A 144,179-nucleotide genomic window follows, 5' to 3' on the forward strand; every position below is an offset into this window, starting at 1 on the left:
CTATATGGACTGTCCATTCATGTGAATGTGTGTGTGTATATGTGTGTGTATGTGCATGAGGGAATGGAATTGTGAGGATTCCATTAACATAGGAAACTTCTAGATGAGGAAATTCACTCTTTGAATGAAACGCAGGTCATCACTTTCTCTATAAATTAGTTTTAGAGAGTTGCCAAGAACTCTTACAGGTTAAAGGACTTGCCAAGGTCACACACCCGATAAGTACGTCTCCTTGTGTGATTTGATCTCAATTATCTCAGTCTCTGAGGTCATTAACTCTCTACTAAGTCATTTTGGACCCATCATATCTATATATTTATATGTGTATGTATAAACATTGATCACATATATGTATAAACATACAAATATCTATTTATATCTACATCTATATATACATATATATATATATATATATATATATATATAAAATCTGTTGATCAGGTTCCAGAGTGAATTGGGAAAAAAGTGGGCTAGATTGCTTTGGGGAAAGCCATTCAGTGTGTTTTATGATCCCTAAACTTCTCACTGAAACAAAGGCCCATCTTTTTAGCATCAAGATCTTTCTGGTGTTACCATATGGCTATAAGTCATACAATACCAAACACTCTAAAGAGTAAGATATGAGGTCACACATAAGCAGTGGAATCAGGCACAGTGGATGATCAAAATTTAGAATGAAGAGTTTTGCTGAAGCTATGAAATGAATACTATCAAACTATGCTTTGAGGAAGAGGTAGACTATTATAGCAAATAGGAGTATTTTCCACAGCCCCTAAAACTCAGACTATAGCCAGAATGTGAATAGACTTCAATGCTAGGCTAAAGAATGGGTATTTCAAATGGTGAAGAATGGAGAACCAATGAAGCATTTTTAGGACAGTGACATAAAAAAGATTAGTCTGGAAGCACTAAGGGACAGTGATAAAAATAATAGTAATAAATACATTATAAGCAAGAGGCAATGAGGGCCTGAACTAAGTATGGGATGAAGAAAGAGAGCAATGTGAGAGGAAGTTGAGAAGATCGAGTCTATGAACTTGGCAACTGATGGAATGAAGGGTAGTGAAAAGACGGAAGCATTAAAGATGCCCTTCATGTTTCAAGCCAAGGTAATTGAGAAATCAGTCAAAATGGAAAAATTAAAGGGAAGAGCAAGTTTTGGGGCATAATATGATGAATTTCACTGTGGACATATTCAGCTTCGTATGACTGCTGAATAAGATAGTAGAGATTTCAAGCATGTATTTGAACATTCCAAAACTGGAATGGGAATTGAAAGGTTAGCATTAAAGAGAGCCATGTGGGCATCATCTGCATAGAGGAGATAATTGAGGCCATAGGAGTAGATAAGGTCATCAAGCAAATCTAGCAAGATAAATAATTCATTAAGATTAGAATTCACAGCCTTCCCCTGGCCAGGCTACCTGTCACTGCCTAGTAGAGAGCAGTAGAGAGAGCTGGACCACAAACATAATAGATAGAGGAATTTGAGACAGATTCAGTCTCTATATGGTTTGTGTTCTGCTACCCCAACCCCCCAACTAGTTTTGCTCTCCTCTTTAAAAAAAATGCAGGGGGGTGGAGCCAAGATGCCCGAGTGAAAGCAGTGACTTGTTTGAGCTCTCCCCCAAACCCCCTCCAAATACTCATAAAAAATGGCTCTAAACAAATTCTGAAGCAGCAGAACCCACAAAAAGACAGAGTGAAACAAATTTCCAGCCCAAGACAACCTGGATGATTGATCAGAAAGGTGTATCACGCTGGGCTGCAAGCTCAGCGCAGAGTGGGCACGCAGGCCACAGCAAATGTGGAGCAGGCCTCAGAGGACTGAATCGCGGGCAGCTGTGGAGGTTTCCAGACTCCTCAATCCACGAATGCCAAAGATGACTTAGAAGGTCAGTGGGAAAATCTGTTTCTGTCGGTGGTCAGAGAGGAAGGCGGGGTCTCAGCTCCATTCCCCAAGAGCTTAGCCCTGGGTGGGGCAGCTGCTTCCCAAGCTTCCAGCACACAGACTGAGGGGGAATCCAGTGGCTGATCAGAGAGGGCTGCAGGGATCTCTTTGCCAGTGATGAAGCAGGAATCTCTTGCTTTGCCTGTGTGTGGATCTGGGTCACAGTTCTGGGCAGCAGTACTGGGGTGAGGAGGAGCGCTGGCGTAGTGGAGCTTGTAGTGGCTGTGGAGAAGAACTCCTCGTCACAGTTATGGGACAGAAAGGAATACTTGTGGTCACAGGCCAGGAAAGGAGTAAACACCTCACCCCTTGTCATATCACCTTGGAAGAACTGAAAATTTGCAGGTCCCTACAAGTATCTCTGAAAACAGCTACACAAACCCCTGAAGCTTGGGACAGTACACTCTCCACATTGGAAGCAGACTCTTACCTTAACAAAGAGTTTAAAACTCAAGTAATTGGCTGGGATCATGAGCAAGCAGTGCAAAAAGAATCAGACTATATTATCTTATTTTGGTGAAAGTACTGTGGAAACATCATCAGGATAACACAAGATTTAGCAGCTTCTACATTAAGGAACCAGAGGGCACAGAATGTAATATTCCAGAGGGCAAAGGAGATAGGATTACAACCAAGAATCACCTACCTAGCAAAACTGAGTATAATCCTTCAGGGGAAAAAATGATCATTCAGTGAAATAGAGGACTTTTAAGCATTCCTGATGAAAAGACCAGAGCTAAACAGAAAATTTGACTTTCAAATACAGGACTCCAGTGGAACATGAAGAGGTAAACAGGAAAGAGAAATCATAAGAGACTTATTAAGGGTTGAACCGTTTACATTCCTCCATGGAAAGATGATATTTGTAACTCATGAGACCTTTGTCAGTATTAGGGTAGTTGAAGGAAAAAAATTGTATGTATGTATATATAGATAGATAGAAAGAGGGCACAGGGTGAGTTGAAGATTAAGGGGTCATATCTGGAGAATAAAATTAAGGGATGATAGAGGATGATACTGGGAGAAGAAGGGGAGAGGTAGAATGGGGTAAATTATCTCACAAAAAAAACAGAAAAGTCTCTCACAGTGGAGGGGAAACAGGGGAAGGTGAGAGGGAATGAGGGAATCTTATTCTCATAGGATTTGGTTTAAGGAGAGAATAACATACACAGTCAACTGGGTATGGAAATCTGTCTTACCCTACAGGAAAATAGGGGGAGAAGGGGACAAGAGAGCAGGGGGTGATAGAGAGGAGGGCAGATTGGGAAAGAGGGTAATCAGAAGAAATACTTCTGAGGAGGACAGGGTCAAAAGAAAGAATAGAATAAATGGGAGGGCAGGATAGGATTAAGGGAAATAGAGTTAGTTTTTCACAACATGTCTACTAAGGAAGTGTTTTGCATAACTGCACATGTACAACCTATATTGAGTTGCTTGCCTTTTCAATGAGGGTGGGTGGGGAGGGAGGAAGGGAGAAAATTTGGAACTCAAAGTTTTAAAAACACATGTTTTAAAAAAATGTTTTCACATGCAACTGGGAAATAAGAAACACAGGAAATGGGGTACGGAAGTTTATCCTGCTCTACAGGAAAATAGAAGGTGAAGGGGATAAGAGAAGGGAGGGGGGAGAGATAGAAGAGAAGGCAGAGCAGGGGAAGGGGTATTCAGAATGCATGCCATCTTGGGGTGGGGGGAGGGGTGAGAAATTTGGAACTCAAAAACTTGTGGAAGTGAATATTGAAAACTAAAAATAAATAAATTTATATTAAAAAAATGCAGGGTATGTTGTCACATTTCATCTTTAAATCTATGTTCTGTGAACCACGTTTGTAAAGTGGTTTGGGATATTTGGCGATAAATGACACTATATAAATGCAAAGTATTATTATTACCTAGCTTTGAGATAGCGTTGAATGCATCTCTGATAGAATGCAGATGGTCCCGGGCATGAATGATGAATGCAGTGGGTGCTATGGTACTATCATTACCTTGTTTTACTGAATAAAACACAAAGTTAGTCTAGATGGAGAAACTGATTCAAAATGCCATTTCCAAGAAATCCTGTTGCTTCTCCTGAGGTCTTCTGCATAGTGTAAGTGTTCATTGATTACTTACTAAATAGATGCTTGTCCAGGTTGTGTTTGGTTGTTTTTCTTTTTCTCCTTTTTTTCCTCTTTTGGTTAGGACCTGTGGTTTATTTCCATGGTGTAGGGAACTTCCCAAGGAAGAAACTGTTTGTATTAATGCATTTCAGCCACATTCTACCACTTGTGATAATGCTAATATTTATAAAGCACTTTGAGGTTTGCAAAATTCTTTGCTTATTTCATTTGATCCTCACATCTCTGAAGGGGAAGGTGCTATTACCATTTCTATTTTAAAGATGAAGAAACTGAGGCTGGGAGAACTTGAATGACTTTCCCAGGGCCATATTGCTAGTAAATATTTAAGGCAAAATTTGAACTCAAGTCTTCTTGCCTCCACATCTACTCTATCTGGGCCTCTACCTCACTGACTAAGAAGGTAAATTCCTAGAGACTTGTCTAGGGTACTGAGAGAGAAAGTAACTTGCCCAGGACAACAGAAGTAAAACTAGAGGCAAGGTCTTTCTGACTCCAAAGCTATACACAGTAGGTGTTATTATACATTTTTGCTGAATGAATGTTACAGTCATCAATAACAACAACAATATATTCATCTAAACTAATTCAAGAACACCTGCTATGTGCAGAGAATCTTGTAAAAGGCCGTGGATAAGGGTAGATAAATCCTTAAACTTTCCAACCCCCTCCCCAGCCTAGAACCTGGGTTCAAGTCCCAGTTCTGACATTTACTAACTTGTGATCAGAGGCAGATGGTAAACTCTTTGAACCTCGAGGTTTTTTTTTTTCATCTCTAAAGTAGGCATAGTACTACTATCACTAATTTTTTTTCCCCAACCCTTGGTGCAGAAATTGGAAAATGCAGAGGAAAGGTAGACTAGTAGCAATAGCAGTAGTAGAAAAAGGAACATATTGATAGTCTCTGCCCTCAAGCAGCCTAAAATCTGGGGAGGCAAAATGTAAATACTGAAAATAACATGAAAACAATTGCAAAGCCACCCAGAAGCACATTTAGGATAATGAGATTCAGACTGCAGATATAAGTGTAAAGGGGACCCTGAATAAGGAACTGATTAAAGTAAAGATCAAGTTATGAAATATCACTTGTTAGATTTAAGTCAAATTTTAAGGGATTTATGGATAAGAGTGGAAGAGATGGAAATAATAAGGATAATTTCTCATTGTTCTGTAGAGACATGATCTCTCAATTCAGTTTTTAATTATACCATAAGAAGACTTACAGGAGATGAATAATAGTTTAATTATGGCTAGTGTTTCTATAGTGCTTTAAAGTTTACAAAGAATTTTTTCATATATCCTTACAACAACCCTGGGAGGATATAGCATTATCCCCTATTTAATAAATAAGAAAATGAAGACTGAGACCAGGGGTGGGCAACCTGCAGCCTTGAGGACACATGTGGCCCTCTAGGTCCTTAAGTGTGGCCCTTTGACTAAATCCAAACTTCACAGAACAGATCCCTGAGGTTGAAGGTTCCCCACCCATGGCCAGGTTTGAATTCAGGCACCTGAGGACCCATAGGGCCACATGTGGCCCTACAGCCACAGGTTTCCTACCCCTGGCCTAGACCTTAAGTGACTTGCCCAAGGTAAAAAACCACTCAGTGTCTGAAGTCAAACTTGAATCCTCTCATTGACTCCAAGTCCAATATTATTTGTGTCCCCTAATTCTCTCTTTCAGGCCTAAGGTAGAAGATGGGTTAGAAAAGAGGGAAGAGATCAAAAGGACCCTAAAAAGCTAAATGTAACTAGAAGGAACAGAAGCGGGGGAGGAGGAGGAGGAGGAGGAGGAGGAGGAACAAGACCATTGGAAGCTATACAGAGAAGAATGTCAGCATTTGAGATGTACTCAGACTGCCTACCCTGAGTTACAGACAAATGTTCCAGGTGTGATTTTCTCCTTAGGGACACAGTTTCCTTTTGAATTCATATGAAATGGTATAGATCAAAGCAAGCTTCAAAAACAGAAGCAGCTGTGAAGCAATGAAAAGAGCTCTGGACCAGTGCCCAGCAGAAGTGAATTCAGTTCCTGATTTTCCAACTAGTTCTTTGACCTTGTACAATCATTTCACCTTCTGAGCCTCAGTTTCCCCGTCTGTGAAAAAAGGAAGATTGTAGAATGCATCCTCACTAAATTCACTTCCAGATCTCCAATTCTATTATTTCAATTGTAGACATTTTTGTTTTTCCCTACCCTGTTTTCTTTTCCAAACTTTCTCTGCTCAGTGCTTTCTCTGTTTCCCACCACAAACGCACTCATAAGCAAGTGTTCACAAAAGCAATCCAATGAACAGTTGAATCGACTAATGTTTTTGGAAGTCTAATGCAGCACCAAGTATGTATTAAAGAATTCCATGTGTAAGAGAAATGTTGCTTATAGCTGAAGTTTAAAAAAAAATGAGGGAAAGTATATTGATAAAGGATAAGGTGAAGAATGTTTGGTAGTTCCCATAAATTAATTGCATAAAGATCATATCAGGTATTTTTACTAGTCCATGGAAATAAAATATACGCTCAAAACTTCTGAAAAGCTTTCAGATGATTAATTTTGGGGGCAATTAGGGTTGTAGTTAAAGTTAGACTTGTCTTTCTTTTTCTTTTTTTAATAATGGAGGACATATGCTACACGTAGGTGAGATACTCCTAAACTAGATACAAGCTGTCTAATCTTCGCGTGTAATGTTAAGAAAGAGACATAGTACTTTGTGGATTCTATATACTAGTCCAAGACACAAAGAAAGCAATAGATCTAGAAATGAAATACGCCCCCCCAACTTTTCCTTAACAAGAAAAGGAGAGCTAAAACGATTTCTGTGACTAGTTTGACGTTATATTTTCTTTAAGGAAAATCTGGGAATAAAGGCAACATTTATGTAAACTAAGCAGATGTTTATGATTAGCTCAGTTAACATCACCCAGCTGGATAAGGATAATTTTATGGAGGAGAGAGCATTGTAGAATGCCACATGTTTATATAAATCATGAATATGGCAGCCGTGGTACTAGGGTAAAAGACCTACATATTCCATTCTAGGTAACCTCTTCAAATCACTCCATATAACACCAGAGCAGACATCCCTCCCCAGCACAGTATCTGTTTCCAGTTTCCTCCTACAATTTGACGGATGTCATTATGCATTGCCTGGTTGCTGGCTGCCTGCCCCCGCAGGAGCACAGTGCATGATTTTTTACATGGTGAAGGCCATTAGAGCATTTTGCATGGGATCCAGTAGGTAGTGAAAACATATGGAACGTAGTTATATTTGATCGAATATTTTCTTTGGAAGTAGGTACTGCAGAGTTGTTGACATATTCCAAAATCTGTATCTAGGTCATTATAGGAATGGGAAAATAAAGGAAACATTTTTGTACTGTGAAAGGGAAAACTTGCATGATAGATTATCATCCTATTGAATTCAAAGTTAATATTTGGACAAAGATTTTTTTAAAGTAAATTAAAAGCTAAAATTATTATTCTGCAATTTAGTTTAATTTCTACCCTTTCATGGAAAGATACCGATTGAATGTGTACCAGGATTTTTTTTTATTGATTTTTTTTTGCTTTTGTCATTTTCATTCTCAATATATTCCCTCTCCCAGAGAGCTTACATATATATGTAAGTATGTATTATGTATGTATACATCTGCATCTAAACACATATGTATGAGGACACATACATCTACACATGGCATATATACACATATATGATATGTGTATGTTCAGCACAATCACAAAATACATTCATTTAATCTTGTATTGGTCCACATCCACAGTACTACATGTTTTCAAAGGAAGGAGATTTATTCTGGTCTTTTGGTATTAGAATTCCAGTCTTCAGTTTTGTTGTTTGTGATATCATAGGGTTTTTTTTACTTATTTTTACTTGGATCACTCTGCTTCAGTCCTCAAAATCTATGTTTTTCTATTTCCTTTGGATTTATTGTTTCTTCTGCTACAATCCATATTCCATTATATTTATATACTACATTTTATTTAGATACTTCCCAATCAATGTACATCTCCTTTGGTTCTAGTTCTTTGCTACTAAGACAAGTGTTGCTATAAATGTGTTGGTGAATATGAGACCTATCTCTACATTCTTTACCCTCTCCCAACACATGCACAAAGAGATGTATATCCACAGGGTGTCCCAAAAATCTTAGTGAAGCTATAAGCTTAAAGCTAAGATTTTTTGGGACACCCTATACAGTTTTCTCTTCCACATCTTGGTGGTTAGGGATGTGACATCCCTGTGACCTGGAAAAATCTGTGTAAAATATTTTGGCCCTCCCTTCATACCAAAGAACATTATATAACATTAAGCATATATTCTATGCATTTCTGAGTTTCTAAACTTTTTCTGTGTTGTCTGCTAGCCTTCACAAGTCATCTGCAGGTTTCTGTAAAACTCCCCAAAAATTCCCATTTATTTTCCTGCTCTGACCTGTCATATATTGAAATCATGACAGAGAAAGTATCAGTGTGGAAGGAATAACTATATTACAGGGCGATCTGTGTAACATATCTGTTCGTTACAGCCCTGTGAGGGAGGTGTCATAATATTCATTTTACAGCTAAAGAAACTGAGGTACAAATGGTTTAAGAGGCTTAGTCACACAGACAGTAAGAATCAGAAGTGGGATTTGAACTTAAATCTATGTGATTACGGGCCAGTATAGTGTAACCCTTGTTCCTTAACTTCCAGACGCACATTTGTATGGACCATGTTCAGTGTCTTTGGCACATGACTCTGGCCAGAGCTTTCTGGAAAAATCTTAGAATTTGGTTCATTCTACATATTTATTATGTATCCCACTTGATATTATACTCTCTTCAGCTAAGAGGGCCTTCCACTGCCTCTCTAAAGCCACTATTTCAGGGGCTAAAGGATTTTGTGGTTCCTAGGGGCCTATTAAACTGAATGGGTATACTCTATGTATAGAATTGAACTTTTGGTCATTCTGTCTGGCAGATCCTTCTTTGCCTTAGTCCCAGAGTGCTGCTCTGATCTAAAACATCCTGATTCAAATAAATCACCAAATCGTAAGAGATGCATAGTGTACGTTGTTCATAGATACAAACTTGAGTTTTCTGACTTCAGTCCTATTCAGCTCTCTTTCCTTTTCACCATCCTATCTTTTCTTCATATATGGAATTTTGGTGAGACTTCCAGGTTAACATACTAGGTAGATGCAAAGCTTTTCTCAGAGATATAGTTCATAGGGAAAAACAAACAAGCTCTCAGCTGCAGGTATGCTACAAATAAATGGCTAAAAAGTCTTTGTATTTCTTTATCTTAATCTTAAGTGCATCTTGATGAAAATGTTCTTCAGTTTCAGATTCATATTATTCATATTATGATTATGCTTGAGATACTTATTATCTTTGTGACCCTGGGCAAGACATTTAACTTCTCATAGACCTTGTTCTCCTTACCTGTAAAATAAGGAGGTTGAGTCAGATGGTATCCAAATTCCCTTCTAGTTCTAGAGCTGTAATTGATAATGTACATATATCTCTGAGCATGGCAGCTTGATGGTGAAAGATGGAGAGGCAAGCCTAGGCCTGAACAGGGTTTTTTTCTGTAACTTGGCATGTGTTCCACAAAAAACCCTCCCATTCCAGCAGCTGAGAAGACAAGTGTGAGCAGTGGCCCCTTACTGCTCTAAATCTATGATTCTGTGATTGATGAGGGAATGTTCCTTTCTCCTTCACATGGAGAAGTGGGGAACTATGGAGATAAAATGTTGTATGTATTGCTGGGCTGGTTGCTGCTACTGGTGTTGTATAAATTTTTCATTGTTAGAAGAGAAAACTCTGTGTTTGAAAGAGAAATGACTGGGGAATAAAAATAAACAACATCAATTAGCCTTTTAAAAAAGATGGTACTTTGAATTTAGCCAGGATCATTTTAATAGCTAACATTTTCATTACATATTTCTAATATTTTGTGGCTATACTAGGAGATAGGGCACCCATTAAAAACTATTAAACTACAAAGAGGTTGCAATATCATGACGAAGTGAGTAGCCAACCATCACAAACTAATAAAGTATTTGAAATATTGAAAATTATAATTAAAAAGCATTGTTGCAGCATATGTTTGTGCATAAAAAGGACCATCTCATTTGCTTTTCATAGAAACTCTGTTTACCCACTCTGTGGGTAGTGCAGGTGTTATTGCACTCATTTTAAAAATGATGGAAAAGGCACAATAGGGTACAAAGAGTTGTGCAGAATCACATGGAAAGGAGTGAATCTGAAATTTACTCTGTATATTAGCACTGAGTTGTGACAGAAGGTTAATACATTTTGTTTGAAACAAAAATTCAAAATGAAATTATTACTATTCCCACTTTTAAATAATAGATACTTAACTGATGAGAGCTCATACAGTTCCAAATCAGACATACCTTTAGTTGCATACTTAATGAGAGTAAGAAGAGATAGCATTCCCATCTTAGATTAATTAAAAAATAAAATGCAGATTCAAATATTAATGCTGTTTATTTTTAACATGTTCTTTGTTTTTGTTTAGAGCTTTTTTATAAGTATTTGGAGGGGTTTGGGGGAGAGCTCAAGCAAGTCACTGCTTTTACTCTGCCATCTTGGCTCCACCCCCCTGTTCTTTGTTTTTTATAGGCTATCTTCTATAAAGAAGAAAATACACTTTTCATCTTCTCTACAGTATTTGGGCTCTTAACTGAGAAAGAAGACTAATTTAAATATATTGGGTTGTTATATAAACATATTTGATTTAGAAAGAAGAAAGTATGAATTAATTTATGATAGAAGTATATGAATTATGATTTACTGTTGAAAAAATGTCAGTGACAAAGCAATTGTTAAATATATAATTGTCTGTATCTGTAAATAAGAAAGCTGTGTTATAAGGAAGTTTATAGGCTATTAAAATATGCCTTTTAGAATAACATACACACTCAATTGGGTATGGAAATCTATCTAACTACAGGAAAATAGGGGGTGAAGGGGACAAGAGAGCAGGGGGATGATAGAGGGGAGGGCAGATTGGAAGAGGGGGTAATGAGAAGCATGCACTTCTGAGGAGGGACAGGGTCAAAAGAAAGAATAGAATAAATGGGGAGTGGAATAGGATTAAGGGAAATAGCATAGTTTTTCACAACATAACTACTATGTTTTGCATAACTGCACACGTATAACCCATATTGAGTTGCTTGCCTTTTCAATGAAGGTGGGTGGGGAGGGAGGAAGGGAGAAAATTTGGAAGCCAAAGTTTTAAAAACACATGTTTAAAAAGATGTTTTCACTTGCAACTGGGAAATAAGAAATATAGGAAATGGAGTAGAGAAATCTATCCTGCCCTACAAGAAAATAGAAGGAGAAGGTGAAAAGAGAAGTGGGGGAGAGACAGAAGTGAGGGCAGACTAGGGAAAGGGGTATTCAGAATTCATGCCATTTGCCATTGGAATTTTAATGTGACTTCAGAGAAATTATTCAAATGTCCATCAAAGCCTAAACATCTTATTGAGCTAGTCTGCAATCTGTTTAAATACGTTGATAACCACTATTATCACATTAAAATATTTATAGCTCATAAGGCCAGATCTCGGGCCCAGAATTTTTTTTTTATCTCTAATCTAGTATTGTTTCAACAACTATCTTAGAAATGAATAACATCGCTCAAATTTTCTCATATGTAATAAGCGAGACTCAGATACTTTCGAATTTGTATCCTGTTAGTTGTGATAGGTGTGGAAAACTAAGAAACAAGTACAAGTTTGTGTATGAATGTTTATTAGGACAACCCTAATGTACTATCATATATCACTATAGCACATAAAACAATCAGATGCCAACCTATCAATTGTGATAAGTTGGCATCTGATTGTTTTATGTGCTACAGTTATTATTTAGGCCTCCCTCTTTGGTAACAGTGATCTATCAGATATAAGGACATGATTGCCACATGAAGCACAATGTACGTAATACTCTGTTCCTTGATGGAGCCACAAAGGAAAATGTCAGAATGGAACAGCCCCATGTATCTAGTCATATAATTATACAGTTTGTTCCAGGCAGTAACATAAGCATTATTAACACATTGAAGTGGATGCAACCATAAATGGAGAAATTTCATCATTCTCCAAAGAACTCTCTGTCCTCTAAACTGTAGCTATGATCTTCAAACCTCAATTTTTTACTTCATCTCAAAGACATTACTGAAATAAACAGGGATATTATGTAAAAGTTCTTTGGGTTTATTAAAATAAAGGGACTACAAAAATCCCAAATGCTTGTGGTGCTATCTATGACTAGACCATTTCTCAGATCACAGATGAAGAACACAGACCTAATAGGTAGGTAGTGTAGTATAAGGGAAGGAGAACCACCTTGAATCAGGAAGACATGGGTTTAAATTCTGGCCCAGACATTAATTAGTTGTGGGACCTTGGCAAGTCACTTAAATACTCTGAGCATTAGTTTCTTAATCTTTATAACAGGGATAATAAAATTATCTTCCACATAGAATGCTCACAAGCACCCAATAAGAGAAAACACATAAAATGCTTTGTAAACTTTATAGTGCTAGTTAAACATTGGCTATTATTATAATTCAAATTTGAATTATTTGGTCTTCTCAAAGATTCTTAAATTAAAGATTACTTGTATTTTTCATGCTTAACAGTAATAAAAGCTAGCATCTATAAAGTGCTTTACAATTATTATCTCATTTATGCTCACAAAGACCTGGGTAGGCAGGTGTTATTATTATCTCTACTTGACAGATAAGGAAACTGAGGTTAACGGGGGCTAAATGACTTGCTGTGGTTGACACACAGCTAGTGTCAGAGGTTGAATTTGAACTCATCTTCCTGACTTCAGATCTTGCACTCTACCTACTGTGGCACCTTGCTCTCTTGTGCCATACTAAGAAAGAAAAAAAAGTAAATTCCAAATATCTTAGGTCTTAGCCTTCTTTGTCCTTAATTATTATATAAACCTAATGCATTTTAAATGAATATTCTTGTTCCAATTTAATTTTGAAGTAACCCAATTTGCCTTGAATCACTAAGGTTATTATTCTTTAAAAGAAACTCATTTATGTACTCTTTAATAATGTCAAAACATTAACATACAAATAATCTTTAGGCTTCCCTCTGGATATTTCACAGAGAAGTTCAAGCATTAACTGCTAAGAATCTCAGGGTCTAAGAGGAAGAAAAATGGCTACAAAACTTTATATTCTTAAAGGGAAGGAAACCTGTTGTATCACAGAGTTAACGTATCTGTTAAAAAAAATGCTACTCCTTCATTGACTGAACACTTAGCCAATGATACTTTTCTGTAATATCTCATTGGTAAATACTGAGTATTTGTTTCTGCTTTTGGAAAAGTCATTAGGAAGACAACCTATCTATAAAGGACAGCAGAGTTTTTGACCAAATATTCTTTTCTAATGTTTTGTTTTGTTTTGTTTTAATTAGGATACCTAGGCATTTTTTGTCTCCCCTAAAAGAAAAACAAGGGACTATCTAGTGCAGGGGTGGGGAACCTGTAGCCTCAAGGCCACACGTGGCCCTCTAGGTCCTCAATGTGAATTCTAATGTCACAAAACAAACTCCCTTAATAAAAGGATTTGTTCTGCAAAACCTGGATTCACGCAAAAGTCCACACTTGAGCACCTAGAAGGCCTCAAGGCCACAGATTCCACACCCTTGGTCTAGGCTTTCAAGACATGTAATTTCTGTTTTAGTATCAGTTCTCTATTTTTCTCTTAAGAACTATGTTCTCTGAAGGGTCTTAATGGTAATGCAATGAAATGCCATCCTCCTTTCTGCTGCTAGCCCTGCATCTATCTCTTTCATACCTAGACTGACTTCAGAAAGAGGTAGGAATAGACAGTGTAAGTGAAATTGTTGGAGAATTACCTGGAGTTTTTTTTTCCCATGACTGGCTTAGCTTTCTAATGGGATCACATGGTCCCAAATTGAGATCTGGACCTTCAGAGGTTCTTTAATCCAATATTTTCATTTTACAGGGAAAGAAACTTAGGTTCAGGGAGGGTAAGTTATTTGCCCAAAGTGTGATAGTTTGAAAGTGGCAGAGACAAGATTCAACCCCAGTTTTCTGCCTTCAAATTCAGTGTTCATCACCAGTGCTCACAAACACCAGAAAACTCTGGAAGGATTATAGGAGCTTTGATAATTACAGCCTTTTCCTTCACCTTGCAGGAATATGATCTGGTTCCATTATATTATAGGTGAGTAACATGATAATAGCTCCTATGAAATCCTACTCAGTGGTCTCATCATGGTATGAAAGTGTCCTTGCTTCTGAAATGTTATACCTGTGGATCTCAAATTCAAACAAGTTACATCAAATTGGAAAGGCTTCAAGTGTGGTCATGGCCATGTTTGATATCTGGCATCCAAGGACCAGAAAAATAGAATATCGATAGGATTATTACCAGAAAGTTCACCACCATGTGATGAACTCTTTGGGCCTTGATATTTCATGAAACAGGTACACAAATGTGCAAAATGCATTAGATAACTCACTAATGTGGATTTTCTTTCCAGCAATTGAAATCTCTCAGTCGATATATGCCTGCAGTCCTGTAAAATAGTTGTTTATATTTTCACCTAGCCCAACATATTGATTACCTTCCTTGATTTTTTTCATAGGGCAAGGCTACCAGTAAAGAATGTGTACTATTGGGGCAGCTAGGTGGTACAGTGGATAGAGCACCGGCCCTAAAGTCAGGAGGACCTGAGTTCAAATCCGGCCTCAAACCAAACACTTGACACTTACTAGCTGTGTGACCCTGGGCAAGTCACTTAACCCTAATTGCATAAAAAAAATAAAATAAAAATAAAAAGAGTGTGTACTATCCAACACCCTTACCATAGCATCAATTCATCTAAAAGTAAAAAGAACATTTATAGATGAAAGTGGAAGGAAAACAACAAGGCATGTGAAATTGAACAGATTTAAAACAACTTTAGAGTAATATATTTTCATTGAGAGACAGCTTGGAATAGTGGATAGAAATTCAGTCTTAGGGCCAGGGCACTCTGGGTTCTAGTCCAGCCTGTGACAGAAAAATCACATATCCAGGCACTATAGTATATTCTTTTCACCAGTAACAATAAAACCATTATGTTTTGACTCTAACATCCCAGCATATGATGCTTATGAAGAAACAAGACTCAAGAAAATGATATTGGGAAAACCAGATGAACATAATTAAGTTCATATGAAGGACATCTATGTTGTATATTACCTGATTCTAAAGGTATGTAAGGTTTGCAATTCAAGTTTTATTGTAGGGTTGAAGGACTCCAAAAGAATAAAAAATGATTATGCATGGTATTATTAACCAAAAAAAGAATGAAAATTTGTTGCAAACTAACTAATCTATATGTCTACTTTCCCATGTTCATAAAATCTTTGAGAAATATTCCTACATCCATGGCAATTATCTCAATAAAAAAAATCTCAAATAGGGAAGAAATTCAGATTCCTAAATACTATTTTCTACAAAGGGCATATTCACAGTCACGCAATTGACTAAGGGATTAACAAGGATGAAAATCAAGACAAGAAAAAAAAACATTGAATTTACTGTTAGTGCCATTGGTGACCTTACAGCAGTTTCATTTGAGTGGTGATATAGAAGCTAGACTACAAGAGACTGAGAAGTGAGTAGGATGTGAAACAGTGGAATCAATAGTTGTAGACATTTGGGTGTTTGGCTATGAAAAGAGGAGGAATGGATGCAGATGGCTTGAGGGGATAATAAGATCAAATGAAGAATGTTTAATGTTGGAGAGATCTGGGCATGTGTCTAGGCAGGGGAAAAGGAGCCAATGAATATATTGAATATTAGGGGTAAGATGGAGGATTGAGGGAACAAATTACTGGGAGGACATGGGAACAAGAGCACAAGAAGAGGGTTTGAGATTGACTTTAGCAATGGGAACAGATAATTCTTCCTCTGAGATTAAAGTGAAGGAGAAGAAAATATGGGATTATATTGAGGCAATTGGATTTATAATCTTGAGGAGAAAAGATAAAAATGGTCTCAATGTTTCTAAAGATGTGAAGCAAGGTTCTTCGCTGACTGAAAGAGAGGAGAAAAGAGGTTTAAGTGGCTTAAACAAAGTTGAAAATATTTGGAGTGGATGCTTTGGAGAGTATAATATACAATCATTCAGGGAAGAGTAAAAGTATTGACATATAGTAGAGAGGGCTCAGTTGAGAACTTATAACCAACCTGTCATGGATTGAGTTAGCTCTCTCATGTATTTATGAGCATATGAGTGGTAATGGGCATGACATTTAGTGGAGGCAATACATATTTCAGATTTGGGATAGTATGAACACCAATAAGACAACAAGGAAAGGGTCTCAAGAGTTGTACTGTATGATACTGATTTGGTTAACTGTATGGCGAAGATCTTGAAAGAAGAAAAGTCAAGTCAGAGAATGGATAACTTGGTTAGAGACTATAGTGATGACAGGGAATAGATCTAGGATGGTAGGTGAGGCACAGAAAGAGATGGAAGGATAGAAAGCTGTAGTCAGAGAAATTTCAGTTTTATGTTTTGCAAAGTTGTCCAACTGAGGGTAATAGTTATATAAAGATTATGGTCCTTCCTGTCTATGGCCAAGGTAAAATGAAAGTGACAACTTCAGTTATCGAGGAGATCAGTGAATTGGAAACAGGGATATTTGAGGGTATGTCAAAGTGCAAATTGAAGTCACCAAGTATTAAGTCAGAGGTTCATGGAGAGTTAGGTATTGAATTCATGATACAGAAGGAAGACTACCCTAGAGACTTATCAAGAATAACAACCAGCATAAGAACAGAGTAATATCCTGTAGTGAACTTCAAAGTAGGAGAAAGGTTGTTTCATGAGGTTAGAAGTGGGAAGGTCTGAAAGCGGCAATGGAAAGCAACCACTCTGCCTACTTATCCTTCTGGACCAAGGTATTAACTATGCCCAGGACTTGTGAGGTTGGCTAGGAGGCATATGTCATCTTCTGCAGGAGATAGTTTTCCATTATTGTAACAAATGAAAGGGATATTTGATGATGAAGTTTAGTATGATGATACAAGTTTCCTTCATATATGCAGGAAGATAATATGTCTAAGATCAGCTAATCATCAACATCGATCTCCAGAAAATAAAGAGAATATGCTCAACCAAAATAGTCACAATTAGAATGTCCTTAGAGATGATAGTCACCAAATGCTCTTATCTGCTGATGACATTGAGTATACTGTGCCAAGCTCTCAAATACTATTGCACTTCCTTAGTGAGATCCTTAGGTGAATAAAAAGATATAAGCCTGATAATTCACACAAGAAAAACTAGATGGATGAAAAAATGTATATTGTCCAGTTTATGTAGTTGAGTTGGATTGATAACTTCTTGAATTATTCCATAAGTATATTAATTGGCAAGGCACTGAAATTGGATGGTGTGCTTGGCCCAAGTGTAAAAAGGACAGTAGTCTGGATTCAATTACACAGAACTTTCTTTCTTCCCAAGCTGCTACTTAATGCTAAAGTCCATCCTTTTAACAGTAACATTCAACTGATGATTATAAACAAGTCAAAAATATGGACCATAATGATCTTAGAAGAACAAAGATTGTAAGTGGTCCAATGAGCGATGAAAAAGCAGAATGAAAGCAAGCAGGCTATTACCCATGATGCCCAGCCTAAAGAGGTCATCTGTAGACATCATAAAAAACATGTATGACTGGAAAAGAATATAGACTATGTGACATAGTGAGAGTTACTGATATCAATCGGGAGCCCTAATATTACATGAGTATGTACAAGGGTTGTCTTAGGTAGGTAGGTCCTATACAGACAGTTTATGGAAAGATAATGCCAAGAAACACACAGAATGAAAATTAATACAGATTTTGAAATTTGCCCTACTGGAGGGAGTGGCCATACTGTGTTGAGTTTATTAATGACCTCTATAATATCCATCAAAAAATTCAAGTAAGACAACATAACAGAAAAAGAAAATGAAATGCCTCGTAGCATCTGGCATTGACAGAGTTGTTAAATGTAATAGAAAACTAGTTCAAAAATGTATTAATTTCTCATAGTTTCCCAAGAATGAAACTACACATCTCTATGAAGAGTAAAATGAGATCTGCAATGATCCATTCTGCTTTTATAGTGGTCTCAAGCGCTATAAAAGAAGATGGTTTGTAGAATGACAATGATGAAGTTTCCCCCATCTCAAAAATAAACTCTAGAAAAAAATACTCCTGACTCATTAAAATAATACCAACATAATCACCTTTGTGCCTAAATGTGTTTAACTGAACATCTCTTAAATCACATTCTTCCGAGCACTTGCCCAACATCATTCAGCATTTGACTCAGATTTTAAAAGCATCAGCATCATGCACCATTGTGCAATTTCTGTCTCTTACTTAAATGCTGATAGGGCATGATAATCAGTAGCAGAACCATCAGTTGATCAAGACAACTTGCCTCTCCTCAATTAACAAGTAGTTATAGCCCATTCCTACATGGACTGAGTACAGTCAATTTTCTTCCTTTTAGGCTAAAGAATTATCTCCATAGGGATTTGGAATTTTTAAAAGCATAATTACTTAAATGTTAAATTAATTGTTCATCCATAATATCTTGAATTAATTTCTTACCAAGTTATATTTATCTTTGCTTTGAGGTTTTAAGAATATTAGGTCAAATCATGATCTTCCAAAGGAATACATTCTCATTTTGTGCTTTTAGTGTTAGGTCAAAAGTAATCATGTATCTATTTTCCTTAAATTTACACTGTCAAATTCAAACACTCACTCAATCAAGAAGTATACATTAGATACTTTTTTATGACAGGCATTGTTCTACATGCTGGGGATATCAAAAACAAAGCAGACTCTGCCTTCATGGAACTTACAGTTTATTGTAGGAAACAACATGCATGCATAGAAATAAATTACAATATGTGCAAAGTAAACACAAGGGTTTATTTTTATTATTATTATTTTTTTTTCTGAAATTGGCAATGGGGTACACCGAGTTAGGTAGATTGAAGACTTAAGGAGAAAGTGTCCATTGAGCTGATATTTGATAGAAACATTATTCAAGTCTCCTTTCCGATGTCAAAATTATATTCAAAATCAAAATTGTACCCAAATATTAGGAAAATCACAGAAGTATTAGGAGGGGAAATCTGTGAGAATATTAAGTAACTTACTTCTTCTAGAAAAAAAAAAAGCAAAATGACTAATAGTTGGCCTTGTCATTAGGTATAATGTGAAGAGATAATCAATTCTTCCCAAGATATAAACTTCCTGAAAATAAAGCTTGTGGCATTCTTTGTCCCTGTATCCTGCAATCCCTAGCATGGTGTCTGTCACCTAGTAATTTCTCAATAAATGCTTGTTGATTCAAATACATCAAATTGTAAAGACACTAAAAAAAAAAAGTGCTTTACTGTTCTTAGTTCTTGGTCTCTCAATAGAAAGAATCTCAGGAAACTGGGCTTCACTTGGGGGAAAAATAATTTGTTCTAAGATTGTACCTATAACCAGTATCATTCAGTATTGAAACTATTATAAGAGAGCCAAGGCATAGTGAATACTGAACTGGCCAAAGCATTAGGAAAACCTGGTTTCAAGTCCTTTCTCTGCCATATATTGGATGTGTGACCAAATGCAATGCACTTAATCTCTCAGTATCCAAGTAATTCTCTGAGTCTATGCATTATTAGTATTCACTGGTAGAGAATATTTCCTTATCAAGGATTTCACTATACCAATGAAATCAGTGAGCTAATTATTTCAGCAATAATAAGATATTGTAAATAAAAGATTTATGAATTATTTGATGGGTTCTTTCATTTTATGTAAATGGCATAGGAAAAAATACAAAATATTATTTCTGAAGCCAAAATGGGAAGTATATGTATTAATTTGTATAATGTGGTAAAGTATAACTTTTGGAAGAAATATGAGATTTAAAGATTGAAGAGGGAGAATGATTTTGTGGAGGTTATCATAGGTTTGTTCACAATGAAAATTTGTGCTAAACGTCTATTCATTTCTTTTTTAAAATTTTATTTTAATTTATGAAATAAAACAAAAATTTCCTTAACATTGTCCGATAAAAAAGACAATTGCATATGAAATGACAAATCTACTATATACAACTTGCTATTCCTTTCAAATATGCAACAAAACTATCATGTAAATTCATTTTTTTCTTCCCTTCCCCTCCTGCCTTAGAGATGGGTATCATTAAAAACAAGTAGGTGTGTGTATATGCATGTGTGTTGTGTGTGTGTAAAATTATTCTATACATACTTCTATTTATCACTTCTTTCTCTGAATGCAGATAGAATTTTTCTTCATATGTCATTTATAGTTACTTTGGATATTTATTATAGTCAAAATAACATTCATTCTAAGTCATTCTGTTACTGTATAGAAAATTCTCTTGGTGGTGCTCATTTCACTCTTTATTATTTCATGCAAGTCCTTCCATGTTTTTTCAAAAATAATTGAGCTCATCCTTTCTCATAGCACAGTAGAATTCCATCACAGTCATATATCGTAACTCGTTCAACCATTCCCCAATTGATGGGCATCCTTGCAATTTCTATTCTTTTTCATCACAAAAAGAACTACTTATAAATAGTTTTAACATATAGGTTCTTTTTCATTTTCCCTGATTTTTTTTGGAAATAGACCAACTAGTGGTGTTGCTAGGTCAAAGGGTATGGGTAGTTTCAAAACTCTTCTGGCATAATTCCAGATTTAAAATTCAATTTAAAAATCAAAGAATATATATACATATATATGTGCATAAACACATATATGCATAGATATATGTTATATGTCTATGCATACATGTGTGAATTTATGCATGTGCATATGGCCTCTCCTCAAAGTCCATATATACATACGTATATATGTGTTAATATACACCCAGACAAATGTGTGTTTATGAAAATCATGAAACTAAAAATTTCACTGTTATATGTTTATATATCCCATTCTCCAAGAGTAAATGACATTTTAGATATTAGGTAAACTACATTTTGCAGAAGGCAAGAAAAGTGGAGGATCTCAGTTGCTAAGAGAGTGGACAACTCCCATATGATTTTATACTACTCATTCGACTCAACTAATTCCACAAGTCACATCAGCCGTTCCTTTCTCTTTTGAGTTAAGTTTTAGGTCAAAATGATGGCTATTGCTTATAACTAACCTCAGAAAGATATCACGTATATCCATATGACTCTAGATGGTTTTACTCTTTTATTTGGATGTTCCCATCATTAATCACTCTTTTTTTCCCCTTCTCATTAGAAGATAAATGTTTTCTGGTTGCACTTGCTAAGTGAAAGATTCCAGAGTGTTCCAAGACAATTGATAAATTCTCAAAGTACTTCTGCTATTTGGCACAACTGTATCCTTTCCATTCCAAGTCACTTGGCATATTGCTAACTGTTCAGTCTATATTCACTAAGGCATCCACACAATAAGTGAAAATATTTGCTTGCAGTTTTTAACAGACAATGATTATGCACATTTTTAACAGATTTTAAGAGTGTTCAATTATTGTCAGGCTCCATTATAATGATGTATATGTTTGAGCAATATCTTCAAATATGGTCACAATTTCTCACTGATTAAATTGCTGCTTACAGGCACTTTTAAAAACTCCAATAAATGTTTCATTCCCAAAAGGCACCACTAGGTGTATCAAAGTAGCAAATGATAAAATTTTATATTATTATAACAGCTTACTGAAAACATTTTATAATTAATGCTCACCAATACAATTGTACAGCAATGAAGTAGTTTAAATTGTATGCTCCAATGGCCCCACTTGACTGTGGAACTCCTTGCCATACCATGTTGAACACAATCACGTAAATAAAGCACAGGCTCCCATGCAGGGCATTACCTGCTAAGAGAATAAACAGCAACAAAGGCATATTGTGAGGTCATAAGAGTAGATCAAAGAATAAGGGAAAGAAGAATTACTTTCTCCCCTCGCTCCCCAGTGAGTCAATGGTGACAATCCTCCATGCTGGTAGGAGAAAGCACTTCTGGCAACTCACTTTCCTAAATTATGGAGTTTTACTGCTGTTGCTACATGCTGCCCAGAAGTGGGATGAAGGTAGGGATACTGGAACTTTTATTTTGGTAAGGGGAATAAGATAGACTTCCTCCCTGCTATAGCATTTTACTCAGAGGAGAGTATACCCCAGGTATACAATGAATTAGTTCATGGGTAAAGAACAGATAAAGATGGAGTCTGCTGGGATATCAGATGGAATATCATGAGGATTGGGCTCTTGAGATCAAGTAAACAGAGGTAGAGGAGTAGAAAGCTCTCAGACAACAATTGTGAAGAGTAGCAGGAGTGACAGAGGAAGTTGGTGTAATGGATTATTTTAAGTCCAGGGAGAGTGTACATTTCTTAATATATATAACCAAAAACTTTCCCTTGTAGTTCAATGTGTTTTAAATTGATTTTTCTAATCTTTGTCCATTCTTCATCATATTCTTCCCTCCATTTCCACTTGCATCCACTCATAATGCTACCCACCTATTCCTAGCCTAGAATGCAACATAAAAAGAAGGATGAAGAATTCTATTTTTTCACCACTAGAAAGTCAAACTGCATGACTTCATGAGATAGTTCTGAACAATGTGGGCAAACATTCACTGTGGATGTGATTGAGACACCACTCTCATTTTACCTGATATTTAAAGGGCTCTTGACACATAGATATTTTAAGGTGAAAGGTTAATGTATCAACCCACTGAAGCATTTAGTCTCCATCCCACAATTCTCCCACATTCTTCCCTTGTATGGTGCCTATTTCAATATACTTTAGAGTTGGTAAGTAAATATGACATTCAGATATGATTCCCAAGAGTATGGAACACTGCCCAGCTAGTGCTATCTTGAATAATATGTTAGAAAAATTTTCTTTTTGAAACACACACCACATCCCCTACTTTTCTCATTATACCAAAGCTACAGAATGTCAAAATTACCTGTCAATTAGATATTTGTAAAATGTGATCACCTAATTCTTTTATTTTGATCAGTATTAATGCTTCTGTTAGACTGACCTCATGCATGTTGGAGACACATTTAAATCAGTTTTGTAGTTGAGGGCAACACAATGATTATCTAGATATTGTCTTTGATATAGTCCTTGATTAGATACTTTATCATCTACAACTAATGGACTGAAACAAGTAAATATCTTGTTCCCCTCCAAAAAAATGAAAAATTGTTAAATAAGAGAAAAGACCCATCAGAGTCAAAAATGATGTTTATATACTTAATACCTGTTTGTGAAATTTAAGTCTCTAGCAGAAGACATATTTTGAAAGGTATTTTTCCAATGGTGAATTGTTCATTTGAATTGGCTTTTGTAGAAATCATCTCAGACTTCACTTAATGCACTTTCTTCCTTCCTCTCCCACACTTGGTACCTCACCACAGAATAGATCATCATTAGGATAATCAGGGTTAAGTCTGACAACGTATAAAAAAAACAGGAAGAAAACATGACTTCACTTGGCTACGTCTGCCTGTGGCATTCTTGATGAAGTAATATGAGGCTATCGTGCAGTTTGATTTCATTTGTGAATGTGCTTGTTAAATCCATACTTATGGTAGAGGTTTTTCTAAAATGTGTATTTAAACTGACAAGCAATGTCTCCACCATAGTGTGTGTCATCATCATAAGTCTGTCAGGCCTTTTCTTCTCTCCAGGGTGCAATGGAGTGGTTTCCTTTTGAAAATGCATGTTGGGGCAGCTAGGTGGCACAGTAGATAGAGCACTGGCCCTGGATTCAGGTGGACCTGAGTTCAAATCTGACCTCAGACACATAACACTTACTAGCTTGTGACCCTGGGCAAGTCACTTAACCCCATTGCCTAACCAAAAAAAAAAATGTTACCATGAAAATGCATGTTAAATCTGAGGAACTATTGTTTAATCTCTCTGAAGACCTATCTTTCTTTATTAATAAATCAAAAATAAAAAATGTAAGAAAGGAGAATATTAAAATTTCCACTGCTTTCCAATTGAAGTGTCTGAATAGAGTTGTTGCTAATATTCTCACTATTATTAATCCAACATTCACTAGTAAACCTTGAAAATTTACAGTTTCAGTTTCTAGTATTGGTTCCTCTGTGCTCTATTATTAGCAGAACAATCCTATCAGGGACTCAGATACTTCTTTTCTCCTCCTACTCACCTTTCTTTCTTTTTTTTTTTTGAGTTCCAATCTAGAAGAAAAATTGACATGAAATACCTCTCTACACATACTGAAGGAGTTTATTTTGTGGAGTGTGTGGGAGGCATGAGTATTTGGATTCTGGGGAGAGATAGGTTGGTTTCCACAATTTTAAGGAATATTTTCATTATAGATTTACACTTCAATAAAGTTAATGAAATTTAAAAGATGTTCTACCTTTTAGATGACTAATTGTGAAAAGAAATGGAGGAATATGAATGAGAAGAAGAAGAGAATATAAAAAGAGGTGTGAAGAATAATTCAAATGGGACAGTGAATATGAAAGGAAAGGGATTAAAAAAGAAGAGAAAAAAGGCATTAAGAGAACACGGTAACAGTTAATGATTTCACAATGTGATATAGTTTGAAAACTGATTGAAGTCTTATATTGTCTTTGAAAATTCAAGTTTTCAAGAAGAAATTGAGTTTTTGGAATATTTGAAAACTTTGTAATAGAAAAATTCAAATCTACAATTGCCCATAGAAAATATATAGAAATAATAGGAGAGGAGCTACTGTTGCTAATGTTACCACTAATAACAATAGCTACCATTTATATAACATATTGAAGTTTGCAAAGTGCTTTACACAAGTTCTTCCATTTTACAGATGAGGACATTGGTGTTTTCCTAGGTCACATAGACAGTAAATGTCTAAGGCAGAATTTGAACTCTAGTTTCCTGACTTCTAGTCTAATAAAAAAAAAAACAAAGGAAAAAAAGCCCAAATCAATCTTTGTCCCTGTTTTTAATCATTGCATAGAATATGATGTAAAATAATATATAAATATAAAAAGAAAATGACAATGTAAAATGTATTTCCAATATTAATGATAGTATTGTTATTTGTTCTTCCTTCTTGAAGAGGACCATGACACCAGGAAGGAGATGTCCTCACTTGCAAGTGAATTGGATTAAAGTGAGGCAGGGCTATGCAAAATCATCTTTACCTGCTGGGGCAGGAAGGGAGGAGGGAAGGAAGGAAAGAAAGGAAGGAAGGAAGGAAGGAAGGAAGGAAGGAAGGAAGGAAGGAAGGAAGGAAGGAAGGAAGGAAGGAAGGAAGGAAGGAAGGAAGGAAGGAAGGGAGGGAGGGAGGGAGGGAGGAAGGAAGGAAGGAAGGAAGGAAGGAAGGAAGGAAGGAAAGGAAGGAAGGAAGGAAGGAAAGGAAGGAAAGAAGGAAGGAAGGAAGGAAGAAAGGAAGGAAAGAAGGAAGGAAGGAAGGAAGGGAGGAAGGGAGGGAGGAAGGAAGGAAGGAAGGAAGGAAGGAAGGGAGGAAGGGAGGGAGGAAGGAAGGAAGGAAGGAAGGAAGGAAGGAAGGAAGGAAGGAAAAGAAGGAAAGATCTGCCTTGCCCAACTGGAACTGGTCCCCAGTGGGGCAGCTACTACTACTCTCAGGTTGCTGTTTGTCCTTCATTCTCAAAGAGGACCATGACATCAAGAAGATGTCATGACTTGCAAATGAATTGAATTTAAGTGAGGGTGGGCTGTGCAAAGTCACCAGCCCCACTCCCTCCTCCAGAACCATCTGGGTCCAGTGGCAAAATATAGACTTCCAATATCAATGACAGTATTATGATACTTTTAAAGCCTAAATCTTTCACCAAACACTACCATTGGGCAGGAAATTGGTGCTTTGCTTGAACAGGCCCACAGGAAAACAGTATAAATTATATACACTTGCACTACAATTAAGAGCACTTAGATGTTATTTGTTGAAATGACTTCGATGCCACTATATTATGAATGATTGGGAGTGGGGATAAGGGGGCTGTTTGGTCTAACAAGGAATCTCAATCACCTGCCCCCTAATTATGGACAATTCTCCCAACCTGTAGTTATGTGCAGTAAACTGCATGTTTGCTGTAATCCAAATTATGAAGTTGAGTTGCTTTGGTCATGGAGCTAAGTTGGCATTTGACATACTCTCATAAATGTCAAGTGAGGTTGGCAATCCCTTTTTATCTACAATAGGTTATTAAATGAGTTTGAAAAAAGACATAGAGAGTTTTGAAAAGAAAGAGGAGTTGAAACCATATTTGAAATAAGTTCTTAGGCAATGGTCAAAGCCAAACTGCAGGGAAGTATTTCTGGACATTTTTGAATCCCTTTGCTTAATTTAATTGTATTGTTTATACTGACACCTAGATTATAGCATCTGGGTAATCGACAATGCTGTCCAGCAGGATAGCTTTTGTCAGGATTTTATTAATCCTGGGATACTGTGACTTAGACAGTTATGATTTCTCAAGAGCTACAAACATGCAAACATTACACTGCTTTGAAGGCAGAAAATAGGCCTTGGTTTTCAAAGACTCATCATCAGAGCTTTGCTAAGTGAAAATGTTTGTTACTGGCTTCAGATAGGAACGTGAAATGATTTGAAAGACTTGTCTCGATTTGTTACAAAATCCAGGTACTGGATGTAATTCACACTGAAAAGTCCATTCTCCACCCCCATCACTCCACCCCAACACAACTCTCTAGAAACAAGGAAAGTGTGAATCATACTTTTAACAAATTGAATGTTAGCCAAAGGAGATCTACAGCATATCTTTGAAATTCTGACAGGCAGTATCTTCAACTGAATAACATTCCTCCTGAATTCAGTGTATGGCTTTGTAATTTTAATGGGGAGTTCATGACTGATGATGATTAGAAAATCAACCACTAATCAACGTCAGTACAATTTCCAAACAAAGAGAGTCACAGATAACCTCTTAATTTAAGAATCTCCACCTCTTTCTAGTTTCCTCACCAAATCAAATACCACAACTTCCAAACTATGAAAATGAAAAGCCTAAATTACAAACAGTGCACCCTGCATGGATTTCACCAAAGGCCATCAAAACTGAATCCATTCATCAGTTATTGAATACTATGGCTTTCTTGTGTGATAATCATTGTTTCAAAACCTGCTTCCAATTACTGCAAAGTCTCCCTGGAATTCTTCTGGGGAATAAACTACAGTAGCTTTGTATCAAACTGGAATGTTTCTTGATGAGAACTAAATAAAACTGCATGTGGAAAACATGCTGTTTTGTTTTTTTTAATCCTGATAGGAGGTATAAAAACTTCTGTAACAATAGTGTTTAATAAAGATCTCTCATTAGAAAACATTTAGCCTCAAAGAAGTCCCTTAGGAAATTACTGAACTTAGAATTCCCCAAATTTAGATTTGGTCCTCAACAGAATAAATGATTTCCTCAATCTGATAATGTGGCCACTCTGTTTCTCTCTGTGATTTATCAGAACATATATATGTGGTGATAGTGGCACTGAAGAATTCCTCCCAGATTAACACAACTATCCCAGAAAGGTAAATATACTCTAACAAAAGTCAGTTGAATGAAGGAATGAATGAAAAAAAGGAATGGATGAAAATTATGGCTGAGGAAGAATAAACTTTACTGCAGCTACCCCCACACAAACTATCAATAAATCCAAAAAAAATTATTAAGCACCCACTACATGTCGGTTACTATACTAAGCACTGGGGGCATATATGTCCTTAAGAAGCTTCCATTCTAAAAGTGCATGCATACAAGTATATAGAGAACAAAATCCTAAAAATGAATTCAAGGTAGTTTGGGTCAGGGCTCAGTGGAACTACAGCTGGAGGAATCAGGACGAGCTTTATGCTAAAGTGAGTCTCAGAGGAAACTAGGGATGCTTAAGGACTTCAGGAAAGCATTCCAGGCATGTAGGGAAGGCAGGTAGGGAAGGAAAGGCATGGTCCAGAGGTGGCCTCGAGGTTGAAGTTTCCCCACCCTTGGGCCTTGATTGTACAGAAGAGATCCTTTGAAGCTCTCCTCACTCCCTAGCGATGCACAGAGTGTGTTGTGTGTGTGTGTGTGTGTGTGTGTGTGTGTGTGTGTGTGTGTGTAGCACTGAAACAATGAACACAGTTTGTCTATGGGTGGGGGATGAGATTTGTGCTTATTGGATTTTGCCTGTATGATAATGAGATTTCATAAATTTAAGATTATATATATATATATACATATATATATACATACATATATATATGTGTATATATATATATGTGTGTATATATATATGTGTGTATATATATATATATATATATAAAGCTCAAAGGGACTTTGGAAGTAATGTAGTCCAAATCCTTTATCCTATTGATGAGAGAGCTGAAGCCCAGAGAGTTTAAGTGACAAGTTTGTACAGGGAACTAGAAGAGCTGGGATTCAAATCCTGGCACTTTGTCTCCAAAACCTGTATGATTTTTACTATTCCAGACTCTAGTCAAGATATCCATTTCCCAGCTAGTATCTACTTTGCTTTCTGACATATTTCTGTGCTGCATCTAGGATGTCTAATGTAAATGGAAGTACATGGAATGTATGAGTGTACACATGTACATATTCACTATACCTGTACATATACGCATTATTTATATATGAATGTGTATATGTATATATATATATATATATATATATATATATGTATGTATGTATGCACACAAATTTATTAAGTGTTGGATTTGTGCCAAGCATTACACTAGGCAACATAGGAAACACATATAAAATGGGACAGGCTGGGAGAAATCAAGAAAGGGCCTTGAAGGAAGGGGCATGTGAATAGTGCCTTAAAAGAAGTAAGGACTGCCAAGAGATATTGATGAAAGAAAGCACTCCAGGTGTGGGAAACAGCTTGTACAAAGTCACAGAGGCTCCAGTTGGAATGCCATGAATGACAAAGTGCAAGCAGAACAATTTAGCTAGAGTATCGAATTTGAAATCAGTCTGAAAAGATAGGTTGGAGCTATATGTGGGAAAGGCTTTAAGTACTAAACTAATGTGTTATTTTAACCTATGGGCAATAGGGAGACACTTATTCTTTTTGGGCTAACACTATCAGGACTGCACCTTAGCACCATCAGTTTCAAAATGCTATAGGAAATGGACTGGAAAATAGAGAAGTTGGAATCTGGGAAAACAATTTGGTGGCTGTTCCAATACTCCAGGCAAGAGATGATTAGCATATGGGTTAGGGTAGCTATGGCTTTATTGAAGGAGACTTTGTTTTCTCTTTTATAGTATCACCAAAAATGGACAAAACAGAAGGAATAAACACTTATTAAGCACTTATTACATGTAAGACACTGTGCTAATCACATTACAAATATGACTTCATTTGACTAAAGTAATGTGGTTTTTATATTGGCTAATGATAGTTTGATACATTTTTAAAATCCTATGAAATACCATCAGTGGGTTGAGGTCATATTTCAAATTATGTATTTTATCTGAATTTCATCAGTAATGATCATCGCCAAAAGTCAGAGTAAAGAGAACAAAAGTAGCTAGTCTCTCAACTTAAGATGCGAAGAATGTAGGTTCTTATGGCTGAGACAAGATGTTGAGTACTTTTATTGCATCTGGGTTCTAATTAGTTTCAACTTAGTAGCTACCTTTTTTTAAATAGCATTGAGACAAATAGGAAAAACATATTTTTATCCATTCATTTTTGCTTAAAAACAAAATGCCTATACCATGAGTTTTGCCTCTAATTCACAACACTCCAGGATGTCACCTATATTTTCCAGTTATATTAAAGTCTACTCTATAGGCACTCAGTTCTCCAAAAAGAACATTTAAATGCACTTTAATAAATAAGCCTATGCCTAGCATGCTTTAGAAGAGGAAGGTTTATATTTATAAGAATGAAGAATAAGAATAAAGCATTGTAACCCCAATATATAACTGACGAGCACTGAAAATGGAAGCCATTTCCTCCAGATTTCATCATCACAAGCCTTTCATTGTATGTGACATTGTGCTGTACAGAGTATACACAATGTCCAAAAGGGACATAAAGCAAATTCCATGAAGAACCTAAGCAAGACAGAACCTGAAACAAGGGATGATTAGTAGTGGCACTGGGTGGCATCCTGATTTACTTGGAACCCAAAGAAATGTTTCTTTGTTTGCCAAGGAGAATCAAGGTAAAAACAAATCCAGCCCCGGCACCACAATCTATGCTGAGTGATCCTAAATTTCATTTGTGGATTAAGAAAGAGAGCATTGGTAAGTACATAAGACAACTGAAATGGGTTAAAGTGATCTATAATAGATCCTTTTTTTTAATAAGTATCTTCTTAAAATACATTGTTATAAAAATTAGATCCCATGTTAAGTCAATGAATAAAGATTTCTTTCTGCATTTTAAGTGGGGTGGAATTGATGCAACAGGCAGCAACATATCCTAGAAATACATATAATATATATATATATATATACATACATACATATATATACACATGCATATATATGCATATGTGTGTGTATATATACACATATATATATATTGTGTATATATGTAAATATATACATATATGTATGTATATGTATGTAATTTATACACAAAACAGTGCAGAATTCAAACTCAAAAACACTTTGGGGTTAAAAGGAATCTGAAATCCTCTGTGTGTGTGTGTGTGTGTGTGTGTGTGTGTGTGTGTGTCCTGTAAGGTAATACGCAAAATTATTTCTTTTTGTTAAACTGCATCATGTTTAAGTCTAGAATGTTTTTGTCATGAAGCTAAGTGATCCCTAGCCTATCCATTTTATCAATCTGGATTTTCTTAAACTATGATACTCTTGTGTAGCACAGGCAAAATATTTAACTGATAAGAGAGTGCACAAGAGAATGATCAAAATGACAATGACCTTTCAAGGAAGGCTTTCTAGCAAAGCTGGAGGCTTTTAAGTTGAAAGGATGAGTTAGAGGAAGAGGGAAGGGATTGCAAGTAATTAGAATTCCAAGGTAAAGTGGTATAATCAAAGGCATGGAGACACAATATCTCAAGCTACTACAAAATTAGTACAAATAGATTGGTTTGGCCAGATTAGAGAGGCTACATAAAGAGAGAAAGGATATATAAAATCATAAAGATACAGTGACTAAGAGGTGCTGGAAAGTCTCTGGTGGTTTTGGTATCATTTGGATTCCATAGATTGGGGGGGAGGGGAAGTCACTGATGATTGTTATGCTAGGGAATGATTTTATGAAATGGTGTCTGAAGAATGTGATTCTGGAAGCATCACATAGGGCAGAGTAGAAAAAATAAGGCCAATGAAGAGAAAAGCTAGAAAAATATTGCAATATTTTATAAATGAAGAAAGGCCTTATGACATGCCTCAAAGTCAGGAATTAATTAACTAATTGATGAAAAAGCATTTATTAAACCCTATGTGCCAAACACTGCCAAGTAGATAAGGAGTTTAGTCCCTACTTTGAAGGAGTTCAAATTCTAATAAAGGGAGACAACAAGAATAGGAGGGTTGTGCTGCGCATCAGATGGGAAGACATTATGTTTCTTAGGATCCAGCAGGAAGTTACATGTAATCCAGCTTCTTTAGTGTCATTTCCATTTTTAAAAGTCACATCCATTTCTGATGATGAACCATTTAATGATGCCAAGGATTTCAATGGTGAGAACTTTCTTTCTTGGGTCTTCAATAGCTATGGTTGCTGAGGAGACTGCTAGCATCTGTACATTCAGTTGCCAGATTGTATCTCCAGAGGAAGCCTTTGGTTCAATACCAACCTCTGGCAAGTAAAGACTGCAACTTCAGGCAAAGATCTAAGCTTCTCAGTGGCCTAAGGAATTCTCTATGCATTTAAATGGCAGAGATGTTACTGATACACTCACTGGTAGAAGTTTCTCACGAGGAACTCCCTAAGCAATGACAATAAAGTTCAAGTCTACTCTCCCACCCCTACCCATTCACCCCCCCCAAAATAAAAAGAAAACACATGTGAAATGATTAATTCTGTGATCATATTGCATTTTGCTCTACATTAGTACCAAATTTAAGGAAACTCTTTTTGACAGTGGAGAGAAACAGGGAAGATTACCTACAATAACATTAAGGTTATAGAAGGCACTTAATAGCACAACCCAATATTTTGCTCATAGAATGAAAGCTCCCTGAAGGCAGGAACTGATTCACTTTTGTCTTTGCATCTCTAGTGCTTAGTATTAAGTACATGGAATATAGTAGTCACTTGATAAATATTTGTGAAATTAAAATGAATCAAATCTATTATTTAAAAATAGTGTTTCAGTTTTCTTTGTAATAAGAAAAATTGGAAAGATACAATGATTTTTATTTTTATTTATTTTTAACTTTTTTTTTTAGGCAATTGGGCGTAAGTGACTTGCCCAGGGTCACACAGCTAGTAAGTGTCAAGTGTTTGGTCTGAGGCCAGATTTGAACACGGGTCCTCCTGACTCCAAGGCCGGAGCTCTATCCACTCTGCCACCTGGGTGCCCCAAGATACAATGATTTTTGCCTAAACCTGTATAAATGGGAGTGCACTTTTAGACTTCATAGATCTATACTTGTCGATGTAAGAATCACCTAACCTTATCCAGTGATGTTTTTTTCCTAATTAAAAAATTGTTCCAATAGAATAAAATGATTTGCTATGTACAATATGTACTAGAAAAACCATTTAAAAAAAGTTTTACTTCAAGTGATTGAGTAAGCTAATACCTGTAAACGGAATAGACATGTTTTATATATAAATATATATATATACATATATATATAAAATATATATATATATATACATATATATATATATGTATATATATATATATATATATGTATATATATATATATATATATATATATATATATATATATATATATATATACCAACCAAGAAATTATTTTACTATCCTATGCATTAAATTCATGTTTGTTTACATTTTATTTACAATGCTGCATCTCATGAGGGAACTCTTGATAAGTGAATTCATCTGTTCAAGAACATGAGTTTGGCTTCAAGCATTCAAGCAAGTCCCTCATAAGCATGTCCAATTTCCATAAAATTGGAATAAAAACATTACAGATTCCAAAGCTCCGTTTTGCTACTTACATTATGACCTAATTATAAAAACTAAATTTGCGTGTTGGCTCTCATACTCATGGTGATCAATACTTCTTAAGTAGTAGGCACCTTTGCCAACTTTACTAACATGGGCACAAACAAAATAGTTATCTCTTATGATATATATCTCCACTAAAGTTATGTAATAATTACTCATTTTGGCATATAGGGTATTCTGACTCTAAATTTTTCTTAAGCAAAATGATGGGTTTAGTCTAGATCAAGGAGTTTTTAACTTGGGGTTCCACAAACCTGTGTTTCAAAGATATCTAGATAAATGTTGCTGTTGCTCAGTCATTTCAGTCATTTCCCACTGTTTGTGATCACATTTTAAAGGTTTTTCTGGCAAAGATATTAGACAATAGTTTGTCATTTCCTTCTCTAGCTCATTTTACAAGTGAGAAAACTGAGGCAAACAGGGCTAAATGACTTCCCCTTGGTCACACAGCTAGTAAGTGTTGGAGGCTAGATTTGAACTCAGGAAGAGGAATCTTCCTGACTCCATGCCCAGCACTCTATCCACTGCACCACTTAGCAGCCTTGATAATTGAATTGCAATAAAATTGGTTTCCTGTGTAATCTTAGCCATTTTAGTTTATGCATTTTAAAATGATACTCTGAGAAGGGGTCTATAGGCTTCACCAGGCTGCCCAACAGGTTGATGGTAGATCAAAAAGATTAAGAATTCTTGGAACAGTCTCTAAAATTCCTTCCAGTTCTAAATCTTTTGATGCTCAGGATCCTGGTTCATTAGCTAGCTTTACAGCAGACCTTCTTGTCAAGGATGCAGTTCATTGTTCTAAATTAGAGAGGGTGGAGAAACAAGACTTCTTATTAAGAAGTACTCATTTTAAGATCTATTATTCTCAGGTAGACTTAAAAGAGGAAACAGAGCAGGGACAAATAAGTGAGGGAGGTACAAACCTTCCACCCTTTAGACTCTAGTACACCATGGTCGAAGCTTGCTTATTTCCAGTACAAGTGGAACCAAAGGTTTGGATTTCTTGCCATTATGCCAGCAAGAACTACTATCATTGCTTCCATTGTGCCAAATGAGGTAAAAAAAAAAATCAAATGTGGAGGCCAGGATACTAATCCAAGTGATGTTAAAATGCCAGTCTATTCAATTCATTCTCATTTGTTCATAGCTGAATCTGAAGCCCAGAGGGTTTTTGTGGTAAGTTTTAATAGCTAGTTGAGTTAGGATCAGAATCTTGGTTTCCTGCCTCTCTCCTAGATGGCAGTGATTGTTTTTGGACATTTTAATACTCTCTATAGCTCCTTCCATTGTGTTTTTGTTGTTCTCTTTTTATTCTTTTGTTTTTGTCTAGGCAATGGTGTTAAGTGACTTGCCCAGGGTCACGCAGCTAGTAAGTGTTATGTGTCTGAGGCCAGATTTGAACTCAGGTCCTCCTGACTCCAGGGCCAGTGCTCTATCCACTGACCCACATAGCTGCCTCTTTTTCTTGTTCTTAAAGAGGACCAATGACATCACGAGGGAGATGCCATGACTTGAAAATGAATTAGATTTAAGTGAGGCAGAGGTGTACAAAGTCCTTAGCCTCACTCTCTCCTCCAGTCATAGTAGATCGGTGGCTAGACATGAGTAAATACAACTGGTGACGGCCCCAGATGCAGTGGGGGGCCTTGACCTTTTCAAGCTCACTTTTGCTTTGTTTTATTTTGTTTTGTTTTTTTCCCAGGTCTCAGTTTGTCTGAGGCAAAGGCTATTCGGTAATTAAATGCTAGGTAAGAATCGAAGAAAAATATGGCCTAATTTGTCTTCACAAAAGAATTAATCTGAGAGGGGAAGACTCAGGATTTCAGGCTGGAACAAAAGTAATTGCTATTTACATTCATTTTGAGCCATCAAAACCCAATAATGAGCAAATAAGGATTGGGTTGGAACCTATTAATGGCCAATAAGTGAAAGCCAGAGTCATTTGAGTTTAACGTGGACTCTCCATGGTACTTAGGTGAAATGTAATAGTTATTTTAATGTACTTATACCAATGTCACATAGAAGAGAAATTAAGCTTTTTTCTTTGCCTCCAGAGGAGTCAATGGATGGAAGTTGTATAGTGGCAAACTTTAGTTTGTAGCTGGGTAAAACTTCCTAAAAATTACAGCTCTCCAACTGCGGAATAGGATTCCTCCTAAGCTTGTGAGTTTCCTTTTATTGGAGGTCTTCACCACTTGGCTGAACAATCTTTGGCTTTATTGCTGAGGAGATTTGGGGTAGGGCACATGGGTTAGATCTGATAGCCACTGAGGTCCTTTTGAACTTAGAAATTCCGTGATTATCTCTCATTTGACCATTAAATCTCTTGTCCAGTAAATAATCAATGGACTTTCTCCTTAAGGACATCCAGTAGGAGAGAACTCATTTTCTTCCAAAGAAGCCTGTTTAAATTTTGGATAGTTTTATTATTGCTATTTCTCTAAAAACAACAATAATAGTCCTTCTCATACCTGTATTATTATCATTTTAATTTTTATTTAATTATTGGGATTTTTATTATTGTCAAGTGCTTTGCTAAAATCTGGGTATGATACAGTTTATTTATCCAATTATTATGCTCCACCAGTAGAGTAACCAGATAAGAAAAGGAAATAAGGTTGATTTGGCATGACCTGGTTTTGATGATGGCTCAGTGAATCTTTTGGTTTATACATGACGTCCTCTGCCTTTTTTATAAATTAGATATTTGCACTTCTATCATCCGTTGGCACATGCCTCATGTTCCACAGATGTTCGAAGAGCAAAGAAAAGTGGTGGAGGCATCAAAATAAAGTTTCTTTCAGTATATCAGGGCATGGTAACTTGGACTTATTAACAGCCCTGTCAATGTGGCAGTGTGCTAAGCTATTATAGGAAATGTTGGGTTAAAGTAGTCTGACCTTACTTTGTGCCTTTAGGCAGCTTGGGATCATTCACAGATGAAGCAGTAAGATAGAAGTAAGTATTCCATGCATGACAAGAGTACTACTGCATTTTCTAAGGAGGAGCTTCCTTGATATTAATATCTTTCTGACTTCCATGGCATATTGACCTATAAGAAAGAATCTCTGGAAGACTGTCAATATAAAGGGCAGCTAGGTGGCTCAGTGGATAGAGCACTGGCCCTGAAGTCAGGAGGACCTGAGTTCAAATCTGGCCTCAGACCAAGCACTTGACACTTGCTAGCTGTGTGACCCTGAGCAAGTCACTTAACCCTAATTGCTAAAAAAATAAAAAAGACTGTCAATATGTGGACCCCTTCCTCAGATGCTTGGTTTCTTTTGACGTACTAGTGGATTAGTGTACCAGAATGGGCTGTCTGTAATGAGAAGGCCTTTCAGGAAAAGTGTGCTCTGGTATTCTGATACTCTACACTCTCATTCTGAGTGCAAAGTTTTAAAAAACCCAAACGATATTTCCATCAGTATACCATAGAAACTACATGCATTGCTTCCCCTACCAGTCTCTAGGGCCAAGGAAAAGTGATTCATAGTGTGAAAGAATAATTTTAAGAACCAGAGATCATAACCACGGGTTGAATTATCAGTCTTTTCATATAGTTTAGAACCAAAAAGAACTTTATAAGTCATCTAGTCAAATTTTCATCACAATAATCAATCCAGCAATACTACAAATTATGAGAGTACAACTTCATCTCATTTAGAATGCACTAGAGTATTTACATCCATCTTTATTTTTACGTCCATATTTTAAAAGAATGAAGTAGAAGCATACTATGGATCAATTTAGCCTTTAATAAGCAAACTAATTCCTTTGTGAGAAATCGGATACAGGTGGTTTTGCAAGAGTGACATTAGGAATACCTGCCTTAAAATGGACAGCTAGATGGTACAGTAGATACAGCTGGGCATGGAGTCAGGGTGACCTGAATTCCAAACTCATCTCAAACATGTGCTAGGTATGTGACCCTGGACAAATCCTTTAATGTCTGCTTTTCTAACTGTAAAAAGGGGATCATTACAGCACCTATCTCACAAGGTTGTTCTGAGAATCAAATGAGATGATAGATGTAAAGTACTAAGTTTAGTGTCAGGCATATAGTAGTCACTTGATAAATGCTGGTTTCCTTCCGTTTGGTGGTGGAGGAGAGAACTCTTCTCGGGAGCTGGCAGCAGAATATAGCTGTAACTCATTTGGGGACTAGAACAAGAGAGATGTTTCTTATTAGATGATGTCTATGAATTCTAACGGATGGGAACCAATATCGTTGGTAAAGACGAAGTGCTAACGGAACTTTTTCTGAAGGGCTGTGAGGACTTAAAAAAAGGCTTAGCAAGGTATCCTATGGTTGGAGATTTGGTGTTTCTGATGGAGAAGGAGAAGAGAGAAGACAAGGAAAGTACCATAAATAATATTTTTCAGCCATTTAGGTGACAGCAGGATTCAAGTTCTTGGAGCCAAGGATTAGTCAGAGATGGCAATAATGAACTTGGCATGACATGTGTGTCAAGTGTAATTCCCTGATCGTGTAACTTAGTAAAAGCAGTGGGTCCAGAAGAGGGATTATCAAGGGAGGAGGGCCTATGACTGGTCAGGAAGAGATCAGACAGAGGTTTCTTTCTGAAAAACATACAATCACATCAGGATTACAGAAGAACGAAGATCAATCAAGTTACCAATATGGGAGCACTGCAGAATTATCACCAAGGCAATGGACACCACTAATTCCGTTCCTGCCCCAAAATATGTGAAAGGGTTTTTTTTAACAATATTTTGTTCTCCCCCAATTGTACATTAAAAACAATTTTTAACATATTTTTTAAAGTTTTGAGTTGGAAGAGGCATTGACCAAGGACAAAGGAAGACTAAATAAAAAAAGCCCTGATTAGCTCCTAGACCTAAAAATTAGTAGTGTATGTCTCTGTAGGGGATAACTATATCAAGACTGACCATTATAACAGAAAAGTGGGACTAGGAGGAGGGTTGCTCTGGCAGGAGGGCATTCCACTTATTAAGAATGCATGGAGTTGGGGCACCTAGGTGGCACAGTGGATAGGGCACCGGCCCTGGAGTCAAGAAGACCTGAGTTCCAATCCAGCCTTAGACACTTGACACTTACCAGCTGCATGACCCTGGACAAGTCCCTTAACCCCATTGCTTAGAAAAAAAAAAAGCATGGAGTTGTTCAGGACAACTAGTTTTGGAGATAATTTACAAGGCCTCCATAACACCTTCCCCAAGCTTCAGTAACTCTGAGACTCCACTGTAACAGAAAGAACTTTGAGTTGAAGTGACCAAGAGAGAAAAGTCCATCTTCATGCTGTGAATAGGGCAGTTCAGCAGACTTGATTACGAGGGTGAAGAGGAGATACCAGAAAAAACAATGTTTAAGTTCAAACCTTTATCTCAGATGGAGAAGCATAAGGGAAAGAAAATATGGAAGCCATCAGTCTGTCCCTCTTGAGAGAATGCTAAAGTGATAGGCAGGGCAAAGGGAGTAATGGGGGGGGGGTGTCATTAGTGCTGATAACAAGACAGGATAAGACAGATGAGTCAAAAAGAATGCTGAACACAATAGCATTGTGACAGGCACCAAGCAAGAAGACAATCATTAAGTACATATGATTTTCCAGGCACTTTGCTAAGCACTTGGGGTACAAATACAATAAAAAAGAAAGACAGAACCTGCCCTCAAAGAGTTTCTATTATAATGAGGAAAAACAACACACAAAAGAGAGCTGAAGAGGAGTGGGGGTGAAGAAGGTACCCTCCTTCCAAGGGCATGGTAGTGAAATTCAGAGAAGTACCAAGTGGAGGAAAATGAAGCACGACCAGCCTGGGCCCATCCTGAGCATGAATGCCCTCAAAAGATCCTCACTGATGGGAAAATAATTTATACTTCACTTCTAAGAAACAGCTAACTGCAGAGAGACATTGGCAAACATATGGCAACATTCTCACCATGGGCAGATTGTTCATGGCCTTCCCAATATGCCAATTCAGATACACGTAAGGAGATCAATTCATACCCTGCTTTCCAAAGGACAGGGAGAGAGAAGGCACTCATAAAAGAGGCCAATTGTACATTAGTTTAGCAAAAAGTGGTCTGTTCCACAGCTAGAATCATGCAGAAGGAGAGAGAATAGCTGGCTTGTTTAACGAGGTGGTGGACAGCACAAAGGTAATTTATCACAGGTGAGTGCTATTGCCTCTCTCACTATCCCACCCACCCTGATTATGTTGGTAGGGAAAAGCTGCTTTAGTGGATGATGTAAGGAGAAAGAAAGGCTGCTTTTTGGTCAATTTAATTAGGATGGCTGATTCTTCCACCTTTTAGGTGATTTCAGCTTGACTATCCTGCAGTAAGACCCTGAAAAAATATGATTATGTCCTGATGATAAGGTTTCTAATTCTAGTATGGTTAATTTGTTGAATTCTCAAACATATGTTGGAGTTTGTATTTGTGGGAGATGTGTAGTACTTGAAATCTATTAGTTAATCAAGAATGGTTAGATTCTGGTGAATAATTCTGCTCATTTGATCATGTCTTTCTAGGTGTTTGACAAGGGATGAATGTATGTAACCTAGAGTGACATGTAGCACAATTCTCACCATTTTCTCTCAAAGTTTCATGAATTAATGAGTCCAGCCGCTTAAAGATGACTTGTCTGAAATTCGTGGAAGCAATGATCTAGTCTTATGTCCCTATCATAAACTCCTCCATTTCTGTGAATAAAATCACACGGCAGTTATTTAATGCTTCTTTGTTGACATATTATTGGTGGAGTTTAGATAGATGTTATTCATATAAGATTTATTTTGGTTATGTTCTTTCAGGGGTGGGAAACTTGCAGCCTCAAGAACATATGTGGCCCTCTAGCTCCTTAAGGGTGGCACTTTGACTGAATCCCAAACTTCATAGAATAAATCCCCTTTGTTCTTGAGGACCAAGGGCCACATGTGGCCTTGAGGCTGCAGGTTCCCCACCGCTGAGTCAGATTTAGATTTTAATCATTTAATGGGCTCACCTGGAAGAAACCCAATATCAATTACATATATTTGTTTATTATTGTTATTCTAAAAATTAACTTTGCTTTCCAAGTCTTTCTGAAAGAGAGGGAGAGATCTGTGTGTATGTGCATATATAAACGTAAATACATACTTGCATGCATACATACACATATGTGTGTGTGTGTGTGTGTGTGTGTGTGTGTGTGTGTGTGTGTGTGTGTAAAACCTTTCTTCTTGGCTTATTGGTAGAGGCAGGTTAGAGGGAATAATGGATTAGAATGCTGTACATAGAGTGAGAAAGTTTAAATCTTATCTCCCAATCTAACTGTGTGACCTTGAGCAAGCCACTTAACCTTTCTTTCTTTTTTTGGTGTTTTATTTTTTTGGGGGGTGGGGATTAATTTTTTTTTTATTTTTAGTTTTCAACATTCACTTCCACAAGATTTTGAGTCCCAAATTTTCTCCCCATCTCATCCCTCCCTCCCCCCATGATGGCATGCATTCTGAATACTCCTTTTCCTAATCTGCCCTCCCTTCTATCTCCCCAGCTTTCTCTTATCCCCTTCCCCTTCAATTTTCCTGTAGGGCAGGATAGAGTTCTATACCCCATTTCCTGTATATCTTATTTTCCAGTTGCATGTGAAAACAATTTTTTTAAAACTTTGGGCTCCAAATTTTCTCCCTTCCTCCCTCACAACTCACCCTCACTGAGAAGGCAAGCAACTCAATACAGTTTGTACATGTGTACTAGTCACATTGTGAAAAACTAAGCATATTTCCCTTAATCCTATCCTCCCCCCCCATTTATTTTATTCTCTTTTGACCCTATCCTTCCTTAGAATTGTTTGCTTCTGATTACTCCCTCCCCCAATCTACCCTCCCCTCTATCACCTCCCTGCTCTCTTGTCCCCTTCTCCCCTATTTTCCTGTAGGGTAAGATAGATTTCCATACCCAATTGAGTGTATATGTTATTCTCTCCTTAAGCCAAATATGATGAGAGTAATATTCACTCATTCCTTCTCACTTTCCTCTATTTCCCTTCCACTGTAAAAGCTTTTTCTGGTCTGTTTTATGTGAGATAATTTATCCCATTCTACCTCTCCCTTTCTCTTTTTCTCCAAATAATCCTTTCTCACCCCTTAATTTTATTCTCTAGATATCATCCCTTCATCTTCAGCTCACCCTGTGCCCTCTATCTATCTATCTATCTATCTATCTATCTATCTATCTATCTATCTATCTATCTATCTATACATACATGCATACACATATTTTTTTCTCCCTCCAACTACTCTAATACTGACAACAGACTCATGAGTTACAAATATCATCTCTCCATGAAGAATGTAAACAGTTCAACCTTAATGAGTATCTTATGATTTTTCTTTCCTGCTTACCTCTTCATGTTTCTCTTGAGTCTTGTATCTGAAAGTCAGATTTTCTATTCAGCTCTGGTCTTTTCATCAAGAATGCTTGAAAGTCTTCTTTTTTACTAATTTCCATTTTTTCTCCTGAAGGATTATGCTCAGTTTTACTGGGTAGGTAATTCTTGGTTGTAATCCTATCTCCTTTGCCCTCTGGAATATTATATTCCAAGTTCTGTGGTCCCTTAATGTAGAAGCTGCTAAATCTTGTGTTATCCTGATTGTGTTTCCATAATACTTCAATTGCTTCTTTCTGGCTGCTTGCAATATTTTCTCCTTGACTTGGGAACTCTGGAATTTGGCTACAATCTTCCTAGGAGTTTTCCTTTGGGGATCTCTTTCAGGAGGTGATCAGTGGATTCTTTCAATCTCTATTTTGCCCTCTGGTTCTAAAATATCAGGACAGTTTTCCTTGAAAATGTCTTGAAAGATGATGTCTAAGCTCTTTTTTTAAATCATGGCTTTCAGATAGTCCAATAATTTTAAAATTATCTCTCCTGGATCTATTTTCCAGGTCAGTTGTTTTTCCAGTGAGCTATTTCACATTGTTTTCTATTTTTTCATTCCTTTGAATTTGTTTTGTAGTGTCTTGATTTCTCATAATGTCACTAGTTTCCAATTGCGCTATTCTAATTTTTTTTTTTTTAGGCAATTGGGGTTAAGTGACTTGCCCAGTGTCACGCAGCTAGTAAGTGTCAAATGTTTGGTCTGAGGCCAGATTTGAACTCAGGTGCTCCTGACTTAGGGCCGGTGCTCTACCCACTGCACCACCTAGCTGCCCCATGAACTATTCTAATTTTTAAGGAAGCTTTTGGACTTCCTTTTCCAGTTTTGCTTTTTAAGGCATTCTTCTCCTCACTGGCTTTTTGGACCATTTTGCCATTTGGGTTAGGCTATTTTTCTAAGGTATTATTTTCTTCACTATTTTTTGGTCTCCTTTAGCAAGCTGTTGACTTGTTTTTCATTATTTTCTTAAATCACTCTCAGTTTTTCCTCTACTTCTCTTACTTGCTTCTTAAAATCCTTTATGAGTTCTTCCATGGCATGGGACCAATTCATATTTTTCTTGGAGGCTTTGGATGTAGGAGCTTTGACTTTGTTGTCTTCTTCTGGTTGTATGTTATGATCTTCTTTGTCATCTAAGTAAAATTCTGGCTCTTTGCTCTGCTTGCTCATGATCCCAGTCAATTAGTTGAGTTATAAACTCTTAAAGTAAGAGAGTCTGCTTCCAGTGTAGAGAATGTACTGTCCCAAGCTTTGGGGGTTTTGTGCAGCTGTTTTTAGAGATACTTCTAGGGACCTATAAATATTCAGTTCTTCCAAGGTGCTATGTTCAAGGGTGAGGTGTTTACTCCCTTCCTGGCCTGTGCTCTGATCCATGGTGACCACAAGCACTCTTTTCTGCTTTGGAACTGTGAAGAGGACTTCCTTTGTATCATCACTAGAAACTCTACCAAGTCATTGCTCCTCCTTGCCCCAGGAATGCCATCCAGAACTGTGACCCATATCCAATCATGGGCAAAGCAAGAGAATCCTTCACCAGCAGAGAGATCCCTGCAATCCCCCTCTGATCAGCCACTTGATTACCCCTCAGTCTGTGGGCCAGAAGCTCTGAAGGCAGCCGCCACCCCAGAACAGTGCCAGGACTGGAGCTGGGACCTTGCCTTTTCTCTTACTGCAGACTTAGACTTTTCCCACTGACCTTCTAAGTTGTCTTTGGCATTCATGGGTTGAGAAGTCTGGAAACCACCACAGCTGCCCATGATTCAGTCCTCTAAGGTCTGCTCTAGGCTTACTGAGGCCTGGTTTGCCTATGCACCCACACCAAACTGCATTCCTCTTCCAGCCTAGCATGATAGACCTTTCTGATCAACCATCCAGGTTTTCTTGGGCTGGAAATTTATTTCACCCTATCTTTTTGTGGGTTCTGCTGCTTTAGAATTTGTTTAGAGCCATTTTTACAGGTATTTGGAGGGGTTTGGGAGAGAGCTCAAGCAAATCACTGCTTTCACTCCACCAACTTGGATCCCCTCAGTTAACCTTTTTAAGTATGATTTCCCTCATCTGTAAAATCAAGACAGCAAAGCTCATAATGTTGCTGCAAGGATCAAATAAGAGGAATATAAGCAAAATCCTTTGCAAACCTTACAATGCCAACAAATGCTAAATGCTATAGCTCTAACTGATAAAACTTCCCAAACTGGTTAAAAATTGGTTCCCTCTTTGTTCCACCTTTGAAATTAGAATCTTTTATTCCAATTAGTAAAAACACAAGACATTCTTTTGGAGAAGAGATATATGTAGCCATCGCATGACAGAACTGAGGGATTATGAAGCTAATGTATTTCACCATACTACACACTTATGGTACATCTTCATTATTTGATGAATGTGAAAAATAGTTTGGTTTGCTCTTGGGAAGGCCTAGTGTATATATAGATAGATGTCTGGGCTGTGTCCTGGTTGTGTCTTTAAATGAAATATTAGCTAGGGTATAAATTAAACAAGGGATGTGCAAATGTGCTGAATGTGCAAATTACTGAGTATGATTTGCTCATCTATACAATATCTGACCACACCATCCCAAGGAGTTCCAGTCACTACCAGAAAAGAAAGATTTGACATCCTCTGCAAACTCTTTTCCCTGGAGGTAAAACAATTTGTTACACCTGCATATCTTGATTATCCAGAGTAAACTGCTGTAGATGCAGAGGCATGCCCCTTTGGGCTGCATTTCTTTTTACTGTTTTTCATGACTTCCCATCTTCAAAAGGTCTGAAAAACTGGATTAAAATAACTGAAGGAACATTGAAATTACCATAGCACACAACATCTTTTCACATTAATGCCTACTGCATGGAAGGCAACATATTATAGGAGAAAGAATACTGGAATCAAACAGTCTGGGTTCAAATCTATCCTCTTGCATTTACTACCAGTGTGATCTTGGGCAGCCTCAGTTTCCTTAAATGGAAAAAGAGATTCTTGGACTACAAAATTACAAAGTCCTTCTCATCTCTAAATCTATAATATTAGGAGTCTTTACAGAATTATAGATTTTTTTTAAATAGCTTACTAGTTCAGAGTATGCCACTTACTATTTGATTATTATTTAGAATAAATTCCTTAAACTTTTTCAACTCAGCTTCCTCATATGAAAAATGAAATAAGAATATCTGTCTTGCCCTTCTCACAAAGCTACAAAAATCAAAAGAAAAATGAGAAAGTTCTTTGAAGGCATGAGTGAAATATGTGTGTGTGTTTTTATATCACCTTTATTTCCAAATTCACCCTCCCTTCCCTACCAGAGCAGCCATCTTTTGTAAAAATAATAAAAATTAAAATATATAAATATAAAATAAAAATAAAAAGAGAAGGGAAAAAGGACAGTTCAGCAAAAGTAACCAACACACCACGTGAGTCACAGCATACACCATATTCCACACCCATAATTGTCCACCTCTTCAACAATGAAAAGGAGGTTCATTTTCTCATCTCTTCCTCAGGACCAAGTTATATCATTATAATTATATAGTGTTAACATCTTTGGGCTGTTAGTGTTCTTTCCATTTACGCTATTGGAGTCGGTAAGTAAATTATTTTCCTCATTATGCTTGCTTCACTTTGTACCGTGGTGTCCATGAGTTTTCCTGTGCTTAGTAGAAATTTGTCATATTCAATGTTTCTTATGGTGAATATTACTTAATATTCATATGTCACATGTTTTGCCACACCCTTCCTCCAAATGGTATTCACCTCACAGTTTCAGTTAGGTGGCACAGTGGATGGAATATTGGACCTAAAATCAGGAAGACAGAGTTCAAATCTGACCTCCAACACTCACTAGCTGTGTAACTCTAAGCCATTTCCTTAATCTCTATTTGCCTCAGTTTTGTCATCTGTTAAAAGAGAATAATAATAAGAATATCTACCTCTCAGGGTTGTTGTCAGAATCAAATGAGGTAATAACTGTAAAGCACTTAGCACAGTATCGGGTACATGGTAATCACTATATAAATGGTGGCTGATAATAATAGCATCTATTTTGTCCATGTTGTTTTTGTTTATTTTTTTTCCTACTATAAAAAGTGTTTTCAGGGCAGCTAGGTGGAACAGTGGATAGAGCACCAGCCCTAGACTCTGGAGGACCTGAGTTCAAATCCGGCCTCAGACATATAACACTTACTAGCTGTGTGACCCTGGGCAAGTCACTTAACCCCATTGCCTAGCCTAATTAATAAATAAACAAACAAATAAATAAATAAGTTAAATAAATAAATAGATGAATAAATGAATGAATGAATAAATAAATCAATAAATGAATGAATGAATAAATGAGTGAATGAATGTATGTATGAATGAACAAACAAACAAATAAATAAATTAAAATAAATATGAAAAGTGATTTGAATATCGTGGTATATATTTAGAGTGTGTATCTTTGACCTCCTTGAGATTGGTAAGACACTTTTTTTTTATTTTAAAACAATTTTTCAGTCATATCCAACTCTTTGTCACCTCTTTTAGGCTTTTCTTGGCAAACATGACGGAGTGATTTTCTATTTCCATCTCCAGTAGCAAGATGTTAAAAAACTTTTAAGTTTATAAATAGTTGTATGTACAATTCTATAAGTGATGTGAAATAGAACATGGCCAAGAATAGAGTCAGCCTCAAAGTAAGAAAGAGCTAGTTTCAAGTTTTGCCTCTGGCTCATGCTGACTGTTCAGACTTATGTAGTCATTTACATTCTCTGTGTTCTGTGGAACTCTTTAAGACTACGAATGTCAGTGAAATAGTCAGCCTGCATTGATAGAGAGGATTTCCTTCCCCATGAATTACCTATGCCAAAGAAATCACATATCCATTCCTACTCTGTATTACTCAATTCAATTGTGAAGTATAGGAGGCATTATGGAATCATTTGTGCCTCTGATTACCATCCTCATTATCACTCCAGAAAATAGATAATAAATGGTAACATTCTTTAAAGTTCTAAGGATCTTTGATCTTTCACTACTTTGTATTGCTATTTCCTACTTCCAATGCCTTATTGATGGTTCTTCAGAGCTACCAGGAATACTTAGCTTTCCAGGAACTTGTGACTCCAAAAAGTAAGGAGTCATTGTCTCTTGGAAGTGCAGAAAGTGACTCATGAAACTGGCAAATTATTTGAGGTATTCTTATTTTGAGTCCTTTTTGGATGTTGTATGTTTTATTGCACATGGTGTTTTTTATTTTTCAAAAATAAAATTAAAAAGTGCATATCAACAGTGTTGAGATAACAATTTAAAGCATTGTTCCCATTCTGGAGCTGTTAAAACTAAGGTATAGATAGAATGAAGTGTTTGACATGAGATTTTATGCCAGTACACTAGAAATAAGTATTAAAAATGCTGGGTTGGGGGCAGGGTTTGTGATTATTTACATTCAATTCTATTTCCCTTGACCATCAGCTTAGGTGATGTTTTTACAATCAAAAATGGCAAAATTTTTAAAAATAAACAATGAAACTCAGGTGTCTGGAATACAGATCTGCAAGGAGTCCTTGCTGAATATCTATCCACAATGTTTTTTCTCAAGTCATTGGTTTGGGATACATGGGATATAGTCATGGATATTGCCAAGTTCCCCTCTAGACCTGCCCATAGCTTTACCTTGCACTTCTAATAAAAGAAAGAACGTTGTACTAGAAAGAATAATGAACTTGGTGACAGAAGAGATTTGGGTTAATTCTGGTATTTACTAGGGGTGTGACTCTGAGCAAACACCATTTACCTTTTCTGAGCCTCAGTTTCCTCATCTGTAATGTGAAGATAATGATGCCTAAAGTACTTATGCCACAGGTTGTTGTGAAAATGAAATGAGGCAATGCAAGCAAAGCACATTGTAAATCATAAATAATTTATAAGTGTGATTATTATTTTAGCCAAGGGAGGAAAGGCATTCAAATAAGCTCTCACATTTCTAACAGGAACCTCCCCTAAGGAGTCCATTTTGATAGAAGATTGGCTTGGGGTGACTAGCTAACAAGACTCAGATGATTTTCTTTCTGTTTTCTACAGGGCACCTATTTCGGGAGAGGGAGACCAGACCTGTGATTTTAGTGATCTAAGAGACTCGCAGGTAGAAAATACCTAATTAATAGCTACTAAATAAAAGCATTAATAATATAACTAGCATTTTATAGTACTTTTTGAGGTTTTGAAAGTACATTACAAATGTTATTTCATAACAACCCTGAGAGGGAGGTGTTATTATTTGATTATTACTAGATTAGCATCTGTTCTGAAACTTATAGTCAGAGTAGCCTAGGATACCATAAGGTTCAGTCACTTCTCTATGGTCACACAGCCAGGTACAGCAAAAATTAGACTCAAAGGTACGTCTTACTCAGCCACACTGCCTCTTATTACTTAAGATAAATGATTTCTTCTCTTCAGCAAAACCAAGACCTTTCTCTTTTTTTGTATATTTCCAAATTTATAAGCATATAGCAGGTTCACAGTGGGGAAAGTGATCAAAAAATCTCATTCTTCATGGTGTGGTTGATAGTATGCTAGACCTGTGTCAGTAAAACCAGAGTTAAAGTCTCATGTATGATACTTACTACATAAACCTAGCTAAGTCCTTGAACTTCTTTCATTCTCTTTTCTTATCTATAAAATGAGGGGAGAAAGATTGACTTGATAGTTTCCAAGGCTTCTTTCCAAATCTAAATCTATTATCTTTTGATGGTCACCTATTTCCAGCCACCCTCTACCAAGGAGAATGTGCATATAGGTGAAAAGAAACATAGTAAAATAGCACATGAATTTAAAAAGTCAGGGCAGGATAAAAAACTTGTTGCCAGATGAAACAATAATTTAGTATCATATTCAAAAGCCAAATATTTTATCATTTTTATAACCTTTAAATCAAATATTACTTATTGCATACTCACTGGTATAAGATTGCTTCAGTGGGAAAAAACTCACCAGGCTTATAAACTCTTAAAATGGGGAATCAAATAAACAGTCCCCTTGCCTTTTCTATGGCTCCTTTTCATTCACAATAAGACTTCCTATTTTAAAGTTTTGATAATGAGGAATATTGCACAGGAGAAAGAATACTAGACTTTGAGGCAGAGGAAATAGGTTCAATTCTTGGCTCCACTCTTCCGTAGTTGTGTGACCAAGGTGAAATCTCATACACTCTCTGAGCCTCAGTGCCCTCAGCTGTTAAATCAGAATAATAACACTTTCATTACCATCTCATAGGGTTGTTATGAAAAAAAGAGATTGATAAATCTTCAGGTGTTATATAAACATTATTACCATCATTATCAACTAACAAAGTGTCCCTAAAGTCTTAGTGCAGTTTTATGCTGTTAAAGTTTTGGGAAACCCTGTATGGGTGAGAGTGGTATCATCATTATGGAGAAGCTGTAAAGTTTCCTGAAATTTGATTTGACTCCTAAGCTCTAGAATTTATTCTAGATAACTAGTTCTTCTATTACCCTTTTTCCTTACTCTAGCTTTTCCTCTCTTTTTTAAGACTTGGAATTTGCCCAACCTCATTTGAATTTTTGGCTGATAGAATTTAGGAAAGCCACCCCCACCCCGATTATGTTATTTTCTTGTCCTATAATGAATCAAGATTTGAGGCCACGTTCTTTCTGTCACAGGTTACAGGAAGCCCAAGGGCCTTGTTCATTAAAAAGGGGGGGAAAATGTCCAAGAAACTACCAAGCAAATGTCATTATCTTCACAAGTGCAGGATGTGTTTGTATAGGATGAAATATGCTGATGTGTAATTCACTGAATCACATTTCCATTAAGTACAAGTGGGAACCTCTTCGTTACCCAGAAGATGTTTAATTCCAGCTGGGAGTTAGATGAAAGGGAAGAGCTAATGTAGGAGATATGCATATTCAGTAAACAACCACAAACAATGAAAGAGGAAACTGATCTTTACAAAGAGATCATATATTAGAACTGAGAATTGCATGACATCAAATTGCAAGGTTTTTGAATTAATTTTCTCTACAATTCAATAAAAATATAAAATTAATTTAACAACTACCGGAACCTGATATGCATTAATTATTCATCTTCTTATAGAAACATATGTAAGGATATGCTCATTGGATTTTTACCATTTCATATTATGGGGGGAAAATAAGTTTATGAACTTTCCTCTATATTTACCTATTTCAAATATGCAGTCCCTTAGGATTTTAACTTCTTTCTACCTCTCAATGTTTTGTAAACTCAAGGAATGGTAAAGAGCTGTGACTGGCCTAGATAATTATAATGGCTTATTTAGATCATCAGCCTCTCTTTTGGAATTACGAAACTAGTTTCACATCAAATAAGAACAGTGCCTCATGAGAGATCCCCAGCACTTCCTGATCTGGGTGTTGGCATGTACCAACTGAGAAGTCCTAACTGAGCCAAAAGGTGAATATATCCATGATGGCTAATCTGATAATTAAGCATCAAATACTTAACATGTAGGTATTATACTGAAATTGGATGAAACATCTCTCAATTATTCTAACTCAATTATTCATGAAATTGGAGGGCATAAGCATCACATGGATAAATTAAAGTCGCAGATAATCCAAAAAGCCTCATGGTAGCTAAGAGTTTCAAACACTTTCCTGTGATCCATTCTCTGTCTCTCTGTCTCTGTCTCTCTCTCTCTCTCTCTCTCTCTCTCTCTCTCTCTCTCTCTCTCTCTCTCTCTCTCTCTCTCTCTATCTCTATCTCTATCTCTCTCCCTCTCCCTCTCTCTGGCACCTCAGCTTCAAAAATTATCTGACTTCCACTTCCCATCCTTTCTGTCTGACTCTAGTTATACTGGTAAATATAAAATGACCAAAATACCACTATTACTACTGCTACTGCTACTAATAACAACAGCAACATTTATATATCACTTAAAGTTTGCCAAGTCTTTTACATCTCTCATTTCTTTGATCCTCACACCAACCCTGGGAAATAGGTGTTATTATTATTTCATTTTACAAGAAAGAAATAAGGATGAAAGAGGTTAAATGACTTATCCAAGGTAATGCCAAGTGAGTGTCCTAGAGAGGATTTGAACTCATCTTCCTAACTCCAAGTCTAGCACTCCATCTCCTGCTCCACTTGACTGCCTAAAGATTACCAAGATACTTGTCCATCATGTCCAATTCTTCATGACCCCTTTTGAGGTTTTCTTGGCAAGGATATTATAGTGATTTGCCATTTCCTTCTCTAGCTCATTTTATGGATGAGGAAACTGAGGCAAATAGGGTTAAATTACTTGCCCATGGTCACACAGCTAATAAATGTCTGAGACTGGATTTGGACTCAGCAATATGAGCATTCCTAGCTCCAGGCCTGCTGTTCTATCCCCTGTGTTACCTAGCTGCCATCCACCAAGATATTGGTAATGAGTTATTGATTTTGATAGTTTACTATCTATATTTTTTTCTGACTAGATTTTTTAAAAATATGAGCAGGTAGATGTTCAGATAATGGCTTCCATTCATTTCTTATTATTTATCACCAGTGAAGGCTGACATGGGAAAAAGGAAAGGTTGGAAAAGAGGGAGGTAGAAAAGGATGTAGATATCCATCAGTGAGAACTACTCTTGTAGTTTTTCTTATTTTTAAACTTCTAGCTATGGTAAGTAGGCATAAATTCTGTCTCCTATGATTAGACCTTAAGAAACAACCAGGTGCATTAATTTTATTTGTCTTTATATATGTATGTATACACATATATATGAGTAGATCCATACATCTGTGTATGTCTATGTACATATATAATATACATAACATAATAGATAGATAGATAGATAGATAGATAGATAGATAGATAGATAGATAGATAGATAATCAACACACAATCATCTACTAAGCACTTACTATGTGCTATGTAGTCTTCTGTGTTTTGGGGATACAACAAAATATATTCTCTGCTCTCTAGAAGCCATATTCTAATGAGGGATCATGCATATAACTAGATGACAGACAGATAGATTAGATAGATAGATAGATAGATAGATAGATAGATAGACAGACAGATAAGTAGGTGGGTAAAGCCAACCTCTGAATGGAGGGTTCAAGTGGCTGGAGTGGATTTAAGCATTTAAGTTGTCTTGAAAGCATCCAGAAAGGTCAAGAAGCAGAAATGAGGAGAGAAAGCATTCCAGGCATGGCATATATTGAGTACAAAGACACAGATATGGGAAATGGAGATAGAATGTCACGTGCAAGTAGACCAGTGTACCTAGATTGTGAAGTGGGCTAAGAGGAGTAAGGTCTGAAAAGACCAAAAAGTATGAAATGGACCAGATTGTAAAATGCTTTAAATGCTGAACAAAAGACATTTTAGTTGATCTTAGAAGTATGAGGGAAGGGGCAGCTAGGTGGTACAGTGGATAGAACACTGACCTAGAAGTCAAGAGGACCTGAGTTCAAATCCGGCCTCAGACCAAACACTTGCCACTGTGTGACCCTGGGCAAGTCACTTAACCCAAATTGCCACTGGAGTTTATTGAATGGGAAGTAATGTGGTCAGATGTAACATTTAGGAAAATCACTTTGGCATCTACAAGGGGGGGGTGGTTTTGAGTAAGAAGAGACTTGAGGCATGCAGACCTCCTAGGAGGATATTGGAAGAGTCCAGACAGCAAGGGGACACAGTGTGTAGAGTGTTAAACCTGTAATGAAGAAGATCTGCATTTAAATTTTTCCTCATATACTGGCTGTGCAACTCTGGGAAAGGCATTTAACTATCATTTGTCTCAGTTTTATGATTTGTAAAAGAGGGATAATAATAGCATCTATGTCCACAGCTGCCTTCTCACTCTGGAAGGTAACTCTGCCTCTTTATCCCTTCCCTTAATCGATTCTTTCCATTTTAAAGAGAATACCAAAAGTAGGACTTGAACCAAAGTCTTCTTGATTCTGAGGCTAGCTCTCTAGCCACTACAGAATGTTAATTAATCTTTTATTGTATGTTTTCTCTTTTATTGATTCTACTCCAAGAATGAAACAACTATATACAATTAAACAAGTTTTGTTGTTCATGGGAGTGATTGCATTTTGACAAAACCTGACATGGGCTCATGATTCACTCCACTCTCTCTTCTCTTTCCACTTACCAGATAGCTTCCTTACAACTGAATCACTACCATGAGCATGCCTCTACAAATCCCATTTCTGGAAATGTGAACCATGATCAAATCTACTCTGTCATTGTTTCTATAGGGGCCATACCAATCTATTCCTCTTTTCTCCTATTCACTACTCCTGTAACTCTCCAGCCCAAAGTGCTCTTCCATCACCAAATTCCTTGTCTGTGTAAAAACATAAGCTCCTTGTGGTCAAAGTCTGGTTTTTCTGGAATTTAGTATAGCTCCTGGCACAGAGTAAGGACTTAATACATCTTTTTTTTAGTCCTTCATTCATCCAATATCCATTCTTTTATTCATGTGGCGTCTTTCCCCAAAGATAAAAGTCACAACCCATATATACATATACATATATGTGTGTGTATGCATATATTTTATACGTACACATACACATATGTACACATACACATATATACGCACATATATACTAAAGTATGTATTGTGCATGTGTATATATAAATGTATATGTATATATATATATATATACATATATAGAGAGAGAGAGGAGAGAGAGAGAGAGAGAGAGAGAGAGAGAGAGAGAGAGAGAGAGAGAGAGAGAGAAAGCAACAATGTATTTGCAAATCCATAAGAGAGACTGGGCATATGTACACATATCCATGTTTATATATACATATATTCATGCACAATTTCATATAGCAAATGTTGGAGTGTCACAGCCTAAATCTAGTGATTTTATTACCAACAATAGTGAAAGATTGATGTGGAAACAATGTCACAGATATATAAGAATAGAAATGCAAACATGTGAAATATTTTCCCATTCAAATGCAACTTCTTTATGTCTTCTGCTTTCAAATAATGTAAGAATGCTAACATCTACCCCACTCACTTAAACTTGCATTAGCTCTCTGATGCTTGGGCAAAAACCATGGAAATGGAAGAACATAGATTTAGTTTTGGAAAGACCTTTGAGGTCATTAAATTCAACTCCTTTGGTTTACAGATGATGTAACTAAAGGCCAGAAAAGTTAAGTGACTTACTTGCCCAAGGTCCCACAGATCATAATTGTCAGATATTTGAACCCAGTTTTTCCAACTCCCAACCCACCAATCTTTCTGCTGTATTGCTCTGCCTTTACATTTATATTACCAACAATTTATGTTAGCAGACGGTTGACAATGGTCCTTTTTAATATTCTCTAATCCTTTCCCACTATTCAGCTACTATCACTGCAAAATTTGTTGAGGACTGAAGACCTTTTGTATTCTGATATGTTTCACAAGTTGTGATGGATCCCGCAAAACAAAAAAGAATCCATCTTGCTGTAGCCAACCTTTTGGTGATGCGCCTTGCCATCCTTAGATAGGCTGATAGCAGAAATAGATGGTTACTGAGTTTATGCTGAAAGCATTGCTCTAATCTGACAGTTTGTGTGCCACTGGCATAACATCTGGATGCTTAGGGTCTTCTTCATATCACAGGGATGCTTAGAGTTGGGCCTTTTTGATGGCAAATAATAACACAAGAATTAAGTAACCACATAAGTCAATAATACTTCTGTGAAATGGGGAGAATAATAGCACCTACTTTATATAGTTTTTGAGGATAAAGTGATAAGATCCCAGATTTAGACCTGGAAGGGAATCTGAAAGCTGTCTAGCACAGCCTTTTCATTTTACAGATGAGAAGCTGAAGAATAGAGAGGATTCTTAATTATCCCAGGGTCAGAAAGGCAATAATTAACTCAGAAGGGATTTCAAGCCAGGTCCTATAATTCCAAGTCTATCACAATTTCCACTGTAACACACTGTCTCTTCAATAATATACAGAAAATACCTTTTAAAACTTATAGCACTACATAAATGTTATTAAACAACAGTAATAACAGAACAAATCTCTCAAGTGCTCATTGAAGGAATGGTATACATAATACGAGTTTAGAAGAGGAAGGCATCACTATTGGCTGCTCAGTAGGCAACATGGAGGAGGTAGAATGTGAACTTGGCCTTAAAGAATGGGTAGTATTTGGAAAAGCAGGAAGAAAGAAGATAATCCAGGGAAGAGGTATTCAATAAAGTTATTGAGGTAAAGCTCTAATTATTATTAATGACGATAAAATTTATGTAGGTCTTTAAGGTCTGCAAGGTCCTTTCCAAATGTCATTGAGCAGAGTAGACCAGAACTGACTGGAGTGGAGGCTCCTGGAAGAAGAACCATAGAAAGTAAGTTTGGATGAAAGGTTTTGACTAGTTGATGGAGAACCTTGAATACACTGTAACTTAAGATGTTTGGCCTTCATCTTGTAGACAAAATGGAGATATTGGAGAGAGGGGTTTTGTTTTGGGCAGGTGGGTTGGTCTGGTGCATTTTTTGTTTTGCTTTTTAAATCAGTGGAATAGAATACTGGAAAAAAGCATTTGGGGTCATCTATTTGAGAGCAATTTGCAAAGCAGAAAGAGGTAAAGAGATACTACAAACTTGAAATTAGTTTAAAACTTCACTTAAATAATAATGCTGACATGGAGTTATGAGAAGCTGGACTAGGTTGGTAAGGAAGTGATGAATGGAATAGATATCACTATCGATTGAATATAGTCATCATAGAAAGGGAGGAGATTTAAAGTTGAAATGATATTTAGCATAGGTAACTAAAGTCAAGGTGGCGAAGCTATTTTGTAAAATAGTTAATGAGCTTGAGTATTAAACCTGTTGCATTTGAGTTGGTGGCACATCAAAGTGCCACCATCTAGACAGCACTACCTCTCACTCAATAGTAGGCAACAGAGAAGAACTGTCCTTGTCCATAGTTTTGGTTCATCCAAGAGATAATGGGGGTCAGAATCGCCATGCACCACTATTTGGAAAGTAGTTATCATACCTTACTTTCTGAGCATGACAAAGTGCTGAGAACTTGTTCTTTTAGTTGTTAGGTCATATCTATCCTACATCCATAACATTTCATCCCCTTCCTACCATTCATATGACAATCAGTTTAATTAAGCTCTTCATCATGGGATCAAAGAATCACAGAATCATATATCAAAAGTCCAACTCCCTAATTCTATAGACAAGAAAACTTAGGCTCATAGGGGTTAAATGACTTGCCCCAGGTCCCACTAATAATAAGTATCAAAGGTGGGAGTTAAACCCAAGTCTTCTCACTTCTCTTAGTTTCACATTAACTCCCCTCTCACTAGGAATATAACAACAGTCTTCTAAGCTTCCTCCTTGTGTCTTGCCTCTTCCTCTTTTCCAATAAAGTTTTCACTAATTGAAATTCCTGAAGCACAGTTCTGACCATGTCATTTCCCTACTTAAAAATGTTCATTGTCTCTGCATTGAATCTAGGATAAAATATAAATTCCCCTGTATGGTACTTAAAGTCTTTCACAGTCTGGCTCCAAACTTCTTCCAAGAGGACTATTCATACTCACTCTATATTCCAGCCAATTGAGCCTGATTGTTAGCCCAACTGGTAGCTTATTACCCATACAATATTCCATTTACCACATCTGTGCCCTCATCTGGACTGGTCACCATGACCACAATGCTCCTCTCCCTCATCTCCATCTGTCAGAACTTCTTATTCTCTTCAAGGATTCCCTCAAGTGTCACCTCTTACAAGAAGCTTTTCCTCATACTCCTATTTATAAGTGCATCCTAAAAACTTATACATATACATGTATGAATGTGTGAGAATATGTATGGACAGATAGATGGATAAGTAGGTAGGTAGATAGATAGATAGGTAGATAGATAGATGAAAACACACATCATATATTGGCAGCAAAGTGACACAGCTAGAGTGCCAACTTGACACCAATAAGATCTGAGTTCATATCTGTCCCCAGACACTTACTAGTTGTATGACCCTGGGCAAATCACTTAATCCTGTTTGTCTCATTTTCTTAATCTGTTGAATGAGCTGGAGAAATAAAGGGCGAACCACTCTAGTATCTTTGCCAAGAAAACCTCAAAAGGGTTACAAAAAGTCAGACATGACTGCCAGGAACAGAACAGAGGTCTATGCACAACTCATCAATCTAATCACGGTCTTTGATACTGTCAATTGTGAAGGCTTGTGGAAGATGATGGCAAAATTTGGTTGCTGGGAGAAGTTCATCATTGTTATACACCAGTTTCATGAAGGCACACTTGCATGGGTTCTGGATAATGAATAAACGAGGTTGTGTGCTTGCTTCCATGCTTTTTGCATGATGTTTTCAGCAATGCTGTCAGATGCCTTCAACAAGGATGAAAATGGCATTGAGGTTCAGATACTGCACTGATGCAAATTATTTCACTTGAAAAGGTTACCAGCTAAGACTAAAATGGAGGGAGAGTTGATGCATGACTTTTTGTTGTCAAATGATTGTGTAATCAATGCGGCTTCTGAGGCTGAGAAGCAACAGACTGTGGATCAATTTTCTGTCACTTGTGCTAATTTTGGACTGAAAGTTAACATCAAGAAAACAGAGGTTCTCCACCAGCAAGCCAGAAATTTTGAATGTTGTCGATGTTTGCTTACTTTGGCAGTATACTTTCCAGAGATGTACACATAGATGATGAGGTGAACTCCCACTTGTCCAGAGCTAGCTCAGTGTTTGGAAGGCTCTGAAGGCAAGTGTGGAAGAGAAGGGATATAAGTTTGCCTACAAAACTGAATGTCTACAGAGTTACTATGTTGACCTTATTGTTGTATTCCTGTGAAACCTGGACAGTATGCCAATACTATGCAAGGAAGCTGAATCTCTTCCATTTGAATGGTTTTAGGAAGATTCTGAAGTTCTCCTGGCAATATAAGGTACTGGATACAGTTAGCAAGTATTCAAAGAGACATAGTAGGCATTTAATAAGTGATTAGTAACTGACTTTCAAATTCTTTATCCCCAGACATGAGCTCTATTTTGAGGTCTACTTATGTAGTTCCAGTTGTATAAATTCAACTACCTATTCTGTTTCTTTTGAGTTGTCAGTGACTAGACTCTTATGATGTCTCTCTATCAAAAATTTTAACCTAGCTTCTAAGAATTATTCATTTTTATAAGTATATCTATGTAATTGATTTCCTTTTTAATTCTACTTATTTTATTTTATGTATTTAAAACATTATTCTGAGTAGTGCTTAGACTTTACCAGATTGCCAGAAATATCTATGACACACACAAAAAGATAAGAACTTCTGATCTATATCATGGTGATAGTGAAAACTAGAAACAAATATGAGATCTCCATCAACAATAAATAAGATAGGCACAAAGACAAAGCCATTGCATTTGTCAATTAGAAAATCATAAAGATCTTTGAGAATAAGGTTTTAATAAAACTATGAGTAAAGAAGTCAGTTTGTAGGGAGGTAAGGAATGAATGGGAATGGACTCATTGGGTGCAAGGACAATAAGGAAGTAGATGTTGGGCATATGGAAATTTGACTTTGATTTAAGAGAGATAAATGGAAAAATCACTTGACAGGAACAATAGGATAAAGAAAGTTCGTTTTCTTTTTTCCAGGATGGGAAAATGTACATATTTGAAGACAGAGAAGAAGGAGTGGTAGAGAGAAAGAAAATGAAAATATGAAAGCCAAGGGGGCATATATGGAGCATCCAGAAGCTATACAAGGAAGAACTGACTGTTGTAGTTTAACTTTGTTTCTTTAAAAGGAATTTCTGAGACAAAAAGAAAAATGAGAAAATTAGTAAAAATGACTTTTGAAATGTCAATAAGAAATTAAATGATGGTGTTCTGATGTTCTCCATATATTTCTTCTATTTGTCATTATTAAATCTACATGTAAACCCTACTTTATTGTAGTCTGAAGCCATATCATACTTAGACCTGATGGCATATCACAGATTAACCTATTAAGAAGAACTTTGATCCACTTTCACCAGAGATGGCACCCATATCTTTGGAATACAGATGCATTTCCTTAATTTTCCATATGGTGAAGAAAGCCTCGAGTCACTATCCAAACAATTCCCATTCAGATGCTTCTAATTTTCAGTAGGATTTCAGAAGCTTGTCTAGAAATTATGATCACAACTAGCTCACAGAAAAGAGTGTGGAAAATATTCTTCCATTTGGAAAGGGAAAACAGATAATTAAAACTTTTGCCTTTAATCACCAAACATTTCATAAACTTTCACTGTGTCTCTGGTGTGACTAGAAGCAGCAGGGATAGTTTTAAACTGAACAGCCATTGACTACTGTTAATGAACCTGAAGTCCTTCCATACTTGTCAGATGCCCTTGTGGGCACTGAAGGGACCGTAGTTCTACATGTGCTAAAAACATATGCCAACGGACTAAATTGTTCATTGCAATAGATTCCATATTTTAATTATATAATAAAAATAGGTAAGCACCATTTTAAATGCATGCATCCATGCATGTATGGACATGGGTCTTATAAAAATGAGCTATTAACATCTGAAGAATCAGATACTCAACAAGATATGCAGTTAATCACATCCACTTATCTGAGACTAAATTAAAAATTACAGCACTTGACATTAACCTTGACATATAATTGAAGCTAGAGGCCCAACTGTAGGTAAAGTGGTGAGATACTGCATTAACAATTTAGATAACTCAGTATGAATTTGAGGAAGCAGGACCGAAAGTGAAAAAAAAATCAAGAGGAAATCAAGTGAGATTTACTATTTTGTACTAAATAGTACTTCTTTACTTGTCCTTCCTATCATATTTCTATGCTATCCTTCTTCCAGGCCACTCAAAGAAATGTCCAAAGCCAATCACATTTAATCGGTTTTCAAAAGAGCCTACAAGGAAACTGGTAGAAAGAACCATCCCTATTTAATAGATAAAGAACTTTAATTCAGGAGTTTCAATTATAAAAATTAAGTGTTAGATCCCCCTTTCCTTACTCTGCTGGAGAAAATAGTTCCCAAACCCAACTCTCAAGCTAGCCAAAAAAGTATTAAGAACTTAAAATGAGATTTTGTGATTTTCTCGTTTAGACCATGTATGATTAAGGCTTTTGCCAAATGACACGGAACAGTAAGCAATAAATTTAGATTTCCCTAACTTATAAGTGTTGATTTTATTGATTAAATTATTTACTTCTACAAATGGCATGTCCATAAAGCCTTTCTCTAAAATGTATAAAATAGTGAATGTTTATCAGTCATAATGCCTCAATTCTTAAATTGATAGGCCTAATCAGAAGTAGTTTAAGAATACATCAGGATAGGGCAGTTAGTGCAGTGGATAGAGCACTGGCCCTGAAGTCAGGAGGACCTGAGTTGAAATCCATCTTCAGACCAAACACTTGACACTTACTAGCTGTGTGACCCTAGGCAAGTCACTTAACCCTAATTGCCTAAAAATTAAAAAAGAATACATGAGGATTATCCTAAGAACCATAACAGTGATGCAAAAAAAGACATATATAATTTTCTGATGTAAAATTCAACTAGTGAAGAAAAGTGCTAATAAGATAGAATAAGCTGATATGCATGGAATAACAAAGAAGTTTAAGATAATTTTTATTCACAGCCCTGACATTAAAGAGCCAAGTGAGTTCATTTCTCCAGGACTCAAAAGTTTATTAATATCCACAAAATGGAAATTATGATGGTAGTCACCTACTCACAGTTTTGAGACAGACAGACAGACAGATGGAGACAAAGAACAAGACAGAGAGAGAGAGAGAGAGAGAGAGAAGAGAGAGAGAGAGAGAGAGAGAGAGAGAGAGAGGTGGTGAGAAAGAGGGAGAGAGAAGGGGGAAGAAAAGGACAGGGAGGGGAAGGGAAGGAGGGAGAAAGAGGTAAAGACAGAAAGAGAGAGAGAGAGAGAGAGAGAGGAAGAGGAAGAGAAAGAGTGATTTGATGTGAATCTATGATTTCACTGGATAGTATTTGTCCACTAATAAATAAGACACATAAAATGATGTGGTGGTTTTTTTGGGGGGAAAGGTTACCAAAACAGTGCCCCACACCAAATGAGTGCCTTATAAGTACTCATTGACTTGAAATTTATTAAAATTAAAAGTTCATTAATTTATGTCATCCTATCTATTTTGTATACTGTTCTGAAAAGACTGACCCCATTCCTCCTTTCTGTCTAAGGCCATTAGCTGCTCCTTTTCATGAGCATTAAATTCCATTGTAGATTAAGGGAACAATAGAAAATGTGCTTTTCCTAGTCAACTGGTCAATTTTGGTTCTCAGGCTGCAGTTGTAACAGTGGTATAGAGCGTGCATCTATCCATTTGTGAAAAGAAATTAAATTCTAGATGTGCCAGGCTAGCTGTACCTGGAAGACAACATAAAAGCTAACTCCACAGAATCCTTTTATTCAGAAACCTGAGTGTCTATACTAAAATGTGGTAAGAAATGCAAATAGCTATTTACCCACTGAATTAAACATTAACTATTTTTCGAAGAATGATTCAATGTATTTCACAGTGTCTGGGAGATATAATCATAATACCTGATGTGAGGAAAACTGGTACCTTCCTGAGTGAAACGGAAAAAAACGGACAGGGCAGGCATCATCTACTCAGGTCATTCAATGTCTTGCAAGTTTAATCACGCTTTCTTCATCTTCCATTACCTTTATTAGGTCCTGTTAGGTTAGTGCTCAGTGTTGATCTGTATCTTGGTCAAGACAATTGATGCTGATTAACTATAATTACCAGTAATGGGGTCAGCTTGCTTTCAGACACTAATGCCATCAGTTCATCCAGGCATCTTTTTCTACCAGAAAGACTTCCAATCTTCTAGCATTTACTTGTTATTGTTTGAACCAACAAGTTTCTTCTTGGGTGGGCTATTAAAGTGTTTCCCTGTCCTAAATGCCTGAAGTAGACCCTCTTTAGTTTCCCACCTCTATCCTCACTTTGCGGGCAGATGAATGACAAAGGCTGTGAAGAAAATTTTTTTTTAAATGGAAGGACATTTTTTTTGGCTAAAGGCATAGTAACAATACAGGAAAATGAGTAAATGAGATAGAATTCAGTTATTTTAGTTGTTGTTTGAAGAGTTGTAGAAAATATGAAAAATGAAATGTAAACTGTTCACTATGCTATAGGACTTGACTATTAATAACACTTTAAAATTAAATGTCAGTTCTTTGATTGAAATATGATGATGTATTTCTCTTGATTTGAAGTCAGTAAGTTAATAAAGTTTTTTATGCTAAAGATAATGAAACAAATGTCACAAGGTACTCACTATCTATTCATATATCATAAATATTAAGTAAAAAAACTGTGACATTTTGTTCTATATTTATTTTCCTACTTTTTTTTGCCAGAAAGCACCAAGCCCAGTATATTGCCTTAGGGTACCTTACCATTTATGATTATTGAGGGGTGAACACAAGAGATCAGAGTTTTAGTTCCAAGTTCATCACTACAGAACTATGGATGAGCTAGATATTTAGACTCATTGTGTCTGTATGTTTTCATCTTTTAAATGTGATATTAATTTGTGCCCTGTGCCCTGTTTCACAGTGTTGCTGCTAGGACTCCTCAATACTCAATACTCAATACTTTGCAAAGCATGAAGAATTATTTAAATAAAAGGCAGTCTCATTATTTTAAGTGCATCTTATAGGAGTTGAACAGAATGCCGAATTACCATCATAATACCATATATTTCCTAAAACATTACTTGGTCTGTAAATTCAAATCAAAAGCCAGAATTTTGTTGTTGTTTTTCCTATTGGCTACTGCTAATGGCAGAGAGGAAGGGGAAGAGAAAAGCAGCGTGAGAAGCACTGTGCTAAAAGCTTTACAAATATTTTATTTACAAATAGTATTTCATTTTACTCTCACAACGATCCCCATTTTATCCTTGAGAAAACAGAAGCAAAAGTTAAGTAACTTGTCCAAAATAGTAAGTATCTGGGCCAGATTCCTGACTCCCATCCCCAACTTTATCCATTGTGCCACCTCAATGCCAATAAGCAAATTAGTAAATTAGAAAAATTAGCAAATCCATAAATTATGATTATCTGTGTTGTGAGGGTTACTCATTTAATTTATTACACCTTATTCCTTGAATAGAATTATCACCATATTGGGCTCCTGGCATGAAATTTTCTTAAGCGTGCCTATGGAAATTCAATTGTTTCATTATTAAAAAAAATATATAATTTCTTGGGAACTATTGAACTTGTGAATAAATCTAAGGATTCAATCTGTGGGAAGACTAACTGTGATTAACTTTAGGAAAAATTAAATGAGAAGAATTGGAAGTAAAGGAGTAGAAAGGCTAGATTTGAAGGACAAAAAGAATTGGAGAGAAAAGAGCAGAAGAATAAAAGGATTCCAAGAAAGGAAAAGATAGTTGGGAAGGCAAAGGATGGGTAAGATAAAATGTGAAATTAGTGAAAGAAGGAAAAGAATATTGAGTGAAGTGATCAAATTGGAAGAGGAGACAAAGGTATTGATGTGATATCTTGGAGGCAAGTATCAAGCAATTTGAAAGATAAGTCCTTAGGAGAACATAAAGAATTTTGAACTGACATTGAGTGTGGATTTTTGTTTTAATTTATGCCAAAGTCAAATTGTTGCTAATTGTTTTCAAATGGCAGGTTCAAATTAGGCAACTAATTGTGTTCAAATGGGCTATCTCCTAGAAGAGACTAAAAACAACAGTTAACTTATGTAGGGCTTTAAGTTTTATAAACTGCTTTACTTATTTTTTGATCCTTACAAAAATTCCTTGACATAGATGCTATTATTATCCCAAGGTCACATATCTTTAAAGTGTCTGAGACTGAAGTTATTTCTTCCTGACTCCAAGTTAAAAAAAAAAAACTGTTCCAGCTAGCTAAAAAGGTGCATGTAAGTGGCACAGGGCCTGGAGACAGGAAGACATATTCCTGAGTTCAAATCTGGCCTCAGATACTTACTAGTATGTGACCGTGGGTGAGTTGCTTAACCCTGTCTCTCTCAGTTTCCTCATCTGTAAATGAGCTGGAGGGGGAAAATGTCAGACCACTCCAGCATCTTTGCCAAGAAAACCCCAAATGGGATCATGAAGAATCAGACATAACTGAAAAACGACTCAACAAAAGCTAAAAAGCAAGTCTTTCCTAAATGTCTCTTCATACCATAGGCTATTAGAGAAAATGAATCTCTGCAGCTGTCCACTGTCCTCCCAATAAACAAACAAACAAAACCAAATTGAAGGGATCTTAGAATTTTTCCAAAAAAGTAGAAAAGGGATTTGAAGAGTTATGACCCATTTCAGAAATATGGAGAGTGGTAAAATGTCATATATATCACTCAGAGGAGAAAGGAAGAATTGACCTCATGCTCTTGAAGTTAAAAAAATAAAGAATGTGAAGCTCTTGTGAAGAGGAGGAAACTGGATGCTCTGAGAATGTAGTATTACCTTGCCCTCCAAAGAATGATAAAATAGATCCTCAAGTCCTATTAGGTGAAAGATTATCTATTAAATGTCACTGAAAATAAAATAGAGAAAGAAGTCATGGTTGGTGATTCCTTGTTCAGGGAAACAGAATTTTTTTGACCTGATAACAATAATAGAGAGTCTGTGCTAGGTTCCCAGGGCATATATTCAAAACATAACAGAGGACTTACTAAGTCTTATCAAAATGGATAGGATTCACTTGGTACAAAGTTATTACCCAAAATCTTGTACAGGAAGCAGAATGTCAAAGTGGCACAGACATTGTTTTAATCATTGACAGCCACTGATGGCAAGATAAGATGAAGGAGAAAAATATTGATTTGGAAAGGGAATAGTTGCCTAAGATATCTGAGAATGGGATTTAGAATTTTAGATCACAGCTTGAAATATAGGAATGACAAGTTCCTAGCCAGGAATGGAGTGTACCTAACCAACAATGGCTGAGAATGCATTTATTTACCTGATGTTTTGAAATATAATCAAAAGGGATTTTAAATTAAAAGGATGAGAGTCAGAGAAAACTGCCTACGCAATGATACCAAGCTAGATACCATAGTGGGAAGTTATGATATAGGAAAATAGAAGAGTAATTGGATAACTCAGAAGTTCCCAGGAGATAAATATACAAGGAAAGAACCAGTTATAAAGCTCACATCCTTATATTTCTTTTTTAATAACCAGTAAATGTCTGAAACCACATTTGAACTCAAGTCTTGCTAACTCAAGGCCCAATGCTCAGTTCACTGTATCACCTCACTGTCCCTACACGCAAATGCAAATTTTAGGCACCAGCAAGGCAAGCTAAAGGTCCTGATGGCAAGTTTTAACACACTGAGACTTAAATGTTATGAGACCCATGACTGGAATGTTGCTGTATAAGGGTTCAAAGTTATATTGGTCAAATAGTTGGATGAATGAGCAATGTAGATTAGGAAGATATATTCATGTGAGGAATTCTAGGAACCAGAAAAAGGACATTTAAGTGGAAATCAATGAAAGGAGAGAGAAACAGAAGCAAATTTGTGACTAGAGTATATTGAAGGCCACTTTGGTAGAAAGAAAAGGCAGATGAGAAGCTCAGGATAAACATCATAAGCCTGACTCACAGGTACAATGTAGTAGTGAAAAGCATATGGGAAAAAAAGACAACAAAATATGAATAAAAGAACATAGCAAATCCTAAGGAAATAATAGGAAGGACTAAAGTTCAAAATGAGTTGAGGATAGTGAGGAAAGCTAAGGAAAAATATGTCAAAGGAGGAAAAGTGGGATGAAAGAAAGGAAAAGATCACTGTTGAGGGTGGTTAGCATAATGACAACTGATAACAGAAAAGGCAGAACTGCTCAATTCTTATTTTGCTTGTTTTCTCTACTGTTTTTTCTACCATAGAGAATTCTGTTTCTTCAGGAGTTCTTTTCTTCATTGAATTTTTGTAGCTCTTTTTTCCCTTTTGACAATTCTGCTTTTGAAGGTACTCTTCTCTTTAATGTATTTTGTATATCTTTTACCATTTGGTCAATTCTGTTTTTAAGATGTTATTTTCTTGACTATTTGTGTGCCTCTTTTACAAAGCTGTTGACACACTTTTCACAATTTTTTTTGCATCCCTCATTTATTTTACCATTTTTCCTCTATCCCTCTTATTTGATTTAAAATCATTTTTGAGCTCTTCTGGGAATTCTTGTTGGGTTTGCATCCAATTTACATTTGAGGCTTTTATTGTAGCTGCTTTGACATCATTATTTTCTTCTGGATTGGTGTCTTGATCTACAATTCTCTAGCGCTTCATCTTGAAAGTCATTCCAGCCCTGGAATTGATATACTTGAAATACTCTCTGAGTTCTTATGATTTCTCCCTCTAGTAGGATGGTTTTTTTTTCTAAGAATATGCATTTAAGGAGGGTGTCCAAGGCAGCCATGTCCCATTCTACCCTAGGCTGCACTCTAGAGTTTCTCTACCATGACCTTCTGAAGGTTATCTTTGTCAATCTTCATCCCATTCTCTCTCTCTCTCTCTCTCTCTCTCTCTCTCTCTCTCTCTCACACACACACACACACACACACACACACTCACACACATACTCACAGACACACACACTTTCAACTATTTTTTATGTTTTGTCTTCCCCCATTAGAATAAAAACTTCTTGAAGTCAAGGATTGTCTTTCTTTCTGCCTGTATTTGTATTCCCAGCACCTAGCAGAGTCACTGAAACATAGCATGTACTTCATAAACACTTATTGACTGAATGCCTAACTAGTCGGCCCTATGCTTCTTAAGATTTTTAACAGTGACTTGGATAAAGAAATAAAGAGAATTATCACATTTCTAAACAGCACAAAGCTGAGAGAAATAGCTATCACAACATTTGACAAAGTCAAAATTTTAAAAAATCTTGACACATTTGAACATTGGGCTGGATGTAATTTGATAGTGATAAATATAAACATATGCGTTCAAATAATCAACTTCCCAATACAAGACAGGGGAAACATAGCTACACAGCAATGTGAAAAATACACATATGCACATTTAACGTAAAAAGGCAGCTAATGTGATCTTTGGCTATGTTAACAAAATGATGAAACTCCCAGAAATATGAAGGTAGTAGTCCCATTGTCCTTTGCCTTGTTCAAAACACGTTTGGAATGTTGTATTCAGTAATGAACATATCATCTAAGTGGCATAGTGCATTGGACTTGGAGTCAAGAAGTCCAAAGTTAGCCTTTGACATTACTAGCTGTGTGACCCTGAACAAGTCATTCTCTATTTTCTCATCTGTAAGATAGGCATAATAATAACACCTATCTTCTAGGAACACTAGGATCATATTTGAAATGATGATGATGATGATGATGATGATGATGATGATGATGGTGACGATGACGACAATGATGATGATAACTTTTACATAAAGCTTACTATGTGTCAGCCACATTGCTAAGCATTTACAATATCTTATTTGATCCTCACAAGAACCCCGGTAGGTAGGTGCTATTATCACCCCCATTTTGCAGATGAGGAATAATTGAGATTGTATTTATAAAGTGCTTTGCAAACCTTGAAGTCCTGTATACCTGTTAACTATGGCTATGATTCTGTCCACCATAGTTAAGGAAGAACATTGATGAGGTGGACAATATCCAAATGGCAAACTAATCAAATAAAAGAACTTGACTTCATGTCATAATGGAGATCAATAGAGGGAACTGGGAATGTTTATCCTGGAGAAAAAAGAGAGAGCCATCTTCAAGGTTTTAAAAGGTCATTAAGGGGAATGGGAGTAGACTTGTTTTTTCAGGGTCAGAGAATAAAACTGAGTGATAGGTAGAAGGTGGGCAGAGGCCAAATGGGTCTCTATGTTAGGACAATGTAAATAACAATTTGAGCTACCCAAAAGGGGACTGACCTACTTCACATGTTAAGGGTTGCATTATCTCTTCTCAGTTTTATTTTAGGGAGGATTCTTTTACAGGTATAGTTTGACAGCTGGCCATCAAGATTCTACCTCTAAAATTTTGTGATGTGATGTTATTATAACAATATATTATAACGTTCGGCCACAAGTAGTACTTACTAATAATAACTCATTTTTTATAGCAATTTAGACCCTTCCTTAGAATAACCCTCTGAGGTCATTAGTTCAAATATTATCCTTCTTTCACAAATGAGAAAACTGAAACTCTGAGATGTTTAGCAACTTGTTTATTGTATGGTCAGACAATATGTGTTTGAAGCAAGATTTGAACCTGGCTCTCCTGACCCTGAGTTTAGCATTCTTTCCACCATTCCAGACTGCGTCTGGTGAAGGTGAAGTTGGGGATGAAGCTGTGGGATGGGAAAAAGCATTCAATCTAAGGAGGTCTGGCTAGTTTGATGACTCCTTAAAATGATCTGCTGAGCCAAGTCCTGCATAAAAGCTACCATATATCCTTCATCTTCTGAGCATTCAAATTATTCTATGTCCACAGGATCTGGAGATAAAAACTAACACATAAGTAATAATGGGCTGTTGAAAGCAGACTATCATAGCTGAAATAAATGCTTGCATCCTCATTTTTTTTCTTTTCCTTTCCCCTACCTCTGTTCAACCTTTACCACAACTCCTGTTTCTGTAACTTTTAACAGCATACAGAATACCCTCTCTCCTAAATTTCTTGGAATCCTAAATTTCCTTCAAGACTAACCTCAGGGAAGAACTCTCACAGTAGTGTGCCCCCCACTTGTCAGTACTCTCTCCACACTTATTAAATTATCATGACTATACTAGATATAATATATATATATATATATCATATTATATATAGTATAGTACAATATTATGTTAAAACACATATATAACATATATAACATATATACTATGACTATACTATATTAATATGATTATGACTACATTAATTGTATCACTACAGTAGAAAATCAGCTGCTTGAGGGAAGGTTTTTTCACTGTTTTTGCTTTCCCATCACCTTGTACATATTAGGAACTTAAAGGTCTTTGTTGAATGGCTTTGGATTTTCTCATTGTTGCTAACCTAATGGAAACACTGGCTCATTCAAAAAACCATCTATCAGGCATTTATGCGCTGAATATACATTAGCACCGCTTACTTAGTTAACTTGATGATGTCTTTCACACTTTCCTTCTCTTTCATTGCTCATATTTAACCACTAATCAAATTTGTGGCCCTCGAAGATATCTCATATGTATTGCCATGGTCAGCATCCTAGACCAGACCTTTCTACCATATCCAGTGACTATAGCCTCCTCACTGGTCATCCTTTCTCCACCATCTCCTTCATCACCACTGCCATGTTTAATGTCTAACCTTCTCATTTTACTGATGAGGTAGCTGCAGGACCGAAAGATAATACCACTTGCCCAACATCACACAGTATGCAACACAGCCAGCAAGGTTTTGACTCTAAAACCAATGTGCTTTTTTTTTTAATTTCACTACATTGTTTCTTCCATATGTAGAGATAAGATTATGTCTATTTGTCTTCTTTTTAATATCCCAGCTACTCCATCTTCCATACCAAATAATATTTAAATTCATATCTTAGCATTTTAGGTTTTGTGCAGTCTGATGCTTTTCTATTTTTCCATCTTATGTCATACATAACTTATGTGTCAGCCAACTTGGGTTATCACTAGACCCTATAAATGTCCCATACTCTACAGCCTCCATTCACTCCCTCTAAATCCAGTTGCACCTTTTACATCTTTTTGTCTAGGCAATGGGGTTAAGTGACTTGCCCAGGGTCACACAGCTAGTAAGTGTTATGTGTATGAGGTCAAATTTGAACTCAAGTCCTCCTGAATCCAGGGCTGGTGCTCTATCCACTGTGCCACCTAGCTGCCCCTCTTTTACACCTTTTACCTCCTACCACTTCCCCTGACTTCAAGACTCATGCTTACCATCTAACACTTAGAATTTTCTCCATAGGGACCTCCCTCAACCTTTCATATCACATCATTTCTATGACTTTTATGGACTTATGTTAGATTTTGTATCAGATATTGGTATATGCACCATACGCCTCTCTTGGATAGTAAAATTCGTGAAGGCAGGGATTATATGAGAAATAAAAAGCCAAAAGAGGAAATAAGCATTTATTAAGTGCCTAGTATGTGTCAGGGATTGTGTTAAGCACTTTTACAAATATTGTCTTATTTGATAAGAAAGGAGTGGTAAGGAAAAGATAAAGGGGAAAAAAGATTGAACTTAATGTCAGAAAAACTGACAATTTTCAATCTTATATACTTCAAATTGATGCCCAATTTAAAATTTCAAAACATTGGATGCCAAGATTATGTAAAATTCACACATAAGACAAAGCATCCTTATTTTAGAAGTACAGTCATGAAGTAGAAAGAGTATAGAATCCTGAATCAAAGGACGTTGGTGCAAGTCTTACTCATGAGAGGTATTTATCTGTCTGACCTGTGCCATCAATTATGTAAATATTTTCCATCAGGTGACAGTTTGGGGCAATGGAAGGAGTAGCAGCTTAGAAGTCTGAGGAGTAGGATTCATGCTCTACCTCTATTGTAAAGCTTGGGAAGACAGGTAGCAAAATGAATGGTAGTGATTAGATTAAATAACCTCTGAAGTTTTCTCTACCTCTAGATCTATGATCCTATAAAATTGACAAAATTATAAAATGAGAAATATACATATAGTATATGTGTGTATCTGTATACATGTGTATAACATGCTTGTTTGCATTCATGTGTGTCTACATATGTGTGTTATATATGTGCACACATATATGCATAGTTATAACATGTATGCATTTATGTAAATATAGTACATTATATTGCATGACATGATATAACATGACATAAGATATTATGTGATTGTACATAGTATAATTATTTATAATTACTATCAGATTTACATAATAAAGTTATATTACATAGAAAATTATTATAACAAATTTAAAATATAATAAATGAGTATAATAGAATTTCACACAATAGAATAAACACAACTACAATGAAAATGATTCCAAAACCAGGACAAAATTATCAATTATAAGTTACTACAGATTTCTAATCTCCCTGGATAGGAGAGATGATTATCATGGGAAAATTTTAAAATGTAGATAAATAAAGTTTGAGTAACTTAATCTGATCTCCTAGAAATTGAATAGGAAGAAGATATTAGTAAAGGAAAGGCTGGAGTATGCCCTCATCTTTTCTAACATTAAGTCCTTTTACATGAACAAAATCAATGCTGTTAGCAAAACATAGATAAAATTTGATTGAAAAAATAAATGAAATATCCCTAACGAGAATCTGACATTTAAGATATAAAGATAAAAGAGTTTGCTTCAAATTAGTCATAATAAATGAAATTCAAATGAAAACACTTCTAAGATTTTATCTAAAACTTCTCAAATCAACAAAGAAAAGAAAATATGGATATGGTCAATGTTGTGGGGACTAGGAGAAGATAAAGACAGTAATATGCTGTGGGGCCAGTTGTGTTTTTTCCACTTCCATTTCCATTTCCATTATTCTGGGAAACAATATGCAATTATTTGAGAAAAATCATTAAACTGTTCATACCCTTTGACCAAACTCCACTCTCCCCCACCACACCCCCTGTGGACATATGGCTCTAGGAAGTTAAAGACATAAAGGTCTCACAAACACACTTATCCATAGCAGCACTTTCTGTGGTGGTAAAAAATCAGAAGCAAAGTAGGTGGCTATCAACTGAAGAATTGCTGAATGAATTAGGAAGCATAAATATAAAGGACGATTATTGTGCCATAATCATCAGTTAACATGAGAAATTCAAAGAAGCAAGTAAAGACATAAATTATTAACTGATGTATCATAAAGTGAACAGAACCAGAAAAATCACATACAAAATTAATACAATAATATAAACAAAAACAGCATTACCAGATCGTCAAACTCTAGCTAATTTAAGTGACCAATATTGGTCAACGATATTAAGCTCCTACTATGAGCCAGATGCTATGCTAAGCACTACCAATACTAGTACAAAGAAACAACCCCAACTCATAATGAGTTTACATTCTAATTGGAGAAGCACTCACAATTATCCTCCATTTATTTAATAAAACAAATTTTCCATGGCCCAGCTATTCCTCTTCTAAGCATCATCTTTCTTCCTTTTAATGGACAAATTACTCACATAAGAAATCTGATAAGAAATTTGCCATTGGTTGAATAAGGAGACTAAATGGAATTCAATTAAAAATATTATCTGAGTTGCTACTATACGTAAAGCATTGAATTATGAACTGATAAGGATACATGAGAAATTTAATAGTTCCTACAGCCCCTGGAGATGCTTAAAATCCAGTGGCGAGAGGGAGATTCCACAATTCAATGCCATAAGCTTTATTTTCAAAGCATCTACAATGTTTCAAAACAATATGCTGGTGCCAAGGATACAAAAAAGTGAAAAGTCACTGACCTCAAGGAGCTTTCATTCTGTATACATTACAGATTAATGTTCAGAAACAGCAATTATTTTTAGTATCATTGCATGTTATATGGTTGATCCTTGCATTTCTTCAAAATACTCCAATTCACATATTCCTTCCTTTCTACTTACATAAGTTTATACTCTCCATTAGCTCCCCAAGGTCCGAGTCTGTGATCTAGAGTTGTTTTTATAAATAAATGAATAAATAAATTTCTAATAGGCAGGGCTCTATCTTATTTAACTAACATCCTGTCTAATACCATGCACATGACAGTTCTTAAAAGAAAAGAAAAAGCTGCTGTAATCCTGACTTTTCTGCCTCTCAATTTTAATGGTCAATTCTATGCTTGAGTGAGTTTATGAAGGCTATTTTAAAGATACATGTTATAGAACATGCTCTTAATCTTTGGTTTCTGGACTTTTAAAAATATTTTGATAACTATTTCAAAAGAATTCACTTTCTTTTTGATAACATGCATTTTAAAACATAAGTTTCAACAGGGTATCAAAAGAGCCCATGACACACACAAAATGTTAAGAACCTCTGCGATTATGAATGCTATTTTTCCTTTAAACTCCCGAAACTAATGGCAGTGTACAGATATTTCTCCTGTGATAGTCAAAGATACTTCCAGCCTCTGGATTGTTATGGAAACATGGGTCTCAAACCAAGATCAAAACTGGGCCCCAGGTTGCCCAGCACAGATGTTTGATGTTTACAGTGGGGTGATGAGGAGCTTTCTTAATCAACTTGATTGGCTGCTTACTGTGCCCTGGGAAATGAGACACAAAGACCTCAGCGGACTTTGCTATTTGTTGTTTTTATTCTCAATTATTTTAGTGGAATGTCTCATTCGTGCTGAGCTTCAGAAATCTGTGCGCACATACATGCATACTTATATATATACAAGAGGGAGGGGGAGAGAGAGACATGAGAGCATCCTACATGGAGTTCTTCCTGAATGAATTTTTATGTACGTAGGAATACAAATAATATGCACAAAAATTGCAGGGAAGGAAGGAAGGAAGGAAGGAAGGAAGGAAGGAAGGAAGGAAGGAAGGAAGGAAGGAAGGAAGGAAGGAAGGAAGGAAGGAAGGAAGGAAGGAAGGAAGGAAGGAAGGAAGGAAAGCATATTTATCAAGCACTTACTACGTTGCAAACATTGTGCTAATAAAAGGATTTGTTCTGTCAAACTTGGACTCAGTCAAAAAGCCACACTTGAAGACCTAGAGGGCCACGTGTGGCCCCAAGGCCACAGGTTCCCCACCCCTGTGCTAGGATATGAAGATAGAAAGACAAAAATGAGACTCCTTACCCTCAAGGAAGTTAATTTTAATATGGAGAGACAGCATATATAGAAGAGACACAGCCAGAATTGGGAGTTTTGGTCTGACAAATGACAGAGATGATGAGTGAAACTACCATTTCCACATGCAATGGCAGTATGGTATTGATTGGATTACAATTTCTGGAGCAAGCTCTGGAATGAAGAAGAGATGCAGATGGAAGAATGCCTTGGGTGGGTGGGATGAGAAGCATGGTTTGGGTGGGGTGGATATAATGGGTTAGGTGAGTTTGCACTCAATGGCTCACCAAGCAAGACAGCTCAGTACCAGCTTCTGAGATGGTACAGGCAGAGATAAGAAGTTATCCTTAAGGCGTATACAATTAGGGTTATTTCCTCAAGGCCTATGTTTTAGGGGACTGGGGCCATGCTCCTGAAATTGGGTAATGACTTGGGGATTTTCTGGAGGAGAAGGAAGTAGATCCTTTGGCTGATGTTCAGCGATTGCATGCCTAGGCCCACGCTCACATTCTCTTGTAGCTCTTGATGGACTGAACTCTTAGATCTCACCATCTATGCTCCTAAGACAAGATGAACGTAGGCAGCGAACCGTGGGAGACTGATTCACCCTGCTGAATTCCTACAGAGCCACAGAAGCTCACACATGAAGGATTTCTCTGGGACCTAGAGCTTCCCAATCCCACCATGAGCCACAGAATTTGCTTGAGTCTGAGATGACTCTCACTTTTCATTGCATAGACCAGCACTACCTTTTTTCTGATTTAGCAGAATCAAGTATTCTCAAAATCATCAATAATCCTTAATCTCTGGAGTGCTAAATGGTATCATCTAATCACCATTGCTTCTAGGGTGTAATTCCTTACAGCTGCCCTTGCCATGACTTACACCAGTGCACTGCCACCTCCATTCTCTCTGCTTTGACAGGGTATTTCTACCCAAAATTCCTGCATCCTGCTGGTGCATGGAAAGAGATCGATGAAACCTTGCTCTGTATTGCCTTTTCCACTCATGTTCTTTCAATGTGTAGTGTAGCACTGAAATCTCAACGAGAAACTGATTTTCCTGCTACTGCAGCATCACCATATGGAATACCAGGGCTTGTCTTCAAGCCTTCAGAGCTCAGCACTGTCTATGCTGGTCAAGTGATTTTGTCAAGTTAGTCTTAGCCAATAGGTCTTTGAGTTGAACCATTTCACCCCATCACTTATTTTTGCTGAAGAATGAGGACTCAGGAAGCCAAAGCTTCTTGGCCAAGGTCATCCAGCCAGATGGTGACAGAGTCCAAATTCAAATTCAGTAATTATCAGTCCAAAGTCAGTGTTCTTTTTACAATATCACAATGCATCCTTGGGAAACTGAGGCTCAGACATAAAATAACTTCATTAACAAATAATGAAGTATAAAAATGGAGATGTCTTTGACTCTAAGTCCTTGGCTCTTCCTACTGTGCCACTCCAGTGTTTTCAACATCCAGCTTCTCTCACTTCTTCGACAAGAGGAAGAAGATGACAAGAAAATAAAAAAGGAAAAAGACAGAGGAGGAGAAAGACAGAGAAGAAAGAACAAGGAGAGGAGGAAGAAGAGATTATATTATATATATATATATGTGTGTGTGTGTGTGTGTGTGTGTGTATCACATATATATTTTATATATGTGTGTGAGTGTGTGTGTATATATATATGTTGTATGTGTATATATATACATATATGCATGTATATATACAGACAATATCTATTTCTGGGAAAAATATAGTTCAGATTACTACTCTCATGCAACTCTTTCCTTCCCTAGGCTTTAGCATCTGCTTTCTCCCCATACTTATTATAAATATTTGCAACTTCCCTCACTCAGGAGGATTTCTAAAGCCTAGCCCTCCTATATGGAGAGGGCATTCTCTATTTCCTTACTTACAATATTGATGCCTTCCTCACAAGTAGATTTCTTCTGGGGTATTTTTCTAGCTCCACTGGTCCAAAATAACATTAGTTCTTTCTTGTCACACAACTATCAATGATTTCTTTTAGATATGAACCATAAGCCTTGTTTCTTGTTCCCATACTTATTTGCCAAAATACTACTATATATTACTTTGATATAAATTTCATGATGTCAGGTATCTCAAGTCACTTTGACTTAACCACCAAGGTGGGGCTGGTCCTAGAGAAAGAAGGGGAGGTAGAGAAATGGAAAAAAAAAATCACATCTTGCCCTGCTGAAAGTCAAAGAATCCAGGAAAAGTTGGATTCCCGCTGGTAATGCTTTCTCCAGTTTGCTAAATACCATCCTTTTCAATCTTAGAGAATCAGATAGGTGGCATATTTTATAGCACTCTCAACTTGAACTCAGCAAGACTTGAGTTGAGATCTTCCCTCAACTCCTACTAATTGTGATGGTAACCAAGTCCTTCTACCTCACTCAGCCTCAGCTTTCTCAAATGTGTATAATAACAGCACCTAATGAACACTTATCTCCATAGGACTAAATGATATCACACATATAAAGTGCTGTACAAATGTTAGCAGCTGTTGTCATGTTCTGCTATGAAACCTCAATGGTCTAAATCCTTTCTCGATTGGGAATAGCTCAGCTAAGAGAAGGCAAAGCAGTTTTTATCAGGTAAGTAGAAAGCTTCTCCATCCTTATCCAATAGCAATCCACAGCCACTCATCTTCAAAGCTGGCTAAACTCTTTTAAGAAGCCTCCTTGGAAAGGCTTTGGAAGGCTTCATCATTTTACTTCATTTTCCTTTGGGTGTGAAGCTTGGAGTTTTTTTTTTCTGCTTTGTTGTCGTTGAAGATGTTGTTTTCTATAGCTCAGCTACCTTCTTTTTGTCCATCCCTGTTATGACTATCTACAAATATTCTATTCAGCTTCAAAACATAGGAAACTTCTAGGTCTGACTCTCTGTAACCATTATCGATGTCACAACCCACACAAAGACGCAAGTGAGAACCTAGACACAGGAGAGGTAGACAGACTGCTCGATGCAATAGAGTACCATGGTATTTATAACCCATTTTGTGGAGAAGAGGGACATTTCATCAGGTATAAATGATTTATTCATTTTAGATATTAATCTGTGAGAATTATCCACAGAATTGTATTTCTCCACAAAAGCTTGCAGAAACATTCTTTGTTGGAGTTTTTGTTTGGAGTTTGATTCTGTGGTTTTGCCCATGTAGAGAATTTCCATTGTGAAAACTCTCTCCATCTGTTCAGATCAGAAGCTGAGATAAAAATTCTAGTTTTAGGGGATTGCTTGGGTCATTGAAAAGCTCAAGGCCTTACCCAGGTGCATGCAGTTAGTGTACTAAGAGGACTTAAAATGTCCTGAATTCACAGCCAGCTCTGCATCCCTTGTACCAGGGCTGCCTCTCAGAAACACGCTTAGAGTGGCTTAATTTGGCTCACTGGGTCACAGTCCCTCACTTGGTGTCATCCAACACATACAGTTACATGTGGACCACTGGGAAATTCTTACAGTGTGGTGGAAAGTACATAGAATGTGGAGTCAGTGAGCCTGGATACAAATGTCATATTGGCTACTTAATACTTGTATGACATTGGGCAGATCCACTTCACCTTTGTAAGCCTGAGTTTCCCCAACTCTTGTAAATGTTGGACTAGAGCAAAGGTATAAATTCAAAGAGAAATGAATCCCTACAGGCAACATATTGACACAAAAAAACTACAAAGTAGCATTATCTATGTTGCATTGTATTTTTTTTTATATTTCCCAGTTACATTTTAATCTGGTTCCCACAGAAGGTTTTGCTGGCCACTGGCTGCTCCGGGACCACATCTTAGACCCTCTGTTCTAATGGGTTGCTCTAAGGTTCTTTCTGATAAGAAATCTACAATCTAACCTTCATAATCCTGTGAATATTGTTTTCTTTGTTAGATGGATTATGGGGAGAACTTGGGCAATTATCTCAATAAGGAAAGAAAACAATCATTTGATAGGTGTCTATTGTGCACTGGACACTGCGCTAAGCACTAAACAAATAGGATCTCCTTTGATCCTTATAACAGCCCTGGGAAGAGGTGCTATTGTCCCCATTTTAAGATGAGGAAACTAAGGCAGGCAGAGGATAAGTGACTTACCCGGGGCCACACACTAATGCTAGCATAACCCCTGCCCCAAAGTCAATTGGTATGGGACTCTGTCCTTATTGGTGGAAATAAATGGCATGCTTTTCATGAAGGGCAGAGCAGAGTTGGTGAGAGATAGAACGCTTCAGTTCTCAAGTAGCCTTTTTTTGAGACTCCTTGGGGTTGTCCCCTTTGGGTACTCATCAAGCTTCAAGTCTTCTTTAAGTGTCTGGCCACAGGGTGCTTCTGGCTTCCAGCCAGTTCAGGATGCTCTAGGAAAAGACTGGGAAGACACAAGAGAAGCTGACAGTCCCCATCATGTCGCTATAACCTGCTTGACATTCTAGAGACTTCAGGGATCTTCTCCTTGAGTGACATGTAGGATACTATCTCTTAGTTGAGCAGAGTTATCTTGCTCCCAGTGGGAAAGTTTCTTAACTCTGTATTGCCTGTTATGTATAATGAATTTCTTTGTTATGCACTATGTGTGCTCATTATGAAACTGGTATTAGGTGGGAAAGAGGTCAAATATTGGCTATAGGGCTTGGGGTCACCCTTGTTCCCCAAATGGCAAAGTGATCAGAAGTTAGATGGAACCCAGCCCTATCTCCTAGACTAATAACACTTAAGGAAGCAGATAGATGGAGTTCTATTCCAGTATTCCCTCTCTCTGAGGAGAGCAGAGTGACCCTCTGACCTCCTGGCTGCAATTAACGTCTCCTTTGCAGAAAAGTGCAGTGAAAAGAGAGTAGAGATGGCTATTCTGCCTCCCTTCAACACAACACAGAACAACAGTCCTCTCCTTAAAATACGTGGGCTCGGGGCAGTGGATAGAGCACCGGCCCTGGATTCAGGAGGACCTGAGTTCAAATCCAGCCTTAGACACATGACACTTACTAGCTGTGTGACCCTGGGCAAGTCACTTAACCCCATTGCCTAACCCCCCTCCAAAAATAAAATAAAATAGAATAAAATAAAATATGTGGGCTCCTTTCCACATGTGAGGCTCACCCATTCCTTCATCATACTAGTAAGGGTCTGAGGCCCGATTTGAGTTCAGGTCTTTCTGACTCCAATGAATGGAGATCCTCTGTGACACTTAGCTGCTGCCACTCTGAATACTCAGTTATTTCCAACACAGGAAACACTACAAGCATTTGGGAGCTATCCACAGGTGAAACTCCTTCATAAGACCAAGAAAGCGGTTATCCTGAATATTATGGCTTTGAAGAACATCAACTCCATCAGTGCAGCAACTGAGACAAATTGGGAAATAGACATTTTGTTATAAGTCCAAATCTATTTTGGGCACCTGGCTCCTTGGATGCTTGCATAAGACTCCACTTGCTTGTCTTGTCCTCCAGAGCACAGGTCTCCAACATTGCTAACCTGTGCTTCCAGATACTTATATCTCCTTTTCTTGTGGTCAACTTTACTCATCCCAGGTCAACTTGCCAACATCATGGCTGCATCCAAGGAGAAATTTTAAGTATCAACCGCTGCTGCCCCTGGCCTCATCTCAAGAGAGCATCAAGGAAAACAATACAACCACAAAGACAATTGAATCATAAGGATTTAGATGAGTATCATTTGAGGGGCAGAAGTTGCTTGAAATGGAGAATTTTCTAGCCTCTAACCAGGACCATAGAGAACCTCAATTTGAATCCCTTCATTTTGCAGATGAGGAAATTAATAAGTCAAACAATAAGCATTTATTTAATTGCTACTATGTGCCTAGCTAAGTGCTAGAGATAACTAAGACGAAAGCAAAAAATGGTCCCTACAAAGATATTACAAGCTTTAGTGATTTGCCTAAGATTCCACAACTAATTAGGGACAGAACCAGAATTAGAATACAGAGCTTCTGATGGCAACTCCAATGTACTTTCTACAATTTCAAAATTGCCGCTGGAATGTATGCATGCATGTGTGCATGCATGAATGTATACATAGGTATGTATATGGCATGTACACATATGTGCATATAAATATTCGTGTGTGTATATGTATATATGCATATATATTCAATTTTCTACTTTCATTTGTATAAAAAACCATCCCAAAAATTATAACACATAAATAGACAATTTTAAATTATATTATAATGCACATGGTCCGCAGACCACATCCATCCCACAACATTTCTGAGTGTAGTTCAAACCAGATTAAAATGTAATTAGAAAACATTTAATAAAATAAATAAAAAGACAATAAAACATAGATGATATTACATTCTAAAACTAAGTCAATATGTGGCCCACAAGGATCCTTATATGTGGATTATTGGTCCCCATTTCTATTTGATTTGGACACCACCACTGTAATGCACCCATATAAAGAGTTCTTTAAAAATCACCTCTCTCACAATATACATACATATTTATATTAATTTATATTTGTTATTATTTATTCTGACAACAATTCTACAATGAGAATAGCACAACTAATACTTTCTTAATTTTACAAGCCAAGAAACAAAATATAATGATTTGGCTAGGTCACATAGCTAAAATATATATGTATATGACAGAACTGGGATTCAACCCAAGTCTTTTGCTCCAAGTTCCTTTTTTTCTTTTCACTACAACATAGTGCTACTCACATGTATATTGAAAACTCTGAGGGAAATAAAAAGCTTAAACAATTTTACATTTTTCCCTCAGCCTTAGAATAACTTCTTGTGAGAAAAATTCTTTATCTGTTATACTCTCTAGTCTTTTTCTGACTTATTCAGCACCTGATGGCTGAGTTTGCTACTTGTCATTGGGATTAATTGTGTTTAATATTCAAAGAAAAGTGTGTATATGAACATATGTGTCTGTGAGTGTGTATGTATGTATGTGTGTTTTTCTGTAACTTGGAGAATTGACAGGCACTAGAATATAATCACAAATAGTGACAATGTCTATAGAATCTCTCCCTTTCTTCAAAATCCACCTCACAGTCCTAGAAACCATACAGGCAACATAACCTTGGAGCTTGCAAAAAGCCAGTTAATTTCACTTTCAAGTCACCATTAATTCTAAAATGACAGCAGGACATCTTTAACACCAATATGAAATGTCATGGAGGATGGGGGTGGGGTAGAATTGGACAGTGCTTTTAATGAGCGCAAGTTGTTACTTGTTACAAAGATTCATCTTTTCAACATAAATGGTCTTGTGGAGAAGCTCTATGGTTATGAGTTTCAAAACACCGTAATGCCCAAAGAATTAAAGTTATGGAAGATGCAAAGGTCAATGAAGAAACACATGTTGGGTACAAATTAGCTGCATTCCATTTCCAATGGTCACTTGTCTCTCAGCCTGGAATGTAGTGACCTTCTTGATTTTTTAACATGGAGAACCCTTAGTGTTCTTCAAAGCTCAGCTCAGATACCACAGTCTAGCTCTCTAGATGTCCCCAGCTACTAGTGCCTACTCCCCCATTACTCTGTGTTTGCTTGGTATACATTTGGGACATTATTTGTATATTGACATGCTATCTCCTCCTATAGAAGGTATCTTCTGGGAAGAGACTGATTCATTTTTATTTTTGTATCCCCAGAAGTTGACAGGGTTCCTGGAACTCCTAAGTAAGCTGAGACCCTGACTTTAAAGTGCCTGCATCTATCTCTGGTGACTAGTTCTTTGGAAAATGTTAGTCGAGTATTTGAGGAGTTGCGGGAATTGTGATTTCACTCCTTTTCCTAGCCAAAGGAAGAATCAGCAATAAGTCTTAGAATTCCTGGGGCCCAAGTGGTCCTGTGTTTGGAGGGGCATTCTTGGGTCTAGGACAGTGGCATGCTTACAGCTTTTGACAGTGCTCATATGTTTTATTGCATTATGTTCTACTTATTATGCACCATATTTTATTTTATTTATACTTTACTAAGTATAATATCTTCTGAATCCAGAGCAAGGGCTCTTTTCACTCTGCCAGACTGCCTAACTCTTGAAGTTTATATTGTCCCAAAACGCAAAGTTTCAAAAAGGTACCCTCAGCCTTAAGCTACTATCTCAAACTCTTGCCTCAGTTTTATTTTCCCCCTCACTAACACAAGGAGATCCTTCATTTTCCTTTTCCTTTTCCTTTCCATCTCGGAAACCTGTTATTACCTGGTAATAGCAGCAATCGGAAAGGTAGAGGATGTTTTGTAAGGTCGCATTGCCATCTTGTGGTCAATGGGAGGCTGTACAGGAATTTCTCAATCACTAGGACGGAAAGCAGTCTTGAAACCTCTCTCTTTCTTTTTATCAATCTAACCTATCACATGCCCATTTCTTGCCTGAAGAGACAACAGAAGAGTAATTGTTTTCAGTGACAAGATAGAAAAAAAGTCTAAGGAAAGATAATTCATTTCTGTGTTCAGAATATCCAAAACATTGTCATCACTGTTCCCTTCATGATAAAAGCTTCTACTCAAAATGAAAAAAAAAAACCCACAAATAAACAAAAAAAAAAAAAACCAACCCAAGATTAGCTCAAATACCAGCCTGAAGGTGGCAAAGACAAGACCTTAAAAACAGATAGCTATGTGACATAGTAGATGAAGAGCTAGCCTCAGAGTCAGGCTAGCCTTGGATTCAAGATTCATTCCTGATAAATACTGACTGTGAGAACATTCTTCAGTCACAGCCTTTGAATACTCTAGGCAACTCGCCAAGACAAATGTGCAAAGCAGGTGGCAATCTGCATTAGTGGAGGGAGTTTCCCAAATGGAAACTCCTTAGAAATAAAAACTTGGAGCTGTGCGTTTAGTATTGCATAGAAAACTTCTCAGAGGCCCAACTGAATTCATTAATATTTCCCATTGTGTGCACCTCTGTTTTTCTCAGTCTTAGATTTATTTATATTTATAATTTTAAAGACTTTGTGGAAGGACTTCATTCAGGAGATACGGATACTCCCATGTGAGGTGTCACTTTTGCCGCATGGACCAACAGCCCATCTACACCAGCTTCAGAAATTAGCCAAGAACTATTACAAACAAGAAACAGATTTAAAGAAAAATTGTCCCCTGGAATCTATGCAATTGCTGTTGTCCTCAAAGCTCTTTCCTTCTGATGTATGTATGATTTTGTAACATTTGCATTCCTAAATTCCACAGATGGGGCACAGAGAGAGGCAAATGAAAAGCTAAAGTATAGATACTTCGAATGTATATGAAAGAATTTTATTTTGAAACCATTTTATTTGAAAACATCGCCTCCCATTTTGAAGCAAAAAGGAATACATAGCCACTTAAATTCAACACAGGAAAGGATACCTTAGATTAGAATCTCAATTTTAAGGTGTTTTATTCTTGTTATTGGTTTTTATTCTAGTTTGCATTTTCACTAAGATCCTGACATTCTCAGCAGTAATATTTTCTTAAACTATGATTCCTAATTCTTTCTTCCCTGGATAAGATACGAACTGCGCCAGAAAAAGAGGAAGGAGAAAAAAAATCCCTCAATTGTTTAATAGGAAAAGCCCCACCTGCTGGTGGAAGCTTATGGGAGTGGGGGACCATGGACCCGCTGCCTGCCAAAGTCTACTCAGATGATATGATAGGGCCAGTCAACAGAAAACACATATGTCCAGCTAAAAATCTCTACAAGGGTCTCCAGTGCACCATGTGAGCTTCTTAAAAGCAAAATCCAGACAGAATCTATCTCTCAATAAATCTTTTTTCCCCCTTTCCATTACTAGTGAGGTATTGTTGGCTCGTAGCCACCTGATTTTACTATGATTTATTAACTGCTATGCATTATATATGAGATTCAGGTTTACTGAAGAGTTACCCTTATGGTCATTGTTGCATACAAATCAGCTACTGTTAGAGAGCTTTATTGCATCATTTTACATTGCTAGGACTTTTGTCAGCCAGCTCTGGGAGATGTAGCTGGTAAGAGGGGGAAAAATCCTCCTATCATTTTTTTTTGGCCATATAGGTTATGATAGCACATGCCTGGCATGTTGAGAACAATGGTCCTTTGTTCCATTCCATTCTAGAACAATAGCTTTCAAGAAATAAAAATCTGTTGTCTAGATCAAGGGATTCTCATCAGCCCTCCCTCACTCCCGCCCACCCCCATCATCACTACTGCATTGAAAAAAGGTATAAGTAGCCAACATTTTTGGTGATTCAAAAAAAGACAAGGAAAACACAGGGACCAGGAGTGGGGGAGGAAAAAAGGTAAGTCAAGCACCTTTGTACTTCATAGAAGATTGGAAGAATTGTACCAGGGATCTGAGAAACCCTCAGAAAAAATAAGCCACAACAAAATAATGTTCGTGCATTCTTTGATGGATTGTTCATGAGTAGAATTTCCAGCTCAACACTCCTGATTGCTGCTTGAAAGATTCCTTTCCCTCCATGCCATGCCGATGAATATATTTTCCAAGTGGAGGTAAACAAATAAAACAAAAGCAGCACATTAAGCAAACAGACTTGGTTTACCTGCATGAGGGAGAAGAAATCCACAGCTAGAGCAAGATGCTATAAACTAAATAGGAAAGGGAGAAGGAGCCTCCAGAGGCATCCTGGGAAAGGGGGAGGCATGAGGGAGGGAAGAGGAAAAAAAGGAGAAGGTTCCCTCCACATCTGTAATGCTGCCATGTTACTCCAACCACAAGCTCTGAAAATCTATCTTAGCCTGGCATATGTTATGAAGTGTTTCTAAAGAAGGAAGCTATTGCGGGGTAAAAGCACTTTGTCTGACAGAGAAAGAGTTTGGGAGTTCTATTCTTTGTCAAGAGAACCCCAGATATTATGGAATCATAGGCAGTAGGATTACAGTAAATTCATCTATGGGTGTGTGCATGTGTGTGTGTGTGTGTGTGTGTGTGTGTGTGTATGCACATATCCATGTATGTATACATTCTAAATACTGTATTAAAATCCAGGAAATGCTTTGATCTTGGGGGAAAATCACAATTCTTTTGGTCTCAGTTTCCTCATCTGTGAAATGCAGAGGTTGGAAATCCCTCTCTTGGGATTGTATCCACAAACCAAATTTATAACATCCATAAAACTCTCTTAGGATTTCCCAAAGTATCAAGACCATTGGTTTGGAAATTAATAATGGTCTGGACGTAAAAATCGTACTTCTTTTGGTGTCATGACCCCAAGATATTCTCACTTCATTTCCTGAGTCACACCTGTTTCCTACCCTGGTATTTTCCCATTCAGTAATGTGGGGAATTAGCTCCAGAAAAGAAACTGTGCTATATTTTGGTAGCATAGAATTGTATATAAAATACTTCATTTTGATTTTGAGCTCAGTTCTTAAATGTTCTTCAAATCAACCAATTCAGACAAAATGCCTCCCCATGCAATTTACATGTGTTCTGTCAGCATGTTCATTTTATTCATTAATATAGCGACTGCTGTCATGTCATGGATGACTAGCATGAATTGGAAATTCTATGAATGCATAACATTTATGCCAGGTTGGCTGTCTCTGTCTCTTTCTCTTTTACTTTCCCCCACCTTTCTTCCTCTGTCTCTTCCTCCTCCCTCCCTTTTCCCCCACTTACACTGTTCAGACTGATAAAATCATTTTGGCCTTGGCAAGCCAGACACTCAGGGCTGTGAATCAAACCTAATTAAACTAAGTGGTACCTGTTCCAAGGACATTCAGCTACCCAAAAGGTTCAAATATCCACAACAAAGCATTATTTTTCAGCTTCCAACTATACAGTGATTAATAGAGAGGAACATTTTTCCCTAAATGGTGACTGTTTTCCCATATTCAGCTTACAAAGTGAGATGATACTTATCATGTTTTGGAACAGTCAGTATTCCCCATGAGTCTTTGCTCCTTCCTGGCTTCCTTTTCATTTCTTCCAATTTAGCATGTCTCACAATTAATCACAGAATTAGAACAGATTAAAAGTCTTGATAATTAAACCAAATATGAATAATGTATAGCAGAGGAATACAATAGTATTTGCTATAGAAATAGCTGTATTTTGAAATCTGAGACTTCTCTTTTCAATGAAGAAGTAGCTAAGCTGAAATGTGACGACCATTCTGTAAACTCCTTAAGAGCATGAATTGTCTCTTACTTTTCTTTGTATCCCAACATTTAGCACAGTTCCTGGCACATAGAAGGCATGTAACAAATACTTATTGATTGACCTTACAACATTAGAAATCTCAGAATTATAGAATCTCAGTTTTGGAAAGGGCCTCAAATGATACATAGATTTTATTATTCTTCCCTTTTCTTTTCATTTTTCCTTCCCTGTCCCCCAGTGGTGGTGGAAAGAGGAAGGGAAGAAATGTATTCTTGATGATAGAAAAAAAAAAATTTTAAATGTATTTTTAAAATGATAATATACTGTATATGATTAGAAATAGACACCATCAGATGATGGAACTGTGTATCTTAAGCTTAGAGAACAAAAGACTTTGGGGAAGGAGAGTGGGAATATAAGAGCTGCCTTCAAGTATTTAGAGGGTTGTCAAGTAGAAGAGAGATTACACTTGTACTGTTTGGTCCCAGAGGGCAGAAGCAGGAGCAAATCATGGAAGCAACAAAGGGTCAGTGGTAGCTTTGATGCAGAGGAAACTTCTTAGAATCAGAGCTATCCAAAAGTGAAATTGGCAGCCTTGGAAGTGGATGGGTTCAGCTCATTGGAGGGCTTCAACCTGGGTGCCCACTTTCTGGTATGTTAGAGTGGCGATTCATTTTGGATATGACTTCAACTAGGTGATCATTAAGGTCAATTCTACTGCTGAATTCTGTGATTCATGACAAGTGGCTATACCCCAAAGTGAACTAGATTTTGAGCATGGATTTTATTTTTAATTCAAACAAAATGAACAACCAAATTTTAAAAAAAAACAACTCTTATTTTAGAGGACTAATCATTGGAAGACCTGAATTTAAATACTTTCTCTGCTGTGGACTGTGCAATTATAGACTCATAGATATAAATCTGGAAGGGAACTTAAATACCCTTCATTTTTCAGATAAGGAAAGTGATTTTCACAAGGTCACACTGGCAACAAGTGGCAGAAATGTGATTTCAACACTTTTCTTAATTAGAAGGCTATGAGACCTAGTAGATACAGTATTGGGCTTTTTCTAAATGAAATTTTATTGTTAAATGAGTAAAAATCTATTTTTCCTCCTTCCCATCCCCTAACATTGAAAAAGGAAAAAAAATGGTGTAACAAATATGCATAATTGAGCATACAAATTTCCTCACCGGCTGTATTTTTTTTAAAAAAAAAAGTTTCTTCTGCACTCTGAATTTATCATCTCTTTCTCAGGAAGTGATCTGCTTAATTTTCATCATTAGCCTGGTCATCATTGGTCCTCTGGAATCATAGATGGTCATAGCATTGATCAGAGTTCTTATAGCTTTCAAATTTGTTTCTCTTTATTGTTGTTTTTCAGTTGTTTCAGTCATATCTGACTCTTCATGACCCCATCTGGGGTTTTCTTGGAAAAGATGCTGGAGTGGTTTGCCATTTCCTTCTCCAGCTCATTTTGCAGATGAGGAAACTGAGACAAACTGGGTTAAGTGACTTGTCCAGGATCACACAATTAATAAATGTTTGAGGTCAGTCTTGAACTCAGGAAGATGAATCTTCCTGATTCCCAGTCTAGTGTTCTATCTACCACTGGCAGCTAGATCTTTATACTGTTGTTTTTATTATATAAATTACTCTCCTGGTCTGTTCATTTAATTCTTCATCAGTTGATACAAATTTTCAAAACTGTTCATTTTTATTGATTTTATAGTATAAATGATACTTCTATTTCTGCTCACCATACTCGGCATCCATTCATACAAGTCTTACCATGGCTCTTTGGAATGTAGACTCATATCTTGTCTTTCACATGTGTAAATCTGGGCAGATCACTTATCTCCTAGGAGATTCAAATAACTTTTAAGGAATTATCATGGAGGGCCTTCACTCCATCTCTGACAATTCCCTATCCTTACATAATTTTCAATAATCTGTTGCATATTTAGTTGAAGGGCTCTTAGTCTGGTCATTCGCTCCATCTGGGTGTCTATAAAACAGGAAGAATAATGTTTGTCTTATCTATTTCACAGGGTTATTGTCTAATAAAATCAGACAACTGAATATGAAATTGCTTTGAAAGTTGTGAAGTGTTACACAAATATAAGTCATTTATTCAGTCGAATAACCAATTAGTGAAATTTGAGTAAAGTGATCACCAGAACCAATTAATCAATCTCATGACTTTTTTTTTAATCTATAGATCAAGCTCAGGTCGATTAGTTTAGCCTTCAAATTTATGACTCAGTTATTTATGTCCATCAACTTCACTGAATACATACAAATCTCAATTTTATATTTTGCTGTTTAGACGTGAGCAAAAGTTGGGTTCCAAAACTGCAGTGAAATTGTGGGACAAATTCTGTTGTGTGAAAGCCAGCACCATGAATTTGAAGGCTAAAGAAATACAAAGGCAAAAGGCATGTTTTCTGATCGCCAACCTTCATGAGATAAACTGATTACTTTAGCTGAATACCTTTGTGGAACAAGAATTTCTCTGGGAAAGGATCTGTCCCATAAAATTCACATCAGTGTTAATTTGTTGCAGCGGAATGTATCTCAGATCTGGGATCAAAAGCCCAGGTTCAACTTCCAATTCTGCCATTTACTCCCTATGTAACCTTGAGGAAATCGCTTTCCCTTTCTAGACCTTGACTTCCTCATCTATAAAGGGAGGGAGCATAACTACATGACCTCAGTGATATCACCCTTCCAATTCTAAAACTAAGATTCTGTTTCTCCTGGGATTCCAGAATTCCCAGTGTTAGACTATATAAATATACACTCTTATCTTGTAATAATAATGGCAGATAATTAGATAACACTTTAAAGTTTGCCAAGTGCTTTATATATTGTCTCATTTGCTCCTTACCACAACCCTGTGAGACATATGCTATTATTACCCTTCCTCAAATTTTAGATTTGAGGAAACTGAGGCAAACAGAGGTTTCTAAGTGACTTGCTCAGGGTCATACATCTTATCAGTATGTGGGGCAGGATTCAAATTCAGGTCATCCTGACTCCAAGGCTAGCACACTATCCCATGTGGACCACTTGGAAATCTTAACTAAGTTATCAGTTAAAATCAGTTAAAAGCACGGTGCTAGGGGGCATGCGATTCATGTTGTTATCATTGTTGAGTCATTTCAGTTGTGTTTCAATTGTTTCAGTCATGTCCAACTCTTCATGACCCCATTTGAGGTTTTTTTGGCAAACATACTAGAGTGGTTCGGTATTTCCATTTCCTGTTCATCTTTATACATGAGGAACTGAGGCAAATAAGGTTAAGTGACTTGCCCAGGGTCACACAGCTACTAAGTGTCTGAGACTGCATTTGAACTCATGAGGATAAGTTTTCCTGATTCTAAGACCAATGCTTTATCTACTGTACCATCTAGCTGCCCTTATGTGGCATACACTTCAATGTGTTTCCTAAATAATTGTCTTGATTATGATCAAATTGCTCATAAAATTCAATCACTGCTGTGCAGATTATTCAGGCTCCAAGTCTGGGCACTTTATATACTATCATTAGCCTTTTAAAATCAGAAGACACAGACGCACCAAGCTTCTGAAATTAAGGAAGAGGCAGGATGGTTTTCAATGTAATTATATTGGCATCTGATATGATGGTGCTTTGGACCATATTGACATGAGCAAGGATTCTATGTAGCAAATGTTCAATACCATCCGTTGCACTTCTCTGATAGACCACTTAACTATCTCAGCTTTTCCAGTGATCATCTCATTTATCTAGGATTATTGCACTGAATTTACTGTTTGGTTTTCTTCCAGAACTGAAATGTCAAGTCCAGTGTCATGTATGCAGGAGCTTTGTGCTGTGAGAGCTCAGCAGATCCTCCAAAAGCTGCTAGCGGTTGATCTTTGGATAGAGCTAGAAATAAATAAATCCTCTTTAGCAGATCAATATTCATCCCATTTAATGCTTGATGTGAAACTTGTGGATTTGTGGTGGTAATACTGATGTAGAGCTAATCATTGAAAATGGTCATTAGGGCTTTTATAGCATGGCAACATATTGTCAGATAGGAAGGGAAAGACATGGTGAGTGCGGCCAGAAGAGGGGGAAAAAATATATGTATATATACATATATGTGTATATATATATATATATATACATATATGTATATATATGTATATATATATACATATATATACATATATGTATATATAGTAAGTGCATTTAAATTTACTGCAGATTTGGAATCCTTGCAGGGTTCTTTACAATGTGGCACTGTTACAGATTGGAATCCAATAACAGGAGCAAGAGATTGCTTTGCATTGTAGTTAACATACTTTGCAACACAGCCTTCTCTAGACAAGGTTTGCCATCTTTATGGTAAGAACAGAAATAGGCACTGGAATTGTGATTTTCTTGGTAAAGGGATTTCCTAGATGAGAAAACCTTCTCTATTAATCCCAATGGTTTTCTTCTCTGTAATTTGTGACCTGGGAAAGTTGCTTATAATACTGAAGTGGAGTGACTTTCCCCAAGTCATACATGATTTGTCAGAGGACAGACTTGAACCCAGGTCTTCCTGGCTTTGAGACACAGCTGTCTATGAAATTGCTAAAAGATTTCAGGAACCATTTATAATACAAATGCCTTGACCTATACACCTCAGCCACTTATTAACCACAAGAATAATGGCCCAGTGAAGAGTGTTGATTGAAGAGAGATAATATGGCACATTGAAGAGAGTGTTGGAGCAAAGAATACTTGGGCTCATTTTCCACCTCTGCCCTATTGTCTGTACGATCCTGGCCAGGTCAACCTCCCAATGCCCCAGGAAACTTTAAAATTATGAGGTGCAAAATGATTGTTGATCTACACGGGTAGGAGTTTTTGAGTGAGAAGATTTTTATAGCTGTGAAATTAGTTTTGAATACAACCTTCCCCCCCTAAAAAAATCAAATATGACAGTAAAATTTAGGGAATAACTGTGATCTCATCCTCACAGAAGAAAGCATCTAGAAATCCATATCTAAAAGAAAGATAATCCAGGGATAAATAAAGAAGAATATCTTCTAATAGTTCAAAACTAAATAGGAAAAGATATCATCAGGACAAATATGAATAGAACTCTATACAGTGTATCTGTTTTTGTTGGATCCTATATTTTCATCTATGTTGGGAGCTCCTCATAGTTCCCTCCACCAATGGGAAATGTTATTGTTCTGCAACTCATACATTGCCTTAGAGGGAACAGATAGTGAGAACAGGGCAAATGGCCTGGCTAAGGCAATATAAGCAAGACCTATTAGAAGATAGATTTGAAGACAGGTTTTCCTGACTCTGAAGGAAGTTCTCCACCCATACTCCATGTATCTCTTGCCTTCAATCAATCAATCAACTAGAACTTATTTAATATAAACTGTGCCCAACTGGGGATACAAAGACAGAAAGGACATAGCTAACAAAAATATACTGTAAATTAGTATGAAAGCACAAGATTAGAGCTGCTCAGAAGCTTAAGAGTTAACTAGATAAGTTTAATTTTGCAGTTTTGCTTTGGGTTACAATTATGGGATCATTTTTACTCTTATGGTGTTGGTATAAGTATTGGGAGCTTAGTTTTCCCCACAAGCTTTTCTTCCAGTTCAACCACATAAGCTTCAATACAGACACTTGTGGTGGCCACTGGTACACATATTTTTCAACCATATTTCTAAATTACTTAATACAATGAAAACAAAACATACATATGATCTCTGTGTGAAAGCTTTGCCTTCTCAACTTTCTAATAAATTAAAGCAGCCCTGGCAGGGATTTTAAAAAATACCTTTAGCTTTCTCAGTTGAGGAAGTTGAGCAATGAGCATGCATTACTTTGTCCATCGATATTTATTGGCACAAAAGGATGCTTTTGTGAATTAAATATGTAAAATATGCACTTACTGTAAGTATTGAAACTGGAGAGCTGGTATTGATTTGATTTTCCTGGAGAAATTATATCCCTTCCCAAATAAGGGGATTGCATTTAAGTTTTCTTCACAAAGAAGGGAAACATTATAATCTTTGCATGGTAAGAAAGGGCATTAGTCAAGAAGTATGCAGAGGAACATCTGCTTGTCCCAGATATTCCATACTTTGGTTAGAGGTGTCAGCTTCCTCACCCTGAGATTCCTCACTTCACCAAATATAAATGATCTTTATTCCGCAGGATGGCCAATGCCAGAACTTATCCCATTGGCTGGCAAGGGGATCAAAAAGGAGGGGCCAGGCCATGATCCTAGGATTATACTTATCTATTGAGCAGTAAATCAGTAAACTGTGGAAGTAAAGGTTTGTTTATGCTTCAGGCAATGAAAGTTGGGCAATAGTCTGCAAGGCCATAGGTTATAACTGGGGGAAATGCCCTTCTGAAGGCATGTACACACATGAAGCCAGCCATTGGATGAATGTAGGTGTGCACAAATATGCAGTAAGTTGTGAATATACCATGTGATTGTGTGTTTCAAAAGAGAAGCCATTTAGCATTGCCAAATCCTGGGACTTAAAGAGATCTCTTTGAATCCATCAGCCCTCTCCCTAATTTTCTTTAAGTTTAAATTAACTTATGGATGACAGAACCCTAAGAAGGATAAATTAAGTAACTTATTAGGGTGTTTTTAGGTGTAAAACAAGACTAAAAGTACATCCTTAAAATCTTATTAGGGTGTATGTGAGAAAGTCATACCCTTATGTAATTAGAAGAAGTATAACATTGTAGATGTTGTGCTGGACTCTAAGCTAGGAGATTGGGTTCAAATTCAGCCTCAGAAACTCACTAGCCTGGATAGTTCTCAGTAGGTCAATTAATCTGCATCTCAGTTTTTTCATCTGTAAAACAGGAACAATAATAGTATTTTTCTCAAAGGCTATTGTGAATGTATGTTAAAATGCCTTGCAAACCTCTCATTGTTCAGTCATTCCAGACTCCTCATGACTCCATTTGGGGTTTTCTTGGGGGGAAAAAAAAAACTACTGGAGTAATTTACCATTTCTTTCACCAGCTCATTTTATAGATGAGGAACTGAGGCAAACAGAGTTAAGTGACTAGCTCAGGGCCACACAGCTAATAAGTGTCTGAGGCCAGATTTAAACTCAGAAAGATGAGTCTTCCTGGTCCTTGGCCCAGAACTTGATCCACTGTGTCACCCCTTGCCCCCTTACAGAACTATATTAATGACAGACATAATTTTTAGCAGCCCTTGTTACTTCTCTAAGATATAGGATACTGAATTGCATAGATCATATATTTGGCCTATTATTGCAATCCTGCTGCTTCAGTTATAATGATTTACTTAGAATACTGCTTTGCTAAGCACATTTTTACTGCTTGAAAATATTTTTATTCATTCATTCATTCAAAATTCTTCACATGACATCCTCTTGCATTTTTATTTCTTTCTATGTATCTTATTTCTCTTAGTTAATAATTGCTATTGATTCGGTTTGCACATTCATTTGATAAACAAAAGCATTTATAAGCAAATAAAAAATGGGTATTTTCTTACTTGTGGAAAGCATGAGGGAATGAACTCCCCTCTTTGATTATGAACAGCCCCAGCTATATATCCCACTAGCCATCCTGAACCATCTCTTACTAAATATTCTTTCCCTCTCTTAAGAAAATGCTTGGTTTTGTGGGGAGGGAAGGGGCTCCCTCTAAAACTCAATATTAGTTAGAGAAACTTGCTTATGCTTTTGGAACTGATACACTAGATATACTCATTTTTTTCCAAATTTTTTTCAAATTTTATTTTATTTTTCAATTAACAGGTACTTATCTTCTCTTTTCTCCATTAAAAAAATTTGTAACAAATATACAAAGTCAAGCAAAACAAATTCCCACGTGGTTCATTTCTAAAACTGTATGTCTCATTCTGAATCCTGAATCCTCCCCTTTTTAACTATAAAGGACTTGTGAAAAAAAAAAAACAGCATCTGCATCCAGAGAAAGAACAGATAAATCGAAGTATGTATAGAATGACTTTATGTACATACACCTGTTTGTGTCTAATGGTAGCCATTTCTTGGGGGAGGGAAGAAGAAAAGAAAAAAATTTACATGAGAATTTTGTCATATTATTTGAAAGGAATTGCAAGTTGTGCATAGTAGATTTGCAGTTTCATATATAATCATCTTTTCATTATACTATGTTATGGAAATGCTTGTTTTATTCCATAAATTAAAAATATATATATAAACAAGGAAGTAGGTAGCATGTTCATCATGAGTCCTCTGGCATCATGGTTGGTCATTCTACCAATCAGAGTTCTTAAATTTTTCGAAGTTGTTTTTCACAATAATATTGTTCATATAAATTGTTCTTCTGGACCTGCTTGCCTCATTGTGCATAAGTTGATGCAAGTCTTCCCATGTTTCTCTGAACCTATCCCTTTTGTCATTTCTTAAGGCTGTTGGCCAAACAAATTGTGACATATGAATGTTCACTACTTTTACCACAGTGAGGAAGGTAAAGCAGTTGAATTGTTGATGTGGGAAGGGAGAAAGTAAGGCTATTTGAACAGGGACAGTGGTCCAGAATTTCTTCGTGGCCAATCTCTTTCACGGACTGCAGAATAAGCAACACTAGAACTTCTGACTTACGAAACTTGGTGTTGAAATATGACATGGGAAAGAAGATAGATGGCTGGAATTATGGAGTATTCCAGGGCCCATTAGAACACTGCAGCCATGTTGGCTTGGGGCACTTTGCCATTTCTTTTCTATTTGTGACTCTGCGATTACTAGTCAGCCATCCCACTTCAGGAAGGTGCCCAAGATATGAGTGCTATTTGTGTCCCTTAGAGTATATGATCTACACCTGCACTTGTTATACCACCCCAGAACTTAGGTGAAGTCATGGCACAGGGGCAAGGCATTTGATGAGTCTAATCAGCAGAAACTGTCTGTTTGTTTAAGCTATCCATCACTCCTCTCTTGCCCTTTCCCAGACTGTCTGGTGGGACTTGGGAGCATCAAAGCTTCCTTGTACTGACTTCCATTCGTCCACTGAGAAGTTAGTCAAAGTTGCAATAAGATCTCTATCTTTGCCCTATGCCTGGCTGTTCCTTTATCCACCCTAGGTACACATCAGGTCATGCTTCCTCCAAGACCTGTATAACAAGTTTCTCATGAGGTGCTTCACCTCAAACATTAGGAGAGGAGTTACTTTCCTTTGCAGACTAAAGAACATATAAACAACCTGAAAATTCATTTATATACATATGGTACTGTGGAAAGCTTTAAGGTTGAGGGTCAGAGGATCTCATTCAGATCCCAGATCTTCTATGTACTGTCTATGTGACCTTGAGCAAATCACTTAAACTCTCTGGACCTCAGTTTCCTTCTCTATAAAATCAGGACATTCTACCCAGTGACCTCTAAGGCCCATTGCAGCCCTAAATCTATGAACTTTTGAGTCTATTCAGCAAATATGTATCAATTGTCTATTCTGTGTTTTACATAAGTCATATTCTGAGAGCCCTATGATGTCCCACCCTACCAAGTTCACAGGTGCCGAAAAGAGTAATTTTATTTTCAAGCACATTTGCATTTTTTTTTATTGTTTCAAGGCCAAGTTTCCATCTCACCTATACTAAAAGTGGAGCAGGCCTTCTCTGTTTTTCCACTCTGGACCTCTTTGGTTGCTGTGCTGATCCTCCACCCCCAGAGGAACACTATTAATGCCAGACTTAATACATACACCCACTAAGCTTTAGTTCTACTGAAAGGTTGAACTCCTGAACCCAAGTAATTCACCAGCTTCAGCATCTTCAGCAGCAGGATCTAGAGACAGGTGCCCCCATGCTCAATCACTTCTTAATTTCCTAAAGGAAGTAGAAATACATGAAAAATAATAGACATAATAATAAATATCTTTTGGAAGGTAAGAGAGGTAAAAGCCTTCCTTGGGAGGGCAAATGATATCCTTTCTGTATCTCACAGAGAGTTGGCAATGCTCCAGGACACAGAGAGGGGGCATCTTTCCTTCCTCAGTCTTCCCATATGCACTCCTCCAAAGAGCTATAGGGAAAAATATAGTCCTTGCTGCTTTCAGCCTATAAAGCTGCTGAAAATGAAGCTTCTTTGGGACAGTTTAAATTACTTAGTGAGGAAGATTGAGATGTGCAGGGAGCTCTTCGATGAGAAAATTGTCATGTAAATTGGCAGCTTCCAAGGGACTGAGAAGGTAAGGGATAAAGGTGCCTATGTCACTATGTATTAATATGTAAAATACTATGCATCCTCACCCAATCAGAAACCCGTTGTAAAGTTTACTTACTAAACTGCTCATCTATCTGGTGGAATTGTTTTACACAGGCAGTAAAGTGGACTGGTAAATTTCTTCCTAATGACATCTTCTATTGCGCTTGCCAGAAGACTATTTTTAACTGCAAAGCTTTTTGGTTTGGTTTGGTTTTTGCTTTTTCAGTGTGTGATTCCCCACCCCACCCCCACCCCCTGCCCAAAAACAATTAGCATTAAGATGCAGGTGAAACTATTGCTCAATTGATAAATCATCGAACACCAACAGCATAGACAAAGCATATGTAATATTTTAACATTAAAATGCAAGAAAACAAAACACTCCACTTCTTCAGATACAGAAAGATTACTTAATTGCCTTATTACTTCCGCTACAATGTTAAAACACTATAAACAGTTACTAGAACACAAAAATTGCAAAATATGGACCTAAAAACTCTAACCTAACACTACTTTGTGAAATGTTCATATAAAGCCTAAAAAAAGAGCACTAAATTAAAATCATTTTGATTTACCTTAATAATCTGTATTTCTTATTCTCCTCTCCTTATCTATAGAAACATCTGAAGAAGAATAAATCACATTTGTAATGGATTATTTTTCAGTGTAGCCTGAATGAAATTCCCTGGGTTTATCATGCTGATTCTGTAAGCAGCTCTTTTTTCAGAGAAAAGGGTACTTTCACTTACTTCAATAAAGTTACTTTTGCTCTGCTTATCCAGACCTTCAATTCTTTCTCACTGTTGAGGAGTTTCTCGCTATTAAGGGCTCAAAGTTCATCCTAGAAAAGACCCTTACCCAAATGTGGTAAAACTAAAAAGTGGCCAGGAACTAGCAATTAAGCGTGTGTGTACCATTTATACATGTAGCTATGAAAAATATTTTAAGCACTTGCATAGTTAAGAGTTGAATGTATACAGTATTCAGACACAATTATGTATATATCTATGCCCATGTTAAAAAATTAAAAAAAAAAGCTAAACCTACTCAGTAAATGTGTTGGCATTCTTCAAAAAGAGGGGGGGAAAAAGAATGACTTCTTGCCAAATTTCAGCTTTCTATTTTTCCGCATTTGGAGGCCACAGGCAGGTTTAGGAACGAGATACAGCCCAACATGCTGGGCCAGACCTGGTAGATTAGTCACAGCAAGGAGATTGTTCTGTGATCCTGAGTCATTTTCTTAACAGTAAGGCAAGAAAGAAAATGCACATAAACGTGCCAAAGTACAACTCTGATGCAAAGTAAATCTTGCTGACACTTCCAAGATAAAACCACATTGCTACTGTGATATTTATCTCTTAAAAAAAAAAACCTCTGCATTTTTGTGTGTGTATGTTTTCCCCTCCTAAAAACAGGTAGTTTGGGGGATTTCTGCCACAAAATTCTATTATAACTATATCCAAATACTCCAACACTAGTGAAACTAAGCACTTAATTAAGCATAGTCTTTTTTTTAATAAAAAAAAGTGCTCTCATATTGTTTTATGGAGATTTTAAAAAGATAATGGGAAAAGGCATCATATAATGAACATAAAACAATGTACAAATAAACTTCAAAGAAAACTGGAAAAAAGAAGGAAATACAGACTCCGTAATCAATATTTGCTTCATTATTATGGAATTAAAGAGCAAAAGGCATAGGACAATCTGAATTTATTAATGTATATATTCTTCTGTTCTTCAGAGAGTGCTAGACATGTGGTCAAGAATACCTCCATTCCAACTGCACCTCTGGACTCTAAGTGGTCAGTGAGGGTAATTGATAGTATTACTAGTATTAATAATAATACTAATTGTGGTGATACCAAGGGTCATCACGATGTCAAAATCATGAGACCTCCAAAAATTGTTATGATGATAAAATGAAATAATATACAAAAAGAACTTAGCACAATGCTTGCTATTAAGTAGGCATTTAATAAATTCTTGTTTTCTTCCTTTATTCCTACCATAAGGAAGTCATTTAATCTCTCAGTGTCCCAGATATCTCAGATAATGAATTATGAATAAGTTTCCAATGTGCATCTGTGAAAGGTGTTCCAAATGTTTTCTTAGTAAAAGTTTCTTGGATTGAGTTAATTCACTGACTGAACAATATAAGGGGAACAGGTTTTTTTTTCTTAATTTTAAATATCGGTTTACTTCTTTTACCAAGTCCATCATTACTTTGTTAATTACTTTACCCTGAACCCAGTCTCAAAAGTCTAAAGTAATATTGTGCTGTATATAAGTAAATGGGGTGGGGGGGGGAAGCCAGTTTATAAAGGTTTAATCTTTTTTCCCCTTTCTCAATCATTGTTCCACTTAAGTTTGTAAACTCTGAAATGGGTTTGTACAATGTTGGTGATATTTTGTTCAAGAAATGAGAGTTCCAGATGTGAGATTTCTTTGGTGAAGAGAATGGCCTCTAGTAATATAGATCATCAAGGAATTTATAACTTAAAGTCTTAGAGAGTTTCCCAGGCCACTGAGAAGATAATTGATTTGCTCATGGTCATCCAACAGGTGTGTGTGTGTGTGTGTGTGTGTGTGTGTGTGTGTGTGTGTGTGTGTGAGAGAGAGAGAGAGAGAGAGAGAGAGAGAGAGAGAGAAGGAGGACTTGAATCCAGGACTTTCTAACTTATCTACCTACTGTGCTATGCTGCTTATTTGCTGGTAATAGTAACCCTATTTATATAATTTCTATATGAATAGGAGCTCATTCCAGTTTAGTTGGACCTACCAGAACTTATACTTTACTATAAAGGATCCAGGGTTATCACAAGGATTTTAATGGAAATTATTATGTCAAGACTTTGGAAAAATAAATTATTATGTGATTTCAATGTCCACCAATAAAAGGCTTCTTATAAAAAGTGCCTGAATAAAAGAGAAAAATGTATGAAGGAAATATTTTAAAAATGGACAAAGGGAGACATAGAGAAGCAGGGCAACCCTGGTACTACCAGGTTAAATTATATAAATACATACATAAAATATGCATAGACATATATATATATATATATATATATGTACATACATATATGTGTGGATATATAAATGTATATATTTTAACTATACCTGTATTACACATAAATATATATAAAGTCACACACATAATGTATAATACATATTTAAAGCCTACATCATATATAAAGCTGCATATAATTATATATATATATATATATATTAAGCTACGTATAATAGAAGTTGATAGTTTCATATACAATCTTCTGTTCTTTTTTGCATATTAAAATATGTTTGTTTTTAAGGAGAATTTAGAAAAATCTTTTAAATGTATATTAACATAATAATGTAACAGTTATCTATACTTATTTACTTACAAATATCTAGTGATCAAACATGTTTTATCTGTACTAACACCACTCTTTCTCATTAATCACAAAATGATTTTATTTTTCCAAAACCCAAAAGGTAACTAGGTAGGTGGTGGTATAGGGCAGTGGTATGAATGACATATTTAATTAGTTTTATAGTGTAATGTTATCCATGTTTTGTTGTATTTTATTTATTGTTGCAAAATTATTTTATTTGTGTTGTTAAATGTTTCTTAATGACATTTTAATTTGGCTTGGTGTATGCTTTCAAAGGTTGTGGACCTCATGCAACTAGCATCTTTGTGTCTGACATCTCTGAGTTGAGTGGACTTGTAGTCAGGAAAACCTGAGTTCAAATGCTACCTCGGACACTTGTTAGCTGTGTGACTCTGGGCAAGTAGCTCAGCTTTACTCAGTTTCAATTTCCTCATCTATAAAAAGGGAGAGCACCTTCCTCCTTTGGTTATCGTGAAAATTAAACAAGATAACATATATAAAACAGTTTGTAATCCTTAAAGTACTATATAAAGGTTAGCTGTCATCATCATCATTGTTGTTGCCCCACCATGCTGTCATCCCACCATGGAGAAGACTTTGCATTCTTAGAGGCCATGCCAGTAAAGTGCAAATTCTAGTAGGTCTAACTGAGCTAGAAAAGCTTCAAAAACTGACCCCACTAATATGCTACATTCCTGTTATTTTGAGAACAGCCTACCTGAGTTCCAGAGGGTCATTTTACAAAATGGCATCATACACACCAAGATGATGAACATTTTGGCCATAATAACTCTCAAGATCTTCTAGTATGACCTGGAGATGTGATAATAACAACGGTTACCATGATGCCAAAATCATGGACCCAGGAAATTATAAAGCCAATGTGCAAAAGAGATTGTCCAATCCCAAGGTCAGTTTACTGGAATAAGACTCTCCAGGTATCTTAGTTTGGAGTTACAGAGCATCAGGATTTCATTCCAAAAAATTTTGGAAGAATATTCCAAAGAATGAATGGCTCCAGATGCAAGAAGTGAAGCACTGAGATGATGATGAAGCATGTATAACTGATGATGATGATGATGATGATGATGATGATGGTAATAAATTAACCTAAAATTTTAAAATAGGCTTACCAATAAGCTTGACCACTTGAATTTAAAAAAAAGAATTTCCATTTATATATTGCTTTACAAATTTTAAATGCTTTTATATATTATCTCATTGATGTTTGCAATACACCTTGTGAGGCAAATAAAAAGAATTATCATTCTGCCCACTTTACACATGAAAAATCCAAGGCTCAGGGAGTTTAGGAGAGTTTCCACAGCTAGTGAATGTGGGAGACAGAACTTTAATTCTGGGCAATTTTACTGCTTTTTCCACTATACTAGTTCTAGCAGCATAGTTTTGTTATGATCTACATTAATATCCTGAGACTATTTTGTAGAGTCATAAGATCTTACTTAGATCTAGAGCAGGAAGGGACTTCTGAGGCCATCTAAGTCAACTACCTCAATTTACGGTTAGGAAACTGAGACCCAGGGGCTTAAGTGACTCTGCCCATGGACATAGAGATAGTAAGTATCAGAGCTGAGATCTGTTTGACATTTCATACGAATCTACACTAAATTATTTCTTCTTTCTCATTTTTTATTTATTCAAATTATTTCACCCTCTGTTTTTTTTTTATTTCTTACTTAGGAGGTGTTAATGAAAGGTACTTAGTATATAGTAATATTCAAGTCGTGAATCTATATTGTGTTTGAGGAACTGTCACTGAACCTTTCCCCAGATTAGTTTTGCCTTCAAGTTTTCCTACTTCATTTACTGGTAGCATTCATTATCATTGTCAACAAATGTTACATTTTCACATTTCAAATATTTCTGTATTTTCATGTGAAACTGTGGCTTCAGCTTGGTTTCCTGGTAGAAAAAAAATTAAGACTTGTGAAATGCAAACATGGTTTTATTGATTAATGTTCATGAATATCCTTGAAACAAGCTTGGTCAACTTTGTCAGGTAAACAATTAGTTTGTTTATTTGAACTTTCAGTAGAGGATACTTTAGTAACCTTAATGGTGTTTTCTCACTGACATTCATTTATGTATGTGTATACACACTCACTGCACATACAAAATTAAGTGGTGAGTTTAGGAATATGCTAACAATTAAAGCCAAAAAGAAATTGTCCAAGTAGAAGAAAGCAGGGGGAAATGCACTAACTGAGAAGTCAGAGGATGTGATTTCTCGGGTGGACTATTAAAGATTTGATTTGTGATATTTTAAGCAAAAAGGACAAAGTCACTAAGCATTTATGGACCTCAGTTAACTCATCTGTAAAAAAAGAGCTGGTTTGTACTTGTTGAGTTCTAAGATTATTTTCAAGTCTAATTAATTCAATAAAGATTAAGTGCTTCTGTTTCTATGATCTGAGTATTTTGAGTGTTCAGAATTTATGTTCTGACTCTTATGTATTTATTTGTTGGGAGGGAAATTTTTTGCTTTCAATTATCTAGATAATTAGTTCAACCCTCTACGTCACTTTTCATGTGTATAGTCACAGTCTAATTCATATTGGTTCCATTAGATTAAAAAGACCTACTTTGAAAGTCTTGCCAAAACCCTAGACACTATTGCTTCATTAGAACAGAAGCAATAGAACAACTAAGAAAAGTAACTGTAATCAAAAATAACTGCAGGCAGTACAGAGCCTGTGTCCACATTCACGGAAGGTGGAGGACAGAGATCATTATCTGGGTAATTCAAGCTACAAAATCCTTCTGCCTTCATTATCAGGTTACCTGCTTCAATCCTGAAGGTCTCTGTATTAGGAGAGCCACTCACTGTATCTGTTTGTTACTCATACCATTCCAATAAAATACAAAGCCCAATGAAATCTTTTCTTGTGCTCAAATATAGGGAATTTTCATTTGGTGGTATTTATTTACAGACATTTGTATCTGAGCCTTATTTTTATTTGCATTTATTTTTGTAGATTTAAAGAATAATTTAATTCGGGTAATGGAAGAAACTAAGGACATTCTCATTCACTCACGCTCTCTGATTTTGCTGATGGAGATATTGAAGCCCAGATAAATGATCACTTTCCAAAGTTCCTCAATTAGTCTGAGAGCTAGAACTAACAACTTTGTCTAGTAATTTCTACTGTCCTCTATACCACACTGATTTGTCTGTGGGAAAGTTGGACAGAAACCTTATTATTACACTTATTTTGTATATCATATGTTTGTATGTAGCCATCTGTGCATCAGAAATCCATGGAAAGTTAATGTGCAAAACTTTGTTAGTTTGGAGGTTAAGGTTTTCCTTTTTTTCTTCTTTTTCTTTTTTGCTAATCTGAAATCTAAAAGGCCAGCAGAGGGAGCCCAAGCATGCCTTAAGATCTGAGAACTTCAATGTGTAATAAGAAGTACTTGTGAAGGGTGAGAAATCAGGTGCTGCCCTCTGCTGGATCCAATTAACAAAAAGCAAAAAATAATTCCACCACCACCCCTCCCCCAAAAGTGATTCCTAAACCTAACTTTAGGTGACCTCAGATTATTATCACTAATCCCAAAGCATTGAATTTCTGAAAAACAAAATAATTTTAATTCACTTCAGTTTGAAAACGAATAGTCCATACTTTGTTTTCTGAGTGACACGGTTTCCTAACCCAAATGCATGCAGCCCCTCAACAATTATAGGGTATCCCACTCACAAAGGCATTTGGAAGGATTGTATTGTCTTCTTAGTTTTTCCACCCTCGGACAAATCAAGTATATTCTTCAAAATTATTGCATGCTGGATGTTATGGAATCTATATAAATTAAAACAATGCAGTATACCTAATTAATCCTATATTAACTTCAAATAGATTTCTGAGAGATTGAATATATCTATACAGTTAGTTTTTTTATTGCATTTTTATTGGACCTTGTGGTAATTTTTTTTGTGTTTTTATTTTGTTTTGTGTTTAAATAGTAGATCATAAGTATGCCAAATTTGGGGTGAGAGAGGGGGAAATGAGGTAAGTTATAAAAGTTTTTTTAAAAATTAATCCAACTTATTTTAATAGGCTAGTCACCCTGGGAAATAAAAAGGTGGAAAGATTAAATATATCAACTCAGGTTATTATCTTTTTTAAAAAATCAGTATAGCTATGTAAAAGTCACCATAATAAGGAGGCCAAAAGAACTAGGAAACTATTTCAGCCACCAAGTAACATATGAAGAGATACAGCAACTAGAGCTAACACTGATTTAGGATACAAGCTCATTTGTAAGACATTACTGAGGCATAGGATGAAAGAGAATGTGCAGGAGTATCATATAACACAAAGCAGTAGAGGGAATGTCAGCTTCCCGAAAGCAGAAATTTTTTGCCATTCTCTTCCCAGCTCTGAGAACAATGTGTGGCATGTAATAAATACTTAATAGATGTTTTTTCATTACTTGTGTTCTTGATTGATGGATGGAAAATGAGACTATGGAAGGACTGAGTAAATTAAGCCAAATGATTCAAGGATCATGTATTGATGAAATTGGAACATTCAGAAGTGTTTGGCCTGGCATTATACATAGCAATGAGCAGTCTTGAAATGAGATACTTTTGTTGAGTTTCTATGCTGATCAATTGTCATCTGCCTCACTCAGTAAGCAATATGCTACATGAGGACATAGCAATAGAACTTAAGTTCTATTATCATAGCAAAAGCATTATTATCATAGCAAAAGAACTCAAGTAAGAAAGGAGGACTAAACCTAATCAGAAGAATAATAGAGATGAAAAAAATGTATAGTCATCTTGAAATCCATTTTAAAAATATTTCAAAGAGAGAAAGATTCTCATGTTCTCATGGATTTTTAAAAAAAGATAACAGATTACATTATCACCAAAAGGCTATTCAGCAACTTATTTAGCAACTACCAGACCAGATGCCTGGTCTCTCATCTCCGTAAAACTGTATTGGAATGGTTTGCATATTACCTAGGAAATCTTGGACAGAAAAAAGAGGAGACTAAGCAAGTTTTTACAAGTAGTTTTCCAAAGCAAAAGGATCTATATGATCATGCAATTTACATGCATGTAAATACAAAATTCCATTATTTGCTGTTTATTTCAAAATATTAATAATAATGACAGTAATAAACATATGACTTGGTAGAACAAAATGTTTTCCTTCAACAAAGTGCTTTCCAAGATTGTGCTAAAATTTATAAGATTAATTTACAGATACAGTGCCATATTGAGGATAGTTTTGATTATTGATTTTCTAATTATCCATAACTAATGTGCATAAAACAGAGAAAAGAAACACTTTCACCAGAGTCATTCATTTCCATCATAGAAGAGATATGGTACACAGTACAAATGGAAAAGGGATTCGCTACAAATGGTAAATGTCTCCAGATGCTCCCATTTGTGAATAACATTATGATGGTTCCATCAAGCCACAGCACACCACAGGGCCCCCACAATGAGATCCATAAGCATCCAGAAGCGGTTGGCCTGGCATTACATACAGAAAAAAAGCAAATGGATAAATAATGCATATTGCCTAAATGGTGATATGCAATGGGGTGGGGCAGCCATTGAGTTAGTCAATCAATACATATGTTATATGAATAGATAATGTCCTGTGTCCATGATAGAATAAGCGAAGGAAAGGGACCTGGATTACATTTGGGAAAATAAACATTGCCTTGCAATATCCCAAGCTGCTCCTTCCCCCTAAATATTCTCTCTGGGGTTAGATGTAGCTATAAATCATGGAACAGTAAGATTTCAGGAGAATCATGATTCCAGGTTACCTTAAGGGCAAAGGAAAGACATATGGCATATAGAAGTAGACTGCAACATATTACCAATAATGCATTGTGCTTAATAAGTGGCTTAGAAGACATTATCAAGTACTTGTATGATCAGAAAAGGAGGTAGCCTGGTCATGTATTGAGATCAAGGGATAATAAATGGGTAATCCAATACTGCACAGGAGCTATAAAATATGTGGGTGACCTGTGGAAAATTTAAGAGAAGGTAAAAGAAATACAAAGAAAAAGAAAGACATGGACAGTGATCTGTCCCAGCGAAAGAGGTACTCACAACAATGAAATAATGGATCATCAATTCATTCATTCAATAAATATTTATTAAGTGCTTGCTATGGACCAGGCCATCCAAGTATCTGTGTAAACCCAGGTATAATATTCTTTGGTGATTTTGTGACTGACTTCAAATCAACATCTTTGAAAATTGTATTGTAGAATTCTTATGGAATATATGCCTTTTTATTTTAAATGGTTAAGATTTAAGCAACTGGAATAATTACATAGTAAGTAAGCAAATTACTATTGTTATTAGCAATTAAACTAATATTGTGGTGGTAACTATCTGTAGATCATACAGTTAAAGGCAGGCCTTTCTATTTAGCAAGTCCATACAAAATATTTGTCAACATGCTATGTATGCTATTTTTAAACAAGAAAAGCACAAGTATGAGGAAGATGAAAAAAAATAGTTTGTAACAAATATATGACACAATACTACAGTGAATGCATGATCTTATTGATGTGAAGATTTTTTTCATACTGGTACAGATTGAAACTCATTCAAGCCTTCTCACACTTCATGATTTTTGTCCATGATAAAATAATAATAGCAGAAATGCTGCACTTTAAGGTTTGCAGAGTGCTTTAGAAGCATAATTTCATTAGATATTGACAATTTGTCTTGATTTTATGCTGCATATGTATTGTTTATACATAGTTGTTTTCATGTAATCTCCACCAATAGAATATGAATTCATTGAAAGCAGAGACTTTTTTTGCTTTTGTTTTTCTTCTGTTTTGTTTTTTGTGTTTGCCTTTTTTTGTATCCCCATTGCTTAACATAGTGCCTGGCACATAAGTAAGCATTTTAAAAATGTTAGGTGACTTAACTTGACAAAAACCCAGTGATATAGTAATTATTATTATATTTACTTTATAGAAGAGGAAATTTCTCACATGGTGAATTCAGTGTGTGTGTGTGTGTGTGTGTGTGTGTGTGTGTGTGTGTGTGTGTGTATGTATGTATATATATATACACACACATATATATATATACATACACACACACACACACATATATATATATATACATACACACACACACACACATATATATATATACATATATATATATATATATTCAGTATATAGTATATGATAGTGTCTCAGATAGAAGCCAAATCCAGTTCTTCTTGAATTCAAATCTGCTACACCATGTATACCTACTTCCTATTATGCCCATGTTTTTTCATTGCTCAAAACATCATATATTTTGATGTATAAGTGGCCTTAATGAATCCTTCATGTTAAAGATAAGGAAACTGAGGCTCAGAGAAGTTAAGATTTGCCTAAGATCATAGAGCCAGTAAGCAGTACTTCTATAAAGAATTTTTTCCATATGTTTCATGGGATGTTCAGAAAGGACTAGCGCCTTTGGTATGAGGGTTTGCCAAGATCTTTTAAGGGATATTCACCTACTCTTGGTGTGTAATCAGTCACCCAACTTTCAACTGTGGCTCCAAGAAGCTGTAACATGTGCAGTGGCCACATACCAGTAAAACCATTTATTTTTCAGATGGGATAAACCAGATTAAAGGCAACCAACAGGCCTCAAACCCATCGATGAGTTAGGAGAATGTCTTACCTTAAGCATGTGAAGAGTTTGCCTGGTGGGAAAGGCAGAGGAGAACAATTTATTCCAATGGCCATGAAGGCGACTGAAGCAGATGCTTACTCAGAAATTGAAGATGCCAAGGTCCTCCTCTGCATTCTGGGCCATCACCCATCATCCTGACTTTTGCCTTGCCACTTTTGTTTTATGACTCTGGAAGAGCGAGTGAGGCTGACAACTTTGTGCAACTCTATTTCACTTAAATCCAGTTCATGCAAAAGTCAAGAAATCATTTCTCTTCCACTATTTTACTGATCAGCCACAGTTGAACACACCATACCCTGACCCCAGCATCATGAGATCATTGGTCCTCTTTGAAAAGACAAACAGCACCCTACATGTTGAAGTGGATAGTCACATGGCATTCTTGCATGGCCAGATCAAAATTGGGTTACTGTGTTCTGTTCTGGAAGTCATAATTTAGGAAGGAAGTTGACTAAGGGGAGAAAAAACATGACCAGGATGGTGAGGAAACTGCAGACCAAAATATACAAGAATCTTCTTAAGGAGATGAAGATATTTAGCCTGAGGAAGAAAATATTTAAGGGATAAATGAAAGTTGGCTTAAATTATTGGAAGCACTGACAAACGGAAAAGTGAGTCAACTTGATCTGCTTGGTATGTGAGCAATGAATGGAAATAACATAGAAAGGCAGATTTGAACCTGATGTAGGGGAAACTCATGACAATAAGAGCTTTCCAAATGTAAAATGTGCTGCCATCTAAATTAGAGGAAGTTACCTTGGCTCTAGATCTTCAGTAGGTCAAGTGTTTAAGTGCCAACTATATGCTAGGCTCCCTACTAAATGCTTGGGACACAGCTGAGGGAAAAGACGCCTCTTTATCTCAAGGAGTTTATGTTTGAATGAGTGAAACTACAAGCAAATAACTATGTACACAAAACACATACAGGATAAATTGAAGATAATCAACCAAGAAAAGAGATTTGAGTGGGATTGGCAAAAGACTCTGTAGATGATGGGAGTTTTGCTAGGACTTAAAGGAAGCCAAGAAAGTCAGGAGAAAACATGTGAAAGAAAGTTATGGCTAAGGAGGTTAGCAAATGAAAATGAATGGCTTAGGGAGATTAGCAATGTCAACAGGTGATCAGATTGTGCTTTATGGATTTAAAGGAATATTATTATTCTGCAAAGAATGATAAGTAGAAAGAATGCAAAGTAACACAAGAGGAAGTTCAGATGAAGTGCTTTAGAGTATAGGTAGCAGAGTGAAAATAATGCAATGAACAGGAAAATGTAAACAAAGACATTAAAAGGCGAACAATTTTAGATGAAGTACAAAGGTACAATGTTGATACTACCAAAGTCAAACTGCAGATTTTCCCCTTATTAACAATGAGCAGATTACAAAAGAAAAAGTGGTCATGTATGATTAATCTGAATCATGCCATTGGACACGTTAGGTAAACTCTCTTTTGGGAATGGACTTGAGTGGAAGGCGCATTGCATAGGAGGTTTGTGAAGTGTCCAGTCAAAGCAAAATATGTCAATAAAATTTTAAATAATATTGAAATATATAATGACAGCAATAAAAAAAAAAAACTAACATTTATCTTAGATTAGATCCAAGACTCATTTTCCTGAGTTCAAATCTGGCCTCAGACACTTACTGGCTATGTGACCCTGGGCAAGTCACTTAACCCTGTTTGCCTCAGTTTCCTCATCTGTAAAATGAGCTAGAGAAGGAAATGGCAAACCACTTCAGTATCTTTGCCAAGAAATCCCAAAATAAGGTCATTAAGAGTCATACATGACTGAAACAACTGAACAACATTACACTTAAAAAGCAATTTAACTATACTATCTCATTAGACTCTCACATCCTCATATGTAAGAGTTATGATTCTCCAATTTTGCAGGAGAAACTGAAGTTCAGAGATATTGAGGTTTGCCTGGAGTCATACAACCAGCAAGTCTCTGAGCCTGAATTTGAATCCAAGTCTTCCTGACTCCAAGTCTTGGGCTCATTCCATTACATACTACCCACCCACACCCACTCCTGGAAATAAATTATATTTCTGGTCTCAAGAATGGAAAAATCTTTGCATTTCAATCCATGATAAAGACAGGCCTCTAATCTCTTATAAATTACATTCACGTTATCACAAACTATGAATTAGTTATATTCACTCTCTGGAACATGAAGCAAAACGTTTCTTTGATAAGAGAATTCCCTGTGGTTTAGTGGTGCCTATCAAGAAGGTTTTCTTGCAAGTCCTTTGCTGCAGGCTATTTGAGCTTCAAAGACTTTAGTGGAACTTTAAAGGACAGAAGAGCCTGTCAAGTGATGAATTGTAGCATTTAGGGTTGTGCCTACCAGAGTTAGGGTTGAAAGACACCATCCATTACAATCCTTTTTTGTCAGTCATTATAAGTTTCTGAAAAATTGTCCTTGGAGAAAGTGATTTTTTTCAAGGTTCTCTCTCTCTCTCTCTCTCTCTCTCTCTCTCTCTCTCTCTCTCTCTCTCTCTCTCTCTCTCTTCCCCTTTACCACATCTCTCTCTGTCCCTCTCGGGCTATATCAATCCTCGTATCTTTCTTTTCTCTCCTTCTTTGTTTATTTATCTCCCCATTCTGTCTCTGTCTCCCTTCCCTTTTTCTTACACCCCCCTTTCCTTCTCTCCTTGTCTCTCTTCTTCTCTCAAACGTTATGTCTGTCTCAGTCTGTCTTTATGTCTCTCTTCCTCTCCTCCATCTGACTCTGTCTCTTTCTTTCTCACTCCATTTCTATCTCCTTCTTTGTCTTTCTCTGTCTCTCTTTCTGCTTCTCTTTCTCCACAACAGCATTTTGGAGAAATCTGTGTAAAGTTGATTCATCATCCTATGAGTTATGTGAATATTCTCTCAACAGAAAAATAGTTAGCAGAAAAAGTATATTTCATGTCAGCAACCCCTATCTGAGGAAGAAATTCCAAATGAGTGGGGAAAAATAAAGAAACATTAAGTAAATTGCTTAGTAGTCAATAATGAAAGCTATTTTTCAACACTTAACAAAACCTTATAGCATTTTCTAAGTAGTAAAGATAGAGGGAGAATGATGATTAATAGAATCTAGCCCCTTCCCATTTCTGTGACCCAGATTGGTAATACTGTGTCTTCACAGGTCCCATGTACAATGATCATGAAAAGCCATACTGAGAAAACTGAAATTCCCTATTCCCCAAGTCATGCTGTCAAAAGCTGGTAGTATGTGAATGCCCCTAAACTGTATTTACATTGCACAGTAGTACCCAAATATGTACAAATCAACAAACATAGTGCTGTGGAGAGTGAACTAGATTTGGGATTTGAGGAAGTAGGTTTGAATTTCTGGTTCTGTCGTTTATTGCCTGTGTGCACTCAGTAAGTCCTTCAATTTCCTCACTTGGAAAATAGAAGTGATGGTAGAATTCTATCGCTAAAACTCCTTCTGTTTCTGTATCTATGCTGCTGTGATCTTAGATGTAATATGGAGATTTCCTTTTGATCAATGATTGTTTTAGCAATAAAAGCTCAAAAATAATGAAAAAAATATTATTCTGACATTTGCAATGAATGTACACAAAATAAGTCTTTTATGAAGATGCCAATTACTATCTGTGTGACTTTAACTCAATTTGTTTATCCGGATCACATTTTCTTCATTTGTGGAATTCTAATTTTGGACTATAGGACCCCTAAGGTCTGTTACAGTACTAAACCTATGAAATTACATTCATTATTTTATGTATAATATGAACATTTCTTTTTGCTCATTAGATCTTTGGAATGAAGATGCTAAGTAGGGATAGCTAAAGGGAAGAAGGGAATGAAAGAAAGAAGGAAGGAAATAAAGGAAGGAAGAGAGGAAAGAATGAAGGAATAGAAGGGAGGAAGGGACAAAGGAAGGAAGGGAAGGAGGGAGGAAAGGATGGAGGAGAAAAGGAAGGGATGAAGGAAAGAATGAACAGACAGAGGAAAGAAGGAAAAAATCAGAGGGAAGGAAGGGAGAAAAGAAAAAAGGAAGGAAAGAAAGGAGAGAGAGATAGAAGATGGAAGGAAAGAAAGAACAGAAGGAGGAAAGATGGAAGGAATTGAGGGACAGAAGGAAAAAAGAAGAAAGAAAGGAAAGGAGGGAAGGAAGAAGGAAGGGAAGATGGATGGAAGAGAGAAAATGAAGGAAGAGTAGAAGGAAAGAAAAGAAGAAGGAAGAAAAGAAGGAACGAAGCAAGGAAGCAAGGAAAATCGTATTTTTTTTCCATTATTTATAATGAATGGAATTCCCACAGGGTAGATCCTAAATGACAGTACTTCTTTCCAATCTGTATGATGTTAGGAGAGTCACTTTGTAGAGTCACTCTGAGCTTCAATCTGTTCTACTATAAGGTGGTGATGCAGAGTAGATGATCTGTAAGTTCTCTTCCAGCACTAAATGAATGATAATCCTATGGATAGATTTATGAATCCCATTCATTAGGTGTTGAGAAAGCAATTAAATATTTTCTTCATATTTTGGCTGTGTATTAAATAAAATTCTGTTGGGTAAGGACAAAACCTGTGATTACCTTGCTATTGGGAATTCCTACACAAAAAAACACCTTCTTCACCAAATATATGTCAGCTTCTCTATAACTTAGTGTCTTAAAGAACTTCCTGAAAGAGCAGGAGACTTTTCCTGGTTACATCTCTGGTATGTGTCAAGGAGGCAGGGATGGAGGTGGGATTAGGGAGAGGGGAATGCCTCTGAAATACTACTGAACAAAAGAAAATCCTCAGAGATTCAAACTGGTGAATTTGCAAATAAATAATTAAATAAATACAAAAATGAATGAGTGAATAAATAAATGAATGAATGAATAAACAAATGAACACACAAACAAATAAATGAATGAACAAATGAATAAATATACAAACAAACAAACAAATGAATGGATGAATGAATGAATAAACAAATAAATAAATGAGTAAATAAATAAATGAATGAATAAATAAATGAATAAATGAATGAATGAATGAATGAATAAGTAAGTAAATAAATAAATAAATAAGTGGATGAATGAATGAATAAAAAATAAATAAATGAATGAATAAATAAATAAATGAATAAATAAATAAATAAATAAATGAATGAATGAATGAATAAATGAATAAATAAATAAATGAATAAATAGTTACAAAGCAGCATCAAGCTGCAGCCCTGGCTTACTCCTAACATTGCTCACCTTGACTTCTACTCACAAGTAGCTGAGCAAAGCTGGAAGAAGTCAAGTAACAGGACTTCATTCTATTATTGTGCTATCTAACCTTAACCGGATCCTCAGTGAAACAAGGCAATCCTTTTCCTCCTGCCCAATCCATTCTCTTTCATACCGTTCACAATGGTTGTGGCAAAACTCCACTTCCTTCTTAAAGCTTCTCACATCTTCCAGTTCCCTCACCTTCTCAACAGAAAACCTCACTTCAAACTTTACTGAAAGTGTGTGTGTGTGTGTGTGTATGTGTGTGTATGTATGTGTGAGAGAGAGAGAGAGAGAGAGAGATAGACAGACAGACAGACAGACCAACATAGAAACAGACAAACACAGACAGAGAGTGGGGGAAATCTATAAATTGTGAGCTCTTTCACAGAGTTAAGACAAAGAGTTGGAGAATTAGAGAAATAAGTAATAGTGATAGCATACAGATTCAGGAGATGTAATGTCTGGTGCAAGGCTAGTGGCCAATGAATATGTGTTTACCCTATATTGTTTATTATTTTTATCAGTGACATATATAAAGGCATAGATAGCCTTCTTGTCACATTTTCAAGTGCCACAAAGCTGGCAGAAATAGCAAACATAACAAGTGGGATGACAGAGCCAAGGTATAGAAAGGTTTTGACAGTATTGAATTAAATCTAATAAAATGTAATTCAATAGAGATAAATATAAAATCTTACACTTGGGTTAAAAAAAACCTTCACAAATACATTATTATCATATAAACTTGGTAGCTATCAATTTGCAACCAAGAGATTAGTGGGGGTAGGGGTAGGAAGGTATAGGTGGATTGCAAACATGATTCAAGAGTAAGGCTTGGAAGCCTAAACAGCCCTTATGTTTTGGGGCTTCATTAAGTGAGACCAGCAACAAAGTAATTATCTCTCTTTATTCTGTCCTAGTCATGCTATATCTAGAGTATTGTGTGTAGTTGTTGTTATAGCTTGATTTTAGAAAGGTTCAATAAATTGGAAAGTATTTAGGGGAAGCAGCCAGGATGGTGCAGACCTCTAAGCCCTTAGCATATGAAGAACTAAGCATGTGTAACTTTGGAGAGAGAAGGGTTAAGGGGGCAGGGGGAGGGAAACATAACTGCTGTCTTCAAATACGGGGACTGGCATATTGAAGCTTGATTAGACTCGTTCTCTGGCCCCGAGTGCAGAACCAGATGAAAGCTGCAAAGGAACCAAATTAGGGTGGAAGTCAGAAAAAGAAAAACAGTCTTTGCAATAATTTGATCTCTCCAAAAGTGGAATATCATGTCTCTGGATGAATGCGTTGTCCCCATTTGGAGGTTTTCAGGTACAGACTAGATGAAAACACTCTTGCTAGGCATAGTGCGGCTTCCTTCCAAGCCATGGATCAGATTACATATCCACTGAGGTGCCCTTCAATTCTAGAATTTCAATTATTCTTTGTTATTTCAGTCAGGGACAAACAAAATGGGAAGTATACTGCCACCTCACACCTTTGGAGATGGCAGAAAGCAAACTGGGCTTTAGGTCTCGCCAATATACCTAAGGAGACTTCCCACATTAAGGAAATGGTAAGGGGGAGTTGGATTGGATGGTAAGGTTGGTTCTAGCTTAAACTGATGATCCTGCAATATTGTAATGGTAATCAACTGTAAAAGACATAGCTACTCTGATCAATACAATGCTCCACAACAGTTCGTAAGAACTTATGATGGATATCCATCTCTAGAGAGAGAACTGGTGAATTCTGAGTGCCGATTAAAGTATATTTTATCACTTCATTTTTCTTCCTTTTTTCACAACATGCTATTATGGAAACGTGTTTTGCATGGCTTCATATGTATAATGAATATATCATTTGTCTTCTCAATGGGTGGGAGAAGGGCAGAAGGAAGAGAAAATTTGGAACTTTAAATTTTAAAATGAATGTTAAAAAAATTATGATCCTATGATTAATTAACATCTCTGTACTTCAATCCACTGTAGAAGGAAATGGACAAAGTTCCATGGGGTCATGAAGAGTCTGGCATGACTGAAATGACTGAACAACATTTCAACTTGCTAGATGGTGCAGTGGGTAGAACATTAGGCCTGGGACCAGGAAGACCTGAATCAAATCCAACCTCAATCATTTACAAAATGTGTGACTTAGCCTCTGTCTGACTCAATTTCAAAGGAGGATAAAATGAGATAATATTTGTAAAATATTTAACAAAGTACCCAACTTATAGTAGGTGGTCAATAAATTCTTCCTTCCTTGTCTTTCTGGTCTTCAACTTCTTTTCTAGTAAAATGAGGATAATAAAATGTGCCTTCTTGGAGAACTATTGCAAGGATAAAGATCAGCCAATCAATCAAACAGCAAGCATGTATGAAGAACTTACTCTGTCCCAGGCACTGTGCTAGGCACTGGGGATACTGGGGGCACTAAACAATTAAGAGACTTGTTCCTGCTTACATAGTCAATATGTGTCAGAGACAAGGTTTGTGCCTAGGTCTTCTTTATGCTTCTCTAATATTCATATAATTCTTTGTAAAGTGCTTTTCCCAGTAACAACCCTGTCCGATAAGTAGTAAAAGTATTTTAATCCCCATTTTAAAGACCAGGAAACAACAATTTAGAGAAGTTACTTGTTCATGGTCACACAGGTAGTCCATATGAGAGTCAGGACTTAAAACTAAGTGTTCCAACTTTAAAGCCAGTGATATTTCTACCATACTAATAACATATAATGTGGCAATATATGAAATGAGATTTGGTTTTATATATTACGTATAATATATAAATGTATATATATTCTATATAATATTTACAGATACATATATATGTTTTCGATCATTTGTAGAAGGGTATGATATTTAAGGATATTGACAGCAGAAGCCAAGAAAGGAAGCATGGGCCAAAGAAAGCAAGTAAACACAAGCAGGAAATCATAGAATAATATTATTTAGAGATAAAAGTGACTGTAGAGTAGGAGTTCTTATCCTGGTATACACCTGAACTCCTTCCAAAGGAGTCCATGGATAGATTTCAGGAGGTCCATAAACTTGGATGGAAAATAAAATTACACTTTCATTTTAATTATCCTGTATCTGAAAATTATAATTTCTTTCAATTATGAATGTAAGTAACAAACATTATTCTGAGGAAGGGTCCATAAGTTTCACTAAATGGACAGAGGAGTCTAAGACACATACAAAAACTAAGTTAAGATTCCCTGATTTAGAAAATGAGGAAACTGAGATACAATGAGATGAAAGGATTTCCTTAAGGTCCCAAAGGTAATAAACTATGGAACCAACATGAGCACTTTGAGTGCAGAGACCATCTTGCCTTTCTTTGTATCCCCAGTACTTAGCAAAGTGCCCAGCACATACTAAGAGCTTAGTAAATGCTTGTCGACTAATTAATAATTTCTTAGGAAATATGGCAAGCCATAGATATAGGATAGAGCATCACTGTTCTTGAAATGCATTAAGATGGAGGTGAGCTATCTAGTCCGAAAGGAATTTTTTTTTTAATAAGGATTGAGAGGCATAAGGTCATCAAAGACTCAGGAGAAAGAGATATGTTTCTCAAAGTAGTGAAGAATAATTAAAGATCCAAGGGAAGAGTACTGGATTTTATTTTGTCTTGCACTGTCGGCCAAGTTTTAACTATAAAATCTACATGACTAATGATGATGCAAGAGAAAAATGCAGCTTCATTTTCAATTCCAGATGGAGATCACAGTGATGCCAGAGAGGAAAGTCGTCTTTTGACTTATAGACTGAGGAGATACAGTACGGAAGTTCCTTGAGATATACCTGGCATGTTTTAATGTAATTTTATCTTTCAAATATTTGACTGTATTTTGAAATCTCTAGGGAATTATGAGGATTGAGGCTTTCACTGATGGAAAACACTGCTTAATGTTAATCAGGATAAAATAATTGGGAGATTTATTTAATGGGGCTACCTTCCAGTCTTCATTAAGTTACTCATGACTGATGAAGATGAATATAAACCTTAGGACATGCTTTCATAGGATGGCTAAATATTGTATATATGACTATCTTATAATAGCTGGTTTTCTTTTATTGACTAAACTGAGACATCCTTCTATCACCTTCTTCTGAGAAAGTTGGCTGAAAATGTTCTTGAATATTCTTCATCTTCCCTCTTCTTATCTCCGCCTATATATGTATATATTTGTACATATTATATATGTATATTTATATTATATACTTATATATAATATAAATATGTATTTATTTATATATGTGCATATATATGCATATATATGCATTTAAATTTCATGTATTATGCTGACTTGATTTTCTTCCACTGATTAAGCTAAAACTTCTTTATATAACTTTCTTTCTAAGAAAGTTCATTAAAAATGCTTTTGATTTTTTTTTCATTGCCTCCTTCCCTGGTTCTTGAATGAACTTTTTGTTTTTGTTCCAGAAGTCCAGTGTAGTCATATAGTTCTTTCTATAACTGAAAGTTTATGCATTGTTTTACAAAAGGGTTTTTTTTCCCTTAGTAATATATCTCAATAAAAGCCTTCGTATATTTTAGTATCACAAAAACTACAAAGTACTCCAGGTACCCTTTATTTTGAAGAGTATGTGTTCCAACAAGGTTGGCTATTGAACAAATTTCTGTCCAAGAAATCCTGTCTTCTCAATAAATAAAATTTGAATGTTTTTCCAAGGAGAATTCTTCAGAATACTGACTTGGAAACTGTCAATGAGGGAAAGGTGAAGATGATGACAGTCTCCAGAATTTAGAATATGGCAGTAAACCAGTGGTACCTTAACTTATAATGATGTTTTATAGTGCTTTTCTGTCCCTGAGATTTCCTTCACAAGTCATGAACTTGATGAATGCGTTCATTCGCATACAAGTATTGAGTGTCTACTATGCACAAATAACCTTGATAAGCAATATGGGGAGTACAGAGAAGCCTTGAACAAGATACAGCCCTTGTCCTCAAAGTGCTTATAATTAGGATGCTTGTAAAATAATTTTTTGTAGGTATTACATCCCAGAACTTTTGGGTTAATTAATTGTAAAGAGAAAGAGATAAAAATAATCTAACTTCTGAGAAAGCATTGGTTGTCTACAGGTTACCTGCTAATGAAATCATGGGATATCCAGGTGACTACAGTACCCCTCTTTTAAAATGTTTTTTAGGGTAGTTAAAAGCTTGGCTGGGTGCAAATTTTCTTCTGCCCTTGGAACCCATATGATTTTTATTTTGAATTTTTTTTTCTGGAACTGATATTAAGTAAATGAGTTTGTAGGATTTACAGCTCCCTGGGTTCAGAGACTTTGTTATGTTCCTAAAATGTGTGCCACAATGACATGAATATATCAGGGACTGATAAGTATTTGTCAAATTGAATTATATTCACTTACAGATCACTATCATAAAATCATCAATGATTAAACTGATAAAATTAAGTTCTTCTGCTCCACCAGCTAGAAGGGAGAGGGAGGAAGAAAAAGGAATGGATATATATACACACACACACACACACACACACAAATATACTAATATGTGTATGTCATTAAAGAAGGACTCTATTCAAATTAAAATTGACATTTTTGTGTATTTTCTTTTCAGAATTTTATAAGAAATTTTTAACCTCAAGGACAGACTCTAAAATCTCAGTCCTGGATTTTTTTTCCTGGAGAAGGTACAACCAGTACCAAAGAAAATGAAGACAAGCAAAGCAGCCAGATTGGACCAAGTGTTATTTAGAGAAGATGCCTGATAGAGGTGACACAACTCAGTCTGCTTTGAGAGATAAATTCACAAGGGGTCTTGTGAAAGAAGGGAAAATGCTAAAGGTTTTTTGAATGCTGAAAAGAGGAATCCAAGAGAACAACTGCTGTGATAGAGATAATAGATAGATAGATAGATAGATAGATAGATAGATAGATAGATAGATAGTTGATGATCTTAGTCTAATAGTTGGATGTCCTGATATAAACTAAAATTGTGCAGTGTATTATATGGGAGAAAATTTATTTCTTTATCCCTGTTATTAAAGATTTAGCATTAAGTAATCTAGAGACCTGACTTTTTTTTTTTGAGCCTGAACACTTTTACTCTTGAGGGAAACATTGGGCAAAAGTTGGTTTTTTTTAAATTTTGTTTTATTTTGGTTGTTTTTTTGTTTTGTTTTGTTTTGTTTTTGTTGTTATTTTGTTTTGCTTTTTCTCAGTTCTTGAATTATTTCATTTTGGCCAATGATTCTCCTTTTATCTCATTCAGTGAGCTGTAGAAGATTTCTATTTTCATAAACTTTTAGCAGTCCTTCACTTACCACTGCCATTCCCCATGATCTAGAGCTTTGCCAAAGACATTTTTCCACCTTTGTTTATCTATATTCTGATTGGTTTGGGTTTCAGCATGATGTAGTAGGTAGAGTGCTAGTTTTAGAAGGAGAAAATTATTAGATCAAATACTATCTGTGGAATTTCTGATTTATGTAATCATGGGCAAGTCACTTAATAGGAGAAGGGAAGGAGCATTTATTAAGCATGTACTAGGTTCCAGGCACAATACTAAGTGTTTTCCAAATATTCCATTTGATCCTCACAACAGTGGGAAGTAGTGCTATCATGATCTCCAATTTACACTTAAGAGAACTGAGGCAGTTGGCTGTTAAGTGAATCATCTAGAGTCACACAGCTAAGTGTCTGAGTCTGGATTTAAACCCACAGCTTCCTGACTTTCAAGACCAATACTTTAGCCACTACATATAACAATGCATATTATTTTAAGAATCATGCTATTATAATTAATGATAATATTAATATTATTCTCATCTTTTTTCATGGAATTGTGATAGAAATGATGACATCATGGGACAAGTTTCTATTATACTATAATAAATTTAGATTTATTTTTTCTGGAAATTGTAGTTGTTGTTATTATTTTCAAATAACTTGCCTTACACATATTTTAAACCATTTGCCTTTCTTTCATGTTTCCACAACATATTATATACATGTATTATTATAATTTGGATGATGCAGAATGACAAGAACCAGCTGCATGAACACTGGATTAGGAGAGCCTTAGATTCTTATTTTGGCCTTGCCAACAACCATCTGAATAAGCATGTCCATAATACTTACATTCTCTGATTCTCAGTTTACATCCCCATAGAATGGGGACAATTTCCTAGCTCTTCCCAGTAAGCCCAACAGGGATTTTATGGAGAACAAATCAGATCATCCAGTTCAAATAATATTCATTAAGGGCCTACTGTGTGCAGAGCACCGTTCAAGACCAGGATCAGGAAAGATACAACTGTGTGTAGAATGCCACTTGATACCAGACATAAGGAGAGATAAAAAGTTTAGGTGTGATTCAATCCTTTCCCCTAGGTGACATGTAGTCAACTAATAAGAGAAGACACAGTTACAGATAATTGCAAGCACAGTAAAACAAGCTAAGTGCATTAGAGAAATACTTATCAAGATTCTATGTGAAGTCCTAAGGGAAAGGTTATTATCAAGATGATAAGAAATCATTTTGAAAAGTTCACAGCAGTATAAATAATATTAGATGTTATTCTTGTTAAGAAGTTGTGCCTAAGGCACTCATGTCAATATGGGAGAAACAAAGTATTCAGCTTTCCAAAGATATTAATTTCTATCACTGTTATGTTGGCCCAAGAAGGCTGTATTACAGGCCCAATTCTTCTGGAAAATGTCATGGAATTTTTTAAGTGCCTATGCAGAGCAAATGGAGCTTTGGGACTTATGTGAAAAAGAGCTACAGATAGTAAGCTGTAGAGAACACAATTTATCTAACTTACAAAGATGAAAGGATGAGTAGACCCTGATGGGTAATAAAACTTACTCTTCATTTGGCCTCAGGAGATTGTCCTAGAGAATCTGGGAGCTGAAAACAGATCTGTAATCTCAAGGAAAACATTAAATATTGCCTAGGCAAAATGTCCTGAATGCCTTTCAAAATATTCCACTCAACTTCTCTACCTCTACTGCACAATTAGGGCATCTTCCCCACTCTCCACACCTCATTAAAAACCAAGGTTAGTTAATGTGTAGGATTTTAGTGTCTCCGTTCTATAATAATAAGTCCTCAAACTAATTAAGTTACCTTGGTAATTACAATTTATTAAGGTCATGAAGGATGATTAGCAAGAACCAAAACGGTTCTTTTATTAGAAATATTTGGGCTTAATTAATTAAGCTTAACCCTCAGAGTCCTGGGTTCATTGGTAAAAAGAACTGCCCCCCCATCTCCTCACCTCTCACCTCCAGTGAAGCATGGTTGATATGAGAATGAGTGGAAAGAGAGACACTTGGATTTTTAGATTATTTGCTGGTGAAATTTATACTGTGAAATAAGATAAAATCATGAAGATTTAAAGAGACAAGATTAATGGTGGTTACAAAAATAAGAGAAAAAAATATATGAAGAAAGGCAAAGAAGAGAGGAAAGAAGGCTATAAAAGATAATGGAAGATGAAGAGACAGTAGAAAAGTGTGGATTTGGAGTCAGAGGACCTGGCCTGAATTCTGACTCAGCTGCTTTCTACATATAGGACCACAGACAAGATATTTAACTTCCTTTGGCCTTAGTTTCCCTATCTGTAAATAAGAGTATTGAACTAGATGGCCTCTGAGGTCCCTACTACCTCAAAATCTATGATTCTGGGACATAGGGAAGCAATGATAATGAGATAAAAAAGATAGACACACAGATATTTTTTCCATCATATCAGCTTCTATTCTGCTTGAATTAGTCATTAAGATCAAGACTGTGAACCAGAATGAGCAGTTAATTCATTTTCTAATATATGTCTGAAATCTTTTTAAGGCCATAGTACTCAATAGTCTAGTGGAATGAGAATAGCCAGGGAGGCTATGGCACTTTCATCCAGTTTGAAGCTTGAGACTGGAAGCCAGCAATAAACAAACTTAAAATGATGAAAAGCTTATCAATGCAATTAGAAAGCCTAACAAACTAACCCCCCCCATCAAGAAGCTTGCAAAGAGGTGTATATTTTACTTATACTTATATGTATATTCAAATTAAATAATATTGTTGAGTACTTTGCATACTTGGAAGCTTCTTACAAATGTTAACTGTTAATGATGATGATGATGATGATGATGATGATAACAGTGATAAAGAGTGGATCTGTGATTTCACTATTGTGAACTATTTCAATATTGTGAACATTATTGTGGTACTGGGAATTACCAGGTGAGAAAATATCCTTGAAGCAGAGCCAAGAGAGTGAAGTGAAAGCTGAGACTCACCTGATCTCTCCCCTAAACTCCTCAAAAATACCTTTAAATAATGACTCTAAACAAATTCTAGAGTAGCAGAACCCACAAAGAGATGTAGTTAAACAATTTTCCAGCCAAAGACACCTTAGAATGTTGATAGGAAGTATCTGTTGCATCAGAGTGAAAGAAGAGTGCAGTTCAGTTCAGGCCATCCCAGTGCAGACTGGCCCCTGACAAACCAGGAGCAGAACCTTGTGGTGACTGAATCAGTGGCAGCAGTAGTGGTTCCACCTCTCAGCCCACAGATGATAAGGGGATCAGACAGTGGATCAGAAGGAGATTTACAAGGGTTCTTTTACTGGCACCAAGTGCAATACTCTTTTGTATTGCCTATACTTGGATTTGGATTTCAGTCCTGGGTCTTAGTCCCAATGAGAGGACTACAACTTATTGGACTAGGAGTAGATCTAGATCTATATCTTATGGCCACTGGGGAGCAGGGACCCTGGTCACAGTTCCAGGATTGAAAAGAGTGATGTGGTCATTCACGAGTATACAATGAACAGTACAGAAGAATAGTAAACTCACCTCTCCCTAGATCATACCACCTTGGAAGAGCCAAAAACTTATAGGTCATCAGAATTACTTCTGACAACAGCTGCACAAAAAACCTGAAGCTTGGGACAATGACTCCTCCACTTGGGAAGCAGAGACCCACTTTATCATAGAGTTAAAAGTGAATAGGTTGAAAAAAAGCAAAGAACAGAAAAAAATTCTGGCCACAGAAAGTTACTATGGTGACAGGGAAGATCAAAATACATTCTCAGAAGAAGACAGAAAAGTAAAAATTCCTGCATCCAAAGCCTCAAAGAAAAATGTTAATTAGTCTCAGGCCATGGAGAAGCTCAAAAAGGATTTTAAAAATCAAATAAAAGAAGTTGAGGAAAAATTAGGAAGAGAAATGAGAGTGATGCAAGAAAATCATGAAAAAAGAATCAATAGTTTGGTAAAGAAAACACAAAAAAATACTGAAGAAACTAACTCCTAAAAAAACAGAATAGGCCAAATGGTAAAAAAGGTATAAAAATCCAGTGAAGAGAAGAATGCCTTACAAAGCAAAATTGATCAAATGGAAAAAAGATGTATAACAGCTCACTAAAGAAAACAATTCCTTAAAAGTTAGAATTGGGCAAGTGGGAGTTAATGATTTTATGAGCCATTAAGAAACAATCAAATAAAATCTAAAGAATGAAAAAATAGAAAATAAGTGAAATTTCTCATTGGAAAAACAACTAACCTGGAAAATAGATCCAGGAGAGATAATTTAAGAATTATTGGACTACCTGAAAGTCATGATAAATAAAAATCTAGATATCATGTTTGAAGAAATTATCAAGGACAACTGCCCTTATATTCCAGAACCTGAGGGTAAAATAGAAATGGAAAGGATGCACTGATCACTTCCTGAAAGAGATTCCAAAATGAAAATTCTCAGGTATATTATAGCCAAATTCCAGAATTATCAGGTCAAGAATAAAATATTGCAAGCAGCCAAAAAGAAACCATTCAAATATTGAGGAGGCACAGTAAGGATAACACAAGATTTACAAGATTTAGTAGCTGCTACATTAAAGGATCAGAGGACTTGGAATATGATATCCCAGAGGGCAAAAGAGCTAGGATTACAACAAAGAATCACCTACACAGCAATACCACTTCTAGGTCTGTATACCAAAGAGAGCATAAAAATGGGGGAACAAAAGGATGCACAAATACAAAAATATTTAAAGCAACTCTTTTAGTGATGGCAAAAAATTGGAAATTGAAAGGATGGCCATCAAATGGGGAATGGCTGAATAAGTTGTTATATATGATTGTGAATGAATACTATTGTGCTTTAAGAAATTATGAGCAGGTTGCTCTCAAAAAATTCGGGCTTACATGAATTGATGCAAAGTGAAATGAGCAGAACCAAGAGAACATTGTACACAGTAACAACAATATTGTATGATGATCTACTATGAATAACTTAACTATTCTCAGCAATACACTCATACCATACAACTCTGTAGGATTTTTGATGAAAGATACTGTCCATCTCCAGAGAAAGAACTGGTAGAGTAGGAATGCAGATCAAAAATATTTTTTCTTTACATTATTTTTCTTGGGATTTGTTTTTGTCTGCCTTTTCCTTTCATAGAATGATTTATGTGGAAATGTGTTTTGCATGACTACACATGTATTACCTATGGCAAATTTATCATCTTCTCAATGTTGGGGAGGAGGGGAGGCAGAGAGAGAATTCAGAACTCAAAATTTGAAAAACAAAAGAATGTTAAACTTGTTTTTATATGTAATTAGGGAAATATTGATTTTTTTTAAAAGAAAAAAAAACATTATAAAGATCACCACCTTCTCTGCTACTTAAAATCTCAGTTGCATAAAGCCCTGAGATGTTAAGTAACCTGCCTACTATGTCACAGTTGCTATATATCAGAGATGAAACTTGAACCCAGGTCTTCCTTTCAAGGCTGACTCTCTATCAACTGCTTCTCAATGTTTTAGTGGTTGCTTCATGCACATGTTGTTTTCTCTGACAATGTAAACTCTGTAAGGGCCTGGACTATTTTATTTCTGGGCTTGTATTCCCAGCACCTAGCAAAATGCCTAGCAACTAGTAGACTCTTAATAAAGACATTGAATAATTGATCAATCAGACCCTACAATTCTTTGGAAGCATGACATAAAATAAGTATGTTTTAGTATAAAGTCTGAAGAAGGATATTGAGAAGAATATCAAGCATCCCACAGATAGAAATCATTAGGACCACTAGATTATAGATTTTGAGCTAGAAGTTACTTCCAAATGATTGAGACTAGACTCTTCAATTTACACATGAAGAAAGTAAGGTCATAGGATTTGTTCAAGGTCATAGAACTAATAAGTTTCAAATATGACACTTAAACCTAAGTCAATTTTAATTCATGTCCAATGCCCTATGCAGGGTAGGTAGGTGCAATAGATAGAGTGCTAGGCCTGGAGTCAGGAAGACTCATCTTCTTGAGTTCAAATCTGGCCTCAGACACTTACTAGCTGTGTTACTGTGGGCAAATCACTTAACCCTGTTTGCCTCACTTACCTCATCTGTAAAGAGAGCTGGAAAAGGAAATGTCAAACCACTCCAATATTTTTGCCCAAAAAAATCTCAAATGGGGTCCCAAAGGTTGGACTTTATTGAAAAATGACTGAGCAAATGTCCTTTCCACTAGTGTTACCGATGATACCAATAGCATACTATAGCGGATACAGTGAGGTTTAGATTGTGTCTATCAGATTGCACCATAGCTTGAAGAATGTTTCATTGAAGCAGGCTTTGTAAATCCTTTCAGTGGATGCTAGCTCACCCTTGGCCTTTTTCCTCTTTCATCCCTGTTTAGTATGCTGATTTCAGTCTTTCTAGTTACTGTTTCTTTTTAAGGCCTATTCTCCCTTTCTTAGAGAAAGGTGTGTTAGTGTTGACTGCCTCTCCATGATTTGAGGGATAACATGCAGATGAAAACAGCTGCACTGGACTCACAGCTAAGAATAATTGGATTCGGTATTGCTAGACTCTCTCTTTTCCTCCCTCTCCCTCTCCCTCTCCTCCTGTCTCTCTCCCTCTCCATCCCCCTCTCCCTCTCCCTCCTCACAGGAATCAACAAATACTGCATACCACATTAGACCCCCATTCTGTCCCCACATTCCCTATGTACATTTAATTTAAGCAAAGAATAGCTCTCCTAGTGGGACCTTCTAATGCTTCATAACTGATGTTCATACTGAGCTGATTCTCTATCGCTACTCATATTGGTTGTTTATTTAATTATACTTACAAAACCTGAGCCAGTATGCGAGCTGCAGGTTTACTTTGAGTTTTGGGAAAGAAAGACAATAGACACTCAGGATATTGTTACAGAAAGGAATTTGAATGATTTTCAAAAAGAGATCCATCCAATCATTGGGCTTCCACTACCCCTTCTATGAAACTGACATGATTTTTTAGGAAAAAAAAAAACTTGAGATGGTTCATAAGCTTTTGAACATTCCAGACATTCCACTCTACAGAAGTGTTCAAATCCCAGCTAAGGGTTGGGTGCAGACTACGGTCAGGTTTGGTTTCTAAATGATTTTCAGTCCCTGCATGGATTTCAGATCTGTGTAGTTATTTTGCACTTGAGAAACTGACAATTTCTGTAGACAAAGTAAAGAACTGAGTAATTATTTTATGAATTGGATTGGTGCACACAGCTAACTTTAATCATTTGAGTTCCACATAGAAAATTTTTTCTTATGTTATTTAAAAATTGATTTAACATAGTATACATTATAGTTCAACATATATTAATTAACATCCTACTATGTGAAAAAAATGTAATATCTCAAAATCAAGGATCATGATATTTAATTTCTTCGATATAATATTAAGCATAAAATAAAGGTTCAATAAATGATAAATGTGGGGGAAATGGTTTCAATTCAGTGAGATCCCAATAAAAGAACAGTAGATTTGAAGTCCAAGGACAGGGATTCAAATCCTGCCTCTTTCACTTGCCACCTATATGACCTTGGGCAAGTAGCTCAAGGATCAGTTTCCTCATCTGCAAAATGAGGAAATTGAATAAGACACTCTCTAAAGCTCTCCTAAATCAATGATCCTGTGAAATCCTTGAATTTCTTCTATAATTTTTTTTACTGTCTTGGACATTATGTTTAAAGTGACCTTTTAAGATGTGTATATGAAGAGCTTATGTCTCAGTTTGAATTTAGAGTAAGTGAACAAATAAATGTGTCGTAATGACTTAACTGTACAGTTCAGATGGCCTACAGCCACAATCCTCAGAATACCACCTCAAACCGAGAAGTAAGTGATATGGCCTAGGAGCCCTCTATTAGCTGGTACAGAAGTCAGTCCCTAAATCCCTGCACTTTGCTCCTTAGGACCTCTTTCAAAGACTTGCTAGCTCTTACAGCGTATTTGGTATAGCATTCTTTAAAAGCTTGGTTATCTGGTTTCTTAGTCCAATAGCAGATAAGAAACAAGAAACCAGAAGTATGTGAGCTTTGGAGGTGGGGAAGGATGGCTTTAACACACAAGCACAGTGCCCACTAGACAGTGGTAGGTGACAGCTTGATGTTGAGAGGAAGGCACAGGAAAGCTAAGAGCACACACAGACCTGTCTTATAAAGGGTGTACACTGCTCGATGTGCAAAATAATGCTCATCCTGAATTAGTAAGAAAGCATTACATGATACTCAATAGTTTCTGTTTTGAAAGATAGGAAGACATATTTTCTTCAAAAACAGCCAAATTTATATATTTTTTTCTTTTAAGTAAAGCTTTGATACTTAAAGAGAGTAACCTACATTCATCTGAAAACTTCATTTTTTTTTCCAGAATAATTTAATCATAGAATCCCAGATCTGGAAAGGTCTTTAAACGAATTTTAAACATTTATGATATCCATATTTAAAACATTGTTCCTGGGGCTGAGGAACATGAAAAACATAACAGTATATTCATTCTATCTTTCAGAAACGTACATCTTATACAGCTAAATGGTACAGTGGGTTAGAGTGCTGGGCCTGGAGTCAGGAAGACCTGAGTTCAAATCCAACCTCAGACGCTTACTAGTTGTGTGACCATGGACAAGTCACCTTTATTTGCCTCAGTTCCTTCATCTGCAAAATGGGGGTGGGGTGATATCAGTACCTACCTGCCAGGGTAGTTGTGAGGATCATATGAGATAATACATATAAAGTACTCAGCATAATGCCTTGCACTTAGTTAACATGATATAAATCTATCTACAATTGCTGTTGTTTATTATTCTACTGGGTTAACTAATAGCACAGGTATTTCATAGCAGGCTCCACCGTACTCCTCTTTGATCTATATCAGCTGTGTAGTTCAAACTTCTTGTTGTACAAATAAGGACATTGAGACTCAGAAAGTATAAGCAGCAGGCCCAAAATTATTTAGTAGCTATACCTAGATAAAGACATACTTCAAGAGATGTTTTTCCCCCTCCAGTCCTCTCTGTTGCCACATGCTCTCTCCCTAATGATTATTGTTTTGTTGTCATGTCTGACTCTTTGTGTCCCCATTTGGGGTTTTCTTGGCAAAGGTACTAGAGTGGTTTGCCATTTCCTTCTCCAGTTCACTTTATAGATTAGGAAACTAAGGCAAGCAGGATTGAGGGGCTTACCCACTTACCCACAGATAGTAAGTGTCTGAGGCCAGATTTGAACTCAGAAAGATGAATATTCTTCACTCCAGGACTAGCACGCTTCCCACTGCACCAACTAGCCGCCCTATGATTATGCTAAATGATTATGGTACCATGTTGTATGAGGGTTCCTGTATTGGATAGTGCCAGATTTGGAATCAGAAAGACCACAGTTGAAAGTCCATTTCTGAGACTTAGTAGCTGTGAACACAGTGCCCAGAACATAATGAGTGCCAAATAAATACTTCTTGACAGGCAGACTGGTATAACAACTGACACAAGTCACTCTAAATAACACTTAATAGCTTTGTCGTTTAACCTCTCGGAACCTGAGGAACTCTCTAAGACTGAGTTACAAAGACGAGTTCCTAAGCTGAGGAAATCCCAGGTCTTTGAAGCATTGATTAGCTGAGTACTTGCCCTTTCCTGAAATGTGAATACTAGAGTCCATCAATTTTAATAGCTTAGGCTTTTACTGGGCTGAAGCTATAAGTAAAATGGATCATAGATTCAGGGGCCAATGAAGAGTTGTTGGAGTTGGTTTTATTGTGAGGACAGAGGTAACAAAACCAGAAGCATCACTGCATGATTTTCTTATATGGCCATTTCGCAGTACTCTCAATGAGAAAAAAGACAGTCATGAAAAAAATTATGTGTGTGTGTGTGTGTGTGTGTGTGTGTGTGTGTGTGTGTGTGTATCATCACAGAGGTGCATGTCTACAAAAGGTTTAGCAGCCATTTAGTAAGAGTGAGGGGTAATAGATGGACAGTATGCTCCCTGCACCGGTACCATTATGATGTAAAGAGATCTAGAGGTTGGTCCCTAGCATGATGGGTGAACATTGCTCAAGTAACTTACCCTCACTGACTGTCAGTTTCTTTATTTGTAAAATGAGAGCATTAGACTAGATGACATTTAAGGTTCATTACAAGCTATGCGATTCTGCAATTTTTGATCAATCAGGTGGCAATGTGGTACCGAGGAAAGACCTCTGACTCAGAAATCAGAGGACCTGAATCCAATTCTCACTTCTGATGCCATCTGTGTGATTTTGGTCAAATCACTTTCGCTGTGCCTCCCTCATTTCCTCAACTGTGAAATAAGAGAGTGGAAGATGACCAATTCTAATCTAATTCAAGATCTATGATCTCATGATCTTTTTCAATGAGTATATAGTAGGACATGAAAAAAAAAACCAGATAAGATATGAGAGGATAGCTGCTTTACCAAAATAATCATAATAATTAACCTTCATATAGTGTTTTAAAGTTTTAAAACCACTTTTTCATAGGTTGTCTCATTTAGGCCTTCCAATTCTATAAGGTAGAGTCTATGAATATGCAAGGAGTCTGATTTCATCAGTATGGGGAACTCTCAGTGTGGGACCTGTGTTCGAATCTTGTCTCTTACACTTACTGTACATTACCCAGGGAGCTTCATTTAATCTCTCTAGGCCCTCAGTTTCCTTAACTATAAAATAAGTGGGGTTGGACTAGATGGGCACTGAGATCCCTTTTAATTCTGTATGTATGAGTATCTATGAAACTCCTCCTCCACCAGTACAGATCACAAACCATAGTAAGCATTGCTAACTCTACTAGAAAGGTTCTACGGGGGTTGTTATCTTCATTTTGCACATTAAAAAAATTAATGCTAAAAAGACTCATTTTACATGAGTAGGGTCCAAAAGCAAATAAATGTCATAGTATTTGAACTCAAGTCTTCTGAAATCCAAACCCAATACCACGCCATGTTATGTTGCTTCCCTCTGTGCCAAGTAAGCATATACTTGATTTAATAACATCACGAATCCTTTGGAATTTTAAGATGGATTCAGAATTGCAGGAATAGATTTTCTACTACTTATTTAAAAAAAAATACTTGTTTCAGTAATGATTACATTTCATACAATTTAGAATGCTGCTCTAACTTCAACTGGTTTTATAATTTTTAAAACAGTTGATTCCACGTGACACCTTCTTTCCCAAAAGAAATCATGATCAAGTTGACTGTGAAGATAAACCTATTGTATAGAACTTCTTTGGACATTTTCAACGGGAAAATATGCCTTCATACTGCTTTTTTTTTTCATTTGGGTAAACTTGAATAAATTAAAGAATGGCCCAGTGTTCCACTGCTATTTTAAATCAGCTATACAGATATATATTTTTTTATTCCAGTAAATAACATAAACATATATATGTGAACATACATATAACTAGAAAATATGCAATTATGTTATGCAGCTAACAGAAAATAATTTTCATTTCTAATTTGTTATTTGTATTCATTTTTGTTTTTTTCAGCCAGAAATATTTGCTTTTTGAAAGAAATAAAGTACAAGTAGTCACATCAGAGGACATACCCTCAACTGCATCATCTGAAAATTAGTACCCAAAATATCAAATCTCATGGACAACTGTATTTCCCAGATCGTTATGAAATCAGAAGGACAGGGGCACTAACTAGCATTTTCTGAGTGTTTGCTGTGTTCAGAGCAATCACACAGGGGCATTTTATCGTAAGGTCACAGTATAAAAGTCATGGTCACCCTAGAAATACCATGACAAAATGGAAATGTGTTGTCTTCACTTCACACACCAGTGAACTAAAGTAGTGATTGGCCTGAAGTCTTTAAGACTTCCCTCAAATGTTTAAAACACATGAGATCTTGTATCTCTTGCATGACCCTGGTTAAGGCTACATCCTTGTAGCATCTAAAGTAACTCCAGTGGTTTGAAGCCCATCTCAATAATCCTAAAAATAGGAACAGACAGTTGGGTACAAAGTAAGAACAGATAATTACACTTAAAAAAAATTCAAGGTAGGAGGTCCCACCTCCCACTAACTTTCCTAATGCACAGAGCTGCCTACTCAAGCCTGTTATTTCCTCATGGCAAGGTGCCTTTTCACACATCATTTGTCTTCTTCTGATAGGAGATACATGGCAGACAATGATAACTTTTATACTCAAGAATTCTTAATGCTGAGACAGGGCCAGCACAGCATGCCTTACTTTAAGAGATCCCAGCAGATGGCACCTTGTAGGCTCAAACAGAATGCAATAATTGAATGGTAGAATAAAGGAGAATAAATCTTGAAATCCACCTGGCTTCCTACTGTGGTGTACAAGACAGGTAGCAAACTGTTATGTTTCAAAAAACAATGCCAAAATGTTGTTGCTCGCTTCTTATCCTTGACACAAAACCAAAACAAAACAACCAACCCCTCCCCCCAAAAGAAAGCACCCTGATATATCTTAGAAACTTTCATTTGGTACACATTTCTTTGAGATTCTCAACATTTGGAGGAGGGATTTGTCCTATATTTTCTTCCTACAAGCATTTTAAAGCTTGTTGCATCCTTTCCTTTTGGTCTGTTACCCTCTATGAGATGTGCTTCTAGTGTTCATTCCACTTTACTCCCTGCAAATGGGCATTGGCACATAGATGATTTTAACGATATTGAGTTAAGCTCATTGTTTCATTGTGCATGGGGTAATGATTATATAGAAGTCAAGAATGTGACTAGTTAAGAATGGTTATGTCTAATTTCAGTATCTTTTGTTATAATGGTTGTTGTTTATTTGTTTTTAATATGTGTCATTGATTATACTATCTTACCTCCTGGCCTGAATTGGTAGAAGTTTCCTCATCTTGGAATTCTCTGTACTAATGAAATCACAGACTAAATGCATTATCTCAGTAACTTTCTTTCTCTCTTTTTTGTCTTTTTTTCCTTTCTTCTTCCTTCATTTTATTTGTTTCTTTGTTTCTATATCCTATTGATCTACCATCTATGCTTTTAATATCTATGATCATGCACACTCCTGACCATGATACATAAGCCTATGATAGGTACACAAATGCATAACAATATAATTTATATAACATCATTTTGAACATAGACGTATAATATATAAATAACAAGTGCTTGTGTTTTGGCCAGAAACCCTGAGGGTCTTCCCCACTCAGACCGATTTTTTTTTTTACTAAGTAAAGAGGCCATTCTCAGCCTCATTTCTTACCTAGCCTTAATCACTGACTTGGCATTGCCTCAGTCAAACTGAGACCTGTTAAAGACTTTAGCTTAAAAAGGCCAAGGTCTCCCATTCATCCAAGGCCATCTCCTGTCATCCTGATCTATATCTTGCAACTGTACCCAGATGAGTCTGGAGGAGAAAGTCAGGCTGGTGACTTTGCATATCCTTCCCTCACTTAAATCCCATTCACTTACATGTCCTAGCATCACCTCCCTGATATCATTGTCCTTTTTGAGAATAAAGGACAAAAAACAATATAAGATGATCAATAGAATATAACGTTCTATAGATGATGGACATAAGATACTGAGACAGATAGTAGATAGAGACTGGGATGGGATTGGACCCTTGTCGTCATTGATACAGAGAATTCCTAGATGAGGAGATCATTATAACCATATTGTTGTCACTGTTATTGTTTGGTCTTTTCACTCACATCCCACTCTTTGTGACCCCCCTTTGGGGTTTTCTTGGCAAAGATACTGGAGCGGTTTGCCATTTCCTTTTCCATATCATTTTACAGATGAGGAAACTGAGGAAAGCAGGATTAACTGACTTGCTTGTGGCCACATAGCTAATAAGTGTCTGAGGCTGGATTTGAACTCAGGTCTTAATTCACAAAAAAAAAAACATTCCAAAGAATAAGTAGAACAAGAAAGCAAAATGGCTGTCTGGTGAGGCTTTACAAATAACTGGGTAGGGGGAAGTATTGTGGTTTATGGCTTGTCCTTCCTTCTCAGAGAGAATCATGATATCAAGAAGATGATGCATGACCTGCAAGTGAATTGGATCACAGTGACAGGTGTAGTGCAAAGTCACCAGCCTCCTCTTTTTCTCCTCCAGAGCCATTTGGGTCCAGTAGCTGGATATAGATCAGGATAACTGGAGATGGCCCAGGATTCAGTAGGAGACCTTGGTCTTTTTAACCTAAGTTCTTTCTGAGTTCTCACTTTGCCTGAGACAACTTCCATTCAGTGATTAGAGCTATTTAAAAAGTGAGCCCAGGGATTGCCTCTTTAATTAAAAAAAAAAATCAAACTGGGAGGGGGAGATCCTCAGGGTTTTTTTCTGGCCAAAAGAGAAACAATAACTATTTATATTCACTCTGAGCCATCAGGGCCCAAAAATAACCAGTCAGTGGTGCTTGGGCAGGGACCCATGGTTGGCCAGTCAATAAAAGCCAGTGTAAATTGGGTTTCAGACATGGTCTTTAAGAAAGAAATCTTGCCAGAATACCCCATGATATCAAGGTAGGCTTCAACCATTAAAATTTATCTTCCTTTGGGCAGGTAAGGGCAGGAGGAGGAAAGAAGAAGAAAGGACAGGGCAGGGGAAGGGAGGGGAGGTGAGGAGGAGCTGAGTTGCACAGCTGGAACTGGCCAATTGGGTCCCTGTTGGGCAACTTGGACTACCACAGGCTGTGGTTTGTCCTTCATGGTCTTGAAGAAGACCATGATATCAAGAAGATGATGCCATGACTTCCAAGCGAATTAGATTACAGTGAGGGAGGACTGTGCAAAGTCACCAGCTTCATTTTCTCCTTGAGAGAAAACTGGAGATGGCCAAGGATGCAGTGGGAAACCTTGGTCTTTTTAAGCTAAGGTATTTCCAAATTCACACTTTGCCTAAGGCATCACCCTTTCAGTGATTAGGGCTGGGAAAAGAGAAAAGGGGTAGACATACCCAACTGAATGCAGAATTCCAGAGAATGGCAAGGGAAGATAAGGGTTTCTTAAATGAGCAATGCAAAGAAACAGAAGAAAACAATAGAATGAGAAAGACAAGAGACCTCTTCAAGAAAATTAGAGATTTTAAAAGAATGCTTCATGAAAAAATGGGCATGATGAAAGACAAAAAATGGCAGGGACTTAATAGAAGCAGAAGTGATTAAGAAGAGGTGGCAAGAATTTATAGAAGAACTATACAAAAAAAGATCTTGACATCACCAGTAATCACAATGGTGTAGTTACTGGTCTAGAACCAGACATCCTGGAGAATGAAGTCAAGTGGGCCTTAGGAAGCATTGCTGACAATAAGACTAGTGGACATCTCATAATTGTGGTTGAGCTATTTAAAATCCTAAAAGATGATGCTTTTAAAATGCTGTACTGATTATGTCAGCAAATTTGGAAAACTCTGCAGTGGCTACTGGATTGGAAAAATCAGTTTTTCTTCCCAATCCTAAAGAAAGGAATGCCAAGGAATGTTCAAATTCCCAAACAATTGTCTTCATTTCACATGTCAGCAAAGCTATGATTTTGATTCTGCAAGCTAGGCTTCAGTGATATATGAACTGAAGATTAATAAAAGAACAGGCTGGTTTTCAAAGAGGCAGAGGGACTAGAGACCAAATTGCCAAAATTTTCTGGATTGCGGAGAAAACAAAGGGGCTCCTGGAAAACAAATCTACTTCATTTCTACTCTAAAGCCTTTGACTGTGTGGATCACAACAAAATGTGGCAAGTCCTAAAAGAGATGGGAGTACCAGATCATCTTCCTTGTCTCCTGAGGAATCTATATGTGAGTCAAGAAGCAATAGTTAGAACAGAACATGGAACAACTGATTGCTTTAAGATTGGAAAAGGAGTACGACAAGGCTGTATATTGTCACCCTATTTATTTAATTTATATGCAGAGTACATCGTGTAAAATGCCAGGCTGGATGAAACAAAGGCTGGAAATAAGTTTGCCAGAAGAAATATTAACAATCTCAGATTTGCAGACAATACCACCCTGATGACAGAAAGTGAAGAATTAAGAAGCCTTTTGATGAGTGTGAAAGAGGAGAATGTAAAAGCTGGCTTGAAGCTTAACATCAAAAAAATATAAAACATTGGCAACATCACTTCCTGGCAAATAGAGGAAGAAGAAATGGAAGCAGTGCCAGATTTCACAGTCTTGGGTTCAAAGATCACTGCAGATGTTGGCTATAGCCAAGAAATTAAGACACTTGCTCCTTGGAAAGAAAGCTATAGTAAATCAGGACAGTATACTAAAAAGCAGAGACATCACCTTGTCAAAATAGTTCAGAAATCCAAAGCTATGGTTTTTCTAGTAGCAATGTATGGCTGTGAGAGTTGGACTGTAAGGAAAACTAAGCACCATAGAATTGATTCTTTCAATTTGTGGTTCTAAAGAAGACTTTTGAGAATCCCTTGGCCAGCAAAGAGGTAATATCAGTCTATACTTAAAGAAATTAATTCAGACTATTCACTGGAAGGTCAAATGCTGAATCTGAAGCTTAAATAATTTGGCCACATAATGAGAAGAACGGGCTCATTGGAAAAGACCCTGATGTTGGGAAAGATTAAAGACAAAAGGAGAAGGGGATGGCAGAGAATGAGATCAATAGATAGTTCCATGTAAATAATGATCATGAACTTTAACAGACCTCAAGAGATAGTGGAGGATATGGATAGTGGATAGTGGAGGCATAGCATGCTGTGGTCAGTGGGGTCATAAAGAGTTGGACACAATTAAACTACCGAACAACAAAACTTTCTGACTGTAGACCCAGCACTCTATCTGCTGCACCATCTAGCTGCCCATATCTACATATACTTTGTCTTTAAGAAAGTGCATAATAAGTAGAAAATGAATCTTAAACACCACTTTACTGGGAAATAGGCTTCACAGTAATTCATGTACTTCTAAACTATTTTCCTTTTTGTATCTGGCAGGTTTTTGATATGTGAATTTTAGGGTTATTGAGCAGTAGACTTGGAGTAATGATAAATCGGTGTTCAAATCACCCCTTAAATACTGATGAGCTATGTGACCCAGGGAAAGTGACAGCCTGTAAGTACTTCAGGTTTCTCATCTATAAAATGAAGGGGTTGTACTTAATGACCTCCAGGGTTCCATTCCATTCTTGAATGCTGGTTCCATGAAACATAAGCATTTATTTTAATGCAGCTTTTTTTTTAAGTCAATACTAAAAATACTAGTTCTTTTTTAATGGATTTTGGTCCATTGTGATTAGAATTTGCTCTGCACGATATTCAAGCATAGTATTTATTTAATCTAAAAACACTTAAATAGATTGCAGATCTTATTGACATGGAAAGTTCCTCCTTTGATGTCAACAGTAGCTTGCACATGCCTGTACATGCTGGGTAACTCTCATCAAGGTTTCCCCATAAATTCATCAGAGAAGGTCCACCTAGGGACTTTTTTCACCTTCTCTTGACATCAAAAGTACATTTTCTAGTATTCATCCTTTGCTCTTCAGTTTTGCTCATATCTTTGTTTGCCAACATCCTCACTCCACTTCTCCCGCATAATTTCTTTTTTTTAAATACATGCAACCTGTTCCCACCTACCATGAACCCTGTATTTTCATTCCCCACAAAAAAGGTAAAAATAAATATATGTGAGCACAATGTTTACAGTTTAGACCATATATTTTAAGAGATCAAAGATGTGGGAAAAGTCATATTTAATCTCTAAATATTTGTCCATAATGACAGTTACAGAAGACTAAAACAGGTACAGAAGACTAAAATACCATGGTTCCCAACAGTTAAGTTTTCTTGAGTTAAACCACTTATCAAAGATTTCCATCATCTTGACTGTGACATGTTTATTAAGACAACTGGAATAATGACACAGTGGCTAGAGTGCTAGACCTATATTCAAGAAGAACTGGGTTCAAATCAAGCCTCAGACAGCATCTATAACCTTAGTGACCCTGGGTAATTCACTTAATTTCTTTTTGACTCAGTTTCCTCAATTATAAAATGAGGGGAATAATAGCATCTACCACCTAGTGTTATTGTGAGGATCAAATGAGATATTTGTAAAGTGCTTAGAACTTTTGTAGAACTTAAGCAGACATTTAATAAATGCTTGTTGCCTTCCATACTCTTTTGCATACTGCTTTGATTGAACTTTTTTCTAATTGATAATGAAGCTCCCCTTAAATATTAACCAAGCCCTTTGTCTATCATCCATTTCTACTCATACAGATTTTTAAATTTCTTTAGCAGTCCATCCATGCACACATATCTCCATTTATATAGACCTTCAATTTTATAATACTGTGTCTCTAAAATTCTCAAACTTGTTACTTTCATAAACCAATCTGGCACATAGATGTATATTGTGTCCCATATTCACAGAGAAATTGGAAAAAAAATAGCCTAGTTCTCAGCTTTGCATTCTGGATGGCCCTGATTCAGCACTAGAACATTTAGTGCTGGGTAGTTCATATCCAAACATCCCATTAGTGCATGATTTAGGAAGTAAACAATGGTTGAAAATAAAATCCTCTTGGATCTTCTGTTGTTTTAAAATCTAAAGGGCCAAGTAATCCTTTAAACCTGTAATCACTAAAGAGAAAACCATTGTCACTAAATCATGCATGGCTTTGCAGAAATAGCATGTTGCAAAGTTCCCCAGTGAATAATTTTCTCTAAAGATGATTGTGAAATAATAGGAGTATTTTATGAGGACACTTGTGCATTGATATTATTTACTTTGGCATGCCTGAAAGCTCTATTCTTTTCTTTTTTTAGAATTAGGGTTATTTCCAACTGAATTGTGATGATACACTTGATGAAGGTGAAAAGATGCTGGAAAAAATGAATAGAACCTGTTACATTCATTATTTTTTAAAAACATTGCCTAATTTTTTAAAAGAAAAAAAGTGAAAGGAACAATAGCTCTGATGACGTAGACCCTCCATGACTAGTACAAATCAAAGGATGATGATAAGGTAGAAAATGTATAACCACAGCTGTCAAGTTGTTCACCTACTGGAGTTTGAATTGAAAGGTCAGCGCAACAATAGTCCAGTGGACCCATGATCTCATCAATCTTAATATTCTTCCTAAGAATGCAGCTCATAACCCATGCATTACTGTCCACTCTTTGGGAACCTTAGAGAAGTTATCTCATAAGCTTGCCTTGAGGGAACTACCCAATATTTTGGGACCCCTTCTTGAGTTTTCTTTAAATTAGCTATAAAGGTATGTATCAAACTGAAGTATTAATTTCTGTAAATGCAAACTTTAGCATACAGTGACAAAACTCTATTGTGTAAGTTTGATCATTATTTCTTGATAACTTTTTGGTCAGTTACAGATTTCAACTCCATATAAGAAATATTTCTTAGCAATTTGAATTGTTCCAAAGTAAGATAGACTCCTTTGTCAGGTAATGAATTCTTCATTACCGGAGGCTTTTAAAACAAAGTAATACTACCACTTGTTGAAAATTATGTAGAGGAGATTGCTTTCCAGATATGGATTAAATGTATTTAATGTTCACTATCCTTTCCAACTCTTAAAGTTCTGTCATTCTGCATTTACACAATATATTTTCCCCGTATGTTACAAAGAATTTTTCTATCTCATAAGAATTGTCCTTATGATTTTTATTTAGGGGGAAAAATGCATTACAAGATTTTAGATATGGAGCTGGAAGAGAAATCAGATGCCATTTTTATGCAGAAGATCAATGATGAGATATTCACTAATTCCTCAACTTTTCCATTCTATTTTTGGACCACTCAAATTTCTAGGAAGTTGTCCTTCATATGGAGTCAAAATCCTCCTCCATGCAATAGGGTTTTAATATATTAAAATCAAATTTATACTGTGTATATAGTTTGTTGTTGTTGTTGTTTTTGTGATGACAGTAGCAAAGTGTCATGAAGGCTACATGACTTGGTCAAGACCTCACTGCTAATAAGTAACAGAACAAAATATCAAACCCAGTTCTTTTGACTCCAAATCCTTTCTTCTCATCGCTCACCATACTGATTCCTCTTTTATGTGTGATAACAACTGTTCATAAATTTATGATAAGATATGCACATTTATGCTTTTTTTGATGTTGTTTCTGATAACCCTTGATTTCCTTCAAGTATCAGCTAACAGCCACCTTCCACAGAAAGCCTTTCCCAAATCTCTAATTCCTTCCCTCTATTGGTTATCTCCAATTTCTCTTAGGTATCTTTTGTTTGTAGCTGTTTGTATATCGTCTCTCCCATATACTGTGAGCTCTTTGTATGCAGGGATTGTCTTTTGGCCTTTATTTGTGTCTATAGCACTTACCACAAAGCCTGGCATATATTAGATGCTTAATGAGTGCTTCTTAAATGACTGTTTGAATAGAACTCTCCGTTTTCTTTGTATAGTCCAATGTTTATTCATTTAAAAATATCCTGTAAGTTTCTTTATTACTTTTCCTTTTTGAGGTATTTTTTAATCTCTTACTCTGTTTGTGAGGTTGTTTCCTATATATTCCCTACTATCATAATTTTAAAAAAATACCATAGCCATGTAGATGTAATACTATTCTTTTTTTAAATGCTAATTATTTATTCAGATTCAACTAGGATACAATATCACATTAAATATAGATTATGGAAGAAAGTGCAATAGCTGTAATTATGGTGATGACTATTTTATAGAAACACACATTTATATTTCTCTGGAGATGTCTATGTTTTCTTTCCTGGTATTTCTGTTTTTCTTTTCCCCTATATATATTTTTTTATTTATTTCAACAAATATTTATCAATTACATCTAAAAAAAATTAACATTTTTTAAAAATTTTGAGTTCCAAATTCCTCCTCCTTCCTGGAGAAGGCAAGCAATTTTATATAGCTTATACATGTGAAATCATGCAAAACATATTTCCATAAAAGCCAGGCACCAAAAGAAAACATAGGCCAAAAAAAAAAAAGGCGAGAAAAAAAGAGATTTTAAAATGTATGCTTTCATCTTCATTTAGATTCCATTAATTCTTTCTCTGGAGGTGGATAGCATTTTTTCATCACAAATCTTTGAAAATTAATCATCTTACAATTTTGTTGTTACTGTATACAACAATGTTCTCATTCTGCTAGCTTCACTTTGAATCAGTTCATATAAGCTTTTCCAGACTTTTCTGAATGCATCCTGTTTGTCATTTCTTATAGCCACAATAGTATTCCATTGTAACCATATGGCACAATTTTTCAGCCATTCCTCAATTTATGGACTTCCCCTCAATTTCTAATTCTTTGCCATCACATACAAAAACAAAGAGCTGCTATAAATATTTTTCTACATATAGTCCTTTTCCTTTTTCTTTGACTTCTTTGGGACACAGCCCTAGTAGTGGTATTACAGGGTCAAAGGCTACTTTTACAGCTATTTGGGCTGCAAAATAGTTATATTAGTTGACAATTCTACCAATAGTGCATTAGTGTCCCAATTACTCCATCTGCCTTCCAACATCTGTCATTTTGCTTCTCTGTCATATTAGGCAATCTAATAGGTGTGAGATAGTACCTCAGAGTGGTTTTAATTTCCATTTCTCTATTCAATAGCTATTTAGAGCATTTTTCCATAGGACTATAGGTAGCTTTGATTTCTTCCTCTGAAATATGCCTATTCATATCCTTTGACCATTTATTAATTGAGGAATGAAGAATATTATTACAAATTTGACTCAGTTTTCTACATATTTGAGAAATGAGCCCTTCATTAGAGAAATTTGTTGTGATTTTTTTTTTTCTCAGTTGCCTACTTCCCTGGCACTTGGCTGTATTGGTCTTGTTTGTACAAAAGCTTTCTAATTTAATGCTATCAAAATTGTCCATTTTACATCACATAATCTTTCTATCTCTTGTTCGGTCATAAATTATTCCCTTATCCATAGACTTGACAGATAAATTTCTCCATGCTCATGTCAAGGTACTATTAGGAGGCATCCTATTTTACAGAGCTAAGGTTCAGCAAGCAAGCTGTGCTCTGAGTTTGGCATAACAACAATCCTTTGCACCCACCCTCTGGATGACCGCACCCACAGCAAAATTCCAGAAATGTTTCACATAATTATTATATTGCATTGACCAGCACCAGGTCTGCTCTGAGCTTGGACAAGCACTGGGCACACTTGGACAAGTACCCATGTTCTGGTTATTAAGCCTGTTATGAATACAATTTGTTTCATTGTTGCTGTTATCTCTCATTGTCAGTGCTACAGTTATTGTGTAGCCATTGGTTTAAGTACTGAAATTTGCCTACAAGGTTTCCCCACATGCGGGGAGAGAGGGGGTGGTGGCACACATGTGTCTAATTTGCCTCCTTGCTTGCAAGCTGTTTCCCTCACTTTGAAATTAAACTAATGTTTGATTTCTGACTTAACCTGCCTCTACCCTGCTCTGTTTGGCTATCCACAGGTTAGAGGTCAGTTCGGTCCAGTTGATACTCCTCTAATTTGCTTATAGTGTCACCCTTTATGTGTAAATCATATACCCATTTTGACCTTATCTTGGTATATAGTGTAAGATGTTGGTCTATACTTAGCTTCTACCAAATTGCTTCCCAGTTTTCCCAGCAGTTTTTGTCAAATGTTGAGTTGTCAGCCCAAAAGCTTGAATATTTGGGTTTATCAAACACTAAATGACCATGGTCATTTACTACTATGTATTGTGTGCTTAATCAATTGCTTTGATGATTACCTCTTTGTAATGCAATTTGACGTCTGGTACTGCTAGGGCACCTTCCTTCACGTTTTTAAAATTAATTCCTTTGATATTTTTCACCTTTTGTTTTTCTAGATTAATTTTATTATTGTTATAGCTCTATAAGATAATTTTTGTAGTTTGGTTGGTATGGCACTGAATTAATAAAGGTAACCATAAAATAAACAGGAAAGAAGCTAAGGAGGTGAAAGAATTTTAGAAAAGTTCAAGAAGCCAGACCTCTAGAGAAACTTGAATGGAGATAGACAAGAAAATCTTTTACTCAGTGTTACATAGTACCTACACAAAAATTCACCATGTATTAGGGCATTAAAAAAAAAAACTTCAAAATCAAATGTAGAATTGCAGGAATAATAAATTCATCATTTTAAGATCTTGATGCAATGAAAATTACATTCAGTAAAGGGCAGTGGAAAGATAGATTAAAAATTAATTGGAAACCAAACTAATCCTAAAGAATGAGTGGATCAAAAACCAATTCATAGAAACAATCAATAATTTCATTAAAGAGAATGACAACAATGAGACTACATACCAAAATTTATAGGATGCAGCCAAAACAGTACTTAGGTGAGAATTTATTTTTCTAAATTATTATGTCAATAAAATAAAGAACAGATCAATTAATTGGGCATGCAACAAAAAGAAAACTAGAAGAACAAATTAAAAATCTTCAACTAAGCACCAAATTAGAAATCCTGAAAAGCAAGGTGAGATTAATAAAATTGAAAGTGAAAATAAAACACTATTGAGCTAATTAAAAAAAAACTAGGGGCTGGTTTATTTAAAAAAATAAGATTGATAAACCATTGTTAATCTGATTTTTAAAAAGAAAGAAGAAAGCCAAATTTCCAGGATCAAAAATTAAAAGGGTAACTTCACCACTAATAAAGAGGAAATTAAAGTACTACTTTGGCTGCATCTCACAATTTTTTGGTATGTCATCTCTTTAGTGTAATTCTCTTTAAATTATTGATTGTTTCTGTGATTTGTTCTTTGACCCACTCATTCTTTAGGATTAGATTATTTAGTTTCTAATTAATTTTAATATACATTTCTAGGGTCCTTTATTGAATATAATAATTTTCGCATTATGATCTAAAGAGGATGCATTTAATATTTATTTTTTTCTGCTTTTGTTTGTCAGCTTTTTATGCCCTAATACATGGTTAACTTTAGTGAGGGTTCTAGGAACAGCTGAGAAAAAAGGTCTACTTCTTCCAATTTCTGTTCAATTTTCTCTGGAGGACCATCATATCTAACTTTTCTGAAAATTGTATTCACTTCCTTACCTTATTTCTTATTTATTTTATGGTTAGATTTCTCTAGTTCTAAGATGGGAGAGGTAAGGTCCCTCACTATTATACTTTTACTGTCTATTTCCTATTGTAACTCATTTAACTTTCCCTTTAAGAGTTTGGGTACTATGCTAGTTGGTGCATATATGTTTAGTATTGATATTACTTGTCTATGATACCTTTTAGTAAAATGTGCTTTCCCTGATTATCTCTTAAATAGGTCTGTTTTTACTTTTGCTTTGTCTGAGATCGTGATTGTTACCCTTGCTTTTATTTTCTCTTTTCAAGAAAGAGATTTTTTGGAACACGGTAAGGTTAGCCAGGAAGGAAATGGATTCGCTTTTAGATACATTGAGTTTGAACTGCTGGTGGGTCATTTTCAACCACAACTGGACAGTTGGAAGGAAGCAATTAGAACCCTGAAGAGAGCTTGGAGATGGATATATAGACACATGACAGAAGAGGGAGGAATACAGAGTAGATAAGAGGGAAATGAATGTGATTGGTCAGTAAAGGTAGAAGCATTAGTTTCATCAGAGAAAATGTCCATTTCTGAGGTTGAAAGATTGGAAAGATGTATGAGAAAATTTCAAGTATTAAAGGGTATGGAATAATTATTTATTAAGTTCCTATTATATGCAGTATGTGAAGAGATTGTTTTTTCATTAAATATTATTTTATTTGATCCTCACAACAACCTTGAGAGATAGACACTACTATTATCCCCATTTTACAGCTTGTGAAACTGAGTCAAATGGAAGTTAAGCCCTGGATCACATAGCTAGTAAATGTCTGAGGCTATTTTTGAACTCATCTGACTGACTCCAAGCCACGTATTAACTACATTGTACCTACAGGAGTTGGGGAGGAAGATTGAGGAAGTTTGAAATATGTACTGTCTTAATCCTTTAAGTTAAGAAAGTAGTAAAGTTATGTGCTGAGAGTAGAGTTAAGGAAAGAGGAATTGGGGGTTTAAGGAGAGAAGTGATGATTTGACACAACAGTTGTGATAGTCAACAACTGATTTAAGTGATTTTTGTGAAGCAGTGAGAGCCCACGTAAAGTAAGAGACCCCCCTCAGCATGATGGTGACTTCTTCCAGTAGCTTTAAACACATTGAGAATAGAAGCAAAGTAAGCAAATAGTGTTAATTCGTCAATAATGAAATGATTGAAAGGTCAAGAGGAAAAGGGGATTCAATGGCAGAAGAGAGGAGATTGTTGATGGGGATCACTATTTGGTCAAGACTGGGTTGGTAGAAAAGAAAGGCAAGAATAGGGAGAAATTAAGAGGAAAGTTTAAGGAGAATAGAAGAGAAATTAAGGAAAGTCATGTAAAGTAAAAGAGAAATTAAAGGAATAAAGAAATGAGAAATTAGTGTCAGTGAAGTGTATTTATGAAGCTAGGTGATGCAGTGAATAGAGTACTAGATTTGGTGTCAGGAAGCCTAATTTCAAACCCTGCCTCTAGCACTTACCAACTGTATGACCTTAGACAAGTCACTTAACCTTTTTCAAACTCAATTATCTCCTCTGTAAAAAACGGGGATAATAATATCACCAACCTTGTAAGATCATTGTAAGATGAACTCAGATTAACATATTCAAAAGGCTTTGCAAAGTGCTATATAAGTGCTAACTTATTATTATTATTATTATTATTATTATTAAT

General features: G+C 36.3%; 1 long non-coding RNA gene across 1 annotated transcript; it reads left to right on the forward strand.

Annotated features, from left to right (window-relative positions):
- Nucleotides 1-22,127: 22,127 nt before the first annotated feature.
- Nucleotides 22,128-58,503, forward strand: LOC110218589 (uncharacterized). Its single transcript, XR_002327367.2, has 4 exons — nt 22,128-22,247; nt 24,576-24,722; nt 47,771-47,831; nt 58,349-58,503. It is a non-coding gene; the product is annotated as an uncharacterized LOC110218589 (long non-coding RNA).
- The last annotated feature ends 85,676 nt before the right edge of the window (nt 58,504-144,179 follow it).

Source organism: Phascolarctos cinereus, unplaced genomic scaffold (genome assembly GCF_003287225.1).
Source record: "Phascolarctos cinereus isolate Bilbo 61053 unplaced genomic scaffold, phaCin_HiC Scaffold_9;HRSCAF=440, whole genome shotgun sequence".
Taxonomy (NCBI): Eukaryota; Metazoa; Chordata; class Mammalia; order Diprotodontia; family Phascolarctidae; genus Phascolarctos; species Phascolarctos cinereus.